This window comes from Syzygium oleosum, unplaced genomic scaffold (genome assembly GCF_021117445.2).
Source record: "Syzygium oleosum isolate NSW1041296 unplaced genomic scaffold, Sole_v2.1 Sole_v2.13, whole genome shotgun sequence".
In the NCBI taxonomy this organism is placed as follows: domain Eukaryota; kingdom Viridiplantae; phylum Streptophyta; class Magnoliopsida; order Myrtales; family Myrtaceae; genus Syzygium; species Syzygium oleosum.
Window position 1 is genome coordinate 985 of NW_026607497.1, and position 137,431 is coordinate 138,415.

The 137,431-nt window shown below is 43.5% G+C and overlaps 13 protein-coding genes, 3 long non-coding RNA genes, 1 other non-coding gene and 3 pseudogenes across 26 annotated transcripts; 8 read left to right on the forward strand and 12 right to left on the reverse strand.

The window, feature by feature from the left end:
• Positions 1–9,848: 9,848 nt before the first annotated feature.
• Positions 9,849–12,129, forward strand: LOC115692216 (uncharacterized). Of its 5 annotated transcripts, none has more exons than XM_030618992.2 (3): positions 9,849–9,997; positions 10,993–11,221; positions 11,507–12,129. In XM_030618992.2, exons 2-3 carry the CDS (start codon positions 11,029–11,031, stop codon positions 12,073–12,075), a joined length of 762 nt encoding a protein of 253 aa, XP_030474852.1. In that variant the 5' UTR covers positions 9,849–9,997; positions 10,993–11,028; the 3' UTR covers positions 12,076–12,129. The 5 variants fall into 5 exon arrangements, with proteins under 5 accessions (XP_030474852.1, XP_056172906.1, XP_056172905.1 ...); XM_056316931.1 differs by lacking the exon at positions 9,849–9,997 and adding an exon at positions 10,004–10,254 and having other exon boundaries at positions 10,990–11,221; XM_056316930.1 differs by lacking the exon at positions 9,849–9,997 and adding an exon at positions 10,004–10,254.
• Positions 12,130–13,448: 1,319 nt separating this feature from the next.
• On the reverse strand, positions 13,449–19,620 carry LOC115692261 (uncharacterized). Of its 3 annotated transcripts, none has more exons than XM_030619064.2 (22): positions 19,282–19,605; positions 18,872–18,994; positions 18,700–18,779; positions 18,458–18,544; positions 18,306–18,356; positions 18,025–18,142; positions 17,902–17,958; positions 17,747–17,811; positions 17,532–17,615; positions 17,400–17,450; positions 17,258–17,320; positions 17,103–17,149; positions 16,917–16,986; positions 16,766–16,828; positions 16,236–16,325; positions 16,075–16,113; positions 15,721–15,948; positions 15,536–15,621; positions 15,323–15,371; positions 15,140–15,220; positions 14,903–14,996; positions 13,449–14,338 (listed from the first exon to the last, which is right to left on the reverse strand). In XM_030619064.2, the coding sequence occupies exons 2-22, from the start codon at positions 18,987–18,989 to the stop codon at positions 14,157–14,159; spliced, it is 1,803 nt and encodes a 600-aa protein (XP_030474924.1). In that variant the 5' UTR covers positions 18,990–18,994; positions 19,282–19,605; the 3' UTR covers positions 13,449–14,156. The 3 variants fall into 3 exon arrangements, with proteins under 3 accessions (XP_030474924.1, XP_030474923.1, XP_056173317.1); XM_030619063.2 differs by having other exon boundaries at positions 19,268–19,605; XM_056317342.1 differs by lacking the exons at positions 13,449–14,338; positions 14,903–14,996 and having other exon boundaries at positions 15,144–15,234; positions 19,268–19,620.
• Positions 19,621–20,758: 1,138 nt separating this feature from the next.
• Positions 20,759–25,497, forward strand: LOC115692264 (uncharacterized). Its single transcript, XR_004007103.2, has 2 exons — positions 20,759–23,150; positions 23,268–25,497. It is a non-coding gene; the product is annotated as an uncharacterized LOC115692264 (long non-coding RNA).
• On the reverse strand, positions 24,720–29,400 carry LOC115692263 (E3 ubiquitin-protein ligase RGLG4-like). The gene is given in 12 exon segments (XM_030619066.2): positions 24,720–25,027; positions 25,115–25,171; positions 25,632–25,755; positions 25,955–26,082; positions 26,378–26,483; positions 26,746–26,825; positions 28,220–28,317; positions 28,406–28,475; positions 28,477–28,520; positions 28,645–28,785; positions 28,877–28,961; positions 29,118–29,400. Coding segments are annotated over 12 exon segments (1,197 nt in total). The 5' UTR covers positions 29,298–29,400; the 3' UTR covers positions 24,720–24,943.
• A 3,519-nt stretch (positions 29,401–32,919) lies between these two features.
• On the forward strand, positions 32,920–35,530 carry LOC115692228 (uncharacterized). The gene is made up of 5 exons (XM_030619019.2): positions 32,920–33,698; positions 33,806–33,863; positions 33,951–34,034; positions 34,144–34,279; positions 34,683–35,530. Exons 1-5 carry the CDS (start codon positions 33,074–33,076, stop codon positions 34,953–34,955), a joined length of 1,176 nt encoding a protein of 391 aa, XP_030474879.1. The 5' UTR covers positions 32,920–33,073; the 3' UTR covers positions 34,956–35,530.
• Positions 35,531–36,483: 953 nt separating this feature from the next.
• LOC115692238 (zinc transporter 1-like) lies at positions 36,484–37,996 on the reverse strand (annotated as a pseudogene).
• A 6,318-nt stretch (positions 37,997–44,314) lies between these two features.
• On the forward strand, positions 44,315–50,653 carry LOC115666174 (uncharacterized). Of its 2 annotated transcripts, XM_056317454.1 has the most exons (11): positions 44,325–44,547; positions 44,977–45,038; positions 45,926–46,062; positions 46,349–46,407; positions 46,590–46,613; positions 47,225–47,307; positions 47,407–47,471; positions 47,580–47,629; positions 48,330–48,431; positions 49,718–49,777; positions 50,226–50,653. In XM_056317454.1, the coding sequence occupies exons 1-11, from the start codon at positions 44,545–44,547 to the stop codon at positions 50,355–50,357; spliced, it is 777 nt and encodes a 258-aa protein (XP_056173429.1). In that variant the 5' UTR covers positions 44,325–44,544; the 3' UTR covers positions 50,358–50,653. The 2 variants fall into 2 exon arrangements, with proteins under 2 accessions (XP_056173430.1, XP_056173429.1); XM_056317455.1 differs by lacking the exon at positions 48,330–48,431 and having other exon boundaries at positions 44,315–44,547.
• On the forward strand, positions 48,438–49,306 carry LOC130139770 (uncharacterized). The gene is made up of 2 exons (XR_008817873.1): positions 48,438–48,765; positions 49,081–49,306. It is a non-coding gene; the product is annotated as an uncharacterized LOC130139770 (long non-coding RNA).
• A 1,384-nt stretch (positions 50,654–52,037) lies between the features above and the next one.
• LOC115692227 (phosphoglycerate kinase, chloroplastic) lies at positions 52,038–55,451 on the reverse strand. The gene is made up of 6 exons (XM_030619018.2): positions 54,930–55,451; positions 54,245–54,322; positions 53,874–54,134; positions 53,155–53,472; positions 52,837–52,995; positions 52,038–52,483 (listed from the first exon to the last, which is right to left on the reverse strand). Exons 1-6 carry the CDS (start codon positions 55,353–55,355, stop codon positions 52,274–52,276), a joined length of 1,452 nt encoding a protein of 483 aa, XP_030474878.1. The 5' UTR covers positions 55,356–55,451; the 3' UTR covers positions 52,038–52,273.
• A 1,019-nt stretch (positions 55,452–56,470) lies between these two features.
• LOC115692247 (uncharacterized) lies at positions 56,471–59,392 on the forward strand. The gene is made up of 7 exons (XM_030619048.2): positions 56,471–56,934; positions 57,044–57,103; positions 57,292–57,540; positions 57,725–57,801; positions 58,145–58,221; positions 58,482–58,614; positions 58,708–59,392. The coding sequence occupies exons 1-7, from the start codon at positions 56,532–56,534 to the stop codon at positions 58,861–58,863; spliced, it is 1,155 nt and encodes a 384-aa protein (XP_030474908.1). The 5' UTR covers positions 56,471–56,531; the 3' UTR covers positions 58,864–59,392.
• Positions 59,393–60,094: 702 nt separating this feature from the next.
• Positions 60,095–62,421, reverse strand: LOC115692248 (nuclear transcription factor Y subunit C-2). 2 transcript variants are annotated; one of them, XM_030619050.2, is made up of 2 exons: positions 62,126–62,421; positions 60,095–61,125 (listed from the first exon to the last, which is right to left on the reverse strand). In XM_030619050.2, exon 2 carries the CDS (start codon positions 61,069–61,071, stop codon positions 60,280–60,282), a length of 792 nt encoding a protein of 263 aa, XP_030474910.1. In that variant the 5' UTR covers positions 61,072–61,125; positions 62,126–62,421; the 3' UTR covers positions 60,095–60,279. The 2 variants fall into 2 exon arrangements, with proteins under 2 accessions (XP_030474910.1, XP_030474911.1); XM_030619051.2 differs by lacking the exon at positions 62,126–62,421 and adding an exon at positions 61,861–61,878.
• An 868-nt stretch (positions 62,422–63,289) lies between these two features.
• LOC115692245 (uncharacterized) lies at positions 63,290–71,947 on the reverse strand. Of its 2 annotated transcripts, none has more exons than XM_030619045.2 (9): positions 71,638–71,947; positions 68,014–70,828; positions 67,845–67,925; positions 66,848–67,000; positions 66,467–66,630; positions 66,080–66,227; positions 65,877–65,999; positions 64,942–65,029; positions 63,290–63,776 (listed from the first exon to the last, which is right to left on the reverse strand). In XM_030619045.2, exons 2-9 carry the CDS (start codon positions 70,786–70,788, stop codon positions 63,577–63,579), a joined length of 3,732 nt encoding a protein of 1,243 aa, XP_030474905.1. In that variant the 5' UTR covers positions 70,789–70,828; positions 71,638–71,947; the 3' UTR covers positions 63,290–63,576. The 2 variants fall into 2 exon arrangements, with proteins under 2 accessions (XP_030474905.1, XP_056172915.1); XM_056316940.1 differs by lacking the exon at positions 71,638–71,947 and adding an exon at positions 71,144–71,403.
• A 2,987-nt stretch (positions 71,948–74,934) lies between these two features.
• Positions 74,935–75,007, reverse strand: TRNAR-CCG (transfer RNA arginine (anticodon CCG)). The gene has a single exon. It is a non-coding gene; the product is annotated as a tRNA-Arg (tRNA).
• Positions 75,008–76,522: 1,515 nt separating this feature from the next.
• On the forward strand, positions 76,523–78,760 carry LOC115692246 (putative Peroxidase 48). The gene is made up of 4 exons (XM_030619047.2): positions 76,523–76,982; positions 77,099–77,296; positions 77,637–77,802; positions 77,910–78,760. The coding sequence occupies exons 1-4, from the start codon at positions 76,617–76,619 to the stop codon at positions 78,401–78,403; spliced, it is 1,224 nt and encodes a 407-aa protein (XP_030474907.1). The 5' UTR covers positions 76,523–76,616; the 3' UTR covers positions 78,404–78,760.
• A 1,491-nt stretch (positions 78,761–80,251) lies between these two features.
• Positions 80,252–82,261, reverse strand: LOC115692249 (uncharacterized). Its single transcript, XM_030619054.2, has 2 exons — positions 81,796–82,261; positions 80,252–80,980 (listed from the first exon to the last, which is right to left on the reverse strand). The coding sequence occupies exons 1-2, from the start codon at positions 82,024–82,026 to the stop codon at positions 80,465–80,467; spliced, it is 747 nt and encodes a 248-aa protein (XP_030474914.1). The 5' UTR covers positions 82,027–82,261; the 3' UTR covers positions 80,252–80,464.
• A 4,650-nt stretch (positions 82,262–86,911) lies between these two features.
• On the reverse strand, positions 86,912–87,678 carry LOC130139815 (uncharacterized). The gene is made up of 2 exons (XR_008817882.1): positions 87,554–87,678; positions 86,912–87,159 (listed from the first exon to the last, which is right to left on the reverse strand). It is a non-coding gene; the product is annotated as an uncharacterized LOC130139815 (long non-coding RNA).
• A 5,538-nt stretch (positions 87,679–93,216) lies between these two features.
• LOC115692251 (auxin-responsive protein SAUR72-like) lies at positions 93,217–93,871 on the reverse strand (annotated as a pseudogene).
• A 7,507-nt stretch (positions 93,872–101,378) lies between these two features.
• Positions 101,379–112,726, reverse strand: LOC115692255 (probable potassium transporter 13; annotated as a pseudogene).
• On the reverse strand, positions 112,466–124,321 carry LOC115692256 (peptidyl-prolyl cis-trans isomerase CYP59). Its single transcript, XM_030619059.2, has 14 exons — positions 124,178–124,321; positions 123,632–123,736; positions 123,046–123,163; positions 122,735–122,785; positions 120,624–120,715; positions 120,435–120,534; positions 119,887–120,009; positions 119,712–119,789; positions 119,487–119,533; positions 119,330–119,385; positions 118,177–118,217; positions 114,389–114,494; positions 113,496–113,631; positions 112,466–113,358 (listed from the first exon to the last, which is right to left on the reverse strand). The coding sequence occupies exons 1-14, from the start codon at positions 124,273–124,275 to the stop codon at positions 112,734–112,736; spliced, it is 1,776 nt and encodes a 591-aa protein (XP_030474919.2). The 5' UTR covers positions 124,276–124,321; the 3' UTR covers positions 112,466–112,733.
• Positions 124,322–131,286: 6,965 nt separating this feature from the next.
• Positions 131,287–132,893, forward strand: LOC115692262 (uncharacterized). Its single transcript, XM_030619065.2, has 4 exons — positions 131,287–131,808; positions 131,991–132,128; positions 132,284–132,436; positions 132,600–132,893. The coding sequence occupies exons 1-4, from the start codon at positions 131,377–131,379 to the stop codon at positions 132,711–132,713; spliced, it is 837 nt and encodes a 278-aa protein (XP_030474925.1). The 5' UTR covers positions 131,287–131,376; the 3' UTR covers positions 132,714–132,893.
• Positions 132,894–137,431: the final 4,538 nt, after the last annotated feature.

Genomic DNA, 137,431 nt, shown 5'->3' on the forward strand with positions numbered 1-137,431 from the left:
TGGGCCTGGGCCTGGGCCTGGGCCTGGGCCCTGGGCCCTAGGGCCTAGGCCCTGGGCCCTGGGCCTAGGCCCTGGGCCTAGGCCTGGGCCTAGGCCCTGGGCCTAGGCCCTGGGCCTGGGCCTAGGCCCTGGGCCTAGGCCTGGGCCTGGGCCCTAGGCCTGGGCCCTGGGCCCTGGGCCTGGGCCTAGGCCTGGGCCTGGGCCTAGGCCTGGGCCCTAGGCCTGGGCCTGGGGCCTGGGCCTGGGCCCTGGGCCTAGGCCTAGGCCCTGGGCCTGGGCCTGGGCCTAGGCCTGGGCCTGGGCCTAGGCCTAGGCCCTGGGCCTGGGCCTGGGCCTGGGCCTGGGCCTGGGCCTGGGCCTGGGCCTGGGCCTGGGCCTGGGCCCTGGGCCCTGGGCCTGGGCCTGGGCCTGGGCCTAGGCCTGGGCCTAGGGGCCCTGGGCCCTGGGCCTGGGCCTAGGCCCTAGGCCTAGGCCCTGGGCCCTGGGCCTGGGCCTGGGCCTGGGCCTGGGCCTAGGCCTGGGCCCTGGGCCTAGGCCTGGGCCTGGGCCCTGGGCCTGGGCCTGGGCCTGGGCCTGGGCCTGGGCCTGGGCCTGGGCCTGGGCCTGGGCCTGGGCCCTGGGCCCTGGGCCCTGGGCCTAGGCCCTAGGCCCTGGGCCCTAGGCCTGGGCCTGGGCCTAGGCCTAGGCCTGGGCCCTGGGCCCTGGCCTGGGCCCTGGGCCTGGGCCCTAGGCCCTAGGCCTGGGCCTGGGCCTGGGCCTGGGCCCTGGGCCCTAGGCCTGGGCCCTAGGCCTAGGCCTGGGCCTGGGCCTAGGCCTGGGCCTGGGCCTGGGCCTGGGCCCTGGGCCCTGGGCCTAGGCCTGGGCCCTGGGCCCCTGGGCCTGGGCCTGGGCCCTAGGCCTAGGCCTGGGCCTAGGGCCTAGGCCTGGGCCCTAGGCCCTGGGCCTGGGCCTGGGCCCTGGGCCTGGGCCCTGGGCCTGGGCCTGGGCCTGGGCCTAGGCCCTGGGCCTGGGCCTGGGCCTGGGCCTGGGCCTGGGCCTGGGCCTGGGCCTGGGCCTGGGCCCTAGGCCTGGGCCTAGGCCTGGGCCTGGGCCTGGGCCTGGGCCTGAGGCCTGGGCCCTGGGCCCTGGGCCCTGGGCCTGGGCCTGGGCCCTGGGCCTAGGCCTGGGCCCTGGGCCTGGGCCTGGGCCTGGGCCCTGGGCCTGGGCCTGGGCCTGGGCCTGGGCCTGGGCCTGGGCCTGGGCCTAGGGCCTGGGCCCTGGGCCTGGGCCCTGGGCCTGGGCCTGGGCCTGGGCCCTGGGCCTGGGCCTGGGCCTGGGCCCTAGGCCCTAGGCCTGGGCCTGGGCCCTGGGCCCTGGGCCTGGGCCCTGGGCCTGGGCCTAGGCCTAGGCCTAGGCCCTAGGCCTGGGCCTAGGGCCTGGGCCCTGGGCCTAGGCCTGGGCCTGGGCCTGGGCCCTGGGCCTGGCCTGGGCCTGGGCCCTGGGCCCTAGGCCCTGGGCCCTAGGCCTGGCCTAGGCCTGGGCCTGGGCCTGGGCCCTGGGCCTGGGCCTGGGCCTGGGCCTGGGCCCTGGGCCCTGGGCCTAGGCCTGGGCCTAGGCCTGGGCCCTGGGCCTAGGCCTAGGGCCTGGGCCTGGGCCTGGGCCCTGGGCCCTGGGCCTGGGCCCTGGGCCTGGGCCCTGGGCCCTAGGCCCTAGGCCTGGGCCCAGGCCTAGGCCCTGGGCCTGGGCCTAGGCCTAGGCCTGGGCCTGGGCCTAGGCCTGGGCCTGGGCCTGGGCCTGGGCCTAGGCCCTAGGCCTGGGCCCTAGGCCCTGGGCCTGGGCCCTGGGCCTGGGCCTAGGCCTAGGCCTAGGCCCTGGGCCTGGGCCTGGGCCCTGGGCCTGGGCCTGGGCCTGGGCCTGGGCCTGGGCCTGGGCCCTGGGCCCTGGGCCTGGGCCCTGGGCCTGGGCCTGGGCCTGGGCCCTGGGCCTGGGCCTGGGCCTGGGCCCTGGGCCTGGGCCTGGGCCTGGGCCCTGGGCCTGGGCCCTAGGCCTGGGCCTAGGCCTAGGCCCTGGGCCTGGGCCTGGGCCTGGGCCTGGGCCTGGGCCTGGGCCTGGGCCCTAGGCCTAGGCCTAGGCCTGGGCCCTAGGCCTAGGCCTGGGCCTGGGCCTGGGCCTGGGCCCTGGGCCTGGGCCTAGGCCTAGGCCTGGGCCTGGGCCTGGGCCCTGGGCCTAGGCCTAGGCCTAGGCCCTGGGCCCTGGGCCTAGGCCTAGGCCTGGGCCCTGGGCCCTGGGCCCTGGGCCTGGGCCCTGGGCCTAGGCCTAGGCCTAGGCCTAGGCCTAGGCCTAGGCCTAGGCCTAGGCCTGGGCCTGGGCCTGGGCCCTGGGCCTAGGCCTGGCCTAGGCCTAGGCCTGGGCCTAGGGGCCTGGGCCCTGGGCCTGGGCCTGGGCCTAGGCCTAGGCCTGGCCTAGGCCTGGGCCTGGGCCTAGGCCTGGGCCTAGGCCTGGGCCTGGGCCCTGGGCCTAGGCCTGGGCCCTGGGCCTAGGCCCTGGGCCTGGGCCTGGGCCTAGGCCCTGGGCCCTGAGGCCTGGGCCTGGGCCTGGGCCTGGGCCCTAGGCCCTGGGCCCTGGGCCTGGGCCTAGGCCTGGGCCTGGGCCTGGGCCCTGGGCCTGGGCCTGGGCCTAGGCCCTAGGCCTGGGCCTGGGCCTAGGCCAGGCCTGGGCCTGGCCTAGGCCTAGGCCCTGGGCCTGGGCCCTAGGCCTAGGCCTAGGCCCTGGGCCCTGGGCCTAGGCCTGGGCCTGGGCCTGGGCCCTGGGCCTGGGCCTGGCCTAGGCCTAGGCCTAAGGCCTAGGCCCTAGGCCTCTAGGCCTGGGCCTGGGCCTGGGCCTAGGCCTAGGCCTAGGCCTGGGCCTGGGCCCTAGGCCCTAGGCCTGGGCCTGGGCCTGGGCCTAGGCCTAGGCCTAGGCCTAGGCCTGGGCCCTGGGCCTGGGCCTGGGCCCTGGGCCAGGCCTAGGCCCTGGGCCTGGGCCTAGGCCTGGGCCTGGGCCTGGGCCTGGGCCCTGGGCCTAGGCCCTGAGGCCTAGGCCTGGCCTAGGCCTAAGCCTGGCCTGGGCCTGGCCTGGCCTAGGCCCTAGGCCTGGGCCCTGGGCCTAGGCCTAGGCCTAGGCCTGGGGCCTGGGCCTGGGCCTAGGCCTGAGGCCTGGGCCTGGGCCCTGGGCCTGGGCCTAGGCCTGGGCCCTGGGCCTAGGCCCTAGGCCTGGGCCTGGGCCTGGGCCTGGGCCTGGGCCTGGGCCCTGGGCCCTGGGCCTGGGCCTGGGCCTGGGCCCTAGGCCCTGGGCCTGGGCCCTGGGCCTGGGCCTGGGCCCTGGGCCTGGGCCTGGGCCCTGGGCCCTGGGCCTAGGGCCTGGGCCCTAGGCCTGGGCCCTAGGCCTAGGCCTAGGCCTAGGCCTAGGCCTGGGCCCTGGGCCTGGCCTGGGCCTGGGCCCTGGGCCTGGGCCTAGGCCTGGGCCAGGCCTAGGCCTGGGCCTGGGCCTGGGCCTGGCCTGGCCCTGGGCCTGGGCCTGGGCCTAGGCCTAGGCCCTGGGCCTGGGCCTGGGCCTGGGCCTGGGCCCTGGGCCTGGCCTGGGCCTAGGCCTGGGCCTGGGCCCCTGGGCCAGGCCTGGGCCCTGGGCCTGGGCCTGGGCCTGGGCCCTAGGCCTAGGCCTAGGCCTAGGCCTAGGCCCTAGGCCTGGGCCTAGGCCTGGGCCTGGGCCTGGGCCTGGGCCTGGGCCTAGGCCTGGGCCTGGCCTGGGCCTGGGCCTGGGCCTGGGCCTGGGCCTGGGCCTGGGCCTGGGCCCTGGGCCTGGGCCCTGGGCCTGGGCCTAGGCCTAGGCCTAGGCCTAGGCCTAGGCCTAGGCCTGGGCCTAGGCCCTAGGCCTAGGCCCTAGGCCTGGGCCCTGGGCCCTAGGCCCTGGGCCTGGGCCTAGGCCTAGGCCTGGGCCTAGGCCTGGGCCTGGGCCCTAGGCCTGGGCCCTAGGCCCTGGGCCTAGGCCCTAGGCCCTAGGCCCTAGGCCCTAGGCCCTAGGCCTGGGCCTAGGCCCCTAGGCCTAGGCCTAGGCCTGGGCCTGGGCCTGGGCCTAGGCCTAGGCCCTGAGGCCTAGGCCCTAGGCCTAGGCCTAGGCCTAGGCCTAGGCCTAGGCCTAGGCCTAGGCCTAGGCCTGGGCCTAGGCCTGGGCCCTAGGCCTGGGCCCTGGGCCCTAGGCCCTGGGCCCTGGGCCTAGGCCTAGGCCTGGCCCTAGGCCTAGGCCCTGGCCTAGGCCCTAGGCCTAGGCCTAGGCCTAGGCCCTAGGCCTAGGCCTAGGCCTAGGCCCTGGGCCTAGGCCTAGGCCTGGGCCTAGGCCTAGGCCTGGGCCTGGGCCTGGCCAGGCCTGGGCCTGGGCCCTGGGCCTGGGCCCTGGGCCTAGGCCCTGGGCCCTGGGCCCTGGGCCCTAGGCCTGGGCCTAGGCCTAGGCCTAGGCCTAGGCCCTAGGCCCTGGGCCTGGGCCTAGGCCTGGGCCCTGGGCCTGGGCCCTGGGCCTGGGCCTAGGCCTAGGCCCTGGGCCTGGGCCTAGGCCTGGGCCTAGGCCTGGCCTAGGCCTAGGGCCTAGGCCTGGGCCTAGGCCCTGGGCCTGGGCCTGGGCCTGGGCCTGGGCCTAGGCCCTGGGCCTGGCCTAGGCCTGGGCCTGGCCTGGGCCTAGGCCTAGGCCTGGGCCTAGGCCTAGGCCTAGGCCTAGGCCTGGGCCTAGGCCTAGGCCTAGGCCCTGGGCCTAGGCCTAGGCCTAGGCCCTAGGCCTAGGCCTGGGCCTAGGCCTGGGCCTGGGCCTGGGCCTGGGCCTGGGCCTGGGCCTGGGCCTGGGCCTAGGCCCTAGGCCTGGGCCCTGGGCCTGGGGCCTGGGCCTAGGCCTGGGCCTGGGCCCTGGGCCTGGCCTAGGCCTGGCAGGCCTAGGCCTGGGCCTAGGCCTGGGCCTAGGCCCTAGGCCCTGGGCCTAGGCCTGAGGCCTGGGCCTGGGCCTGGGCCTGGGCCTAGGCCTGGGCCCTGGGCCTGGGCCTGGGCCTGGGCCTGGGCCTGGGCCTGGGCCTAGGCCTGGGCCTGGGCCTGGCCTAGGCCTAGGCCTAGGCCTAGGCCTAGGCCTAGGCCTGGGCCTAGGCCTGGGCCTGGGCCTAGGCCTAGGCCTGGGCCCTGGGCCCTGGGCCTGGGCCCTAGGCCTAGGCCTGGGCCTAGGCCTAGGCCTAGGCCTGGGCCTGGGCCTGGGCCTGGGCCTAGGCCTAGGCCTAGGCCCTAGGCCTGGGCCTGGGCCCTGGGCCCTGGGCCCTGAGGCCTGGCCTGGGCCCTGGGCCTGGGCCTGGGCCCTAGGCCTGGGCCTAGGCCTGGGCCTGGGCCTGGGCCCAGGCCCTGGGCCTGGGCCTGGGCCTGGGCCTGGGCCTGGGCCCTGGGCCTGGGCCTGGGCCTGGGCCTGGGCCTGGGCCTAGGCCCTAGGCCTAGGCCTAGGCCTGGGCCTAGGCCCTAGGCCTGGGCCTGGGCCTGGGCCTGGGCCCAGGCCTGGGCCTGGGCCTGGGCCTGGGCCTGGGCCTGGGCCCTGGGCCTGGGCCTGGGCCTGGGCCTGGGCCTGGGCCTGGGCCTGGGCCTGGGCCTGGGCCTGGGCCTGGGCCCTGGGCCTGGGCCTAGGCCTGGGCCTGGGCCTAGGCCTAGGCCTGGCCTGGCCTGGGCCTAGGCCTGGGCCTGGGCCTGGGCCTAGGCCTGGGCCTGGGCCTGGGCCTGGGCCTGGGCCTGGCCTAGGCCTGGGCCTGGGCCTGGGCCTGGGCCTAGGGCCTGGGCCTAGGCCTAGGCCCTGGGCCTAGGCCCTGGCCTAGGCCCTAGGCCTGGGCCCTGGGCCTAGGCCTAGGCCTGGGCCTGGGCCCTGGGCCCTGGGCCTAGGCCTAGGCCTGGGCCTAGGCCTAGGCCTGGGCCTGGGCCTGGGCCTAGGGCCTAGGCCTGGGCCTAGGCCTGGGCCCTGGGCCCTGGGCCTGGGCCTAGGCCTAGGCCTGGCCTGGGCCTGGGCCTGGCCTGGGCCTAGGCCTGGGCCTAGGCCTAGGCCCTAGGCCCTAGGCCTAGGCCTAGGCCTGGGCCTGGGCCCTGAGGCCTGGCCTGGGCCCTAGGCCTGGGCCCTGGGCCTGGGCCTGGGCCTGGGCCTGGGCCTGGGCCTGGGCCTGGGCCTGGGCCTGGGCCTGGGCCTGGGCCTAGGCCCTAGGCCTAGGCCTAGGCCTAGGGCCTAGGCCTAGGCCCTGGGCCCTAGGCCCTAGGCCCTAGGCCCTAGGCCTAGGCCTGGGCCCTGGGCCTAGGCCTGGGCCTGCCTAGGCCTGGGCCTGGGCCTGGGCCTAGGCCCTGGGCCTAGGCCTAGGCCTGGGCCTAGGCCTAGGCCTAGGCCTGGGCCTGGGCCTAGGCCTAGGCCTAGGCCTAGGCCTGGGCCTAGGCCTAGGCCTAGGCCTAGGCCCTGGGCCTGGCCTAGGCCTAGGCCTAGGCCTAGGCCTAGGCCTAGGCCCTAGGCCTAGGCCTGGGCCTGGGCCCAGGCCTAGGCCTGGGCCTGGGCCTAGGCCTAGGCCTAGGCCCTGGGCCCTAGGCCTGAGGCCTAGGCCCTGGGCCTGGGCCTGGCCTAGGCCTAGGCCTGGCCCTGGGCCTAGGCCTGGGCCTAGGCCTAGGCCTGGGCCTGGGCCTAGGCCTAGGCCTGGGCCCTGGGCCTGGGCCTGGGCCTGGGCCTGGCCCTGGGCCTGGGCCCTGGGCCTGGCCTGGGCCTGGGCCCTGGGCCCTGGGCCTAGGCCTAGCCTAGGCCTAGGCCTAGGCCTGGGCCTGGGCCTGGGCCCTGGGCCTAGGCCTAGGCCTGGCCTAGGCCTGGCCTAGGCCTAGGCCTAGGCCTGGGCCCTAGGCCTAGGCCTGGGCCTGGGCCTGGGCCCTAGGCCTAGGCCTGGGCCTGGGCCTGGGCCTGGGCCTGGGCCTGGGCCTAGGCCTAGGCCCTAGGCCTAGGCCCTAGGCCCTAGGCCTAGGCCTAGGCCTAGGCCTAGGCCTGGCCTAGGCCTAGGCCCTAGGCCTAGGCCCTGGGCCTAGGCCTAGGGCCTAGGCCTAGGCCTAGGCCTAGGCCTGGGCCTAGGCCTAGGCCTAGGCCTGGGCCCTGGGCCTGGGCCTAGGCCTGGCCTGGGCCCTAGGCCTGGCCTGGGCCTGGCCTAGGCCTAGGCCCTAGGCCTAGGCCTAGGCCTAGGCCTGGGCCGGCCTAGGCCTAGGCCTGGGCCTGGGCCCTGGGCCCTGGGCCTGGGCCTAGGCCTGGGCCTAGGCCTAGGCCCTGGGCCTAGGCCTGGGCCCTAGGCCTGGCCTGGCCTAGGCCTAGGCCTAGGCCTAGGCCTAGGCCCTGGCCCTGGGCCTAGGCCCTGGGGCCCTGGGCCTGGCCTGGCCTGGGCCTGGGCCTAGGCCCTGGGCCTAGGCCCTGGGCCTGGGCCTGGGCCTAGGCCTGGGCCTGGCCTAGGCCTAGGCCTAGGCCTGGCCTAGGCCTAGGCCTAGGCCCTGGGCCCTGGGCCTGGGCCTGGGCCTGGCCCTGGGCCCTGGGCCCTGGGCCTGGGCCTGGGCCTAGGCCTAGGCCCTAGGCCCTGGCCTAGGCCTAGGCCCTAGGCCTAGGCCTGGGCCTAGGCCTAGGCCTAGGCCTAGGCCTAGGCCTGGCCTGGCCTAGGCCTAGGCCTGGGCCTAGGCCTAGGCCTAGGCCTAGGCCTAGGCCTAGGCCCTGGGCCTAGGCCTAGGCCTGGGCCTGGGCCTAGGCCTAGGCCTGGGCCCTGGGCCTAGGCCTGGCCTAGGCCTGGGCCTGGCCTGGGCCTAGGCCTGGGCCTGGGCCTAGGCCTAGGCCTAGGCCTAGGCCTAGGCCTAGGCCTGGGCCTAGGCCTGGGCCTGGCCTGGGCCTGGGCCTGGGCCTGGGCCTGGGCCTGGGCCCTGGGCCTAGGCCTGGGCCTGGGCCCTGGGCCTGGGCCTGGGCCTAGGCCTAGGCCTAGGCCTAGGCCTAGGCCCTGGGCCCTGGGCCTAGGCCCCTGGGCCTGGCCTAGGCCCTGGGCCTGGGCCTAGGCCTAGGCCTAGGCCTAGGCCTAGGCCTAGGCCTAGGCCTGGGCCTGGGCCTAGGCCTGGGCCTGGGCCTAGGCCTAGGCCTGGGGCCTAGGCCTGGGCCTGGGCCTAGGCCTAGGCCTGGGCCTAGGCCTAGGCCTAGGCCTAGGCCTAGGCCTAGGCCTAGGAGGCCCTGGGCCTAAAGGCCTAAGGCCTAGGCCAAAGGCCACAAGGCCTAGGCCTAGGCCTAGGCCTAGGCCTAGGCCTAGGCCTAGGCCCTAGGCCTAGGCCTAGGCCTAGGCCTGGGCCTAGGCCTGGGCCTGGGCCTAGGCCTAGGCCTGGGCCTAGGCCTAGGCCTAGGCCTAGGCCTAGGCCTAGGCCTAGGCCTAGGCCTAGGCCTAGGCCTAGGCCTAAAGGCCTAGGCCCTAGGCCTAGGCCTAGGCCTAGGCCTAGGCCTAAAGGCCTAGGCCTAAAGGCCTAGGCCTAAGGCCTAGGCCTAGGCCTAAAAGGCCTAGGCCTAGGCCTAAAGGCCTAGGCCTAGGCCTGGGCACAAAGGCCTAGGCCAAAAGGCCTAGGCCCTAGGCCTAAAAGGCCTAGGCCTAGGCCTAAAGGCCTGGGCCTAGGCCTAGGCCTAGGCCTAGGCCTAGGCCCTGGGCCTAGGCCTGGGCCTAGGCCTAGGCCTAGGCCTAGGCCTAGGCCTGGGCCCTAGGCCCCTAGGCCTGGGCCAAGGCCTAGGCCCTAAGGCCCCAGGCCCTAGGCCCCAGGCCCCTAGGCCCTGGCCCCAGGCCCCCAGGCCCCCAGGCCCCAGGCCCCAGGCCCCCAGGCCCCCAAGGCCCAGGCCCCAAGGCCAAAGGCCCCAGGCCTAAAGGCCCCAGGCCCAAGGCCCCAGGCCCTAAAAAACCCCAAACCCTAAAAACCCCAAAGGCCTAAAAAGCCTAAACCCTAAAAACCTAAACCCTAAAACCTAAAGCCCTAAACCCTAAACCTAAAACCTATTTTATGAAAATAGGATAATTTTTTTAAACTATTTAAATCTACGTGGGCTTAATTTGAACAAGCATGAAAGTATAGTGACCAATAATTTTATTTATGTACGATTTTCCAGAGGATTATTTTGGTGAGCTCTCAATTGTCCTCTCTTCGATTACACGGCTAATAGCATCGCCCAACATTTGTGATTGTCGAGCGTCATGTCGTCCAAATTACATGATGCATGGAATCAATGCAAATGCGCCCATATAATCAACCAGTATTGTATCACCAACTTTCAAAAGTATCGAGTTTTTCTTTATTCTTTTTCTTATGTCAATCAAAAAGATTTTACCGTTAGAATCAAGTGTTAAGTGGAAATCCCTATAAAAGAAAAGAATACAAATTTGCTACAACAAGTTCTCTCTCTCTCTCTCTCTCTCTCTCTCTCTCTCTCTCTCTCTCTCTCTCTCTCTCTCTCTCTCTCTCTCTCTCTCTCTCTCTCTCTCTCTCTCTCTCTCTCTCTCGCTAGAGAGAGAGAGAGTGAGATTTGATGGTGCTCTTGAATTTTTTCGAGCAAGTTGAGTTAATTAACGCCCAAAAGCCAAAAGCCCCTGTGGAGGAGTCGAAGCGATTGATAAAAGACTGTTTCAATTCTCTATAAAATTCTTGTTTTCCCATACAGATGTTCAATCTTGAAACGGTAAAGTTTCGTCAGTTTCACTTTGCTTATTGGAAACTCACCGCTCCATTTTAAAGTTAAGGGGCTTGTCGGCTGGATTTTCTGGATCGGCCCACGAAGAAGAAGAAGAAGAAGAAGAAGCAGCAGAGGCCCAGCATTTGGGGAACTTGATGAGATCGCGAATCGACTCGCGATTCCAACGAGTTTAGCGAGGTGACTTGTCATCCTGAAGCGATTTCACCCAACTTTCAATCCCAGAACAAGGAACGTTGCTTATGGATTTGAACGTTGCCAAACCCCAAAGGTAATTTTTGTCTCCCTCTCCCTCTCCCTCTCCCTCTCTCTCAGTATAGTTTTGCTTCTTGTGCAGCGAACGTTCCCTTCCGCTTTCTTCTTCTTCTTCTTCATTGGTCGTCCTGCAATTACTTCTTGTTCTTCCCATTCTTATTCGTATTGTGGCGCGCCCATATTCTCAGTTTTTCTTGGATTTTGAGGACACCCCCACCCCTACACCCATCTGGCAGTAAGTAATTCGTATGACTCAGTGGGATTACGGAGACGGTATGCACTCTAGCTTGTATGGGTTGATACAATTGATTCCTCTTGAATTTTTCGCTTTTATAGGTCTGGTGTTAGATCACTACCCCGTGTCAGGAAGGAGACCATGATTTTCCAATCGCGGACCCAAACTGCTTGGACCTCGAGAAATTTCTCTTTTTTTGCTTTCTAATGAAACAGCACAGTTGATACATTTCATGAATCTTCTTAAGTAACGGTTGATAACATTAGAATCCATGAAAACCCACGCCATCACGATTCCACGCCACCTGCTTGATGAAATTCCAGAAAGCATCTGCTTTGCAATGGTCTTCTCAAATTTTACATTTTTCTGGTCATACTGATACCATATACTCTTAACTCTGAATTAATCTATATATCCATGCTAATTCTGAACCCTAGAAAAGTGATCCTCCAGATTTCTCCTATATGCTCGCCTTGAGGTTTTGTAATATCTCTGGTACTGGCAAAACTAGTGTCTCGCCGAGCATTGAAGTATGTTTAATGCAACATACATTCGTCTCTCCACTATGACAGTATGAACAGACAAGTTTCCCCTTGGCCGTCCTCTTCCCTCCACTATTTCCTGTCATTCAATATCTAATTTTTTCTAACCACTCAAAACCCAGGTCGCTAGTATTCCTGTGTATGCTGGAAAACAATAGTTTTTTTGAACTTTTGATTGCAGTGAAATCAGATCTTTAGCTTTAGCTGGTTGAGTTGTCTTCTCTTTGGCAGCAGATACCTGAAGTCAGAGGCAGGCAGTCATTCAGCTAAATGGCGAGTGTCATATTGACGTTTGCTCCTTGTATTAGTACTAATTGTACAAGGAAGTGCAGCCCATCAAAGTGTTCCGTCCTCCTAGGATACTATGCCTCTTCTTGTACTCGTAAGATGGAGGACATTGTAGTATCCTCTTACCAGCCTCGTCATTGTCATGGTCGGCTGAGTTTACAATTTCGTAAGCCAAGTAAGTTCCCCTGCCTCATCATTATCATTGCCATCTAATTCTGCAAATAGATAAGCCAAATAAATTCCCCATAGGAAGTCTTAGTAGTTACCTTACCTATGTAATTCCTGTTCCTAATATAGGAGTATTTTTTTCTTGAATGAGGTACTCTTTAGTTGTTTCTTGAACCTTGGCTATAAAATTTTGTGTTTGTCAAATAGTTTATTACAAATTGCATGTTACAGCCGATATTGTTCAATTTTGAACACTTCTTTCCAGCTCTAACCTTGCCAATATCTGGTGTAGTCTTTCCTAGAGGCCATTCGTCCTTCTTCTCTTCAACAGCTTGTCAAGCAAAACAAGGGGATAGTGCCTTTAGTGGCGAAAACATTACACTAGATCAGCAAATTTTAGAGCAGGAGCTCCAAATTGCCATTGAGGAGGAAAACTATGCAAAAGCTGCAAAAATCAGGGATACACTACGTAGTATTCAAGAGGATAGCAAAGCATCCATGCTAGCAGCAAATGCTGAATTTTACAGATCGTTTAAAAATGGAGATTTATCTGCCATGCAAGCTATTTGGTCAAAAGGGGATCATGTTTGTTGTGTACACCCAGGTGTCCTTGGCATATCTGGTTATGAATCGGTCATGGATAGTTGGATTCATGTATGGGGAGACTATGAGTTCCCATTGGAGATTGAGCTGCGAGAAGTTAGAGTTCATGTTAGAGGGGATTTGGGCTATGTAACTTGTGTGGAACTGGTTAAAACCAAAGGTAACAGTTGGGGAGGGCAGTTTGTGACTAATGTGTTTGAGAGAAGTGATGGTCGATGGTTCATCTGTGTCCATCATGCTTCACCTGTCGACTTTTGAAGAGTGTTCGCTAAATTTTTTTGTTCATTGGCAAAATTGTCTATTTCTGATGGATCCACTGCTCTAGTTTGATCTTATCATGTTCTTTAATTGGTTGCTCGGTTTTTTCCCATGTTATTCACTCTTTCTTTAAACCGAGGGAATAGCTTTGTCGTGAATCTAATCACACAATAAATGTTCGGTAAAGAAGAGGGTGACCCTCACAGTATGTTGCTACAAGACAAAACAGAATTAGCCACTCTTTAAAGATCGTCGTTGTGTTGAAGTTTGTTGCGGAAAGTGTTCATCCCACTTGATGTGGCTAAGGGGATTTCCACGGTATCTCCCTCGTCTTCGAGTTTTTGATCAAAGAAAAGCCAATCATTAGATGGAGCGCCTCCCCATGATGGTGTCATCAAAATCTTATGGAAGTTGCAAATTGAACATAGATGGTTCAAGCAGAAGTTTTAATGGATTAGGGCCTTGTCAAACAATCAAATATCTTTCGATATTAGAATTTGATGGACCTTTATGCATTCATTGGATGTTGTATCTTAATCTCTACAAAGCTTTCGTAATGTAGTCACTGAAAACTATTTATCTCAACATTGGAGCCCTGGCTTCCTGGTATATAATCACAGTGAAACAAGTGATAGATTTCGATATTATTTGCGAGCTCATTTGATTGGAAGACCAGAAGGTGAACAATTGCGAAAATTAAAACTAATTTGGAGGTAAGAGTGTAGTTTGCAAGTCAATATGTGCTCACGTTCCCATTCTCTCATCTGTGATGTTGTGACGTATTGATACTTTCAATTTTCGACAATGATATGTGATCCTTCCCATCAAAACAGCATGGAAGTGAAGTATTGCTACCTCACAATTATAGAGGATCTGCTACGGTTGCAGATTCAAGCTCTAAGATGACTTTCTCCTCTTTCATATCGAACTAGGCTCCTGCACCTGCATTACTAAGGTTGGCTCTGGAGACCCATCTTGACTAAATTTTACTGCCTACTGGAGGAGCTTCGCATACAATGCTTATTCCTCAATTTGTGCACCAGCGTGTAATCTAGTATTGGAGAATGTAACGACCGTGGCTTTTCTGGTTCGGCGCACTAGTTTGATGATTAAACAACTCAAGCAAGTGCGATGTACTATGCATTTGTAACTTAAAACTCTTCTACAATTTGAACAAGAGTCATGAATCACATAATCATCTGCATGTGTACATAATGATGGCACTAAATCCATCTCCACCTCCTTTCATTCTACCCAACTGTAATTTGGCTTCTCTTTACTTTGATGGGATGATGTTCACAAACATATAATTGCATTAACTATGATAAATAGAAGTGTTTCAGGCCAACCAATTAATTCCCTCAATCCTGATATAAAATAAAAAGTAAAAGATCCAGTTTATTAATCCCGCCCGAATTCACCGTGTCATCAGTAGATGAACTTCCGGAGATCATTTGGGAATCCATGAAGCTAAGAAAGTCTACAATGCACCATAAAGGACCAAAGGAGAGGGTAGATCATTCAGCAACATTCCTATAAAGAATTACAGCTCTCAAGTCAGGAACCAGGAAAAAAGGACATTAACGAATCCAGTAGTCTCAGGGTTTTCCAAAAGAAGGGATTAAATCCCTTGAAAATAGCCTAAAGTACCAAACATTTCGTTTTCCGTGTAGTCAGAAGCTTCGATATCATATGCGGGCAGTATTATGTGAACTTCATTAACCCTCATAATCAGCCAACAAAACTTTTGCTTTCAAGTCAGGTGCAATCCCATGATGATCGCGTATGATGTATCCAGGCAGGCAGCAAAATGCTGAGCAGTCCCCAGCCCCAATTCCCATTTAATTACACTAGAACCCTCAGCTTAAGCACATTCCAAGCAGGAGTTCTCCGGCACTCCAAGTGCATCAAATGAAGAGGCAATTTAGGACTTCGCCGCCTTCTCTTCACTCGACCATACAAGAAGGTGGTATTTATGATTGTTTGCTTTACAAATGGAATCGAATCCCTTTAAAACTGGTGATTAAGCTACGATAATTTTAGAGAACCATACTTCCTCGGTGCGACTGCCACAGAATGCATCAACAGTGCACACCATTACCATTCATAGGTATGGCATTGCATGAGCCATTCAAAAACTTGGATGCATTTCCATTTATGCAACTTTTCGTGACCGAGGGTCCATTACTCATGCCATTGGTGATTGCCTTGCTTCCATAACATAAGACTCCATCCCACTGCCCACATGAAGCTGCTATAAGTCCTGTTGCAGTTGAAAGGGAACAACAAAACATTAAGGCAGGTTAATCAGAGGAAAGCTCAAATTCTGTAGATAGCAAACAAGAGTGAACTGGATTATGATATCTATCTTACCGGCACTGCCAAATAAAATGGTAGGACTAGGTGCCTAAGAAAATGTAAATATTCAAACTGATAACGTAGGAACTTCCACCATCTAAATCGGTTGATGAACCAATTAATTCTCCCAGTTCCAACAGAATAAATCTCTGACACAATAAGATTACCTTGGCAAAGACGCACCATCAAACAGGAAACACAACTGAACAGACCAAGCAAATTTACGTGCAGTGACACTATTCCAGAAGGATCGTGGATGCGTCTCAGAAAGTTGTCATTTAGGTTCATCAGTGGTTGCATCAGCACAAGATAGTTCACCCGCAAAATTAAGTGGAACTTTCTCTCTCTCTCTCTAAGACAGTGGTTACGGTGAACGACCGACAAATGTACAAATGAGTACAAAACCATGGAGACATTGACCTGTGCATGAACAGGGACGACAAACATTTTATATTCAATAATACATTACCTAAAAAGAGACCAGAAGGCTTTCCTGGCCTTGACTTAAACTCAGGGTGGAACTGAACACCTATGAAGTACGGATGATCAGGCAGTTCCACAATCTGCAGTCGATGTACAGAATTAAATATGAAATCAACAAGAAAGCAGAAGTACTTGATAGTACTAAAATCATCAGGTACCGCCACATTTATTAAGAACAAACCACAACTGAAGTACATATTATAAAAGTACCACGAATACTTACTTCCATGCGCTGCCCACTTTCATCCCTGCCAACAAAGCGCAGGCCGGCCTTTTCCAGTTCTGGTACAATCTCAGGATTTACCTAGGTGATATCAACTAAGCTTCTTAATGACCAAGCAAGCAAAAGAAAAGAAGATTACTCAGGACTGCTATGACAAGCATTTTTATGCTGATACGGATTCACCTCATATCTGTGCCGATGTCGCTCATCAACAAACCTTGCATTGCCATACCTAAAGGAATAAAAATTTTATGAATACATCAAACATTTTCGTGATACATCATCTCCTGTAAGAGTGACACGACCATATAAAATAAGATTTAGCCTTAAGCACTTGTTTATCCAAATTTAACAATCGTGAACATGAAAAATTTCATAAATCTCCCAATTCCTTACAACTTTGCAGATTTGCAGTCAGTGTTCCTAAAATAAGTTTTCCTGGATCCTAAACGCATTGTCGCTCCCATGTGAGTCTTTGAACCCTGATAAATGTAGCCCATGAATGGATGAAAATTAAATTAATAAGCCAGAAGGAATTATAATCATCATATTTGGTAAAATATTGTAGAAGTACTGCATACCTCTGGCATAAATAAGACACAAGGATTCTTCGTCTCAGGATCAAATTCTGTGCTGTTTGCGTCATGCAAACCCAACACAGATCTTGTAAACTCTATAACAGCAATTTGCATCCCCAAGCAAATGCCCAAGAATGGGACATTATTTTCCCTTGCATACTTTGCTGCAAGAATCTTCCCTTGCACCCCCCTATCACCAAACCCTCCCGGAACCAGCACTCCATCAGCACCCTGTGCACGAAAAACAGTTCAGTTGCTCAATCACTTGCAATCATGGAACTAGCGGGTATCAGCAAATGAGGAAATCAAAACTGCATATTGGGCCAAAAGGCTAGTAAAGTATAAAACTAAATGTACCTTCAATGAATTCCATGCATCTTTATACGCCTCAGGAGACTGCTAGGAAAACTTACTAGTCAAATATTATTGTCTATTGATCGTATACAATCTAACTACTATTTGCAACATACAACAGAACAAAAATAATAAGTCACGTAAGTAATGAGGTTCAGCTTCACCTCTTTCCAAGTGATATCCTCCAAGTCGCTAGCAGGAACCCAGTCTACAATAAGTTTCCTTCGGCAGGCAACAGAAGCATGTAAAAGAGCCTGCCGTATAACCCAAAGTATAAGAATCTTTTACAATACAACTTCTAAGCACTACACCACACACATAGATTCTGCGAGCATATTTTTGATAAATAAATCTGTCATTATGGACAGACCGCACATTTCCTGCCCAATGTGATAGAGAACAAAATGCCAATCAGGAAGGTGTTCCAGAAACTTCATTTTCCAAAATTATTTTAAAATGGAAACAAATGAAATTCTAATTGTTTTCAAAAAAAGACTCATTTGAAAAATTTTCACACTACTAAAGTGGTCGCATCAGACTTGAGGGGTAAAATGCGAACCCAACCAGCAAGAACCAAAATAATAGGAAAACGCAATAAAGCAAGTAATCAAATCGCAAGCATCGCAGAATCGTCCAAGAGACGTATTACACAAAATGCCCGCAAAAATATGACTCTTCAGCAAGCAAATCTCACCTTCAAGACAGAGAGGTAAGAATCTGACAGCCCTGTGTATTTTCCTACCATAGCGATTCGTACCTGCAACATGCACAAAAGAAAAAATGTGACAACTGATATCACATGGACAAATAAGCCAAAACAAACCAAAAAGAAGTTCAGGGCCCACCGGATCACACAACTGGTCAAAAATTTTTGTACGTGCAGTCCATTCCTCCAACTCCGGGTTCCTTGCAACGCTAGATAGAAATGGCGATATGTTGAGTGATACCCAAGAAAGCAGAACAAAGGGGCAAGCATTCCTTTATTGAATGAAAAAACAAAAGGCAAGGAAGAATCAATTCACATCACATACCCCATAAGGTTCAGTCCCTTCAGAATTGCTCCATGCGCCTTTTGGTCCTATTATGAGGGGTTGAAAAAAGGTACGAAGAAGCTATATTGAGCCTTTTGCTATGAAACAAATATAGAAGGCGTATGGTTTGAAATTTGAAGTTCTTAACTACTTACTCTTAGCAGCAAAGGAATGTGCCAAATGTTTGGGACATCATATAGAGTCACAATGTTTTCTACCTGAAATCAAGTTGCTTAGAAATGAATAATGATCGGTCAGAAAAAGGCCAACAAAGTTATAACCAATTAAGAGCAATACCGGCACATGGCAAAATTGAGAGAGCTTTCCTTTAACGTTCTCATCAAGCGCCTGTGACAGATGACCTGACAACTTTAGTCTACCATCAGCACAATTATCAAAAGAAGTGCAGAAATGATAGATGGGGCAAACCTTTGCACTTCTACAAGCTAGAATATTTGGGGTCAAACCCAGTCCTCTAAGACCTCGGACGCTATGCTGGGTAGGCTTTGTTTTCTGCAGGACAGTATCATAGAGGCTATGGTTAGCATGCCAAGGACAAAATTCAGGAACACTGTTAGTTACTAAATCTATATCTAGCATCTTAAGAAGTCAGTCAATTGACAAATTGATTCTAACAAAGATACCTGTTCACCAACAACATTGAGTACAGGAACCAGGCTGACATGAATCAAGCAGAAATTACCAGCTCCTGCAAGAACATTTAGGTCGGTAAACAACAATGTTTAGCCAAAAACTCTCAAGAGCAAGTTTACTTATATCAAACATGGAGTAACCTTACCTACTCGGTAAGAGAATTGACCAAGCGCCTCAATAAATGGCATAGATTCAATATCCCCTGCATTGATATGATTTTAGTCCACCCAGAAGCAGGAAAACAATAGCCACTACCGATGCTATTTACCTATAGTTCCACCGAGTTCAATGACGCAAACATCTGCCGGGCCTTCTTGACCGTCAACTGGTATCATAGCTGCACGTTCTATCCACTCTTGAATGGCATCTGTAATGTGTGGAACCACCTAGGAAACAGCAAAATCTGGTTAAGACTATAATGAACCCAGCACTACAGAAAACCTGAAAGTGAACAAAAAATTAAACCACGGACAATGCTAAGTCCAGTTGAATAAGAATAGTAATAGTTGCAAAGCTCTAACTTTTACAAGATCAAATTGCTTAACAGACCTGGACCGTCTTTCCGAGATAATCGCCTCTTCTCTCCCTGTCAAGAACTGACTGTTAAAACACCAAGAAATATGTTAAATTTAGGAAGGCGTATTGCTTGATTCTCAAAGACATCCATATACAAAATGCAAGAAATTTGATGAGTTAAATACCTGATAGATTTTCCCGGTTGTGATGTTATTATCCCGAGTTAAAGTGATGTCAAGAAATCTTTCGTAATTTCCGAGGTCCAAATCCACCTAAGAAACAATTTCCGACGAACCTTTTACTCCGTTGCCAGGGGAAAATTCTCGAGAACATGGGCAGAGAAGCAAAGAGCGGGCATATGCTCGATAAGCAAGTGCAAGTGTGCAAACGAGACATGTAGGTCAATCACATGCACAAGGACTGTTACCTCGCCACCATCATCTAAGACAAACACCTCGCCATGCTCGAAAGGGGACATAGTCCCGGCATCGGTGTTCAAGTAAGGATCTGAAAAGCATCATAGAACAAGAAGAGACAGTTGAGGCAAAGAAGAGAGAAAGAGATGGCAAGGCAGACAGGGAGCCGACAGAGGGGGGTACCAATCTTAATAGAAGTGACGCGGAGGCCGCAAGCTTTGAGGAGGACCCCGATGCTACTGGCAGTGACGCCTTTGCCGAGGCCGCTGACGACTCCACCGGTGACGAGGACGTACTTCATCGTCTCTGGCAAAGAAAAGACCCATGGGGCGCGCTTAACGTCAGTCGAGCTTTTGTCAATGCGGAAGGTATTTACGTAGCAAGTCAAGAGGACAAGAGCGAGCGGTTTGTTGGTGGGGATAAAAACCAAAGGACAAGGCACGAACAAAGTGGATAGACATGGATATGGATGTTTAATCTATCTGTACACGCACAAGAGAAAAACCACAAGACAAGGAAGAAGCGGGCCGTTGGGTGGGATGGGGTGGGATGGGAACGGAGAAAATAATAAGAAGAAACCTTGTTTAGCTCACAATGGCGGTTGACACAAGGCCGCTTCCTCCGACCGTTGCTCCGGCTTGCGTCAGCGGAGACGTAGACAGTTAAGTACCGTCTCTCTCTCTCTCTCTCTCTCTCTCTCTCTCTCTCTCTCTCTCTCTGGCTCTGTGTTTTCTCTCTGTCTCTCCCTGGCTGCAGCGCGGGCGCTCGCTCGCTCGGTGGCTGGCTGGGCTTCGCTGCTTGTGGTGGTGGCGGCGGGCGAAGGGAGGGTAATGTCCCAACAACTTCTTATTTAGAGAGACGATACGAGACGAGACTCCCCTAGTCGCCGCCCCCTCCTGGTTCTCAAGAGGAAAAGAAAAGAAGAATCAAGAGTTTAAATACCCACCCAGGGATACGCGAAAAGAGAAAAAAAAAAAAACAGGCAACTCCCAGCTCTAATGGCAGCTTCCCAAAGTTGAACCCCGAAGCGTCCCCGAAATTGAGAGGGAGGACTTAGTCTCCACCGTCATATAAAAAAAATCTCATTACATTTTCTTCTTTTGTCATATTCACCGTGTTGAAATGTTAAATGTATTAATATTCTAGGATCGCACTTTTCTATTTTCTCAACTTTCATCGATCTCTTTTTTAAAATTTCATTTACGCACCGCGAGCCTATTAATTCTAAAATTAAATGGGACAATTATAATAGGAAAATTTGTCATTTCAATTATGTGACGTTTAATTCGTTTTTCTTTATTTATAAAACTTAAGAAGTCAATGCATTTGAACCGTTTCATTTACCCCGACGGTACATTGATGATGCTTTCTTGAACCAAATGACCTTGCTTTCGTCAATAGTCCTTGCCCTACTTTTGCAAACAACGGCCATGTGGCCCTCTGCCAAGAGCACGAGGGTTGACAACACCGAGCCAACATCATCCAAATTTGGCGAGGGCTGGAAGGCCCTTATAATGTGGCCTCAAAGGGACCGGTAAAGTTGGGCATCAATATCAATTCTCTTCGACTCTCTCTCTCTCTCAACTGTTCTTTATTCATAAATTTTCAGTATATTGACATGGAATACATACACGTGTCTAAAAAAAATCACTCATTCAAATTCTGATCCAAAAGGGTCTTTGGAAACACGTGAAAAGATGTTAGGTAGATTAACTAATGAAAAAGTGGATGGATTTTGCAAGATTGAGGATTCAAATGAAAGAAGTAAAAGTCTCGGGACGAGACAAGTTTAAGAATCTTTGCTACAACCGTCTCGTTTTCAATTTTTTGACGAAACGAGTCATGCTACCAAGTGACAAAAAAAAAGGATAAAAGTGATTAAAAATCTCAAATCATATTTATTGTGATACTTAAAATTTCAAATGTATACGTATGTGACACATACATCTTTTGTTAAAGTTACATCAATGAAGATCGTTAAAAATATGTTTATATGGACACCGAAAAATTAACGGTATTGATAATGGTACACACACAGCTTCAATGAAATAAAAATGCCCTTGTGTTGACTTAAAAAAAATTCAGAATAAATGTACAGAGGATACAATTTAGTAATTTTTGGAAGAAGAGACCTGCTTGGCGGCAGCAGAAGAGTCTCTAATCTTAAAAGAAAAAAAAAGTAGGGTTTCTTCACAGGAGTTGCGGCCGGGGGTCGAGTGGTGTCTAAGTTCGTTCACTGCGGCGCCGACTGAAGCGGGAGAGTCAAACGGGGAACGTCGGGAGGGTCGGAGGCTCCGACTGCCGACGCGGTGAACCAGCTTAGCATCACCCCGACCTCAGCTTTCTCCTTCTTTCGTCACCTCGATCCCTGTGGCTTTCCTCTCGACCCTCCCACCTATCTTCATCTTTTTTCCTCAGCACTCTGTACGAGCAGCACGATTTTGTAGTAATTGTATAATCAACCCCTCTAATTTGGTTACATTAGTTGTTCTTGTGCCCATGGGTGGGCTTGGGCTTGTTTTGGCCCCCCAACTTTTGGCTCCAACTTAAAGGAAGACGTTGAAATTGTTAGAATTATAGTGTACTTATCTTTCTTCAGATGAATTGGCTCCGATTACAATTAACTTATTATGTACTTTTGTAACATGCTTATCAAGATTTGAGGTGTTCAGTATTGAAATTTTCATCTATCCCCATTCTCTGATTAGAAAACCCACAGTTTCCCCCTGTTTTAGATTGTTTAATTTTCCAGTTTGGTTAATGACAAGCTCTATAAGCCATATTGTTTGATCTGGCTTGATTTTGCTTCTAGAAACACCAGATGGATTAATAACATCTTTAACGGGAAGTGTTGGCATTAACATAAGAAGGGATGTGGGCTTGTGATTCCTCTGAAAGACAGAGGACGTTATAAGAATTAAGACCTTGTGACATAGCCTCCTATGGCGACATAGCTGCTGCAATACTACTCTGCATCAGTTTTAAATGTTGATTTCTATGCAAAAACTAAGGATTAGCTTCCCAAGTAAGGACTAACGAATAGTTTTGACATATTCATGTTTATTTCATTTTCCATGTTCTGTATATACTTTGAAAATGTCGAGATGTCATGGCCAGCCTCTGAAACTTGTTGGCCAAAGGAATAATTAGTAATTTCAAACCATTTGGGCTACTTGCGAAATTATTGGGTCAAGAGTTGGAAAGTACAGCATTTTGGATGGTCATTGAATTCCTTTTTTTTTTTTTTAGACTAAGATATCCTCTACACTTCTCTAATTCATCCATTGCACTTGCATGGCAATCATTCTTTTCATCCTGCAAAACGGTGACAAGATATAGGAAGTGCACTGTTAGTTTATTTGGATCTTTTGTTCTCACTACCACTTTATTTATACATTAAAAAGGGATCAACATACTCGATTTCTTACCTTCTTCCATAAAAAGCAAGAGAGAAAACGAACTTTCGGTCTTTGTTTATAAGGCTTATTACTCCCATTTTGAGCTTAGTTCCATTTGTTGACCACATATTATTTGCAAAAAGCATAGGTAGGGGATATGCCTGTGTGTTTCAATCAGTCTAAAGTTAGTGGTATACCAATTTCCTGGTCTTTGGTGTTGATTGCAGTGGAAAGTTTCACCAAAATCTATTGCTAGTATTTCATTTTTCTTTTCAATTTTCTGGGTGCTCATTATGTCTCCTTGTTTGTGGCTGTTTGTGACAGTCCTTTTTTCCTGCACAGCATTTCTTACGAAATGTTGAAGTTCCTATACCTTCTTCCACCTAAGTATTGCGGCCTTCACTTGAACTCCAGGTTGGCTAATCATGGCGAACGATTGTATTACTTATAAACAATGCTAGAACATAGATGATGGATCCACTCCTTTAATACCAAAAGTAGTATTTTTTAATTTCTTATTATGGGAAAGAAGAATTAGCGTGCTTAACTTCTCTAGATGCCGTTCATCAATGAAGGTGTTCTGTTAGATGAAGTTAAGGAAAAAAAATGTTTTTCTTCAATTGGAGTTTGGTTTTCTTTTGGCTTCATTTTAAAGTTAAAGATTCTTGTTTCTATCACTGGACTAAGCCTGAAACATGACATAAGTCAGTCACAGTTTCAGTTTGATGTTTCCGAAATTTCATAGCATGACTATTCATACTTATTTTCCCTTCTGCAGTAAGTTGCTCAAGAAATGTATAATTTCTTTTGTGGATGTTTGGGGCTCAAAAAAGTTACAAAATTTGTCAATATTTTTTTCCTCTTTGTGATCCTGTGGTGTTTTTGGGCATGAGTTCCTCCTATTTGCTTATCATTAAAAAAAACAGAAGTTCCTGATATTTGCTTTTAATATTGATAACATATTGATAACTGAGCATTGGCATCTTGCTGTTGCTCTAATGAATGATTGAGACCTAAGAGTTTTCATGTGATGGCTGGTGGCTGGGACTTCACACCTTGTTCAGGTAAATGCTGTAATATAAACAGTGTTTTTTATGCCTGATTTTGGAAATACAGCAGTAATTTCTTCACTATGGTTTCATTCCACCATCTGTGACCTCCCGGTGTTGTTGAACTTTCAGAACAGTACTATCCAAGTGATCATGCTCTGCCGGATATCAAGGTGAGGACAATTGGTATGCATTTTAACTTATGTCAAAGATGACTTTAAAAAGTAAGCCTAGGTTAAAATTGATGTCAATAACCTTCATGTGCTTTGGGTTACCTTATCTTGTTTCTTTTTTTTTTATTATTGAATAAAAGTCCCCTCTACTGTCTAAAATAGACAACGTGCTCTCCATCCATCAACTGTTAGGTTTTTCATTTTATTAAATTTGCACGGGTGACCTCTTATAAATGTCTCTAAGATATGAGCTTAACTTATAATTATCCCACGTTTAAGGGATGAACTTACTTTTCGCACAAAAAGTTTACAGATTAGATGATGATAGCATAACCAGTCCCAGAAAGGGGATGAACTTGTTGATTTCTTATTATAAGGGGAACTCTTCAACAAAGAGTATAGGGTGGCAAAAATAAATAATTAAAGGGAGTTTCAAGACATTTTTGAGCTTTAAGTTAATAAACCACAGGATTAGAGAACAAGAGCGAGTGTTTTGGTAATAAAGAAGTTTCTACATCATTAAGTATATATATACGATATGGATCAAATGGAGAAATGATAGTTCTTAGTTGGCATCTTAGTCCAACTGCTTTAGGATGACTTGTGATGTTGAGTGGGCTTGCATCTCTACTATTACATATGTAGACCACTCGCATCACGGTCTAGCAGAGGGGGTACTGGAGAAATTGTCAGGTGCTCTTGTGCGCTTCATTCTCATTTGTTGTCAAGTATTATAAACTTTGCTATTATACTTCATATAATAATACCTGGCACTCTCCATGAGCCTGTAAAATCGTTCGGGATGAGAGTGACAATGATGGTTTTATTCCATTCGAGTAGTTTCTCAGTCTATACTACATAGTTTTTCATTTGATTGTTTTCATTTGAATCAAACGATTTACTATCATGCACTTTCTTGTATCAACTTAATCTATCAAAAAGATCTTCTGCAAAAGATGGCTTGAACATTGGCCCACATAATGACTGTGAACCTTTCAAGTATATCGACTTTTTTCTTGTCGTGAAGGTCATTTCACTTACATCTGTTTTCCAGACTTAGTTGTTTCTGTCATTACACAGATACCATCACTTGTCAATTCATTTGTCTGCACTTTCTGCTAACCTTTTCAAACTCATCGTGACTCTAAGTATTCATTGCCTCAGCTTACTAAATTTACTCAACTATGAACTCTGAAGTGTCATAGATGCTAACATGGAAAAGGGGAACATGATTCATCAACTATGATCTGTGAAGTGTCATGTGTAGACCTAAGGTTCGAACAACAAATTAGATCTACTTTGTCAGTCTTGTGGCGTGTTATAAATCATCCCTTGAGTTTTACCCTTATTTCCAATCCTTGTCCTTGGACTGTTATGATCCGTTCCTCATGAGATCTTTGCACTTAACGAGTTGATGACATGAGAACAAGCCCTAAATTGAGATGGACCGACGCAAAGGGATCTTCTCTTACATGCAATGGTTTGGAGGGGATGGGCCAGCATTTACTACTCATACATATATACATATATTCTCAGAGTCCGTCTTCGTACATTGAACAGTGGCTTTAACCTCAAATATCTTTCTGAGGCTCAATAGAAGTGCAGCCAGTGTGTTCTCTCATCCTGGACGAGTAATCACGTGTACAATCTGAGCCTGCTAGTGATTGGCTGGCGACATATGGGACAACTGGACAATCTTCGTTCGCATTCTCCGCAAGTCTGCAATTAATCATGTTCACTGTATCAGTAAGCCTAGGAAGGAGAGCTGTAGTTAACAATAGCAAAAACACTTTCAAGAAGCTTCACCATGTGACCGCAACCAAATGCCATGTTCTTGGGATTTGTCAGGCAAACAGGGCACACCTATACAGAGAACAGGCAGATGGAGAAAAGAGGTAGTGAGCAATTTTCTCAGTATAGGAAAGTCATCTGATATGTTGCCGTTTTTAAGATATTGTCAATGAGTCCCATTGCTAGGTAAAATTATGTTGTGGAGTCTGGACCCAACCTACTTATTTGCTAGAGCCAGGGATCCATAGATAACTGTGAAAGGAAACTACTCCTGGGTTTATTTCTTCAACGACTGCATGCCATTTTGGTTTATCGCAGGACCAACTTCCTTGCATTGTGTAATGGAATACCCCCAAAGGATTATATCGGAAAGATTTGGCGGAATGCTTTCAATATCATAGATTACTCTGAAGTGTCTCTTGAATTGATAGATTAGACCTGTGTGCCTCTCACCTATCCATTCCAGCAGCACTTTCCAGCTCAAAAGACTAACAGATGAGAAAACAGAACTCGCAACCTTTGTCATCTTTACCTGGCTCTGATGGTCATCAGCTGAGGCAGAGAGGTTGGTAGGCATTCTGATTATGCTATCACTGTGCGAAACTCCCACTGGTGGAGGACGTGGAACCACCCTTTTTGCTTTGCCCCTAGCATGCCTTTTTGGTCCGATAAAAGTAATGGACATTCAGATTACGGTGGGATGAGCAAACAATAAATTTGTCACTAGATTTAGTTAAGTCAATGCAATATCATGATTCATGAACCTCAAGGTTTTTGGATGGTGTTGCTATTTAATGGAATGAAAAGATGCTGAATTTGGTAACTGGGAGAAAGGTCTGGGATGCAGACACATACCCAAGCAGTCTAAGCTCGAGTGTGGCTTTGTACTGGAAGGGAATCTCCATGAGAGCAGCAAGAGCGAACGCCGTTTCTCTCTCCGATGGACTTCCGCTTTTAGACATGGTGGTAGTGAAATTCACAAACTGCTCAGACCCAAAAATTTTCTTTAATGAAGTGTTCGAATCCGAAATTTCTTCTTTTTTTTTTAATAATCCAGAGGCCTAGACACGAAGACCTAGCCACTCGAGACCCGTGAAATATTCTGTAAGCTTTATAAATTGATTAAATTAGTTTGTATGCAGTTGGTGAGATTCAAACGGGTGATCTCCACTTCCTAAACTGAAAATCCCTCCACCAACCCTGGCAATGCTATGATTTTAAACTCCCAATTGATAGAAGTGAGTGAGAGTAGGAGTAGGAGCAAGAGCAGGGGATAACCTGAAAATTATCAAATTCACGCGTGGGGATCTTGTCATCAAACTTTCGCATGTCTTCCCAAGGCCCATCTCCAACTCCAACAAGGACGATTGAAAGTGGGTAGAAGCTAGGAATAGAATATCTTCGTCAGAACTTACACTTCTTTCGTATTCACTTAGTCTCTACCATAAGCATAATTGAAGGACTGTACACTAATTTTGCAAAATTCTCTGCTACAGCCAAATGAAGAATTTTGGCCGCAGAAAGAGTTTCTTTTCACGAGGTTATAGAGCCCATGCTCCTCTTGTAAAATATGATTATAATGCGTTTCTGGTTTATCTACACTTATCTAGAGTTGATAGAAAGAAGGAACAAAGCTCCAGTTCTACCTTGCTTCCACAATTGAGCCAATGGTTCTCTCTTCTTGTGGACTGAGCTCTTCATCCCTTGTATTCACACTTCTTGTGACCTGTGTGGTGTTTCATTCAATTATTGTTTTTCATTTGTATGAAAATCTTTGAGTGGTCTCAGTCTATCATCTGTAATTAGACATGTCAAACAAATGGGTTGGGTCCGATCATAAACGATCCGACCCAAATTAACCCATTTATTTATAATGTAAATTTACCGACCCATACTCGACCTGACACATACCCAACTCATACCCGACCCGACTCATATTGCTAAAACACTTCGATATTTATCACAATCTAGGAAAACTTGTTTCTTATGATTTTTTTTTAAAATTATATTGCTAAAATATTTCCATGCAATACAAATCTAGTTGACAATTTTTATAATTTTTTTGTAAAATTGAGGCTCCGTTTATTTCACGGAAAATGTTTTCCATAAAGTCATTTTCCAAGAAAAATGATAATATTTTTCGGTATTTGGCTGAAACCTGAAAATGAACTAGAAAATATTTTCCACATTTAGTATATAAAATCTTATTTGATTTTACTTCGTGCACTCATTTTAATAATTTTGCTTTTTCTTTTTTTTCTTTTTTTTCTTTTTCCTTTATTTTTGGTCGGTGGCCCGCCATGGCCGACCGGCCACAGCCAAGGGGCGAGCTCGTGGATCTGGCGAGGCTCGACCTCGCTCGATTCTGGTAAGCTAAGCCTCCCCAATCTCGAGTGAGGCTCCACCTTCCCAAATCTGGCGAGGTCGAGCTTGCCTGAGGCCGATGAGCTCGAGTCTCGCCAAATCGGCGAGCTCGAGCTCAACCGAAGCCGGCGAGGTCACCCCTCACCTATGGCCGGTCGCCGACCAAAAATAAAGGAAAGGAAAGGAAAGGAAAGAAAAAATAAAAGAAAAAGAGAAAAAATAATTATAATTATAATTTCGATTTTTTTAAAACATATATTTTTATAAAGAGGGAGAGAGTGTGTATAGGCCTAGTGGATTGGAAATGGGTTATAAACTTAACCCATTTAGATCCATTTATTTTAGCTTTACATTTTAAAATCAATTTAAGATAGACTCTTTAAAATTGAAGTGACCTATATATGACCAATTTATTTCTTAAATGGGTCATACGTAGATTTAAGACTCATTTTGACAGGTCTATCTGTAATACACTATTGATAATATGAAGACTTACAAAAGACCTAGTTAAACCTTTGTAGCACGTGATCTATATCACCTAATTGGTTAGATTCATCAGTCCGAATCTAGACAAGGGCTGGAAGTCATGCCGGGGCATTGCATTTGTATTGATACCTCAACATGTATTTTCCCTTGTGTATCTCTTGCCTGTCTATTGGTTTTCCTCTCCCTCCTTTTGGCATGGCGTGAATGCAGGTGGTCGCGCCACCCTTTGGGGTGGAGAGAGAGAGAGAGAGAGGTGATTCATGTTCAAACCTGGCCATCTGCAATGATAACTAATATATGGAACTGGCCGCCACTTCTCTCCACAATGTCCACGGCAGCCTCAACTATCGGTCCGTAAGATGTTGGCCCTAATTGATAAATTACAAAACAATGTGCTTAATACTAATCCAGAGAGAAAGGGAAGTGACAACTATAAACATGCCAGGAATCACCAACCTGAAAGTTTCAAACTCGGAACTATTTTCCTATAGCAGGCCAAAACTTCTTCAAATCCGCGGCAGGGGGAAATGATCACTGTGAAAGCTGAATACTTCTCGATCATGAGTTGTGACTAAGAGAGTTGGGGTTAGGGAGATTAAGATGGTGAGACGTAGAGACACCAGACAGGATTTAGGAAGTGAATACCATGATATAGGAGTTTTAAAAAAAAAAAAAAGGACACGCGTCCATCATACCATCCCCAAAGCCAAAGCAAGGAATTAAGTTGTCTTCGTCTAATGGAGCCAAAGTCTTGCCAACGATAGAGATGGCTGTCTCATACGGATTCGGTACATCTCCAATGCTATGCAAGCTTCGGTCGTTGAATGAGACCTTGCCTTGATAGCATTCGATTTTGTTAGATGATAAAAACCAGGTTCTAACTAATTAAATTAACTGACTTTCAAGGTTCAACACATCTTATAAAACCTGTCCACTCATTGCTTTTGGTGAAATCTATGCCGAGGATAAGATTGGAGGACTCCAGTCCAGCTTCTCTTAAGGCCGCCGTGACCTTTACCAGAAACATCCGTAGTTTAGCACAGCACACTGAGAAATCAATCGTTTGCACCCTACTGTTTTACTACTGATACTTGGAGCAAACCACAGTCGCACCATACAGTTCTTCTTCGGTATGAGGGTTCCGTCATCTCAGAAGGGAAGAAAGTACCTGATCAAGGGACGAGAAGTGATCCGGAATGAAGGCATATCTTTGCTGGGCGGATGAATTCATTTGCTTCTCTTTCTGATGGTCAAGAGATCTTCTTCTGCTTATGCTTGGGCTTCCGGTGGCGGCAGGACAGCGGTGGTGCTGCCCGCAACTCGTGAGAAGAGAAAAGAAGTTGCCCATATCTTGCACTGACTTTGCCCAGAAGGAGAGTCTGAAGAAGGCATAATTGAGACGCTGGGCGTGAAGGCAAAGGAAGGAACAAATGTGTCCGGTGGCCCTGTCACAGCAACCACTTTTTCCCGCTTTATTATCCTTTTCACACAGCCACCAAAATAACCCACTTGACGTTCACGCTAGGACTGGGAGTAACTGTATTTCGGGTCTTTCTATGATTATTCATACTTGGAGGACTAATGGATGTCGTGTGACTGACAACACCAATTCGGAGATCCTCAAGCTCACACGACCTAGACAAATTACATGAGCTCTGCTGCTTATTTCTGTTGGGTCCGAGTCAACTTATAGCTCAAGCATCGGATCTCGATGGAGTCGAACATCACCTCCTTACTTACTTTAACTCTAGCAGCTTGGTACTTTGCATCTTTGAACTTTGGGCGTGTCCCATGGATAATCACATGTAAGGAAGTGGAATTCTATTGTTCCTTGCCAAACGATACGGATTAATCTCCGTGTAAGCGAGTTTCAATAGATGTTGGTAAGTGTAAAAAAATAGTTGGTATGAGAATATGACCGACGTTCGTTTTCCATATAACTTGTTACTAACTTACCAACATTTTTACGAAATTACCAACTTCTTTTGATACTTTGCAAATTAACAGTTTTTGTACTAACTCGTTAACTTTTATTTGTATAAAACTATCAAGATTTCAAATTCATTAGCTCTTGCATGAAATTACCAACATAAATTAGAGGGATTTACAAACTTTTGTCAAATTAAATTACCGACCACAATTGGATTACCAACTCTCATTTTAGTTACTTACTAACATTTTGTTGTTTTCTTTAATTTTCTGACTTTTGAATTGAGTTACCAATTCTTATTTGTCTTGATTAGCAACCCCTAACATCTAATAAAATCTTTTTAGATATTACAATCCTAAAACTAGTTGGTAACTTAATCGAAGAAAAGTTGGTAAGTCACACAATAAAATGTTGCTAATTTCATTGATCAATTTAATGTGTTGTGAATAAAAGTAAATAAAAGAATTTTTTTTGGAGATAAAAGAGTTGGTAATTTCAAAATAAATAAAAAAACAAAATAATGTAACTCAAATAGGAATTGATAATGCAAAATTAGTTGGTAACATAATCGAAGAAAAGTTGGTAATCACTGGAATGGAGGTTTATAATCTCTAAGAGTTGGTAAATTTAGAGAGTTGGCAAGTAAGGGAAATAAAAGTGGTAACTCGGTAGGAAAGTTGGTAAATGAAAAAATAAATAAATGCCAGTAAGCAACTCAAATTAGAGTTGTTAACTCAAAATTAATCAATAACTTGATTGAAGTAAAGTGATAATTTACTCAAATAAATGTTGATAACATTAGATAATAGTGCCGTTGCTAAAAAAGACAAATCAAAGTTGGTAAACAATAGGGAAGTTGGTATGAAAAAAACCAAATAAACATTGATAATTAACTCAAATTCGAGTTGACAACGCAAGATTAGTTGGTAACTAAATCTGAGAAAAGTTGGTAATCACTCTAATTAAGATTGGTAATTTTTAAAAGAGTTGGTAAATTTACAAAGTTGGTAAGCAGGATAAATAAAAGTGGTACCCCAATAGAAAAGCTCATGATAAAAATACAAATAAACGATTGGTAGAGGTTGGTTATTTTTAGATAATAATTGATAAATTTAAGCAATAAGTCACTCTAACAAAAGTTGGTAATTTCATATAATAGTTGACAAATTCAAGTCTTTGGGGTGAAAGGTACATAAAAGCTTGTAAAAGATAGTAGAAGTTTTTTTTCCTGGTATAAGAGAAGTTGTTAATTCTACAACAACCAAATAAATGGCTATAACTAACAAAACTCAGAGTTGTTAATACAAAACTTGTTAATAACTTAATCGAATAAAAAAAATTAAGTTGGTTACTCATAGAAAATTGATAAATTTTAAAAAAACCAATAAATTTTGATAAATAACTCCAATGAGACTAACTAAACCAAAACTAACTAGTAAACTAATGAGAAAAAAAATTGGTAAGTCATATGAATAAAGGTTGATTAATTGATCTTCGAGTTGATAAACTTAAGACATCTGTGCGAGAGACAAAAAAAAAGTTCATAAATAATAACAAAGGATGATAAATTTTAAAAAAAAAACAACTTGGATATTTTTAACGAGTGTTGGTAACTAAAAACTGATTGGTTATTTAATTAAAAAAAAAGTTGGTAAGTCACTCAATTTAATATCGATATGTTCATATTAGCAGTTGGTCAAGTTTAAGGTATTCAAAAGAAAGACAGATAAAAGTTAGTTAAAGATAACAAAGTTGAGAATTCGTGAATTGTAAAAAAGAGTTTGTAATTTTACAAATGTGATAATAAGTTAACAGCAAGTTACAAAAGTTATGTGAGCAGTAACTTCTTTTCTAACAGTTTTTTTCATTTTATACACAAATTATTTCAGAAATCTACCAGCACATTTTTGGAACGGAGCACTAAAATAGTCCACTTGTCAGGAAACTCGTGTTTGAGGATTCCTCTTTGGGATCGAAATTTTTTCGAGTTCTCAATAAATTATCCGAGTTATATGACGTTACCGCTAATATCCGTGTATTTATATTGGGAAAAGCATCACCCTTGTATTAAAATGAGAAGGCATTTAAGAACACTTTGAATGCCTTAAAGTGCAAGTAAGGAATTGATAGCCATGACGAAAAGTCCCAGAAAAGAGTATGAAACATAGTGATCCTTATACCTTACCAAAAAAAAAACATAGTAATCCTTATACGGTGAATCAATGCATTAACAATTAATTTGCCAAAACTATTGAACTATAAAAATCTTTAAAAAAGATAATAAGTGCGTTTAAAGCAAAATTCATACCAAACACTCATCAAACATTTGGTTAATGCTGCGAGTGCTAGCGAGGTGCATCGCTAAAATCTCTCTTATCATGTCCTTTATAGTCTCTGAGCGGTTGTCATGTTTCTCCGTTGCTTTTTCCTCTTTTTTCCTCTGCGTATTCACCTATTTCGGCTACGGAGAATGTTAGATTTGTGAATTAAGAGGAGTCTTTGATGCAACATGGAAACAAATCTTGGGTCCGTCACTCTAATGTTATTTAGTGCAGTTTTCCCATAGCAGTTGTCGCTGTAAAAAGGGATGCTACGACTTTATTAACATTTCATGACCACAGCACTTACAGATTTTGCAAAATTTCTTATCCCAACTTTTAAGGTGCTGCGGCTTAACCGAAATGTATTACCAAACATCCAAGTTATGAACAACACAGTGACTTTTCGGCCACGGCTAAAGTAAACGGGCTTCTTGAGCGTGTCAAGAGAGATCATAGTGCTATCAGAAAGGCGAGGGACATCATGATCTCTTATGGATCCTAATTATCGTCCAATAATTTTCCTCAATGGAAGTTTGAGGAATCGTGAGGGGAGGGTGACAGAAGTGATCATTGACGGGAATATCACCCTTGTGAGTAATAAGATACTTTTTTGTCTGAAGAGCGAGCAAAAAGGCAGTGCACTTCAATGGAGACCCTTCCCACCGAACCTTTGCACATGCTATTACAGCTTCTCCTCTACCCCACCGCCCTTTCCCCTTCTCTTTATATATATATACACGCATGCATCATCAAAACATCCCTTCCTCTTCATCCATCGCTCGTCTCTGTACATTTCTTCCTCCGTTCTTGTCATTCTGCAGAAGACAACATACAATACCCTACTGTCCACATTGACATTTGTATTGGCAAACGATGTACACCTCGAAACCCAAGGCGGCCATGGCGACTACAGTGGAAACCTGTGCTGGCAGTCCTCCTCCTGCCGTGGCTGCTGTCGCCAAGATCAACGGAAGGCCTGTCCTCCAACCCAACTGCAATCGTTGTACTACCGGTCCAACTCCTGCTTCTCTTCCAACCACTAAGAAAGTATCCCTATCGATACCCACCAGTAACCATACTAACTCCTCTCCTCTTCCACTTCCACATCCTATCTCCTTTCCCACTTCCAACCGATCACCACGGCCTCCCTTGAATTCTTGTCCAATCGATGATGACCCGACGCTGAGAAGCAGCAGCAGAGGCACCACTCCTACTTTACTCAACCGAAAGAAGTCGAAGAGCTTCAATGGTAGGAGTAATGTCTTGGTCGAGTCTTATTCATCATCACTGATCCTGGAGAGCCCCGGAAGCATAGCAGCCGTGAGGAGGGAACAGATGGCCCTCCAACACGCCCAGCGCAAGATGCGGATTGCACATTATGGGAGATGTAAGTCAGCTAAGTTCGATGCCAGAGTTGTCCCTCTTGATTCTCCACCACCAACAGCGATGGCGATTATGGAGGAAGACAGGCGGTGCAGCTTCATCACCAGCAATTCAGGTCTGCTCTGTTGTGTCTGTGTGTTCATGTACATATTCCTGCTGATGACATTCCTAGTTCTGAATCGTGTGGAATTTATCCCATTTTCTTTTCATACTTTCTTGCAGATCGTTGGTATATCGCTTATCACGACGAAGAATGGGGAGTGCCAGTACATGATGACAGGTCCCTCCCTTGCTCTCTCTCTCTGCCTGCACGTGTGCGTGTTACAATCCTGATCCTGATGAATCAAGGATGATGCTGTAACTGCAGGGTGTTGTTCGAATTGCTTGTACTGAGTGGAGCTCAGGTTGGTTCAGACTGGACTTCAATCTTGAGGAAACGTCAAGATTTTAGGTGAGAATGACATATGTTCCAACCAATTCAGCAATAATATTTAATGTCTAAAACTTGCAGCTAGACAGATAACACTCATTTTCTTCTTATTCCTCGTATGGACATCCAGGGAAGCCTTTTCAGGATTTGAAGCAGAAATAGTCGCCACCTTCACTGACAAGCATATCACATGGATTAGCTCCAAGTACGGTATTGACATAACCCGAGTTCGTGGTGTCGTTGATAATTCCATTCGCATCCTTGAGGTAATTCACTTCCACCACCTATATTTCAACGTTCATCCTGTATGTACTAAGAAGTAAGAAAGTAGATGACAAGTGCATGTGTAAAGGCATCAGTGGAAACGCCTGTTAAGTCCTTGTTAATTGCATAATATTAATTTACCATGATTCTTTTCTTCGGAAGAAAATTTCCCTATTTTTGCTTCTTCCTTTTTTTGGGGAAGAAATATGTCTGATCTGATTATAAACCTAGACTAGACCAAATCCTAGCCCCCACAAGCCCAGAACTAGATAAATTCATGACCTACTATTGTTTAAACTCATTAAGCAAGGTTACAAAAAAGAAAAGACCTGACTTAGGACACGACATTAGAGTAACATATATGCATATGGGAATCTCATCGATGAGGAACTTGTAATACTGCAGATCAAGAGGCAATTTGGGTCGTTTGCCAAATACATATGGGGATTCGTCAATAACAAGCCAATTTCTACGCGATACAAATGGGGCTACAAGATTCCAGTGAAAACGTCAAAATCAGAGAGCATAAGCAAAGACATGGTAAGGAGGGGATTTAGATCCGTCGGTCCAACTGTAGTTCACTCCTTCATGCAAGCTGCTGGCCTCACCAATGACCACTTGATCACTTGCCATCGCCACCTTCAGTGCACAGCATTAGCAGAACAGACCCCTACTTGATCCGTCCTCCCACAGAAACTGCAAGAAAGTGAAGCAATTTTTAACCAACTTGTAATTTCCTTGTTTACATTATCGGTGACTGGCTTTAATTTGATTAAGATTGCTGGTGTGTATAGAGTAGCTATAGTCAGACAGAGAGAGGAGAAGATGAGTTGTTAGATATTTTATTAATGGTGATGTAATTAAAAGGTGAGTGGTTATGATTAGAGATGGGAGATGGATAGGATCTGGACAGGTAGAAAGAATATGTGCATGTGCTAGTGGTAGTGCAACTGCAATTTGGGAGGCATGTCATGTGTGGGTGCTGTGGCGTTGTCAGTTTCTTTCCCCCTTTTTCTTTTCCATAGACTTTGTATTCCATGTGGAGGGGTGACCATCACACTCCGCATTATTTGGGTGTGTGAAGGCATGGAAATGCATATGGAGGAGTAGGGCCACAAGCCTGACCAGTCACCACTCTCTTCATCTCCATCTCTTTGTGCTTTTCTGCATTTGGCTTTTGTTGAGTGAGTTTGAGTTGTACTTCTAACCCAATGGGCTGAGGGGGAAGAATATTACACATCCTGCTCCCCCCACCCACAAAAAAAAAAAGAATAATGTTTGGATTTGGTGTGCTTAAAAGTGTTGGTATGATACTTTTTGCCCCATCCCCATGTGCATCTCCTGTTTACTTTCTGCACATGCTTCTTCCCTTATAATAAGAAATGGGCAATACAGATACCAATACAGGTACATTATATATCTTCTTCACGTGCCTACTTGATTCGCATGCCTTTTCCCTTCTAGTCTTGTCCGCATTCCACATTCTCCGGTAAGAGTGCTGCGCTGTACCGAGACAGATCGTAATTTCCTGAATGCAGTTTGTGCAGGTGCCTTCAAATGTCTTAGTCAACATGATAGTTGATTATACACGACACATCCACCACTTTATGTCAATCAGGTACCGCTGTATATTCGATGAACAAACAGAGTAACATGAACTTCCTGACTCTGCTGAGGCACTTCACCTCGCCTTACATCATTCGCTCCTTCATTAATGAAACCACACGAATTGGTGGAGATCGAATTAAACCAACCTCGACCATATTCAGTAGGAATAGTTTTCAGTCAGCAACAGATACACCTCAGTAAAACAGAATCTGATCGCTAGCGTGGTAAAGAATTGAGCCGAGATGGACACGTGAACCTCAAGAAAATGGGATCAGAGAGGTGGGATCCGTAGCAGGTTCAAAGGGAGCTTCTTGACAAAGCAATCCCGCAAACTAAAGAAAAGCTCATATCCACTTGCAGGATGTCAGTCACCGCATCCATTTCTCTTCTGGCCGAATCATGTCCTAACCCATGCTTGACGTTGAAGCCTGTCTATTTAGAAATTGGAACCAAGTTTCTCATCTAACTTTTTTTTGTCGATTTACCACACCTTTCAATTCGATGATGTTCCTCTACACGATACAAGCGCGTGTACCAATTCTCAAAAACTTATCTTGCATGTCTTTCTGGAACGTTAGCACGAACCTAACTGAGGGCCTTTCTTTTGGAATTATGAAGAATATTTTATACGGAAATTAATATAATTTTTCAAGAAACTCCGGGAAAAATCACACAAATGTCCCCAAAACAAATTAAGCCCATCTGACCAAGAGGGACATCCAAGCAGCCCCAAACGCAAGACAGAATTGAGCCCCGATTTGGAGTTTGAGATTGGTTGCGATCTGGGACTCGTGAAATCCGCAGCCGAGAGATCCACCACCGCCATGTATATCAATATCCCCGCCGATGCTGAGCTGAACATACCTTGGATGATCAGAGCCATTTGATCTGTACTCACCGTGCGCACAGCCGCACACTCACTGCTGATATTCCTGTGCCTATTGCCACTCCCACCGGCGTTGAGAGGAAGAAGAAGATCGCCATAATTGCCATCAATCTCGACTCGAACTTTGCCTGCAACCATTATTAGTAACATGGTTATCAACTCCTTATTGAATTTTCCCCTCCATTCCTTTCATGGCTCTGCTGTCCACAACAAAGCATCATCCACATATAATGGTAACTATACAGACCCAAGCTCCGTATTGAAGCATATATACATACCTGCAAGTCGCAGCCGCCTAGTCCAATGCCTTCAAAGAATTGGTGAAAACACAGAATTGCAGATAGAAGAGGCTTAATTGTTTCAGCACTTTCACTGGTTCCCAACGACACTCCGATGATTACTGAATGAACCACTCCTCCAAGCTCCAGCACCTGTGTGTTGGGGGTACAAAGCCAATAATCAAAAATAACAATAGGTCCGAATTATACAGTCACTGCTTTTCTCTTTTGAAACCATACGCACATGCAACCACATGATAATAACAAGGAGTACACTGTGTCAATCGACCTACTCAGGCTATGATACGATGTCTAATCAGCTCCGAGTGGGCGGGCTCCTCCAAACTTGTGGCGGAGAGGTGTGTTTGTGTGAGCATGGCTGTATGCAGAGCCGCACATGAAGAACTTCTATGTTAACCACATGATCCCCATCGTCGTCGGCGTTGGTCATGTTGGTGTCCACTATATTCACTTGCTGAGGCTTATGTGAAGAGTGCTTCCTCTCGAGAGCACTGGTCGCCAAGGAGTCAATCATCAGTCTCCCGATTGCGGACATCATAGCTACAAACCCTGCGAATGGAAATGTACCCCGTGGATTTTTATCGACGCACGGTGAAGTTAAGCAATTGAATGCCTCTGGTGATATGTGAATGAAGCCGGTGGCAAGGATGGCACCGGAAGCAAAGGCCTTTATCTTGAAGAAGGCATCATTTTGGGGACTCAAACTGAGGATTTTCCTGGCCAACAATGGGATGCTCACTCTCCACAATATCATGCGCTTGCAGCCACTTTGCAGCCCCAGCCGGCCTGAATTTTCTAAGGACATATGTAGATAGATTTTTGTAGCTTTACACTTCATTTAAATGTCGCGGCACACACACATCAATAATTTTTTTTGTGACACTTGAAACTTTCATGATATTAAATGTTGACGAATAGATTCATATTACAACTTTTTCATATGACATTTTAAATTTTGACGGAAAACGAAAGGTTGCTTAACTTTTTAAATTCATTACAACTTTAATGATCTACTATTTACCAGTACCATGTCGAAAAATTTGGTGATATATCAATTTATGGGGATGTTGGTAAATTCCTTATAGAGGCTTCACTACAAAAAAACATCTTTTTTCCAACGAAATTTCCAACGAAAAATTGGGAAAAATTCGTTGGAAAACGAATTTCCAACGAATTTTCCAACAAAAAAAAATTCGTTGGTAATTCTTCGTCGCAAATTTTTCCAACGAAAAATTTCAATTTTCGTTGGAAATTTGCGACGAAATTTTTTTCGTTGGAAAATTCAACGAAAAATTTGGAAATCCAACGAAATTTTTTTCGTTGGAAAATTCAACAAAAAAACAACTTTTTTCCAACGAAAAATTTGGAAATCCAACGAAATTTTTTTTTGGTCAAAAAATCGTGGCAAAATTAGTTTCGTCGTGACAAAAATCGTGCGGGCGAGGGCTAGCCTCGTCGCCAACGAGCTCGAGCTCGCCTAGATCTGGGCGAGTTCTGGGCGACCTCGAGCTCGCCGGCCATGGCGAGCTCGGCCCTCGCCATGACCACCGAGGGCCAGCCTCGTCGCCGATGAGCTCGAGGTCGCCCAGATCTGGGCGACCTCGAGCTTGCCGGCCATGGCGAGCGTTCTGGGTGAGCTCGAGCTCGCCGGCCATGGCGAGCTCGGCCCTCGCCATGACCGGCGAGGGCCAGCCTCGTCACCGGTGAGCTCGAGGTCGCCCAGATCTGGGCGACCTCGAGCTTGCCGGCCATGGCGAGCGTTCTAGGAGAGCTCGGCCCTCGCCATGGCCGGCGAGGCCCAGCCTCGTCGCCGGCGAGCTCGAGCTCGCCCGCCATGGCGAGGGCCTGGCTCACCGCAGTCGCGCTCGGCCTCGCCGCCGCGAACGCGACGGACACCGCCCCCTTCATCGGCCGAATGCTCGGCGGCGGCGGGGGGAGCTTGGGCCCGGCGGTGGAGCAGTGCCTCAGCGAGTGCGCCGACCAGTACGCTGGACGCGGTGGAGCAAGTGGAGGCGTCGATCGCGGAGAGAGAGAGAGAGAAAATGTGGAAATTGAGAATCGTTGCGAGAATAATGAGCGCGAAAATGTTGAATAAGGAAGGAGTAGGGTTTTCGTTGCAAAATTCGCGGGAAATTTCCCACGAATTTTGCAACGAAAATTGTACACACTAAAATAATTGCCTGGAAAATTGAAATTCGTGGGAAAATTCGTTGGAAATTTCCAACGAATTTTCCCACGAATTTAAAAAATGCCGAACAATACCGGGTTTTTTTGAATTCGTCGCAAAATTCGTTGGAAATTTCCAACGAATTTTCCCACGAATTTAAAAAATGCTGAACAATACCGGGTTTTTTTGAATTCGTCGCAAAATTCGTTGGAAATTTCCAACGAAAAATTTTTCGTCGCTAATTTCCAACGAATTTTGCGACGAAAAATTGGAAATTAGCGACGAAAAATTTTTCGTTGGAAATTTCCAAGGAATTTTGCGACGAAAAATTTTTCGTCGTTAATTTCTGACGAATTTTACTTTTCGTTGGAAAATTTGTCGCAAATTTGCGACGAAAATTTTTTCGTCGCAAATTTTCGTGGCAAAAATCCAGTTTTTTTGTAGTCCTTGTGAAATTTGAAAAGAGTTGGTGACTTACTAGATGTTAATAAATTCCTTATAATGCCGGTAGTTGACTATAGGAGCGAGCGGTTCCAAATATCTTACAGGTTCCACCTAGAACCTGGAACCTACCATCGAGTATAGGTTTCTCATTTTTTGAAACCCGGAACCTACCCGTTGGAACTTTGAGCCTGGAACCTACCCTATCACAGGTTCCAGGATAAGTTACAAAGTCTAACGGGTTCTTTTTTTTATTTCATTTTTAGTTAAACAAAACGAAAAATGAGCAGAACAATATCGAACAAGCTTGTCATTCACCAAAGAGAATACAAAAGACTAGTTTTCTTGGCATTACGGCTCAAATAAATACAATTAAAATGAGAAGTCATTGCGTGAATCGATACTAAGGATGAATGGTTCCATGTTCCGTACAGGTTCCACCTAGAACCTACCCATAAGAATAATTTCCTCATTTTTTGGAATTTGAAACCTACCTTATCATAGGTTTTAGGTTGGTTTCAGGGTCTATTCAGGTTCCCCCTATATTATTAATTGAACAACTGTAATGAATCATCACCTTTAATGACTACCACTTGCTGCTTTAATCCACTGACCACAACTTATATTTAGACACATGAAAAATATGAAATATTAACAAATCATAAAATGAAAGCTCAGACTAGTGGTTCCAAATTATACATTGATCATCTAACGCCGTGAAACACCACAAAATCACGTGAAGATATAAACTAAGAAAAAACACAAAAAACTTGTTTAGGTTCTAGGTTCCAGCTTCCACCTACCTAGAACCTGGAATCTACCCATCAAAACAAATTCCCCAAATTTTGGAACTTAGAACCTACTCTGCATACCTTGGAACCTGAAACCTACATGTTCCCATCGGTCAGGTTCTCCGGTTCCAGGGTAGAACCTAGAACCATGCTCACCCCTAGTTGACTAACCACACCCGTAAAATTAGTTAATTAAAAAAAGAAAAAATTTCAAATAAGGATCCGAAGTACCATCATTTTCTCAAATAAGGACCTGAAGTGGACTTTGTGTCAAATAAAGACATGAAGTGCTCTTTTTTTTTCTCAAATAAGAGCCTGAAAGTGGTTATAACAATTTCAAATAAAGGCCTCACCCCGCCGGCTCGCTGACCGACCAAAGTTTCCGACCGATCAAGGGCATTTTCGTCCAAAAATAATTTTAATATAAATTTTAATTAAATTAAATTTAAAAATTTACAAAAAAAAAAAGAAAAGAAAAAAACGGGGGAGGGTCACCTGTGGCCGCCGGCCCACTGTGACCACCGCCCCATCGCTGGTGGGGCGACGGCCATGGCCGGTGGGGTCATCGACGCTTCAGTGAGGGCCAGCGACCGTCATTGACCAGAACCGGGAGGGTCAGGCGACCCTCTCCCAGATCTAGCGAGGGTCGCCGACCCTCACCCCCGTCTGGGCGAGCGTCGTCGGCCCTCGCCTAGGTCTGGGAGAGGGTCGCCAGACCTGTGCGAGGGCCAGTGACCCTTGCTAGATCTGGGAGAGGGTCGCTCGACCCTCCCGGTTCTGGCGAGGGCCACCAGGCCCTCGCTGAAGCGCCGGCGATCTCGCTGGCCATGGCCGCCGCCCCACCGGCGATGGGGCGGCGGCCACAATGGGCCGATGGCCACAGGCAGGAGAGGGCTCCCCTGTTTTTTTTTTTTTTTTTGAGTTTGTTTTTTATGGAAAAAAAAAACACAAAAGGAAAGAAAAAAAATTAAAAGACGAAAATGCCCTCGACTCTGGTAAGGTTATGCCCTTTTTTGCAACTGAAATAGCCACTTCCGATCCTTATTTGAGACAAATTTCACTTCAGGTCTTTATTTGAGAAAATGAGGGCATTTCAAGTCCTTATTTGACACAAGGTTCACTTCAGGTCATTATTTGAGAAAATGAGAGCACTTCGGATCCTTATTTGAAATTTTCCCTAAAAAAAATTATAATGGAAGGTTAAATAAATATGGCAGTATCGTCGAAGTGATAGAAAGATGTTTCTTTTTTGGGTCAAATAAGTACCTCATGTTGAAATGGTAAAATTATTCATGACTATTGAGAAGAAAATTTTACTACTTTCTTATAATATGTTCAGTTAAATATATAAGAAGGAATTTAGTCCCAAAAAAGGGTAAAAATGGGATCTGTACTATGTTCGACTAAGAAAATACCGCATAGAAATTAATTTCCCACTTGATGAGGAAGTGAAATTCAATATTCACCAAGATTTCCGTCTTTTCCTTCTTCGTCGTACATGATTTTCCCTCTTTACTATTGAACAGAAAGTAATGTATCATAAACTGAAATATAACTCCTTTAGTGAGGTTTTAGAAAAAAAAAATCTTTGAGAAACTAGACGCAGGCTTTGATCCGACGATCTTTCCATATTTATGAAAGGAGAAGTAAAATTAGGCATTGATCGGTTCTTGATAAATTTTACAGTATGAAAAACAAATGCTTTTTTTTTTTTTGCTGCTCTTAAAATGATAGAATCAGTCAATAGTCAAAGTAAATTCATTTCTCCTATTGATTAGGCTGTAAAAAGCGAAAGATTTAAAGTTCAATTTTCTTGTTACAATGGATTATTTTTCCCCGAGTCAATAACTTTCCTTATATCGTTTCTCTGGCCGCGAGGCATGCTACAGGGCATTTTAACTTGGTGTGTTGTTGGACTGTTTCTGGATGCTGTTTGTCCTATACTTTTTTTTTCTTTCTTGTTGGATTGATGAGCTCATTTGAACTCACTTTTCTATATTTTTCTCTGTGGATGTGTAGCAGGTTTCTGTGCATCTTTTTTCTGGTGAGATAATCAGGTGTTAAAAGGTGCTGCCTATATCATTCATGCTGTTGAATTGATGAAAATTTGGTAGTCTGAGACTACGAACTTATTCTCAGATTCACAAGAGAGGATGCTGATAAACAGATGTCTCGTATTGTGCACGCAGTGTCTATTTTGGCTTGATCCGATGCTAATTAAACCTTGTATTGTCGGAATTATTTGGATCCTAATTCTGGTAATTGAAATTGGCTTTAGTATAGAAATGGGAAGTGCAGTTAATTGCGTGGAGATATTTTGTGAATGTTCATTGTAGATGAGAATACTTCAGTAGTACCAATTTCCGAAAGTATGTCCATAGATACTATGTACGCTCATAGCAGACGTACACGACAACAACAGCATTTTACTGCAATGAACTGCTTGGACAACAACAGTTGAAGTATGTCTGTATCTGCTATGAACATACACAATGTTCTCATCCATCAAACCTGAAACTAGTTGTCATTTTGACCAAAACTCTTAGTCAACCAACATTTGTTGTTCTCTAATGGACTAGAAATCGGTTACATCATTCCTAAAAAGCAACACCAAAATAGAAAGCAACATTGCTGTCATCCAAGGCAATGCTTTGTGCATACTTCAACATCGTCTGTATAGTAATTACTCTTATTGGTATGATCACAACTCTTATGCAAATCTTCTTTCTTTCAATCTCAGGACTTCAACTGGCAAGCTGTTGCATGTTTAGCACGTGCTTGGTCCTTTCCATCAATATTTTGTGCAGAGAGTTGAACTTTCGCTCGGTGTCACTCAGCTGATTTTCCGCCATTTGCACTCTCTGATCCAACATTTCCTTCTCGATCTTCAACTAGGAAATTATCGCTGTTGTCAAATGTGGAGTCGGGATCAATACAGATCAAAAGGTGCAATCAAGTCCCCTTTTGATTTGCCTACGCGTCACTCAAATAAGTGCTTATGTGGCATCATTAAATTACACTTTTCAATATCAATTTTGAACGTAATTGCAATTTTCGATAAAAGTTGAGGACTTAAATGAACCAATTTTAGTATTTGTTGTGCATTTTGATAAAGGTATAGGACTTAACGAAGCAATTGAAAGATTTAGGATTCAATAGCATTACACAAATAAGGTTTAGAATTTGAGATGCAATTTTTCTCAACAAACCGTAGATATAATAGACTCAAGACGAGACAATCTCATCCTCATATTAGCAATAATTCTGCAAACAAACCACATTAACATCGGGATGAAGCCATCCTCACGCAAGTCCTTTCCCTCGGGACAAGAATCCGATTGACTATAGATACAAAAATTTATTTTTGCGTATGGGATCACAGAGCAGGAATGAAGAATGACATTCATCATTCAGACATATTTAAGCCAAAAAGATTACACTGGCACTTTGCTTAAAAGTTGATAGTAACGAAGGATGGAATGTTGGACCCGGATGGATATAGAGCCGCCATGAGTCGGTGTTTCTTGCATGCAAGATCGATGATGAATCTGAGTCCAATCCAAATGAGCATTTTACTTGATGACTCACCGTTCCTACTCCTACCCGTTGGTCTGCTCCAGTTGGAGCGTACCAAAATAAAAGAGGATAAATGCAATGCTTTTACTTATGTAAAGGGCAGAAAAAGATTGAATAATTTGGAAAATGACAAAAAATAAAATAATGGACGCTGGTTGAGAAAAAAACGAAGGCCATAAAGAAATTGGGGCTAAAAGAGAAGGGGGGGGGGGGGAGGGGGGGGTATCCATGAAAGGGGCGAAAAGCGAGGTTTTGGGGCAGTGCGTGTTAAGTGGGTGCTGCTGACTGCCGAGAGTGATACACACAGCCTCTCTGGGGGGCACTGGAGGGAGGAGGAGGAGGAGGAGGAGGAGGCAGCTGTTCGAGAGAGAGAGAGAGAGAGAGGCGAGAAACCCTACTCCTTCTTCCATCTCTCCAATTCTCGGGGACCCAGAAGATCTCCAAGCTTCCTCTCTGTACCCATCTTGGGAGGGGGGTTTCCATTCCCTGCTGATTCACGATGGTCCGTACTTCTTGTCCCCGCACTGTCGCTGACCTCCCTTCTGCTTTTCTTGTTTCCTCGAAAAGCTGATGTTGTTGCTGTTCTTCTTCCTTTTCTTTTATGTTGGATCATCGGAAACTCGAAATCTTTCATTGCTTTGGAATTGTAGGTCCGCTGGTCGAGCTATTCGCTTACTTCAATTTTCTCTTCTTTGGGCACAATTTATGCCCAGTTCAGTTGTTAGACTGCGCTATCGGTTGATATGCTACTTTAGCTAGATTGATCTTTAAACAATTTCTGTTCCCGGTGAATCTTGTTACACTTTCTTGGACCCATCTTTGTTGAGCCGCATAGAGTTATGACGAAGAGACAGTATGCTCCTTTCCGTGGAATATCCATGTTCCATCTTTCGCTCATCTCATGCCTAATTCATTCCTTCCGATTTTGCAGCACAAATTGGGACGGAGCAACCGTGACAAAGTGCAGCAGTTCATGGCAATAACTGGAGCCAGGTAACCCTTCAATCCTCCCGATGAAACTATATTCTCATGGAAGAGCAGGGCATGAGGATTGGCCTCGTGGGGCCTTAGATTAAACTTTTTACTGCAATTTCGGTGCTGTTGGAAACGAATGAAAGGAGAATTCTGTTAAGGTTCTCAAGAAAGCTGTTTTTTGCTCGAATTTTGGACTGGATATACATCTTTTTCTATTCCTTTTTGCTTTGGCTTCCTTTGTTGGCTTGTGATCTTATCCTGGGATAGATTGCACCTTTTGGTTTTGGGGTAATATAAGCAAAGCCTTTTAAGGAACATGTGCACACATTTTTGGTGTGTTGATGACAAACATAACTGAGGCTGCATTCGTTTCGCGGAAAATCGGTGATTTGGAAAACATTTTCCAAAAAATGATCGCTTATATTGTATAGAAAATTGAGTCAACGGAAAATATTTTCATCATCGATAACAATCTATGCCTAATTATTTTCGTGGGTAATGAAAAAAAATTTCCATTCATTTATTTTTTTAAGCAATGCAAGCGATTATTTTTCGAAAAATATTTTCCAAATCACTCATTTTCCGCGAAATGAACGTACCCTAAAAGTTGAACTGACAAGTGTAGCATGAAGGTGCATTTGTGAAACCCTTCCCCTTTTTGTTCTATAATGGTTGGTTTTTTGGGGATATTAATGTAATTTGTTGACTATCCAATTCTGTAGCGGCTGACTCCTGACATGCTCGGTTTCCATTTAATTTTGTTACTTATTCCATGATGAATGAGCTGGTGCTCTTTCTGAGGAATTATGTAGATCTTCTGGTTTTCAGGATGATTGTTTCTCTATTTTCTTTTCCCTCCAGGCTGCAACTGTTCTTTAGATACAAAATTTTTTGTTTCCTTGCAGTGAAAAAGTTGCCCTTCAGGCTTTGAAGGCCAGTGATTGGCATCTTGAAGGTGCTTTTGATGTATTTTACAGTCAACCCCATATAAGAACTTATACTGATACAAGACACTTGGAGGAGCTTTACCACAGATATAAAGGCAAGGCTTGATCCTGGATTCGTGGATCTTCGCAGTTCCGTTTTTTTTTTTTTTTTTTTGGGGGGGGGGGGGGGGGTGGTCTAGGACGGAATTTCTTCTTATGCAGATTAACAGGAGTTACAGGACAATGATACTTCTTTTGGATTTGTTACTAGTTCTGTAGTTCTGTACAGTGTCATAAGTTTGGTTATTCAACTTTGAAAAGAAAGATTATGTAATGGAGTTATAACACCTTGGAGATTATTGTTTTACGCTATCTTATTAGCAGATGTATTTGAATTTGCAGATTCCTATGCTGATATGATACTTGTCGATGGGATTACTCTTCTTTGCAATGATCTTCAGGTGGCCAGTCGTGATTCTTTCAGTTACAATCTAAATTATATGGCACCAGTACCTTGAATTTCCAGAATGCATCTTGAGTTTTCTTTCAACCATTTTCTTTCGTCTTCCTAGGATGTTTAGGAACGTTTACCTTGTCGTGTATGTTTCCTAGTTAAATGACGCACAAGTATCTTATTTTGCAGGTGGATCCCCAAGATATTGTTATGGTAAGTGAACAAGCATAATCGTACTGGTACGCTGTCATAGGACGAGGATACTCAATTTATTGTTTACATGAACTTTATGGTACAAAAAATGCACTGCTGTGACTGCTTTGCTTGACCTTACTGTTTGAAGGCTGTGACGAAGACGAAGATTGTGTACTTTCCATGTTTCATCTCTTTCTACCGTTTTATCTTCCTCAATTTTCTGGTTAATATCTTTCGGTTTTGGTAGGAAAATCTCCTAAAGATTTTAGTCCAACATTCCATTAGTCAGCTAGAAGACTTTATTAGTTAGAAATACACCATTGAACCTCAGTGGACTAAAACAATAGGAATTCATGTATCAAGTAGGAATTGCTGTTTCTGCTCCATGTAAGTGATTGCCATTTTGTTCTACATATAAAGTTTGTTTTTGGTCGGGGAAACTCAAGGTTGTGTCAAGGTACTTTAGCATGGTTGCAACCTAAGAAAGTTTGTTGGTAAAGGTTATTCATAAATAAAGCTAACAATCAAGTTTCAGCCATACTTGTATTTTTATTCTATTCTAGAGACTGCATCATGTGTATTATGGTCTTGGTTGGGATTTTTCTAATGATTAGATTGATTTGTATCAGCTGGTTCTTTCATGGCACATGAAGGCTGCAACCATGTGTGAATTTTCGAAGCAGGAGTTCATAAGTGGACTGCAGGCACTTGGGTAGTTCTCCTTGTCTTTTCTTTTTTCTGCTTTTCCTGATACCAGTGTTCGCGCTGTTTGCCCTCATGCATTATTCTGAAGGCTGATCTTTCTTGGCAGAATAGATACCCTGGAGAAATTCCGTGAAAGGATACAATATATGCGCTCTGAGTTGAAAGATGAACGTATGCAATTAAGTGAAATTATTACCATTGTTTGATTAATAAGTGTGACACTTGCTTGGCAAACCTCTTTTGTTTTATCTCTGATTATATTTTTTTTTTACTGAACAGAAAAGTTCCGGGAAATATATAACTTTGCTTTTGGTTGGGCAAAAGAAAAGGTATGCATCTTAATAGTGATATTAGACTGTAAGTTTTCCCTTCCGAGCTATAAAATGCTTGATCAGCTTCAGGATAAGATTGCTACTGATTAAGTTGGCTTTGAACATTGGTGGTAAAATACGCAACAGCTCAGATTCTCATATTTTATCAATGTGTTTGATTCAATTTTGTGGATTATTATGGCAGCTTAAGAGCAACATTCTTAGAATCTTTTTTGTACATCATGTAGCACCTCGACTTTTGCAAACCTAGGGTCAGGTTGTAGCACCTAAGGTTCCTAGAATCATCTCTAGTAAGGGCGGGTGATCTACTAAAATGATTAGTTACTTTGTCGATTAAAGATACCTGACGTTTTTACATAATTTCAATTTCTAGTCAAAGTTGGGTAAAATTCCCAATCAACCTTTTGACGTTTAAATCTGAAGGGGAAAATCTGATGGTTCAACAGATTAATAAATGTCATATCATGGTAAAAACTTGCTATTATGTGGTATTCTATAGGATATAATTTACACTTTCAATCTCCTAAAAGAATTTGACTTGCATCTGTAGAGAGTACCTTCATGCTGGATCTTTTACATTGAACCTGAATATGTTTCATACCTTTTTCATATCCATCTCTGATTACTTTTCTCCGTGGACCTTCCACGAGCACCTTCACTTCAGTTCTGTTAGTCATGTCATCTCCGCTTACCTCAGGGTCAGAAATCCTTGGCACTTGATACAGCAATCGGGATGTGGCAATTACTTTTTGCTGAAAAGCAATGGCCATTAGTTGATCACTGGTGTCAGTTTTTACAGGTAGTTTTTTTTTGTGTACTTATTGAGCATAATAATTTGTTTGAGTTGTTAAGTATTAGTCCTCACTTCTGAGTATGGCCATTCTGGTTAGAAAAAGGGTCTGACATAAAGGTTATAAGCTGAACTCTTCGAAGCTTTAAGATGTCCCAATTCAAAATTATTCACTTAAGTTTGGCCTAAATGTCAAAACCTGAAGCCAAACCCACCTCAAGCACACACATGCCCATCTAAAGGAATTCTAGCATAACCCCTTTACCCGGAAAAGGGGAAGTTATGATACTGTCCACTTTACCTTGGCTAAACTACCGGACACACTTTCTGCAAAAATTTTCGGGTATATTTGGCTCTCGAAATATTTTCGGTTTTTTACTTTTTATTTCATTCAAAATAGCCTATCTATATCAAACCCCCCCAAAAAAAAGACAAAAATATAGTAATAAGCGAATTGCTCAGAAACACATTTGGTGGGGCTTTCAATTTCCAAGTAATTTAACATTTTTCTGGGAAGAAAGGCAATTTTGTCATTTTTCAACTTGAATGAAATGAGAAGAAAAGCAACTTCGGTAAAGAATTTCCCATGCTTTGTGAACCAAAATGCAAGAAAGAACTATGAGGATTTGACATCAAATGCAGGTCCAAAAAAGTGGAGAGCTGAAAATGAGAAGGGGTTTTGGGAAAATTGAAGGACTTCTTTAAGACCAGATGCACTTCTAATAATTGGAAGTTTGGAGCCTCTAGACTTTCTGTATTTGTTTCCCTTCTTAATATGATTGATTAGACACTTAGCAACATCTTCCTTCTAATAATTGGGATGAATTTACACTGCAAGGCACATAGAAGCGAGTTGAACTATTTTTGCAGGAGGGAATTTGTTTTCGAAATGAATTCTTGTATTTGGGCCAATAAATAAACAGAAGAAAAGAATAGTTTGTTTGAATACTGTAAAATAAATAGAGTAGACAAAATTGATAGTTAAATAAACTGGGAAGATGGTGAATAGAGGATGTTCTTTTCATCTAGAGGTCTCAGCTTAGTTATGAAGGGACGGATGGTGTCACTTATGTTGGTTCTGATCCCTTGTAAATCCTATGTTACTTTGCACTGTAGCTACACTGTTTTGGTTGAATACAAAAGTAGGGACATCTCATACAAAGTTACCTTTTTCAGAATGCAGCAACTAGTTATCTCATCCTATTTCAGAAACATGATTAGAAAATGTGAGCTTGTCTTGACATATAATGGTTGTTGAATGGGATTCTGTATTGTCTTTCTCTTATTCAACACAGGCCCGTCATAATAAGGCAATCTCCAGGGACACATGGTCTCAACTATTGGAGTTCGCCAGGGTAAGATATCATCAAAGAAATTATTCTTTTATGATTGTATATCCTCTTCCATATACGTATATCTTTGATGGACTAGGTCATGTGAAATTGATGTAGAAGTCTTGTAGCAGTTATAAGGAGATGATCTTCGCTCTTAGCACAGTCAGTTTACATCCTTGCTTTCGTCCCTCTCTTCTTGCCGGAGAACTGGTTGTTATTTATGCTGGTGTTGGGATCTAGAAGGTCTGAAGTTACTTTTGACTTTTGAGTGTGTAGTCTCAGTGAGCAAAAATTCCACATATCTGAGATAAACCTTTGGCGAGAATGGAAACTTTCAACCAATAGATAATGTGAAAAATTCCCCACGAATTTTTACCTAGCCAGAGAATGCATTTGTTATCTGCACAGGCATCTTAAAATCTGGAACTTTCCCAGAGATGCAACTGACAGACACCCTTCTGTTATGCAGACTGTGGACCCAACCCTTTCTAATTATGATGCTGAAGGTGCTTGGCCGTATCTTATTGATGAATTCGTTGAATACCTGAATGAAAATAACATTGTCCAGACGAGTCACATGGACGATCCTGCCCGGCGATGATGGGCTGCTGTGGTGCCGACTGTGCGATTGGTTGATCTTTAATCTTCTTGTGGATTGAGCTATGTCAGATTGTGATTGAATACTTTATATAGCCAACCGGAGCCCCTCTCTCCATTTCTCCTCTCCTGCTACAGTCTCCCTCTTCACCCAACACAAAGTAGTTAAAAAGAGAGGAAGAGAGATGAAAGACCTCACTTCCTGAAAGAGTGACTTATTTTCCTTGGAAACCCATTTGATGAAAATTCATACATTAGTAGTGATGGAAGATGTGATATGGGAGATTTGATATTGTCCAATTTTTTTGTGAGATAAATGTGAATTATGACTGGCGCTTGTTATGTTTCAAATTTCTCGGTAGAACCAATGCAGGAGGCATGCGCATAGCTATCCTTTGTCAAGAAATAACATTATTTTGTTAATCACTGTAGCCTCGAGTTCTCAAGATAGGGCTGTCGTTTGTTAACTGGGCTTGCTAAAAAGAAAATCATTGAGGTGTCCAACGAGAAGATACTAGTGAATGGCTGGTAATCAGTCAGAACCGAACCACAGGATTGTTGAAGTAACTTCTTGATGACAACAGGCCCGAGAGGACCGAGGGGGTCCATGCTCTTATACAGCATGGATGGGGGAGCTGTGGTTTCGAGCTGCTTGTATCTCTGTTTCGCATCTCCTTTAAGATATCTTCTTCAATCAGTATGTGTTGTGCACCTCTCAATGCCATAAGAGTTAGCAACTTGGGTACTCTTCATAAATTTGAATTATTTCACAACAAGCACTAGTCTATGCATTTGTGAAGCTAAAAGTGATTTGCCGAAATGGTAGTAAAAGAATACAAGCAAGCATCACTGACACCCGCCCTGATGAAGTTACACGAGTGGAACTGCAAATTGTCGTTAATTGCACTGTTAACCGTTCATACAAGTTTAATAATGAGGAAGGAAAGCAGACTATTCTTTCTTTCAGGTTCTGCAAGTAACTGAGTTTTGCACGCATTAATCTTTACGGGATATGAAGCAGGTCTAATGAAAGAGGTGATACGACATGCAATGCGATCCATGCCATAATCCCACGGCCGACAATCTCTATTGAAGTGAAGGATCAGTTGAATTAACAAAATAGCATTATAACGCCACTTTGAATGGTGGCCTAGCCGTCAACAATCATCTGCTTTGTGAGTTCTTCAGCTAATCAACAACTCGTATTCCGTCAGACAGTTTAATGTTCAATGAGCAAATGAGGGGACGTGAACAGGGCATTACTCGTACTCATCAAGAGTGGGATATCTGTCACTAGTCACGCGTGAGTTGGGTCAACACCTTTGATGATCATATCTCCAAAAGCCTTAGTCTACTGCTGGGGCTGGCCTTAAAATATGATCACTAAGAAGTTAGTATAAGGTCAACTCTTATTTTTCTGTTTTATGCCCATTGTCCACCATAGAGTGTTGCCATCAACAGCCTCAGAAAATCAATGAGATTCTTAAGCAGAGAGAGAAATGGTTAGTCCTCCTTCCTAACGGGTCCGGAAGTTGGAGCAACCCGAGTCATTTGGATTCATTCAGCAGTACTCAGGCATCCAGTTTTTGGCAGGTCCCTCTGCCAGTTGTACGGATTTTTCCCTTCTCTCTCCGTCCTATCCACAAGGAAAAGGAACTGGTGCACGGGTGAAAATATAGGCATATGCTCAAGCACTTTCATTCACTCACTGATGTAATAGACACAAGCTCATGAGACTCGCCAATTTAGATGACTCATCCATTGGTACATACAACTGCTGAGAATTTCAAGTCCTGGCCATATGACTATTCACGTCAAAAGAAAACATTTCCTACAGAAATTGCTTTTTTTTCTACAAGAATTTATTCCAACTTGAATAAAGGTAGGTCGCCCAAAAAATAATTTAACCTCAGGTTAATCTCACACAGGAACTGGAGTGGCTTCGTCTAGGGCAACAACACCAGGAAGTTCTTTGCCTTCCAACAACTCCAAACTGGCACCACCACCGGTAGATATGTGGCTCATCACATCAGCAACTCCAACTTTCTCCACAGCTGCAACAGAGTCCCCTCCTCCAATAATGGTCGTCACTCCTGCAGCACTGAGCTCTGCTAGCTTCTTTGCAATAGCCTGCACATGGAAGTACAAGGTCATCAAAATTTGCATTGGTCCTAGTTAACCATGCTGGCCATAGGCCGAACCCACGTACAAAATCAAAACATATCCTCAAAATGAAAGAATTAAACACTCGAGGTTCATCAAATGAGAAGCTCCCTTGAAGTCTTAACTGCTTGTCCACAACTCATTCAAAACCAATGACATGCACAACCTCGGTACGAAGGGAATAGAGAGTCCATGCTAAGCTTAACAAGACTGAACACACGTACAGATAATAGAGCCGTAAGCCAGGACAGATGATTTCCAGAGCTGATGAATAAGCAAAGAGTCGAGGAACTAACAAATCAAATCCATGCACATCTCACCTCAGTTCCAGCGGCAAATTTTGCAAACTCAAACACTCCCATGGGTCCATTCCAGATGACAGTTTTGGTAGTTCCCAGAGCTTCATTAAATGTCTTAATAGAGTCAGGTCCAATATCCAATCCCATCCAGCCATCAGGAATACCAGATGCTGGCACAATCTGCAATGTTCGAAGCAGTTGAAAATAACATAAGTTCGTGACCACAGTGCCTACTCACATGATATCTGCATTTTAACATAGTGTTGAAACTCATTTGCACATATCGTGACACACATTTTTAAATGTGAGAAGGCTAGGAGAAAAACCGAAGCAGCTAACCTTGCTGTTTGCATCTGGAGCAAACTTGTCTGCAATAACCACATCAGTGGGTAACAATAGAGAAACTCCCTTTGCTTTGGCCTTTTCAAGGAGCGATGTTGCAAGATCCAGCTTATCTTCCTCCACCAAGGAAGAACCAACAGAGAGACCTTGTGCCTTGTAGAAGGTGAAGATCATGCCACCACCCAAAAGAAGGATGTCGCACTTCTCTAGAAGAGATTCAATCACACCAATCTTGGATGAGACTTTTGAGCCACCCACAATGGCAGCAAATGGTCTCTTGGGGGTAGACACAGCCCCAACAAGATAGTCTAGCTCCTGGTGAAAGAAAAGGCAAGTTGAAGGTCCATACTAAAGAACTAAGTAACAAAAAGCAAAGGATAAATTAAGATGCCTAAGAAGACTCAAAGCCTACGGACATACCAAAACAAGATCTTGCTAAAGTGTGAAGAACAATTATCTTGATGTACATAACTCAAGTTTAGTTTAGTTCCGCAAGCATTATTTCAAGGAACCAACCACTCATAATGATAAAAATTAAGAACCAGCATTTTCCATGCATAACGTTTAAAAGAGAAAAACAAGAATGAAACCACACATGCAAAAGTCCAAGAAAGAGATAAACCAATACCTTCCGCAGACTATAATATCAGTTCTTGTGAAGAACTAGGTCAATGGATGAAACTCAGCAAATAATTACTATTACTTAAAAGTCAAACCTTCTGCAAAAGGAAGCCAGCAACGGAGGGCTTCAAAAACTTAGTAACCCCCTCAGTAGAAGCATGAGCCCTGTGTGCTGTTCCAAATGCATCATTTACATACAGATCTGCCAATGACGCCAGCTTCTTGGCAAACTCAGGTTCGTTCTTTTCTTCCTCTTTGTAAAATCTCACATTCTCAAGAAGAAGAACACCGCCGTCAGGCAGTGAAGCCACCAACTTTTCTACCTCAGGGCCAATGCAGTCATCTGCTTTTATGACCTGCTCAAGTGAGGATAATTACCAAGAAAACGGTCATTTATTTATCCAATTAGCAGAATTTTCCAACAGTGCTGTCCAACCACTTTTGTGTACGACAAAGATGTCCTTACCTGAATGCCAAGGAGTTCGGATAGCCTCGGAACAAGAGGTGCCAAACTGTACTTTGGTGTCACCCCTTTTGGTCGGCCCTGGAAATTTCAAGGAGAAAAATTAACTACCACTGGTACAATCAACATCAAAGTTGGTAGCTCGCATTCACAGAACTGATATGAAGCGGGAATCCCTTTAGCTTACACCCGGAATCAAGTCACCAGTTTAAGATTAGCAAGCAATCGCTGTGAAGATGCCGTCTGAAAACATCCATTCTAGAACTAATCACGAATATGTCACATAAGAGTTCTTCGAAAATTAATTAAATTTATTTATTTATTTATTTTGCGGAGGAAGAGTTTTATGACATAGTAAATGCCAATCCCAGTGGGAAGAGAGAGATCTGCATATTGAGGAATGCTAACGAATGGTGTTCAGGAAACCAATACGATGGTAACTCGAGGAGACTCCAGCAATCAGAATACATGACAGACGATGGCAAACATCTGCAGACTCGTGCTTCGCAATTAGAAGTAAAGAAAAAGATTCGAGCAGCTGGTAAAGATTTCCGAGAAAGTGAGGAGCAAAATGAGGAAAAGTCAACGACAATTCAATGCAGAGAGAATTAACATTGACCCACAAACGGAAACAAGGAGAGAATCATCGTCGAGAAGGGGCGGCGAGGGTAAATGCTCGATCAATTACCAAGTGGCTGGAGAGGATGACTTTGGCGCCATTTTGGATCAAGTGCTTGATGGTGGGGATGGCGGCGCGGACCCTGGTGTCGTCAGTGATGTTCTGGTTGTCGTCGAGGGGCACATTAAGATCGACCCTCACGAACACCTTCTTCCCCTTCAAGGCAGGGCCGGTCAAGTCGCCCACGCTCTTCTTGGCCATTGACACCACCCCTCTGCTTCCCTTCCCGCTCAAAGATCGGAGCTTGGAAGCGACATGAGCAGCCAAGAATGGGTCGGCAGCGGCGAAGCCCAGGCGGCGGAGGCCGGGGGAGCGGAGGCCCGAGGTGGGGAGGCGGAGGAGAGCGGAGCGAGAGGCGGAGGACGATGAGGACGAGGACGAGGACGAGGACGAGGAGAGGAGAGAAAAGGTCGTGGGTGCAGCCGCCGACGCCATTTTACTTGCCTTGACCTGTTTGGAGAAAAAAACCGGAAAACTGTCGCCTAGCCAACGATCGATGCGTGTGGGTGAGTGGGGCTTATATGGTGAGGGGAGGACTAAAGATGGAGGAGGAGGAGGGGGAGGGTGGAAAGATGTGGACGTGAGGATCGAAGTAGGAAATGAGTGGGAGATTTTTCTGGATGTCTCTTATCGTCGAGGAGAGGTCCGAGATTTTCGATGACTTTGAGACTGCCAAATCAGACCAATACAAGGCCGTGACATCAGACGTTGGCCAAAAGCGAGTTAAATCATTACCCTGTACTGATTATGATGCGCATCATGAGAGGAATGTAATTACACCCCATCGAACTATGCAATTCATAAATTTATTATGAGTTGGGATTAGTTGATTCAATTTCCCCCTTCTAGCCATTCATTTGACTCCCTCCCATCCTTGTCTGCTGTTTAGATCCGGCAATAGCATCACCGCAATGTATAAAACAGAGCAAGATCAAAGAATCGACCCCAACCCACGATGCTCCCACCTCCAACAAATCGATGCAAAATGCGTAGATTGTTCTTTCTCCGTCAGAAACCAGCGATGCACCGCTCCACTGCCCACCACCCAAGTATCTGGTCTTGCACTTGGCCCAACATGAAGACCCAACCAAGTTTGGTGCAGCCCATGAGGCAGCTTGGCCTCATTCTGGATGAGTCGAAACGATCCAGCAACTGCTATAGCCGAATACGCAATCCCTCCGATGCTTCCAACTTGACGACTGCACAGTGCGTTTGGCAACACATTTGCAAAGCCTTTTGGGCAAATTGAAATGTTTTTGACAAATATTTCGTGGAGCTTATTTGGGAAATGCTAGCATTTTCAAGTCTCCTTTCCGAGGGCCTTTAGCTCAAAGCCGTCTCATACACCCATTTTGAAATGCTAGCATTTTCAGGGATGCTAGACTTGGGTTCAATGGAAATTTGCAATTCCCCGTGTCAACTCTCGCTCACTCACTCATAATTGTCAATTTACCCCTTTTTAAAAAAACAAGAGGCTCTGGACAACTGTCAGCGGCACCAAAATCACGTGTGGAAGGAACGCAGGCAAAAGGTTGTTTAAAAAAGTTATTAAAAGAGGACGAAACCATAAAGATTTTTTGTGCAGACGAGAAATTCGTCGTCGAAGTCAGGATGGCGCTCTGTGCCTCCTCTCTTCGCCTCCAAACAATCCCTGCATCGCATTTTCTGTCGTCGCGACCCTTTTCTTCACGCCCACTTATGCGATCGGATCGTGTGAAAGCAGGGCCTCCTGCTTCGAGAGCTCTCCGAGAATGGCGGGAGTACGAAGAGGCGGTGAAGCGCAAGGACCTTGCTTCTGCTCTCCGGTTCTTGAAGTCCCAATCTGTCCCCGGCGTTGTTAATGAGGACGAGGGTGACGAGGTGGGGATGTACCTGTTTGGGAAATCGGAGGAGAGGGATTGGGAGGTCCTGGATGCGTGCTTGAACGCGGACGACATGAAGCTCGTCACCAGTGCTTATGCCCTCCTCAAGGACCGGGGTTTCTTGCCCAATTTCGGCAAATTCCGGAGCATCGGTGAAATTTCTCATCCTTCCCTCGATTATTCGAGCTGATCGTTCGTCGTTCCACTCCTACGCTGACGTTATGAAAGCGCTCACCTTTTCCTTCTCGCCCCTCTTTGCAGTTCTGGAGGGACCGAGGGACGTTACACCCACAGTACTCAAGTCTTCCACCGGCTTGGAAGGTAAAAGAGCATTCCTTCTTCTGAGTTTCAATTCCTAATTCTTTTTCTCCAATGCAAATTTGCTTTATCTTGGTGCCATCTCTCGTCTCCTATGCCTGTCTACTCGACGATTTGCTTTGATGATCGTACTACATTATGGTTTTTTGCTTAATTCATGCTCCTGAGTCGTTTCCCCCCCTTTTATGTAGTCACTAGATTTTCCCCGAAGAAGTGGGGTCTTGATGGAACCTCGAGTGCACTCTTGGTGGCTTTTCTCGGCGGAGTTTCCTTTCTTCTCTCCCAAGGGATTGATATTAGACCTAAACTGGCGGTGATACTGGGACTAGCTTTTGTGGACTCGGTGTTCCTCGGCGGTTCTTGTTTAGCTCAAATTTCAAGCTATTGGCCTCCATATCGCCGACGAATCCTTGTCCACGAAGCTGGCCATCTCCTTACAGGCATGCCAAGACACTTCATTTCTTCACCACTAATTATTTGGATTTCTTCACCACTAATTATTTGTAGCACAATGCAAAGAGTTTCCCAGCAGAGCTGATCACCTCTTTGTTTGTCGCCTTATCATTTCGGAGCATCTCTATTTGAAGCATGGGGTTAATGAAATGATATATTTCGAATGTGCAGCATACCTGATGGGTTGCCCAATACGCGGCGTAATTTTGGATCCGATCGTTGCAATGCAAATGGGCATTCAGGGACAGGTACTGCTAGTCTTATTCGTGCTTGCTTAGTGGGCATGTGTCTCCAATTCCTTAAGTTATGCATGAGAACGTGATGGACATTGGGGGAATAAGTCATGATGATTAATTTCTCTGGAAGGGTGTTCTCTGTCACTGGATTCTGGGAGCACTATAGTCCACAAATTCAGAAGAAAATAAATCTAATTTGATGGTGCTGATGTTCGATGACTATGTTATTGTGACTTTTCTAAGAAGTTTGCTTCTTGACAACTTTAAGCTCTCCCTACTTGCATTGCTATCATACTTTTAACTCAACCAGCATCAATAACTCGGATGAAGGATTCTATGCTAAAAATTTATACAGGCAGGGACGCAGTTTTGGGATGACAAGATGGACAAAGAACTTGCTGAGGGGCGGCTCAGCGGCACTGCCTTTGATAGGTTGGCATCGTCCGAATATTTTTCTAGATCTCCATACCAAAGAAGATTTCAGCTAACAATCTTGAGTCTTAACTGTCAATAAAAGCTAGTCCTTCCCTTTTTGCTAACAATCTTTAGTGTCAGCAAAACGCTAGTTTATATGATTTGAGCAGATACTGAAAATGATGCTGTACTTTGTTTCGCTTCTGTTTAATTGCATTCCCAATAGTCCAAGGCTAACTGTAAGATTAATCAGTTATGCAATTGATGTGTTTTGACAGGTATTCCATGGTGCTTTTTGCTGGCATCGCTGCTGAAGCTCTTATCTATGGTGATGCCGAGGGTGGAGAAAATGATGAGAATATGTTTAGGAGCCTGTGTGTCCTATTGGAACCCCCGTTGTCAGTTGCACAGGTACTTCTTGAATGAACAGACTCGCTTTCATTAAAGGCCTACTGTAATTTTTCAGTCACTGAAATGCTTCATTGTCTCCAACGACTTAAATAGATGTCAAATCAGGCCAGATGGGCGGTTCTGCAGTCTTATAATCTGCTCAAATGGCAGAAACAAGCCCATAGAGCTGCTGTGAATGCTCTGGAGAATGGCTTCAGTCTTAGCATGGTAATCAGGCAAATTGAGGAAGCAATGTCTTCTCAGAAATGAAAATAAGGCTGTGGAGATGAGTGCATTGACTTGTGGTTCTGTCTCGTCAACTCATGTGGGCACCCTAAGATATCGACGATTGCCTTCCTTGATGGGCCCATTGATGCCCACTGTCTCAGTGATAAGCCTGAGAGTCTTAAATGCCGACACATGATGGGCATGCCAAAAACCTTCATCATTGAAAATGCATATGTTGGCTCAAGGATGAAAGCCAGTCTGACAGGGAGATGAAGAGATGCGATTTTGTTCAGTCAAAGCCTTAAGGAGCAACTCTGCTTTGTGGAACTGACCACAGGTTCCTTGGGTTGCTTAACTGATGACATGGATTTTGCACACTCAAAAGACGAAGCTGCATAAGCCTCTAAATTTGTTCGTTGGACTGGAAAGTGTCTAGAGTTGGTTTCTTGTTAGCTGGAAACCACCTTGGATTGTACTAAAAATTTGGTTGGAGAAGAGGCTGGTGCACTTTGTACATAACCTCCTTCCAGCAGTACTTTCATTTTATATAAACCTTGACAGTTTTCTTGTTTGTCTAATGAGTTCAAAACTTCTGGTATTTTAAGGTCATGGGACATTGTCAAAGATAAATTGCAAGTGAATGTCGAGATGCTTAATTCTCTTATGCATAAATCGTAAGTCATGGGGCTTGATAGAGAATTGTGCATGATCCTAGGCACTAAGCATGAATCAGAATCAGGTGTGGTCTACCATATAAAAGATATGGACTGAAGTAAAAATGGAAAAACTGGGCTCTTGCAAGTAAAATGCACTCCTTAGTGCATCTCATTAAGGATGTGAAGTCAATGAACAGATTTGCCAGAAACAATAATCTGTCATTTTGGAAAAAGCATACGAATCATACGCCTAGCATATGATTACTGTGATAGTCGTAACTAAATGCCTTCAACTATGATCCTTCTCAGAAGAAACTTCTACTTAATGACATGGAGGTCGGCATAGAGTTGTTAAAATATGTGAAGTATCCGATTTGCTTTAGTTGTTAATTCGGAAATGATTAGAGACATTCATTACATGATAACCAGACATAAGGTTTTGATACCTAATATTCAATTCATTTCTTGTGATCTTGATAGACAATCGCTATTTTTTAGTTTGTTTCCGTCCCTTGCCCGATCCTGTTCAGTTGAAATGCTTCAAGAACAAAGTTGTCGCATCCACTCTTTTCTGGAACCGTTCACTAGGGCCTCATTCAAGCATTGCAAAGGAAGTATAATGTGCGGTTAAAACAACCTCACGCCAAAGATATTAATGTAGGAGCTATTACAAAATCCAAACAAGTTACAATCGCATCAAATTTCAGTACTCTGCAATCCGAGACAATTGCTACCTCTCAATTACATGCAAAGGAACTCCATTAATACTAAGAAGCTGCGATAGAAATTGCATGACCCCAAGTCAAGAATTCGTCTGCTGATCGTCTTGAGTTTGCTGAGATTGAGCATGTGGCCATGGCACGAAAGACACCAGCGGTCGAGGCTGCTGGGCAGCATAAAGTGCTGCTTGATCAGCAGGCTTTGCCATGATCATACCTGGGTGTCCCATGGGGTGTTGTGGTGGGACATAATAATATGGAATATCAGCCGGAGAGCCAACCACAGGAATGGTAGCTTTAGTAACTCCTAGCCCTTCCTCCTTTAACTCATCTCTTGGAATTATGTCGACCAAGAAATCAAACACATCCGTCCTGGAGATGGCAGCTGCTATATCGTTCTTTTGCAGTGTCCTCCGTTTGTTTTCTTCTGTGTGAATCCAAGAACGCAAAGTCAGCTCCAAGATGAACATCTCACAAGCTTTTGCAAATATGACTGGAGCCTCAGCAGAGATCATTCGTACATCTTCATCAGCTTTCATTATTTTCTTGATTCTGGCAAGCGGAAGGCTGTGATTCTTGAAGTCCTGAGTTTGCTCAATTTCTTGCATCTGACCCGCCCAGAACATTTGAAGCTGTTGCTGCTGCTGCTGATGCTGTTGGTGATGGAAGTGTTGGGCTTGTTGGTATGCAAGCTGATGAGGAGAGCCAGGGAAAGTACTGGGTGCCTGAGTCGGCGAAGGTATTGTTACAGCAGGAGTGCCAGAAGCGACTACTGGAGCAGTTGGAAATGGAGGGGCGTATGCCATTTGGTTTGTGCCAGCCACAACCCCGACTACTTGCTGCTGCTGCTGCTGTGTTTGTTCTGTCTGATCCATGACAAGAATAGTTTATATCTCTAACTGTCACTCCGAGTGCCCTATCATCAATAGCTGTAAGGGAGACCAAAAAACAAATCAGAACATCCTGTCTGAATCTTTTCAATAGCGCATTACAGTAAGCAAAAGGCCCATTGCATAGCAACTATTGAAACCTTCCTCACAATTTCATGCCTTACTATTGCTGAACCAGTCACAGGGTAACTGGAGTTGCTGATCCTTTGACTAATGCATGCACGAAGTGGTCAATACTTGTTATCCTAACAGAGAAACTGAAATAACTTTGATCCACAAGGCAAGCATCACCATTTAGATCTTTGGAATGCATGCTATTTGTTCTTTTTCGAATATCAAGGCACCAAGAGATTTTGGTCAGGAAAGTGCGACTTTGCAGATGATTATCATTGTTCCAGTATTGATGTAATCTGTGCAGCTCCATGAGAAGTTAAGTGTGCATTACCAAATGAACATATGAATTAACAGCTACCTGCCGCATTACGGGTTCTCAACCAATTGACAGGGTAGAAATTCATAGTAGATTGGATGCAATGGTAGGAATTCATGGCAGATTTGGGATGTGATGTTACGCTAAGTGCACTCTATTTTACGGCTTGGCTATATGATGGCGAGAATATTGCGTACTTAGTGTATGCTTATACACAAGCAGTGGTATATGTACTAGGACAAAAGCTGTGATTTCCTTAAACTGTAGAATAACTAAGCAAAATGCAGGAAAAGCATACAAAATGCAAGAGCAGGAGACAAGCGAAATCAAAAGAGCAACTCAACTAGGCAAAAGGAGATTGAACAGAGGGGGATTCAATAACCTCCCCAAACCTAAAACTCATTCAAGTCCCTTCATTTATCGAAGTGTATGGTGTTGGACACGTGATTGACAAGCATCCGAAAATATAAAACCCATTTGAACCTGTCATTCCCCAAAAGGGAGAAAGGGGAACATGGAGAGACAGACACAAGAAAGTTTAAAAAAAAAACATTCGAAAATCAAGGACAGGAAACAGTTGAGTGACAATGGGTAGCAAGCTAACATCACCGGAAAGAAATTTAGCAGAGCTGGAGCTCCTGTACTCTTCAGTTGCATGAAACCCTAGAGTTCTTGTTTTTGAATAGCAACAGCAGTAGCTCTAAAAAGGGATTTCAGAGAGAGAGAGAGAGAGAGAGGTTTCCAGTAAGTGGGGTGAGGTGGGATGACAAATGTCCGGCAATGTCAAGCGTCTGACTTTTCGGGCTCCTGAAGATGCACACATGGCCGTCATCCATTGGACGAACATAAAATAAAGGGGCAGAGGAAAGAAACAAAACGACAGTGATGTAGGTGAGGCGTGAGTGCGGGGACAGGTGAAGTGAAGGCTGTATTTCGGTAAAACGGCAGGTGAAGAAGCGAAGGTGAGGAGTGAGTCTTCATATTTGCTATGGTCGTTCGTTCTTTGGGGCCATTTATTTTGTCACTCTCGTTTCCACTGGATTTACTTTGGCTTTGGGTGGATGTAGACTGAGAAGAGCATAAATTAGATCGGGTGTTCGCTCAACTTCCACCGTCTGGATCTCATCAAATGGATTGGACTTTGGACGACGAGCGTGTTTCGAACTCGAAAGTCCAACTCACTTTTTCAGGATAAATTCGCCATTGGAAAATGGGGAAGATGTCAAGTGTACCATAAAACATCTCAATTCCTCGGAGACAGATGACCAGCCTTGAAGAACAGACGCACGGGGTTTGTTAGCTCGTGAGGATCTCTAGTTGCTCCTTGATTTATTTTGTCGCAACTTGCTGATATAAGGAAGAAACTACTGCTATGATATCACGGACCATCGCCACCATTTGCTACGCATGAGCAATGACATTCCATCAGTCACTCAACTCAACCACTCTGTCTTCCCTCCTTATACGAACTTCATTTTCAAACAGCTGAAACTTTAAGTCTCACGAAAACAACAAAATCCTTCAGTAGTTCAGCTGTTGCTGTGCAATGTACCAGAAGTTGACAAGATGCTGGCATATAGGACTCTTGAATGAATTCCTAAACACAGTCCGCAGCAGCAATAAAAAGAAGAAAAGAACCCACCACATGCATAATGCACAGGAAATATGCTGTCCTCACCATTGTGACTGAATCTGATGATAGGAAACCCAACCAAAGCGAGTAAAACGTTGGGAAACTTAACCAAAGCATCTGAAAAGCATTGCACGAGAAAATACTACCACGAATTATGAATCAGCGTGCATATTTCAGAGACAGATTCACAAAAGCAGCATATACCATGAAAGAAACCACGATGTACAAGGTCAATGTTGATCTGTCTGACAGTTTCAACAAGGTCCCGCCCACTCCAAACATATGGAGCAGCTAATTCCCCCATTATACAAGCTATCTTCTCCAAGAACGTGCAATTGAATTTGAATAAATGAATTGTCTGTTTCGATGAATCATGACAAGAACAGATGAGTGCAAAAAAATACTGTTCCACCATCAATGATTGGCATCATTTGGATGCTTTCTGACCATGGGCTCTCCCGTGGCTTGCTGCTGCTGCTGCTGACAGGACACGTAAACGGGCAGCAATTTCTGTAAAGGATGGCCTAGCAGTCGGATTGGGTGCCCAACACTGTTCCATTAGCCTCCGCCATTCCTGATCACAGAAGCTTGGTATGGGCGGTCTCAACGTGTTACTTACTATGCCTCCTGCTTTGCCACATAAAATCATGAGGATACACCATATATTGTATATAGGATATAATCCGACATTTGAGCTGATAAAGAGAATACAGTGGAAAGATCCTACATACACATATACATACAACTATCTATCTATAGCAACGAAATTTCTCAGAAACAATCACCATCAGGCCATATTGAAAAAGATGCTTCAACCAAACACAGCACAAAAATTTCGAGGTTGATGAGAATGCATGATAACACACGTCATATCATAATCCAACACGAGTTTCTACAAATGACAAAATTAATCCTTAAAATTAATGCAATAAAGGCTGCAGGAAGGTCTCATAACTTAGTTTGGCCAATAAATAGGTCAGACCTTGATGCATCATCATGGTGGAGAAGGCACATTGAAGGAACACTTAAAACCATTGATAACATTTGACTAGAGCTGTAAAGTATTCAGTAGTATCAACAATACCAACAAAAACCGAGGCCCTAATATAGCAAGCGGAACCAATATACATGCAGCCAAAAATAGTGATAATGGTCTTGGTCTTCCACTTCTCAATCCAGATTTTTACTTAAAAGTTATGTTCCTAAACAGACAATGATAAATCCTCCTCAGTCTGTATTACGTGCTACCATACAGTGTTGCAATTCCAGGATTCTCTAGGTAATTATAAAATGAATGTAAGACATGCTTTTCAAAATGGTCAATAACCTTATCAATAACGATTTGACCGCCTTAAATATTTATAAACTATCTTCTACACTTTCACCGACATCAATATTTGCAGCAAATGAAAATTCTCAACCATAGTCGCTCAGACAGCCAACTTTCAACAGAATGTAAGAAACTGTAGTGGTCTAATTACCCATTTATTTCTGACTGATTAATTCATCCTGACAACATAAATTTCTTTGGCAATCAGTTCTTAGTGCGATATTTCTGCTTCTCTCCATCTTTGCCAATAAATCACAGTATTTGTACCAAATTGACAAGCTCACTTCATCAATATAGAGAATTAGCTTAAGCTAGATCAGTTTCATTTACTGATCAGTGACTGGACTGCATCATCATGAAACACAGAGAACAGAAGCACCGCTACCTCATTCACATTCCATCAAAGCTGCCCTCAAATGAATGGTAATTACAAGAAGTCATGAGAAGAGTACTGACACACACCTATAATTGCACCATAATGCATATTTGCATACGGTTCCTCCCCGGTGAGAATCTCCCACAAAACAATACCGAAGGAGAACACGTCCACCTGTAAATTAATAATCCACAATGATGAACAAAGCCCCTAGCAAGGACACAATTTTTACAGTACTCATTGAAGGAAATTGACGTCGTTGAGTGATGCTCATAGCTACTTAACTTTTATGTACAAAATAGCCTTTCCAATAAACTACCACCAAAAAGTAAAAATATACTGTAAAAATTGGACAAAATCAAACAACAAACAGCTAATTTATATGACAACAAGAAAAGGCCAATTGATGAAAGTTTAAACTGCAAATAGCACATTCTCAAAACATCCAACTTAGAGAATCATAAACACCCAAATCATCAAAGCTATGGATCATAGGATGGCAATAGGGATTGGGTGCACAACTTGCCAATAAAGATGAGAGTAGCTTTCTGCTAAGTTGGGTCATTGTAAACTAGCATTCTCATTCATGGTTGTTCATTGCAAATTATCAGAATAAGATAGCTTTTCAGCGGTACGTCTTCCACCTTTACTTATGGGTAGTATTTCTTCCACAATTACTGGTAAGTCGCAACATCAACCAGAATGTTAAAATGACATACTAGCATAGCTCATCCAAAGTTGAATTCAAGATAAATATTTCTTCTAAAATAAGATTGCCGTTTTAAATCTCTGCCACCATATCTCTTGATTGTGCGAGTACATGGTGGAAACAATTGGTCCCCCAAACTTCACAATCCGGCATACAAGCATACCCGAAATCAGGTAGATGTACACAGATCATGAGGGAATAGAGTGGTTGTGCAACTCTGATCACAATCCCATCAAATTAATTTAGAACAGATAACCCTCAGTGATCAACCCATCTTATCATTTAGAGACAATGCCGATGACAACATCGTACCTTTTCAGAGACTTTATTGCTGCTGCCATTTAGCAACTCAGGGGCCATCCATGGTAAAGTTCCCCTTACTCCACCAGAAACCAAGGTATTTCGCTTGATTTTTGACAGGCCAAAATCACCAACCTGAAAAAGGACATTGCTTATTATGCAAAAATAGTAAGTAAACAGTTCCCTGCTGCGCAACATTCAAACTGCAATCTTACCTTGCAAATGGGACGTGACGGATCTTTCAAATTCACCAGCAAATTGTCACATTTCAGATCAAAATGCACAATATTCTTTGAGTGCAAGTATTCCATCCCAAATGCCGCATCCATTGCAATTATGAGGCGCTTTCGACGGTCAAGATGCCTACAGAGTATGCTGGTTAGGGGCTGGAGAGAAGATGAAATGACCATTGAATGAAGTGAACTAGTAAGATGACATGCTTATTGTTTCCAACGCATTTAAATTACATTTCTGTTGGTGCAGTGATATAATTCTATCCTTCCAAGTGCTCATATGTAATCATGCCAATTGTAACAACCATAAAACAAATTATTGATTCAATGCATCAGCAAATTTAAAAAGCATGAGGCCGGAAATCTTACTTATCCTTGCGGAGTAGAACATGCCTTAGAGAACCATCAACCATAAATTCTGCCACAGTGGCTAAGGTTCCTCCAGGTCCATCTTGCACAACACCATAAAATGCCACAACATTTGGATGGTGAAGCTTTGATAGAATGTCAGCTTCCCGCCAAAACTCAGTTGTCTAAGAAACAAGAACTAGCTTAGTTAGTAAACGGATAGAGCATCAGAGATGCATCCAGAGAAAGATGGAAAAAATGATAAGAAAAAGAAGGGAAAGAAAAGGAGAATGCTATCAGCAGTGATCTCAAAAGTACAGAGCGACGTTCTGGAAGCACGTGTATAGCACCCATATTAAAACCACAATTGAGTCAATCTATCATTTGAATGAAGGGACTCACTAATCTTTCCTGCTCCGATGATCGACCTGTGAAGCAAATTTTCTTTATCCGTTTGATAGCAACATCTGACCCTCTCCATTTCCCATGATAAACAGTTCCAAATGTACCAGAACCCAGTTCTCTGAGTTCTTCAAGATCTTCGTTCTTTATTACCTAGAACATGCATTTGGAGGGGTCACCAAAAAGGACAAAAAGAAAGCTGGCAAACCAAATCAGGTGAAAGGAAGTCCAAAAATAAAAGTTTCATAGAAGAACACCCAGCAAAGAAATGAACATGTGAAATGGTGACAATTTGCACAAGCTCAACGGCAGCGTCCAAAGTAAAGGATAGATGTGAAGTGTTTGACACATTTTGTCAAATACTTTTGAAAAGATGAAGAATGCACAGGCCAAAGAGTGTCATATCTAAAGGAACTATTAGCACAATCGTCCCATATGCTATGGATGTCAGTACAAGTCTTACAGCATTGTCTTATTAACAAAGTTAACGTTATAATTTTCACTTTAGCACTGAGGCACAACAAAAGGGATCCACCACCATCAAATATGTTTTGGGAATTAGGGCTTACCTATTCTACAAATACTGAAGAGAACTAATGTCAAGCCTACCCAAGAAGATCCTAAAGACAGATCCATACTTATTTTAACTGCCCCCATAACCAATGCACCCTTTCCCCAATGAAAGAAGCAACCTGATTCATCTTTAGAGCCACATGAGTCAGCAGGAATTTAAACGGCAACCAGACTTTTTGGCTTCTCGTCGTTAAAAATTTTACAGGGAAAAAGAGCATGGCAACAAGAATCTGATTTGAATGGGGAATAAGAGTCTTGGCAGAGACGGCCACCCCATAGTAAGACCAATACGTCTGGGGCTTTCATACCACCTACCCAGTGTTCATAATTGCCAAGCAAAGGAAAAGGATCGGATCGGAGCCGATATCTCAGAAACCCTATCTATTCATAGGGGTAGGCAAACCAGCTTATTCAAGCATCATACCTGCAAAGTGCTGATATCAACACCTCCCAAAGAAGAAGGATCCAGAGGTGGCAGACCCGTACTTCTTAACTCTATTTGACCCTGAATAAATTAAAAGAAAATCAGAAATCTCGTAATAAAAAAATTCACTTGAAAGATTGATCATAACAAGGCATCCTCTGAAGAATACCTCATATTCTGACTCAGGTGTCCTCAAGTTCTCTGCAACAGAATCAAATCGCAACCCTTCACCATTCTTGAGTTGGGAATGACCAAATTCCATGTGCAAAGCAGATGTGTCGGTAGTACCAGATACTTCAGGCAATTCTTCAGGGCCATTCTGAGCACAAATGACAGGGGAATTAACATTGACCTTAGGATCTTCATCTGATCTTATCTGTGTCAAGTGATGAGATCTATCATCACCCTGTCGAGCTTTTCCAACCTCATAAGGGAAAACAGGATGATCCTGGTCTATAAGAGAAATATCATTTCTCTTATATTCTTCGTGTGCCAACATCTGGAAGTATGACCAATGCTTAGGTTCATGGTTTTCCATGTTCAAGCTCACACCAGCCCCATCTTTATGCAGCTGAGTGTAATCAAATGAATTTTCGGAAAATATTGCTTGGGCAAAAATGTCGGAAAGCACATCACGAGGAAACCGCTCATCAATGTCAATGAGAATGTCTCCTTCCTTTGGTTTCACCTTATGCTCGGGAAGAACAGATATGCCATCGTCATTATATCTAGTGTAAGTAACTTCAGATCCAGCTTCAACAGTCTCAACAACCGGGAATTTCTTGTGATCAACTAAAGGAGCATTCTTTGCGTGATTAATGTTGAGAGTGCTAATCTCTTTCGTAACACCTTTATCATCACCAAAGGACGCCTCTGGCAACTTAAGTTCACTGTCCAGCCCATACTCTGTGGCTCTTGAAGTTATTTGAGATATACCATTTGCAAATTCTCTATACAACTCAAGTTGTGCAAGTCCATCATCAATCGTCTGAGGTTCTCGACATGGAGGATTTTCACCAGAAACGGGCTGTTCTATTTCAACACGGGGAGTCATTTGTTTTCTCTGCAAATTACCATTGACTTCTGCACTTGGACCAGGCTGTGCAAGGTCCAAACCTGAATGAGATACCATAAACTGAGAACCAAGTGAATCATCTGACTTAGATAACCGACTAAGTAACTCTGCTTGTTCACGAGGAATCCTCTCAGAGCGATAAACCCTCTGAGGAAGAACAGGTGGCTCAACATAACTCAAACCATTCGGAATGGACTCAGAGTTACCTTCATCTGGAGCAATAACAGTTCTTGCTGTGGAACAGTTGTCATAGTTACTGACATTGGGAACCTGCACTGAAGTTAGAACAGCATCAACAGACACGGGAACCATTTCAGGATCCTTATTTTTCCCCACATTGTTTGAAGGAAAATAGGGTGTGTCCTTCTCAGTCGCACCTTTTAATGCCGATAATCTGTTAATCTGTGAGTATCCCATCTCATCAATCTCATATGACTGTGAAACAACAGAACGATCTTTCTTCAAGGTAGATGTGCCGTCAGGGTCACTCTCTTGCTGGACAAAGTTTTCACTTTTTGGTTTCTCCTCCCTTAATGATGACTCAGAGTTCACCTTAAGCAAACTATCCTGCAGATGCATTTCCATCAAACCTCCCTGCTGATTCATAAGAACGTGAAATGGCATTGTAGTGAGCGTTTCTCCTAAAAGAGAGCAAGTTGACTGGTCACGCCCATAGGGCAAGTAGTATTGCTTTGTATCTCCATTTTGCAATACCTGGCCGTTGTAGAACTGGGGAACAGTTTGACCGGCATAGGAGGAATCACTTAGAACCGCTGAAGACAGAATTTGTGATGGTGAGACAACGATTCCAGCCAAAGGAGAAACACCGACTCCAGCTGCATTAACCTCTGTACCGATATTCTGTCCATCTAAATCATCTAAATTATTTGTTGACGAGCTAGCAAAACCATGAAGCATTGAGCTTTTTCTCAACCCAATATCCATTCCATTCACAGCAACTACAAACTGCATCTCAGACTCACCATTTGTACTCCCGATACCCAAGTCAACATCTTCCAAATCACTCATGGAAAAAAGGAAAATCCTAAGCTTATGTGAGCCCTCTCTAAAATCTAGCTCCTTACACTCCTCCATCATGTTCTGCAGATCTTCGTCAGAAGATACAGAGACCAAGGCATCCAGGTCTTCTCCAGGGAGCTGATACTTTATAACATGAGCTTGGCCATAAATTGTCAGCATTTTTTCCACAAGCTCCTGCCAAGAAATGTCCTTCCCTATGCGTACGATTCGTGTATCCCCTCCAACATACCTGAGCTTTCCATCACTTGGACGAGGCAGAATTTTACCGCCAAAGCTGCAGAGGACCTTCATACTCATCGATGAGCTATCAGAGGCACCTGAAGAGGTGCTCCCTGGGATGAACTGCTGTGAACTTGCACAGGTTGATGTTCGAGGAACTGATCTAATTGAGGGATAAATACTTGAACCCTCATGAAGATAGGAGTTCCTCTCGAGCTCTCTAGGAGCTTTCTCGGTGATGTTAGTCATTGAAATGTCTGATCCACTTTCTGAACCTGTGTGGCTGATGCCTAAAATGCCCTTTAGTTCCAAGTAACGCGTTGAATTGGAATCACCGACTGCATTTTCAACAAAAGGTTTCCGGGTATTTACTCGATCACGCATAAATTCAAGCGCGAACTCCTCACCTGTCTGTATGGAATAATTGAGAACAGGTTTAGCTGCTGAAGCACTTATCTCAAGCGGTCCTACATGAGTGCTTGCAACTCCCAGCGGAAATGACTGAGATGCAGGATGAATGTTTTCCAGGCCAGGCTGCCCTGTGTCATGATAGAACGGCCCATATGTTATTGGTTGCTCCATGAGACCATCATTTACTACTTTCTCCATCGTATCCTAAAGAGCAAATTCCGAATCCAGCCAAAACAACCTGGACAGTGGCACAGCAAACATTCAGATTAGCCAATGCAATGCATCGGAATCCAATCATACCCACAGTAGCATCATATTTTTAAAGAGAATTATTAGATTTGATTACGGAGGCATGCCGAGAGGTAGTTGGACTTGGAGAGAGCCAGAAGCTTCGCTCATTTTTGAGACAGCAAATTACTGTGTAAATGACCAAGGCCTTTCGATGCATTTCGTGTTGAGCATACAAAGATCCAAGATATGGAGAAAAGGACAAGACACAGGCAGAATTTTACAGAACAGTGGATGAGACAGGGTGAAGCTACAGCATAATCACCTTTACAGTTCACAGTGCATTGAAGAAAATTCACGGCATGACAAAAGCTTGAGTTCGCCGAGGCCGAACTCAGGTAGTGACCTACTAGTAGTCCGAAATGGGTGTCGAACTCAAATTCATTGCCCTTTTTCTGCATCTTTATGCTTGACCTCGATGTGAATGGATTTGGATACTTCTCTCTTCTTCTTCTTCTTCTTCTTCTTCCGGGCTACACGCTATGGTGGGTGGGGAAAAGTCGCGAACTTTTTGAAAATCTTTACCTCAAGACGGAAGAGGAACGACGAAAACTAAGCAAAGGCTAAGTCCCACAAAAGCTCACGAAAAAGTAACTATGCACACAGCAACATTTCCAATCCACAACAGCTTCGAAAGGCTAATCTCGTATCTTGGGCAACCGCCCGAGGAGAGGAGCCTCGATTCACGGACGAGCGAAGGAACGCCTGAACATCGGTTGAGAGTGCAGAAGGGAAATGCAAAGATGAAGTCCTTTTTACCTGGAGAGCGGTGCGCCGATCCAGGCTCAAGAGGGGGCTGAGTTAGCCGGACATTTCTGTAACTGGCAGAGGAGGAGGCGCGTGAAAGCTCAAAGACTCCAACCCTTTCTTAAAACTCTAAAACTCATGTGGCTTCATCAGCGACGAAGATGGCGTTGCTTGCTGCGGTCACGTCATCTCTCCATCCTTCCGCTGCGGATTGAATTTCAAATTTTGTCGGACAGACAAACCAGAGAATTGAACGTCCTCCCCCTTCCCCCTCGTTTCCCAGCTATCTCCGCCCGACGACACCAGTTCAGTTCCCGACAAACCTCGACTCCCCAATAGAAGGAAAATGTACTGTGTTTTAGGTAGGCACTTCGGCAAATGCTAAGCATACCATGATTACTTAATAAACTAAATATCGTGATAGAATTTTATTAGACGTTGAATATTATTTAGGGATAAATACACTGCAAGTCTCGAAACTTATCATAAAAATACATTTGAATCTTAAAAGCTTTCAAAAAATGAATTAAGTCCTAAAACTTATTACGAAAATACAATTGAAACTTGTCAAATTGTCGCAATCAGTTCTTTCCGTTGATTCTGTAAGACTTTTAAAAAATGCAATCAAATCCTAAAACTTGCCAAGTTGGTGCAATCAAGCTTTTTCCACAAACTCTGTTTAACAGGGTCTTTATTACAATTTTTGGAAAGTTCCGGGACTCAATTTCTCTTTCATAATAAGTTTTTGGACTCCAAATTTACTTATCCTTATTATTTAAAAGGTCCGCTTTCATTGTATGATAACTTTCTTTATTTTGCAACGATTACGACACCTCCATATATGTGCATTCTTATAATTTTCATCTCTTTATTGATTGGAGTCATTGCGCGCTCATTAATAAAGTGTTTTCTAAGTTTCGAATGAACTAACGAAACAAAAACGTTCTCTTTTTCTTCGAGTAACACCTTAATAAGTAAATATTTTCATGCTAAAAGTTGTCATTAACGATCAATTTTCGAGCTCTAGATTTCCTCTCTGGCTTCATTGAAAATCTGTGGAAGTTCTTCTGCACTAGGGAACTCCAAGTAGAAGGAGCAAACAAGTCTTTTATGTATGTGATTGGGTTAAACCAGATGTGACTTGAAGTTAGTGGTGAGTTAAAAATCAAAGTCATTCAATTTTCTGCGGGGTTGCACTGCAATGCATGTAATCAAGTCAAGTACCCATCGAAGAGGCCTGAGATGACGAAGGATGAAAAAGGCGTTCGCCGACCGGGAAAAGAACGAAACAATTACAGAAATATTAGACGCCAAATCAAACGCACGTATTTAGTGAGAGGACCACGACAATCTTCCAAGGAAAGCAAAAGGCGTAATTTACGCAAGAGTTTGACCGCTGAGAGTTGTATGAGTCGTCGATTTCCTCCTAATATAAATCAAGGGGTTTATGTAGACAAATAAGGGTTGCTTTGCTTTGCAAGTTCTTAGTTTATGGAGATGGTCGGCTTAAGGTCGGGCCGTTTATTGTTAAACAATTGAGGGTTGCTTTCCAAGTTGTCCGTTTTTTTCCCCTACGGTTCCGCATCAATTTTAATATATATATGTAACACGCACTCATCTAATAAGTCTTCACGTATAGCATCGGTCCATCGTAGCTAATTGTATGAATATAACATATAATACATGGTGTGAAGTGATGGACATAGAACCACTCGTCATTTCTACTTGGGAAGAGAGAGGTGGAGAGTTCGATTGTCCACCTCTCGAGAGTAGGAGTGGGGACAAAAATCAAAAAGTGATCCATGCTATGCAATGATGAGTATAGGTGCATATGTCTTAGCTAAGGACCATATGAAAATAGATAAATTGCTCCGCTCAAATTTGTATGCATTGGCTAATTGAATTAAAAAAGTTAACTCTAGTTAGCCGTTCCTTAAGTAAAATACGTGTTAAATATAAAGTCCATAACTCGAGGGGCATACTAATTATAATCAGACCGTTTAATTTATGACCCAACGAAACCAAATTTAAGTATTATCTCTAGACGTTCCTTCAGATGCACTAGGTGTGTGTCCGATTCGAGGTGGATCTTAACGATTTTAGTAAAAAATATGGACATGACTTTCAAAGGTGAGGATATGCGCTCATTAAAATAAGAGATTAGTTAGGTAACCACCCGGAGCTTACCCATTCTATTTTCCACTTGGCAAGTCCAAAGTCAAATTAATTTTGACTAGTTAGTGCTATTTTCTTGCAGTTTTCTAAATATATTGAGCGCACTATCAGTTACAAAAGTGATGCCGCGGTGTACATCCTTTATTCTCAATACATTCGTCTTTTGAAGTTTCCATGCCCATCCCATGAGAAAAACCTATTGCAAGTGTAGCGATTCAGTAATAAATTTTTTTTCTTTTGTCAATTGAGCCTTAAACCTTGTAAAATTGTGACAATTCAGTCGATCTCGCCAACTTTGGCCAGAAATCGCTGACATGGTACCGCCGGCATTGGCACAGATAATTTTTATGATTTTTTTAAAATTTTTATGATTATTTTATTTTTCTCTTTTTTTCTTGGTTTTTTCATAGTGGCCAGCTCTTGCTATCACTGGGTTAGGTTGACCTCATAGGCCATGGGTGAGGTCGAGCTCACTAACGGCTGGGCTGGCGATGGTCGAACCTCGTCGACCATGAGCAAGGCCTAACCTCACCAGATCCGATGAGGTATAAGGCTAGACCTCGCAACTGCGAGGTCTGCCAAGGGCTGGGCAAGGCATGACCTCAACTGCGAGGTCGGCCCTCATGGTCTTTGACCTCACAGCCTCTGGTGAAGGCTGCCCTTGTTGATGGCTGGGGCGAGGTCGAGTGAGGTTGGCCTCACCCAATGATGGCGAGGGTTGCCAGCAACAATGAAAAAACAGCAAAAAAACAAAAAACAAAATTGTCTATGTGAGCGATTTCCGATCAAAATTGGCTGGTTGGACTAAATTGGCATAAATGCAAAAAATTTACAACTCAATTGACAAAAAAAAAAGTTTATGACTAAATTGACATAATTACAATAGGTGTAAGACTTTTTTGGTAATTTTCCCTATGAAATGCTCGTGTGGCGAAAGCCTTAATGTGAAAATTCCACAAAATTTATTGTCCTCGGAGTTAGCTTATATGCGGACATTTTCATTTTAGTTTTATGTATAGGTATAGATAGGTATAAATAAAATTTGAGTGAAAGAAGTAAGCCGTAGAACACTTAAAGGCGTGCCTGCGAAAATAAAAGAGAAATGCAGCAAAAGAAGAAAACGGAGAGGAATAGCGATCGCGATGGGACTCGAACCCACAATCTCCCGCTCCGGAGGCGAGCGCCTTATCCATTAGGCCACGCGATCACATGCTTCTACCTCTCCAATTTTAAATATTTAACCTAGTATCTACCCTTATCCATTCGCCCACTATTCTTCCCCAAGTTTACTTAACAATTTAAGAGGAAACCAAACTACGCCGTTGGAATCTATATGTGATCGCCATCACAATATATGGTTGCTTGGAATCCGGATTAAGTGAAGGTAGCGCTTAGATTCACTTGCGAATCTTCGACTTGGATTTTTAACTATCGCGGTCGATTTTCAGTTGTCGCGACGACATAAAGTCATCCCTCTGAAGATCCATAGAGATGGATACGTGGCAGCTCATTACGTAGCAACATCAACTTTCAATTTAACGATAAACCCAAATGAATCGCAAAAATGTCTCTCCACGGATATCATTATGACTCATGCAATGTAATGTTTTTACTTATCTTGTACGATCATACGTAAGTAAAAAAAGGGCAAAAGGTTGTATCATAGGATCATAGGAAATGGGGGCAATGATTGTCCAAAACTCACTCAAAGCAGCGAATCAAGAGAGCACCTACAATCACAGTTCACCAATTCCTATTGCTAAGAGTCGGATGCAAACGGTAACACTCGATTTTATCAAAAATACAGGGAAATTTTTTAATTAGCACGACACAATTACATTATCGTCAAAGGAAACGAAAGCAATGTTTTCATGCGAATTTCCCAGTCAAGCACTACAATATCCGAGCCTTACACAGGTCGATCCGTTCCATTTAGACAAACGGCATGTTTAAGTTGATATGTTATAGTGTCATTTTTCGACCATGACATGATTAGACGCTTCTGATATTCGTGCTTAAAGGCGAATAAAAACATGTTTGAAAACACAAACATCATATAACATTGAAAAGAACTCTAACTCGATAGTACTTAGCAAATGTAATGTGAGGTCAAGCTTACTCATATCGTATAGAAATGTACGGACATGGGCTGTTTTGCACGAATCACTGGACCGGTGATTCCAACATTCTAAAGATATTAAAAAATATGTTCGATACCGTTTCCTAAAATCTGATCATGGCCATGCATACAACCCTCTGGGCTCATCCAAGTCCATAAGGTTCAAAGCACGATTACACAGCCCAAAAAACATATGAATTTAGGAGTCAGGCTAGCCTATGCACGAAGAAAATTCTAGTATTGTTCTATATCACGAATGGACTCGGACGGAGATTTCTAGATAAATACTATCTTGAATGGTCCATTATTTTTACCTATGATTTTGCTAGAGTATCAAAAAAAATTTAAGAATGAAAATTGGGGGGCCACTCATCTTGAAGTTGCAAACCCCTCAACTCGAAGAATTCAAATATGGGGTTTGGGGAAGCCGAAGAAGAAGCAAGTATTGAAATAAGTCGGCGAGGCTTCTCCCCCAACACGGGCACAGCTCGTCGCGGAATTCAGTTAAAACAACAAAACAACAATTCCCTCCCTCCCTCCCTCCCTCCCTCCCTCCTCTTCTTCCCCACTTTCCCTCCAAAACCTCTCCTCTCCTCTCTCCTCTCTCTCCTCTCTTCTCTCTCTCTCTTCGCCATTTTTGCAGAGAGCATTCACCCGAAAGAAAACGCAAAAGATTCAAGAAGAAGGGTTTGACGCCATGCCCACCTCCCTGAACAGGTGGTGGATCTTCATCTTCGTCCTCTTCGTCTCCTTCCTCGTCTCGCTCCGCCATCGCAGGGGCTCCAGCGCCCATCTGCATGGCCAGCCCTTCCCCCCTCCCCCCTTCTCTCCGGATTCGCTCTCCCCCGTCCTGCTCCAGAGGAGCAGCGACGACGACGACGACGATGGCGCGGTCGACAAGGAGGGGGGAGACCCCGCCCTCGGGCTCCAGTACGACTTCTACCGCCACACCTGCCCTGCCGCTGAAGATATCGTGAGGTCATCCATGGCCAGAATCTACTCCCAACACCCCGATGTTGCCCCCGCGTTTCTCCGTCTCCTCTTCCACGATTGCTTCATCAGGGTCCCTTCTTCTTCTTCTTCTTCTTCTTCTCCTTCTCCTTCTCCTTCTCCTTCGTTTCTGTTTCGTGGGTTCCTCGCTTGGAGAGGCTGATTGGCTTGTGTGTTTTCTTGAGTCAGGGTTGCGATGCTTCCGTTCTCCTGGACGACAGCCAGGGAAACCGCAGCCATTCCATAGAAAGGCAGGCCATCCCCAACCGGACCCTCAAGGGTTTCGACAGAATCGATTCCATCAAGCAGGAGCTGGAAGATCGTTGCCCTGGGGTCGTTTCTTGCGCCGATGTCCTCGTGCTCGCCACCCGGGAGGGCATTGTCCTGGTACGCTCTTCTCTCGTTTCCCGTCTCCCATTTCAAGAAACTATCTCGCCCGCTGTCTGTCATTGCCATTCGTTCATGCAGATTTCGATGAAGTTTAGTATTCTCGTGTATTGGCATTGAATTGGCGTTCTATATGGAAAAGTTTAATCATGATTCTCAAAGTCATCTCGGCAATTGAGAAGATTTACTCTACTCCATGTCTAGGAACTTCTTTATTTCCTCCATGTTTCCAGGCTTGCAGCTGGACAGCTACTTGTTTAGTTTGTTCAGTGAATCTTCGTTTCTGTTTCCTTTAACTCCTTATCCTTTTCAATCCGTATTCTGATGTTCGAGTCCACAGGCTGGTGGCCCGTTCTATCCACTTTTCACTGGCAGGAGAGACAGTATTCAGTCCTATTTCGCAGAAGCAACGGCTGAAATTCCTAAGCCAGACGATAATGTTTTCCGGACACTCCACCTATTCGGTCTCAGAGGTTTCGACGAGAGAGAAACAGTCAGTCTCTTAGGTATTATTACACTAAAGTCCATCCTTCTATCTTACTTTGTGGTCAAGTTGATTTGAACTGCAAGTGGAAAACCGGGCACTGAATTGATAAATTCTTTCAATATGAAGGAGGGCACAATATTGGCAAGATTGGTTGCGAGTTCATTCTGGAACGCTTGCACAATTTCTTGGGGACAGGTCAGCCAGACCCAACCATATCTGCAGACTTTCTCAGTGAGTTGAGACACAACTGTGAAGACAGTCAGACAAGCAGCAATAGCAGCAGTGGCACTCCCCTGCTCATGGAATCAAGGAGCCTTACTAAGTCTGATTTGGGTTTGACATACTTCCCACAGTTAGTGACTTCAATATCATCCGGATCAAGCTTCGACACACATTATTACCAGAGCTTGCTTAGGGGGAGAGGTCTTCTATACGCTGATCAGCAGTTAATGACCGATGAGAGAACTGCAAGTGTTGTAAGGGCTTATGCCTCGGATGATGGATCAGCCTTCAGATTGGACTTTGCTCGTGCTATGATGAAAATGTCAAGTCTTGGTATATTGTCTGGATCAGATGGTCAGATCCGAAAAAATTGCTCGTTTATCGCCAACGGCAATTGAGAGAAAATATTACTTGGGCAGATTGTGCTCTCTTTAATCCTCTCAGTGGCTCATCTCGGCATCTTCAGGTCTTGAGATTGATGACACCAGCAAATTGTGCACGAACGACCACAACTCCATCCCAATATTAAGCTGAACCAGCAAGCAGCGATAATGAAGTTTTCAGCAACAATAGGCAGCTATTTCGGTGACAAACTATGTCATAATGCTTCAGAGCATTGAGCGTTCTTCTTATGCAATGTAAACAATCACTAACCTGTGTAACTTTCTCTTCTCGGCTTTACGAATGTATCCTGCCAGAAAAGAACCAGTCAATTTTGGGAAATGGTGACCTTTGTCTGCTTAGCATCTTTTCCATCTATGACACCTCTCTGGCTTTGTACATGTGCACTTTGAGGGTCTTTTGATTTGGTAGAAATGCTAGTGGACACTTCAAAACTGATAATTTTAACGAGTCTTGTGTCTTATCATCTCTTCTATTTGATGAGGAATGTCATAGTCAGAGGAATTGAAAATTCGTCATCCAATGAGAAATGTCGAAATAAATCAATTAAACAATTTGCAAAATTCACTGGAACTTCTTCTATCTAAGGTGAAAAAAAATAAGTATTAGCATTCTCATTATCTGGACATGTATTTTGTGAGCGCGTGCCCTAACTTCTCAATTACTTGCTTGAGAATCGGGTGCTTTGAGATTTATAGTTCTAAAAGTATCTTGATAGTAAAGTCCAAGAGTTAGTTATAGATTACATCTTCCAAAAAGCTTGCCAAACTTGATGCAGCATTTTGAGTGAATCTCGAGAACAATTAGGATAGCTTTGAGAGATGTTTGGTCATCTCATTCACGTGATGACAATGAGAGAATTAACATGCAAAACTATTTTTTAAGAAATTGACAATAGGCTTCTGCAGCATGGCTTGATGCTGCAGAACCATGTTTATGATTCCCCTATGAGAGCGAGTCAATCCTCAAGTGTCTATGTTGAGTCTTGATCTGAGGCCTTTTTTCTGGCTATATTTATGTATTTTAAGCAGGTATTATCCTCTAGAAACAGCTGAATGATATTTTGCTCCTCAAATAGTGAGACATCAAAACTTGGCACTTTGCAAATTCCATCTAGGCTTCTTTCCAGTCATTGCATCAGCATGTTTTCCTGATGCTAAGTAGAGCGAAGCAAACACTATTGAAGTCCTTGGCAACTTTGTAAAAACAGAGTAGCGTGAAACAGATCGATCTGTCTCGATATGTTCCTCAAAAGCTCCTATTTGTGCTGCATGGACTGTCCAACTTATCAGAAGTGCCACCCCATCTTCTCATCCGCTTGCTGTTCTGCAGCAAGCATCTTTATTAGCATCGGCACTGGAGTTGCACTTGCACCACCACGTGAAGATTTCAAGCAGATAGTTGATGATGCTTTTATGGTTGGATTGGAAGTATGAGCCACATCAACACCCCCAGTTTGATTCCACGATGCAAAAGAATCTCTTTACTAGAAGTTGTAAAGTCCCTCTTGTGCAGAAAGTCGGATCTTGTATCCCAAACCAGAATGACAATAGCAGGATAGTCACTCCTGAAGGTAAGGCCTCAACTGAATTGAGGAGCGTGCAACATTCAGGCTATTTAGCTGGTGTATGCCTTTGTGTGCGTTGTGTGCCCGCACGTGCATGCACACGTACCCATGAGAGAGAGAGAGAGAGAGAGAGAGAGAGAGAGAGAGAGAGAGAGAGAGAGAGAGAGAGAGAGAGAGAGCATAGCATCAGTGGCAATGATCACTAATTTCTGTTTCCATCAGAAGTCTTTAAGATTATATTGTGCATGCAACAAACCTATCATTTATATAGAGAAGCTGAAGAAGAAAAGATCTGGCATCAGCTGTACTGCACTAAGGAGGTCAGTGCCCTCTAAAATGTATGTACATTCTACACTTTACTTGATACAAATCTATCTATCTTTGAAAACCTCTCAAATCTCATTTACAAAATTAGAAGAAGAAGAGGGGGAAGGGGGGGTGTCGGGGAAGGGAACAATCTGATCATTAGCATTAACTGGTCATCCATCTCTCAGATTGATATGTTGAGATCTATTCGAGGTTTCTTTGAGCTCGGGAATGGAACAACAGAATTGCAACGGGGGCACTTGGGATTGTCCTTGGAGATCAATATATAAAGTAAACAGCTGGGGCAGCCGGCAGCAAATGCCGACACCTCTTGATTGCTGTCCTCCCCTTGGGTCTCCTTGATCGAAGATGAAGTCAGCGAATGCAAAGGGGATGGCGATGATTTCCAAAATGGAGATCTCTTCTTGGCCAGTTCTCTGTCTGCTCTCTCGAGCGCAGATTTAACTTTATCGAGAGTGCAGACGCTCTGGTAATTGCAGGACGTTGATGGCGAAGAAGATGTGAGTAACTTGAGGTCCAAGAACGCGTCGTCGGAGCCGTTGAAAGCAAGTTTGGAGGGCGAAGGAGGGAAGTTCAGGTCCTGAAACTGAGGAGGTGCTGAATTGATGGGTTGGTGCTTGTGGTTGGATGAGGAGGGCAGAGCTTGGGATCTGCATCGTTGGATATAGACTTTCCCTGACTGAAGGCACGTAGAACCAAATTCGAAATCAATAACAACATTTAGTAACATGAACGGGTTTATGACAAACAAAAAACTAGGGCGTCCTGGCTCGATTCCATTCATTCCTAATCTACGACAGAGGTCTGCATAAATGGGGTGCATGGATGAACAGGTTTAATGGAGCAACAGAGAAGCAGATTGAGAATTAACAGAGGACATAGAAGTGTCAGGCATCGTTTTGGCGTACAAATCATAATGAAGGCCTACACATACAGTGACGCCAATTAAGAAATTTCCTGTCTTTCCACATAAAGATAAAAAGGGTTGCAGAGTTAATCTACCCCACCTGCAGAAGATAAGATGGCCACGACCCCAAAAAGGGGAAGGAGGGTTGTGGGAAGAAAGCCATTCGGTCTACAACTCAAAGTAATTCATGAAATGCGTCCAAAGATTCATTAATTTGGGGTCCGTTTGGTGGCAGAAATGAGCGAAGAAATTCAAACCCAATTGACAAAACAAGCGGCGAATTAAGGAGCGATGGAGCGTGCTTGACTTTTTTGAGGAGATCACCTGACATGAGTTGCAGGAAAAAAGAAAAAAACGATTTATCTGTCGACCCTCCCTAGCCTCTCTTGCGTCATATGCCCGAGGCCATCTAAGAAATTCCCGGTAAAAGAAGGACGATGCCGTGAGACATCCCCGAGTAAGTGTCGATTGCCCAGAAAACATGGTAAAAAAAAAAAAAAAAAAAAAACAAACTTGAGCTGAACGACAACAAAACAGGGAATGAATGGAACAGGAGGAGGATTGAGAAGTGGGGAAGAAGGGGGAACCTTTAAGTCGAGGCGCTTTTCCCAGCCAGAAGGGACGTGCAAGTCGAGGTCAACCAGCTCTTGGGACGACTGGAACTCGAGGCCAAGCAGGTCTCGAGTCATGGGAGGCGTGGATTCCTTACTGGGGTTGTGGTGGAGCATCAGCACCGGCACTGGCTGCGGTTTATCGTCGTCCTTCTTCGTCTTCTTCACGAACTCCACCACTCTGCTCATGCTCACCTCTGCGGCCATATTTTCGTCTGCTTCTCTTCTCCTCTCCTCTCCTCTTCTCTTCTCTTCGTTCCCCCCCAAAGAAAATGTCCAGATTTTCACGCCCTTTGGGGGTCTTATATGGGTGGGAGAGCGTTTGGGAGAGGAAGAGAGACAGAGGCAGAAACGAGGCACGTAAACGTATGGGATGTCAGTACCATTTACTGAAAATACTTCTCATGTATAACATCTCTCTCAGGAGAGAGAGAGAGAGAGAGAAGGGCCGTCGAATACTTGTCAACAGTCAAGGCATGTTGATCAGGAAAATGCCTCATTTGCAGAAATACTACTAATTCACACTGGTCACGAAAGAGCAGTACATTGAAATAAAAAAAAAATTGAGATTTAACGAAACCCATGATGAATAAATAAATAAATGGAGATGTGATTAGAGACAATAATGGGGGGTGGAGTGTTCTAAATGCCCACTGAATCAAGTAGGGAGTATTAAATGCTTCATTTATGGTTGACGCATTTAAACGCGGGGAGGAGGAGGAATTCAAGGAAAGCGGGCAGGCGTTCGTAAATGATGTTAATAACATTAGCATTTAATGCTGTCCAAACTTAGCAAACGCTAAGTCATCGTCCCCACCCCAGCACATACACACCCACCCCACCCCCCCCCCCTGCCCCCCAGAATTCGTTCATTTAAAACTATATATGTATTTCAAGAAGAAGAAAGTGGAAAATTCAACAAAATCTCCCCATTTTGACATTTAATGCAGTCCTCCCACGACTTCTCTTCTCTTTCCCTTCGTGGAATTCGAGGATAGATAGAGAGAGAGAGAGAGAGAGAGAGAGACAGAGAGACTAATAATGGAGATTAGTTGTTAATTTGCACTTGATCTTGAAATTTGAAATTATTTTTTTTTTCGAAATTAAGCATGCGTAATAAATATACTGCTAACATCGCAACCCCTTAATTAGTCGATCACGACACATGTTTAATGGAAAAAGGAGTTCAAGAAATACAAGTGCAAATCGAATCGTGCCGAGTCTTGACACGTTGCGATCCAGAGGTAAGAGACATGATTTGAAACGGCACCGTTGAAAACTCGACCTCGTGGGGGGTGGGGTCGTGAACTTCGTTTGGACTTTTGGGAGGGGAGGGGAGGGGAGGGGGACGATCTCTAGCAAATAACGACGACAACGAAGTTTGACGCGCAAAAGAAGCAAAAGTTGAGCAGGAAGACATGCAAACTTCCACCGCGCATTCATTGCCCCGATGTATCTCTCTCTCTCTCTCTCTCTCTCTCTCTCTCTCTGCCTATCTCTCCATCTCTTTAATGCATTTTCGTCCTCATTTGATTCAGCTCAGCTACGCGTTCCCATCCATTATTAAGAGCCAAATTGGGGGACCATATGCACTCGCCCTTGCACTAGCACTGCCTTATGTATTATGCCTTCATCTCTCCATAGCCCCAACATGAGATATGCCTCGGAACAAAATCTCCAACGCCATCAAAATTGAATGCTGGGAATTTTCTTTGGTGAATCCAGAAATAGAAACGATTGAAGAGGAACTGCCAACCCCGACAATTAATGGGTGACGATGGTCCTTAAATTGGAAAGAGGCCCAATGCTCTTTTGGTTCCTCTTCAATGTGATTTCATGTTAGAGCCACCCCCACCTTCTTTTATCTGCTTTTAATGGCCACTCTCCCCCCTTTCTCCTCGGTCCACATGCTCCGCGTAATCCAGTTGGGAACCGTCGCCCGCAACTTCTTAATTCGTCTTTTGCTCTATTTATACTCTGCTAATATTCTTTTCAAATGCTATTTACGGTTTGGAATTTGTAGTAGACCAGTATACCGGGACACCGATCGATCGACATTAATGTGACTTGAAAATCTTGAAAAGGTAAATCGGGTGCATTTTCATAGCCTGTAGTTCTAAACCACCGTGCTTTTCTTGGTTTCGACATCTCGACTTGCCTGTTTAAGCTCTCATGTACAGAGTAATTTTCACATCAGGTATCGTTAACGAGCACCCATTTACTTCAAAATTGAACTATGGAGATCTATTTCAACAAAAGTTATCGAAAAAGGTGGCGATAATTAAAGGGCATAGAAAAGCAAGCCGAGAAGGAGGAATTGACAAAATGGGGAACCCATGGCCGGCTGAAACCTAAGTGAGGCCCGTATGCACCACGCAGTTTTAATGCCCGCATTTAATGCCTTCTTTTAGCTTCGAGCGCGTACTTGCCATTAAATTCCTAACTTGTCTCTTTCTCCAACCGACTCTCTCTCTCTCTCTCGATCTCGATATCATAAACAAGGGGAGGAGATTGCCATGCTTACAGATGGCGATGTAGGATTAACTCGTCCAGAATTATCAAAAGAAAAAAGAAGAAGAAGAAGAAGAAGAAGAAGAATTGCAGTTGGTGTTTATGAGGCTATAAATGTATGGAAAGAAGATGATATCCTTAGAGCTATTTTGGTAACCGATGCTTTTAATGTTTTACTGCGTGAATCTACTTATGGCCATTTACCAAAGTATACCAGCCGCTCGTTCATACACACACATTACACCCAACTCCCATTTAATGCCTCTATTCAATTCCTATCATATAGCCTCTTTAAAGCTCTCTCTGCCTAACTTCTCATCTCATCGCACCCCTTTCATCTCCTCCATTGCGGTTTCCTTGGAAGTACACAATCATGGCACTTTTTTCTTTTTGGTTTTTATATTTTACAGTAAATTCATGGGCACGAATCATCAATTCGTTCTTAAAATTGAAACATGGGATTCGATCCATCAATAAAGTTTGCGGAGATTATTAATTAAGAGTGGAGAGATCAACAAAGATATCTCGATTGGAACTTTGCAACTTCCCCTTACTGTAATGCTCTATGCAAAATAAACAAATTTGTAGGACCTATAATGGATGCTACGTGGGACCTAGTAAATGAATAGCTTACGTGCCCACCTAGCTATATATTTCTCTAACCCTGATAGAAGAAAACTTCCACCATTGGCCTTTTTCATTTGTGGTCTCAAGTTGTGGACATTGCCTGCACGCAAGATATTTTTTTGTTGTTGACAAAATCCACATGAAAAATTAACTAAATATAAACGTGGATAACGTCAATAATCGTTACCCACTAATTTGAACGATTGTTGGTGGATATTTTTTTATAGTCAAGGTTGGAGAAAAACAAGACCCACGTTGCTAGGACCCTGATAAAGTTTCTCGAAACGATAGTTACTAGTCTAGCCCTCTTAATAAAGGCAATCTAGACTCAGTGACCTAAGTTTGCTACTCGAGCAAGTTTCATAAAACCAAAAAAAGAAAAGAAAAGAAAAGGGAGCGCAATATGCAAAGCGGAAAAATAGTTGATGAAGGAGATAGATAGCGTAGAGTTGGGTTGGGGGCTTAACTTTGATTAGCAAAACGTAACATTAAATTTATCTTTGGGTTGGGTTGGGTTGAGTGATCTCCCACCACTCATTTACGATGCTTATCATGTCTTTTCTATGTATATATACGTGTCCCTTTTCTTTAACTCGATTGGGTCGTTCAACTTTAAATGGACGTGCAAGGGGTGAGAACAAGAGAGGCCGTGGACGAGACGATGATACAAAGACAATTAATTGGTGAATGACTTTAAGATTATTAGGGAGGGGGTGGGTGGGGGCAAGTGATGACCAAATCCTCATTTAGATTAAACTTCGAATTTTAATAAATGATAGGCACATTTAATGCAAGAGAAACGTGCAGGGCTTTGTGGGGTGGGGGGGTTGCCTCGGGCTATTAATGGGGAGGGCCAAGAAATTCAAATAGGTCGGAGGGTTTAATACGGAAAAAAAAACTCAATCGACGGACGATGCTGATGGTGGGTGGCGTGCATCGCATCATCAACTGACAATTAATGAAGGGGGAAAGGGCCATTTTTCTAAACCATGGTCGAGGAAGAGATTAAAAATTGGGGAGGGCATCAATTTTTACAAGTAGACCTAACGCATCAATTGGGGGTGAGAATAGAAGGCAATTGATGTCATGGAACGAGGCAAAGACTATTATTATTATTATTATTATTATTCAATGGTCTTCATGAGTTGCTTACCTAACTCCCCCCCTCAAGTTATTTGCTAACCTCGGATGTACTACCCCGCCATTAATTGTCCTCTTCTCTCTCTCTCTCTCTCTCTCTCTCTCTCTCTCTCTCTCTCTCTCTTGTGCATTTTCTGATGCATTTTCTTGCGCTGTTTTTTCTTTTTTTTAAATGACTCATCGCAATGCCATGGTTTGTTGTCCCCCCTCTCTCTGTGTTTTCTTTTTTTAATTGTGAAGTCATCGATTTTCCCCTATCTTTGTATGAAATTAAAACAATCCCTCTACTTTTCTAGCGGTTCAAAATGGTCAATGTATTTTTTTTACAAGTGCCACCATTCGTCCTTTTGCCATTCATTCTTTTCTAGTGGTTCAAAACGGTGGCATTATGATGACATGCATTTTTTTCTTAAAACAAAGGGTTTGAGTTTTTGGGGATTTCTTTTGCATTTATTCATAAGACTCTTTCTCTCTCTCCTGTCACGCCGGTTGCCACCATCGCGATGGTGGCGTAGGATCTGAGACGCTCTCTCCCCTCCCTTGCTTTTGTGTGTTGCGGTGGTCGCCATTGACAAGTGACCCGCCATTGTGCGCCGTGGTGGCCGACTCCAGAGACAGTGCATCGGAAACGATAATTTATCTTAATTTGGATGTTTCAAGAGTGTCTTGGACATAGAGTCGCCTGTTAACGGAATCCATTTTTCTTTATTCCTTATTAACTCTGATTCATAACTAACCCGATATTAGTACAGCAATAACGAGGACACCGAGGTTGCACATATGATATATGATGTTGTGTTTCAACGCGTCGAAGAAATACAATTCATAGTTTTGATTCAACCAAATGTGGGGGTGGATCAGCTACCGATGGTTCCCGTTTTTCAAAGTCAACAACATAAAACCCTCCACCATATCGTATGCGCCACTTTGATGGTAACCTCTCAATTTTTCTTTCACTTACGTCGAGCTCGTGAATCTCTGGTTCATCCACCTCAGTGCGGTCCCGACATGGAGCGGACATCTGACATTTGTGTAGCGTCCGATCGACGCTCTCTCGCTGCACTGAACCCAAAACAAAGAGATGAGAGAATAAACAAAGGCGGAGAGAGTTGTACTTTCTCTCTTCTTTTGAATATCACTCGAGTAGTACTAAATTGGTCCGAAGGAGCTAGTAGAGAACTTCTATGTGAATGAATGCATGTATGTATGTATCCATGCGCACTCTGATGCTTTCGATGAGGATTCATTTGCACCCACAAATGCCACGTTAAGGCGTTCGAGACTCGAATTGACCCTCCGATACTTGAGTGAATAGGTGAAGGAAAAATAAACTCAAAGAGACTAGAGAGCAGAGATGGCTTGTGCGTAATGGGCGTGGAAGGCCAACAATTATAGGTTACCATACTTGCTTGATGGAGATTTCCTGTCAGTGGAAAAAGTTATGTCGTGGTTTTACCTTGTCAGACGAACAATTACTGTTTGGGCAGCAATTAGGCCGCTGCTGCGGTGGATACTCGACCTTTGGAGGATGATTACAACGTCGTCTCTCCAATAAGATAAGTCCGCTTAGATTGAAGGTTTTTCAATTGGACCGCACCGAGAGGCAAGACCAGAAATCACTTGCCGCTCTAGAACTGCTTCCAACCGGCTATACCCACCACCAGCCAGGTTGACGAGGAACACGTGTCGCGTGTCTATTGGCAGGTCAAATCCGTCTATTATGAGCATAGCTTAAGGATGAAAGCTGGGGGGGGAGGAGGCTAATAAAATTGGACATTCGGAAGCCATTGCCGACATTAAATGAGGAAATGAATGAGGGTGGGGCTTATAGATTAGCGAAGGGGGCGGGGGGAGGGGGTCCAATCGCTTTTGGTTGGTCAACATCGCCATTAAGGAGTGGTTCAACTGCAATTAAAAGCAGCCTCTCCCCTCTCCCCTCCCCTTCATTTATATATGATGACCCACACACTCACTCACACATCGTACTCGTAGGATCCAATTCATGTTGTTCAAACCCTAATTAATTGCGAGTGGGGGCCGCCACCACCACCAAATATAGCAGCAAAATTAGAGAGAGAGAAAGTGTGTGTGTGTCGTGAGTTTTGAGGAGAAGCACTTTGGCTTTGGCTTTGGCTTTTGGCTTTTGGCTTTGACGGGGAGCGTGGAAAGTGAAAGAGTGGGGGTGGGGGGAGTGGTATGGGATGGTGGTGACTCTGTGAAATGCAATTGCATTTAGGGCTTTGTTAGCCTCTCTGATAGGACGGCTGCCCACCATCCTCAAATTGCCTTTCCCATTAAACTTATTCAATTTAATCAGCAGATTTTTCTTCTCCCTCCCAAAGTCTTGTTCAAGAAAAGCAAAATTCCTTACAAATTCCAATCTAAATACACTAATTTAACCGTGTTATTACGTACACCGATCGTGCGATGGAGAGAAGTCTCTTCTTCTTCCGGAAAACTAGTTCGTTATAAATTCGATTTTCGCAAAACAAGGCATGTAAGATGTTTGATATTGCAAAACAAATCTATAATATCGTATCATAAACGGCTCATATTCTTCTTGCGTGATATTTTCTTCTACGGTTTAAATCCCCAAAATTATTATAGTTTCGTATGAGTTGAATGTGAAATAGTAGAAAGTGAGTTTTGGTAAACATTACGTTTAACAAAATTTCGAAATATAAAATCAATGCGAAGCATGGACGAATAGCACTAGTTTCTAATGTGTCCATGGCTCTATGCACTAGTTTCTGGGCCGGTCGGGGTCATTTGGGCTTCACCAAGGGTAGCCCGAAATCGCGGCCCCGCTCGAAAATGAAAGAGGAAACAGGCCAAACACGGAACTGCTCATTTCGTGGCGTAGGTATCACCGTATCGCAAGCCGGTCCGGTTCGGGTTTTCGTTCACCCTCTAAGAAAGAGGCGTACCTTCGTTTTTTCCATTCGAATTGGACAAGAAAGTAGACTCACTCAAACAGGCTCCACGAGTGACGATTGAGTTCGTGGCTCTCTCTCCTCTGTCTTGATACTCTCGGCCACTGTTGCTCGACCACCACCGGTCCGATCGACATGACTTGGGAAGAAACCTTGTGAAGCATTGTCTTCTTGTATTGTAACAGCAAAAAGCCCATTAGGCCCAATCCGGCGCTCCACGCTCGAAAAAGTCCTTGCTTTGGTTTGAGTTGGAAATGGGAAAGCAGAAGCAGAAGATAATACCACCGCCGGAGGTATCAGAGGAAGAATTCCAGGTTTCTGATGAGGACTCGCGGTTCGTTAATGACAACCTCAACTATGCCGGCTTCCTGTCCCGCTTGGATACCCGTTACTTCACCCGGTCAGTAACCTGCCCCCTTTTTCCTTTTAAACCTTCATAATCCAATTGAAAAGAGAAGACCGCCCCATAAATTTTGTAGAAACAGTATGTTGATAATGTGATAATCACTATTTGTGTACGCTGCTCAAGGCACGTCGCACGAGTGGCTGACCTGAAAGAAGATGCTTTGGAAGCTCTCTACTAGTAGAGAAGCACAAGTACATGAAAAACGTAATGGCTGAACTTTGTCGGTGGATATCAAGAAAGAAAACTGTGATGGCAACAGAAGGCGCCAAGAAACTAGGAAAGGGCAAGCGTTAGTCTACAGTAGATGGAATGTCGCTAGTCATTACATTGCTGTTGACAGATCAAAATAAGGCATATCCTGTGGATAGAGGCCCTTGGCGGAACTTGAACTTTATTTTCTGAGGGCTGGCTGTCGACACCGTAAATGCCATGGCGGGATTGCCCCTCGTTGCCAATTGTAGATCTTCAAAGATATGAAATTGTTCTATCTGATAATTAATATATACAGAATGTCTATGTGCAAGATTGGGTGGTATGACCAGTGTTGTTTCTTCTCCATTTGTCTGAGGATCCATTTTATAAGTTACTGCTGTTATTACCTGGTTCCCTGGATAATGTTACATAGCCTTGCTGCATATGTAGCTGTTTATGGAGCCCTGTACCACCATTTCTCGAGTTGCATTTCGTTTGTTGTTTTTATTTTTTCAGGGTCTTTGCTTACTGACCATAGTCCGCAGAATGATGGGTTATATCCTAAACAAAATCAGAACAATCACACAGATAATAGAAAAATTGACACACGAGTTTACTTAGATTCACTCCAGAATAGGGTTACGCCCTGCAAAAGGATTCCACTATGATATTTAGGTTTTACAACCATAATCACTCGTTACAATGATCTTTCATACGAGTACAATATATAGGACTTAAAATGGGCTCAAAGCCCAAGCCTATCCAAATCCTTTTGATTCCACAACAAACAGGTTAGCAAACCCGATGTTATTTCGAGGGCATTGCCCCCGAGCCCCCTTCCGCTCACCGGGGAGCGGAACCCCCGTCAGCTATCAGGGCAGCGAGACCCCCGACATTTCGTGCGTAGGAGTCACATGTCGTCGGTTCATATTTCGATTTCTCTAAACTCACGTGGGCATGTCTGGTATGCGAAATAAGGATCTTCGAAATATTCGCCAACTCCAATACAGGAATGAGAAGAAATCTATCACTTCATCAAGTGTTCTTGTACAAAATGCCTCACGTTTTTTTTTCTTTTTCTTGGTGGCGTGGATAGAGAGAAGACGTGGGGAATCAACCATTGAAATTTAAGCAGTGAAGAGAAGAGAAAAGAGGTGAGGACAGAATCAGCAGATTGGTGAGAGAATGATTGAGATTCTGAAAGATGGGACGCATGTGGCCTCCCCCCCTCTCTTCGTACGGCCGGACAACCCCATTGATTTGATTAGCATTCTCCGTCCAGCTATTTTCTTTGCAACAAAATAATACCTATGACAGCAGGAAAAATACCTTAAATCCTCCAAAATGGGTTGGCTGCACAGGTGTCCTGTCATTAGTTTAAAGGTTTAACGTTGATGTTTTCGGATTCGGAGCCGATGCGGTATTTGCAAAAGGGTGGTCGTCAGTTGGCATGTGCATGTGCTGACTGCGCAAATCAGGGGGAAACTCCATTTCGATGCTTTGGTAGCAGCACCAGCACGCCCCCCAAGTCTAGCTCCAACCGTAACAATCGGTTAAATAATGCGGTTGGTTGGCGTGATTAGATTCTAATATCATTTTTTTGCATAATCTCGTCCATGTCATGTCACGCCTTATTATTAACTTTACTTTATAAATGTGTACGATCTCGGATGACTCGTCGTGAGCCAGTTGTAGCTTCAAAAGCGTAGCTAGCACGCCCAGTCCCTCCCTCAACTGTATTAACGCTTATTTTCTTTCTTCTTTCTTTTTCTTTTTGGTCGAGATTCGCTCGTGGAGTATGAGATTTTGCCGGGGTCCATGGGCGGTGTGAATATATTAATTCGTACGGTACACGGTCCACCGTTGCATGAAGACTTTGAAGCAGACGAAAAACAGAAGGCGAGGCATTATTTCACGATGTCCGTACGGGTGCATCGCTGCGTAAACATTATGACCCACCTCCAAGTCAAAAGTCTCAGGCTACTTGCAGAAGTTTAACCTTTCCCTGCGCAGAGAGGGAGCCAGTGGGTTGCTGACATTATTTCGGCCAAGTCTTTAAGTAAAATTGTTTTAGGAATTAAGAAACACGGGCTCGACAGTTTATTTATCAGTCGCGACCGAGCTTCGTGGCATTATTTATAGCACTAACCTCGTTAGATTTATGTGGTTAATCATCTTGCACGTAAGTGTTGTGCTTCGCTCAAGAATTGGTGTTGATGCTTTTCTTTTGGTACCATGTCAATTCGATAACCGTACAGGAATATCGCTAGTGATATTCAACGCGAGGAGAGGGGTCAGTCCTCGTGTAAAGACGTCCATATGACGCTAGGCACAATCATATGGCCTTTTGATTATTAAGGGTCCGTTTTTTATTACCCTTTGTCGTTAATATTGAGAGAGGAGGGGGGAGGGGCCCCTTCGTCGGATCCTTTTAGCATATTTGTGAAGTGGCTGCCCTCAATCATCTCAAAAAATTGTCAGGTTCCACCCGTCCTTTCCTGGGAGAATCGCATCCAAACGCTCGATTAGCACTCCAATGCCCAGCGATTTCGCCCTTCGCTTGTCACTTTTAATTTGTTCATCCCCAAGTGCGGAAAGCCCTCCGGCCGTTGTCTTTGCTTTCGCAAGAACATCCAATTACTAGCTTTCGATGGAATGAAGTTGCGAACGCACGTTTAAGATTCTCGGATCCATATATATTTGAGGAACCCAAACGAGAAGTTCAGAGCGATGAGTATCGTAGAAGCAGGAGGATGAAGAGGGCGGGTTGGGTTATATAAATGATATCCATAATTGAATCGAAAGAAGCATCATCATGGATAGATGCGTACGGAGTGCCTAACCCCCGCGGGCCGGGGGGTGGGGGGTTAGAGTCAAAAGGATCACCAGCAGCACAAAAACTGCTCCAACGAGCCACTTTTTACTCAGGATTTCGCAACTGCCGCTCACCTAACCGTATTAGGTGGCTGACGTTAATGGTTCCGGGAGGGAAAGAAGAGGAGGAACTCGTTTAATCGGAAATTGCATGTAATCTCTTCATTAATTGGGGATACTACGTACGTTTCGATTAACATCGATCCCAAAACTAGACCTTCCTCTCGGATTGCCTGCCATAATCAAGTACCCGGATCTCCATTTCTCCAAAGATGGCGCATTTCCACTAGAATGACGCAAGAATTCCAAAGCGGAAAGGGGTCGTGACGAAGTAACGGGTTGGAGGAGGTGCTAGTGAATAGGAAGATCAGGAATCAAAGCGAATCATTCATTCGTGGCCTGCATGCATATGAACAGCGAGCATCTTTAACCTTTGCTTTCGAAGTCGGCATTTTGATGAGCACACTCCACTCTTAACCAAACCATGCCCCCTTTCGAGGCTGATCATTCGCAGCTTCACACCAGAGATTTGTGAATTTTGGACATGCAAATCGACCCCAACTCAAGGAGCCAAACTAAAGAAATTGAGCGAAAAGAGAGAGAGAGAGAGAGATTGACGAATGCTCCTCTTCATCAGCCTACTCTTCTAGATTTGCCTCTTAAGATTGCTGCGGGCGTATGTACACACAAGAAACCCCACCCCACCCCAACAAAAAGAAGACGGAAAACAAAGAAAGGAAAAACGAGATCTGCATACGCATATGACGAGATCTCTCCTCTGACCTACATCGATCTATATCCTCCACAAACTCAGCCCCCCCCCCCCCCCACCCCCAAAAAAAAAAAACAAAAAAGGAAAGGAAAAGAGAAGGAAAAGAGGAGGAGGGGTGGTTAGGAGCAAGCGTCGTCGAGGGAGAGAGCGGTGAGGAGATCCTGGGAGTCGTGGCCGAGGCGGAGGGACTCGAGGACTTGCTCGAAGAGGAGGACGTGGCAGGGGATGCGGAGGGCGCCCTTCTGCTCGTACCCGTACTCCTGCGCCGATCGGTTGAGCAGGCCGATGAAGACCGGGTGGTTGAGCATCTCGGCGCTCACCACGAACCTCTCCATCTCCTCCCCGACGTACACCGGCAAGTACCCCTCCGGCACGGCCGCCGCCGCCGCCGACGACGACGAGGAGCGACGGAGCTTGGCGGCGGAGGACACGGCGACCCTGAAGGAGTCGGCACGGCGGGGGCGACTGGGGGCCTTGGAGTCGGAGCGGAGGAGGGAGTACTGGGAGGAATCGGCCACTCGGGACAGCCGCCGGATCAGCTTTTTCATCTTCTCTGCTGCTGCTTCTGCTGCCGCCGCCGCCGCTGCCTACTACTGCTACTCCAAAAGATTGATAGAGATAGAGAGAGAGAGTGTGTGTGTGAGAAAGATGGAGAGATGAGAGAGAGGAGAGAGGTGGGGGGAGTTTTATAAAGAAACGGAAATAAACAGGGAATTAAATAACGAACGAAATATATAAAATAAAAATAAAATAAAATAAAACATGGAAAAGGCAGTGATTACTGTGATGGAGGGGGAGGAGGTACAGGTAAAAGGCGTACTTGGGTGGTACTACCCACAGCCCCCCTCCTCCCCCTTTCATTTTTTAAGATTTCTTTCCTCTTTTTCTCTCGTTTTGATTTTCTTCCCTTTTTGTGCGATATCCATTTAATTTTCATTTCCCCACTCTTCTTTACACTCTCTCTTTTTTCTTCATTGTCTTTTTCAATTGCACTCCTTCGGCTTCTTCTTTCTCTCTTCCCTTGCCGATTCTGCTTCTCTTTGCCGCTTTGTTTTCTCGCATAATAAGTTGCATCGATTCCCCCTTCTTTTTTATTTCAATCGATAGCCCCGGCTACCTGAGACCCCACGAAACTCCTTGAAAATCCTATGAGCCGATTGCCAAGTGAGGTCGACAATCAATTATCGGCACGACCCGTCTGCACTACACATGTTTTATTTTCTTGGTCGAATCCTACGTGCAGTTACGGAGGCGTGGGTTTCGCATAAATGAACTCGCGTCATATGATGAAAACCGTGTCTTATGCAGGTTAATCAAATTGGCATGTGTAGATGTAAATCGATGTAATGAACTTATGATGCGTTTGTCAACCATTCTGTTCCCGAAAATAATTTCTGTTCAGAAATGATTCCTTTTTTATTCCATGCTCAGGAACAATTTCTAAGCATTTGAAAGTGTTTGGTAACTGCCCAAAATTTCTATTCTTGGAATAGAAAAAAAAAAAACAGAAATGCTTTTGGTAATTTTGCACAAAATTTCTTTTTATTAATATTATTTTAATAATATTTTTAAATATTTCTTTCTTTTTATTTTTCTTCTTCTTCTTCCTTGGCCATGGCTAGGCCACAGGCCAGGGCCGGCGAGGGCCGCGATGCCCTCGCCGGATCTGGCTACGGCTGGACCCTCGTTGCTGCCCTAACCAGATCCGGTGAGGGCGGCACTTGCCCAAGCCACGAGCTGCCCTCGCCGAATCTGGCGAGGGCTGGACCCTCGCCGCCGCCCTTGCTAGATCTAGCGAGGGCAGCTAGCAACCTGGGCAAGCGTTGCCCTTGCTGGATCTGGCGAGGGTCCAGCCCTCGTCCTCGTCGGCCCTAGCCTGTGACCGGTCATCAGCGGCCGGTGACCGGCCACAGGCTAGGAAGAAGAAAGAAAAATCCCTTTTCTATTTCTGATTCTTGTTCCTAGAATCAAGAAGTAATTTTTTTTTGCTTCTTGATTCTTTTCCAAAACTGATTTTGGAAACAAATTTTTGCAAATTTGTGCTTGGAAATAAAAAATTTACCAAATAGATTTCTGTTCCAAAACTGATTCTAGAAACAAAATAATAGGATATAGTTATTATTTGGTCGGTTGCCAAACGCACCCTTAACATGTTAGCATGTCCTAGAACACTCTTAGGCTGTGCCCGAGAGATTTACCATCTCGTCAGCTGTGCGCAAGAGCACTCTTTAGGCAAGAAGAATCGCAATGAAGACACTCAAAATTGAAACTTTTCCTCCTTTTCCTATAAAGATCGAAGAGCCTTATTTTTATAAAAATAAAAAATAAAAATCCAGGCTCAATGAGTAGTGTTGAATTTTGTGATGACATAAATACCGAAAATGAAGTAACAACCGGGCTACAATTAAATAATAATAATAATAACAATAATAATAATAGTAATATTAACAACGATGTTTTTGAAGGGGGGCCACTTCTTATTCTGGTCTTATGTCAAGATTGCCACCTTTAAAAACAAAAGAAGAGGGTATAATTAATTAAAAAGAGATGATAAAAGGCGTAACCTTATCGTATCAATCGCCATAACTGACGAATCCCCTTAATTTGACTATTCAAATCCCACAGTATTCACGCACATCTTCAACAGTCCAAAGGCTCCAACTACTTCCCCCTTCGGCAACCCTTTTGAGATCAACAAGAAATATTATTCATTATTTAGGGGTTTGAATAGGCTGTTGTTTAAGAAGACTCGAATCTTTTTTATTTTTTTTAAAAAAAGATTGTTGAAATATAAGGGCTGCACGATGTGTAGGACTCTATTAGAAATCCTCGACGATCGCGCATTGTATTTTGATTGCCATCTGCAGGGTCCATCCGAGCTTCATTAACGTTATCACGTCCTCCAACCCGTTCACCTTCATTGGTTCATCTGAACCATTCCACGATCACGCGTCCCGCTAGTCCGTTTTCCATCCGCGAGGTCCCTTCGAGAATCGACACGCCTCGCATGCAATTACTCATCCGCCGATTGAAAGGTCTTTCCGGTCATCAGCACATAACTTATGGGGGGTTGCATGATTGCGTCGCCAACCGACACGTAAATTAGCGCTTAATTTGGTCATTATTTGGCAATATGCGGTCATTACTTATCTCACTGCGAGCAAAGCAATGGATTTCCAATGAGGTTTTCGAAAGAAAAAATACGAAGCAGAAGCCTGCTTTTTAGTTCTTTCGTCTATAGGCCAAAAAAGGCCGAAGCTTTAAACGTTTTCTAGCGATAACAAAAGACGATCCTCACGTGATATGTGTGCAGATAATTAAACAACACATCTGATGCTTTCTAAATCCAGTCAGTCAGAATTGAGTGTAGCCTCCGGCATCGCTTTTTCCCCCCGTCCATCATTTTTTTTAAAAGCATATTCGACTCCTCCTTCAACTCCAATATAATAAAATATCCCCCGGCCTCTCTTTCTTTCCACGTACTTTTCCCACTCAAAACATGGGGTTGCGCACGCAAGAGAGAATTGGATTTCGATGCCCTACATACATGTGATCGTACCCATTATTGGAAAGGTCAAACAGGGGGAAAGGGAGGGGAGGAAGGGAGCAAAAACAAGAAAGAAAGAAAGAAAGGGGGGCACGAGCTTTACGAGAAGAAGTATAAAACGGATATGCGCATAGCATCGACCGGAAATTGCATCGATTGATGTCGGCATCGCATCCCTATCGGGTATCCATTGTCACATTCCGAGCACAGCTTTAAGCTTCTTACCGTATGTGTAAGTTATAAAAAGAAAAAAAAACGAGGGTCTACTTTCTTGCTTTGTATCTTCTTTTATCGGTGAAATGACTCGTGGAAAAAGAGCTAAGAATAGTAGATGATGATAATAATAATAATAATAAGAAGGTGGTAGAGAAAGTCGAGAATGAATAGGGGGGAGAGAGAGAGAGGCGGTTTGAAAGGGACAAGAGCTTTTGGGGGCAAACGTCGGGCTGCGTTCGGCAGCGCAATCAACGCAGTCGGGCAGGTGGGTGGGGAATATCTATGTCCGTAAGTAAAGCAAAAGGCCGTTGCCAGTACAGTTTCCGTGACCCTTCAATGTCCTTTCCTTCACCGACCCCCCTCCTCCTCTTCTCTCTCCTACGTGTCGTCCCCCCCCCCGCCCCGACGCGCCGCCGTCAATCACCGCGAGTGAGGCGCACGCTCCCGAGGAGGGAGCGGGTGTGGTGGGGGGAAGGACCGAAAGGTGTCTCTTCTTTTCCGGGGGAGGAAGGGGGGGAGGGGGTGGGGAGGAATCAGAGCAACTTGGGGTTGGGTATCCCCGTCCCCGTCCCCGTCCCCGTCCCCGTCCCATCCCTCCTGTTTTTATTCGAAATCCATTTTCACGTTCTCCGTACCCTTTTTTTTGGCATTTATCTTTTGGCCTTGTCATCTTGTTGTTTTCACACCGCCTTTCTACAATTTCTCCGTGACAAGGTTAACCCCACTAAAGATTCCATCCCAAAGGTTTAAATCGTTGCGCGCAAGTTCAGTTCGAATTTTCGAAAAAAAAGTATGATATTGAGGCGAGTAGACCAACAATCAGGATATAAGCGTGCTAGCAATTTCGACTTACAATTCTCTCATTTTCGAATCAATTGGTAGCGGGCCTCTCGGAATTTTACACGAAAACCGAACATGGAATAGCTTTATTTAGCTTCTCGATTATCGATTTCCTTGGCTCAATTAGCCAAGCGGCGTTATGATATCGAAATGTCCAATCATGTAGCTCCCGTCCGATTGTTTAAACGTCGGGACTTAGTTGCTTGGGGATGATCATCGTTTTGCTTTTGCCCTGATAGCGATGGCTAGAGTGAACCAATGAACTGGAAATTCCCATGTTCTTATCCATAGAAGAAAAAGAAGCTGGTGGATTAGAGAGAGTTCATGGGGCCAAGCTTTGCTTTATGAGTTTCCGTACGTGCTTTAATAAAAGGGAATTCCGCATTTACTATTGGTGGTGGGTGCGTCGTGCGTTCAAATTTGACGATAGAGCATCTGATATGCTTATACTAGCAAGGAAATGACCCCACGGGATGCACATCGATGGCTGCTTCGTACCTAATTCGTACCCACATGCATGTGGAACTCCAGCCTAGTCAAACTCCAATGCTAGACTCGAGAAGAAGAATGGCCCATAGCTGAGCTGGAGGGAGTTTGGTAACACACATGAAATGAAAGCAACCCTGAGTTTTAAACTTTGAAGCTTCGACTAGAAAAAAACGCGTGTCACATTTGTATAATATCTCGTTTGTTTGATTAGATGCATCACACAGATGGTGCCCTTTCTCTCCTATTGCAAAATTCCCCTCCTTGCACCTTTTTTCCCCTTTTTTTCGGTTTTAAAGAAAGGTGACGCAAAAAGTTGGCGTCCATGTACTATGAGGACGTAAATGTGTAGAAATCGATCATCGAGTGTTGACCCGTATTTCGGGGCTTTTGGAACGTTAAAATTAGCAATATGTCAAATATAAATATACCGTGAAAGAGTCGAGGTGCCCGCCTTCAAGTAAAAGTCTGGTTTAAAAAATCATAAAGTGGCTAGAAATTTCAAAAGCTAGTAAAAGCAGAGGGCAATCCAATTCCAAACGTCTAGATTTTCCAACTCTAGCCAGATCTAGAAGAGGATGGTCAAACTTAGAAATGATGCGGTAGTGTCGTTAGTCCAAAATGCTTTGTACGGTGGGTTGGCTGAAAGTCAATCCACGGGCAGAGAATTGTCACGTAACCGTACAAAAAAATATCCTCCCGACTCGGTAAAATTCAAGAGAATTCGGTAAACACGTCTTTCCATGTCCTTGACCGAGTCCCATCCCTTCCATCCTTGGGACTTCGCAGCGACAGAACCTGACGAACTGGCGGTTGAATCGAGGCGCTCCTTCGGGGAAATTTCCTGGCAAGGGAAACACAAATCTCTGTGGAATTTCGTACGCGAGTGCACAACCGTTGATTTTTCTGTCGCGAAATTCATTGCTGACAAGACGAGAGATGGATGCAATGTCGCTGCACTCGGTCAGCTGAATTCGATGCCCCTTGTGTTACCTCGAGTCTCGCGAGACCATCATGGGGTTCTGGTAAAAGTGGGATCCCCGTTATTTTCGTCAAATACGTGTGTCGCTAGGCGAATTACGTAAACGGTGGCATGATGAGATGTACCGCTCATTCTCCCCCGTCATGTTCGGAACGGAAATCATGCGCTGCTAAGTCCTGGGCGAAATGGTTGCTTTCATCAGTTATCTCCGGAAGGCACGCAACGCAGTATTCCAAACTCCCACTTGAAATTAGAAATGAAATTCGCGAACGGCAATCATATCATGTGGAAAACCGGACCGGTGCCTAAGATACGCAAACGGGGCGACAATGATCGAATGCATATTTTTTTTAGTTTGTCTGTTTCTTTTGTGTGTTTTTTTTTATAAAGATAATGGCCTCCTGAAGAAGTCATCTGGAAAGAAGAGGAGGGAGTTAAGGAGGGGTTGATGATGGGGGCCAAGGGGAGAGGCGTGGATGGATGTGCCATAATTGCTGTGGTCCTTTCCCTTCAATGCCGTGCAGCCGTACAAACTGACCCGATTTTAACCCCCAAAAAATATATATATATTGAAAGAGAAAAACAAAAAAGGAAAAATGCAGGAGGACTTGACGTGACATGACGAGTGACGATGAGATTGGATGCCACGCCCTCCCCCCCAACCGCACCATGTGTTTTCGATGAGATTGGGCCCGCGCGTTCCTTCCATTTGCTCCGGCGAGATTGATTTTTGGGTTTTCTTTTGTTTTGGCAAAATCTCTGTCCCCCCACCCCCCCGCCGTCCCTTGGGGGGCGCACGGAAACCGCCTTAGGAACCAAAGATCCCACATTCGCTCCGTGATGCTGTCAAGTTGGCCCTTTGTTTGGTTTAATTTGGAGCTGGATTCCCTCCAGAAACTCAGAATCTAATCGCTCAAGGCCTCGCGTGTTTTTGGACATGGATTGTCGGCGTGGGTGGGGTGCCCGTCCTAGAATAGCTATCCCTCCCTCAGCACAGGAGTACGAATCCCCGTCCTTACAATCATAGATTTCGGACCATTAGGTTTGCCGTGTGCTGGTGTGTAGAGTAGGGAGCAAATAATTGGGTGCAAACTCGGCTCGTCCGAGTCCGTTCCATTCCTTTGGGGAAGCAGCGAGACTCCGTTGACTCACCTCCATTGGTTAGATTGCGCGGGCCCCACGTGCGGTGATTGAGTTGGGCTCGAACTTGATCAATCAAAGCTCGATCGAGCTCAATCCATCCGAGTATCGAGCTAGCTAATCATATTGAACCGATTATAATATTAAATGAAGATTCGGAGGGAGAAAAAAGAAGATGGAAATATGTCTTTGGCATAAAAATCAGGGTGCTTGATAAGAAAAAAAGTAAAGAAAGTCGCTTGAGTTTATCTTAGGGATTCAAATGAATTGGATTTTTTTTTCTCGATTCGATGTATTAATGCCACAGCAGGTCCTATACACATTTTTTCGTACACTTCTTGCATCCATGTTGGTCGTTGCGAAGAATCCACGACCGCTCCTCGCATTTGATTTTTCCTTTTCCGATGTCGCATCCTGTCCTGCTTCAGATGAATTTCCACAATGTAATTCCCTGAAGTAGAGTGAGTAGAAAAGTCCATGGGATGTGATCGCGTGCATGTCCGGATCCTTAGTAAATTTCCCGACAACTTCTTGGGTCGGATGATCTCCAAGCCTTGTTTCGCCACGCTGACGTGCATCTTCGATTGACTGGAATGGTCTCTGCAAGCGTACGGTGACCTGAAGCAAGCGAACGAACGAACGAAAGTGCAGAGAAGGAGGGGGTGGGATGACAGCGAAAGGGGAGTAGGTGAGGCCACGGGGACGGGACGGGGGACGGGGGACGGCGGACGGGACGTCCCTCTCCATCTTTCCCCCGTTCGTTATTTTATTTACCAACTTTGCAAATTTCGCCTTCTTCAAACCAATCATAATGTTCCTCTCTTCTTTTATTTGTTTTTGCGGATATTTTCTGCATCCGTACAAGTGGAGTTCTTCTCGATTTGGTGGAATGATGTTTTGGCGGAATGGTCCATGGGGAAGAACTCGCGGGACTTTTGTCTTTGCTCCTGTTTGTGTCCCGACATGAACGAAAGGCGCCTTGTTCTATTCGTTCGTTCATTTGTTTCGTGCTACAAACTTCATATGGAAAGCTACGTCTCACCCGCCAAAGCCTCTTAGTTCACACCGAAGAGAAAGGCCCCTCATCAGAATGGGATTTGCTCTTTTAAAGTTTTCGTCTTTCGGGTCGAGGCTTTCGTTTTACTCCCCTTTTGGGGCCTGTTAAAGTTGTTTGCCCCAAGAGGCAGCCAGGCCCCGCTCCCCTTCATTTCCACACCTACTACATTACATTCATTCAGGTCAACTGTCATGAATTACTCATCTGCTGGTACCCTTGTCTTGTCCCGTTCATGATACGTTCGAGTATCCTTTTCTCACTTTTTACTAGTAGTCCTTTGAAATCTACCGCAAGCCAATCAGGTATTGCCAGCACACCATCGCGTCCTCATGGTGTCATTTATTTCCGCTAGCTAAAAATTGGCCTCGCGACAGCGTCCTATATATCTTTCCTGCCTTTTATTCTATTCCCTACGCATGGCGTTGTTAGAATCACACGTGATATACCATTGCCACTTTGATCGAGCACGTGTGAGGAACTCCTAGTGTGATGGCCGGTCGCCTGCAGTTTCGCCTTAGGAACCCGTACGCCACGTTTGTCGCAATCCTCGTAGCGTGGGAAGACAATTCCAGGGCCACCGCTTGTGTGTTGCCCATCATGTAAACTACACCGCTAGATTCATCCGCCTCCATCAGCTCCTTCATCGCCCGGCCTTCTCTTGATCCTACTACTCTCTTCCTACTTCCAGTTCCACCACCACGATCGTTGCCACCTCCAATTCTTTCCTCGTGGCATTCAGATTCAGATTTCAAGAACTCCATCACTTCTCTCATGAGCCACGTCTCAAAGTCGTAGCTGTCCCTTGCATCCCTATATCCATACCTGTTGAGCAGATATATTCAAAACCATAAACTTTGGTTTCAGGATAACGATTTGATCCATATAGTCACCACTAGTTTGCCTTACAATGCACCGATAAATGCACACTTTTGGTGGGCCAACCCTGCCAACGAGGAATCGCTCCTCATCCTGCGCTTTCTATACCATCAAGAACTGGATAGTAACCAAGATGAGCGTTTGTTGGAAAGCCGGGAAAATGGTGACAAAGTGGACAAACGTTGGGGGAACTCCAGAGGCGATGTCGGACGAGTATACAAGACCGATCCCTGGAACCCGGGTTAGACCGAGGCTTGGCCCAAGAATCAAAAGGCTGTACAAGCACACTTTGTTCTGAAGCTCATAGGCATGCTTCTGCATAGTTCCATGATGCCATGAAGACATCAGGAACAACAAGGAAAAAGGGAAGGTGAGAGGAAGCCAACCACCTCTATGCACTTTGGCAAGACATGCGGAGAAATAAACCAACTAGTTAGGAACGTCAAACGGGTAGTAACGAACATGACTGATGTCACAGCAAAACCTGCAAATTAAAGGATTAAGCCCCATCTAGTTAAGACACCCAGAGTAAGTCTTTAAAAAGAAGTAATAAACGGAAAGCATGAACCATATGCATCGCCAATGCTATGGCTGTCTCTAAATCGGACAACAACAGTGAGGCACAGTATCATCAACATCCAATTGACCTCAGGGATGTATATCTGTCCGTGTACCTCATTTGAGGTGTGTATTATCATCTTCATTCGAGGGAAGCATCTTAGGGCCCTGCACTGACTAATGATTGAGAAGGTTGCTGAAATTATCGCTCGACTTCCCACCACTGTTGCAAGCGTAGCAAACAAACACTGGCCAAATTATTTGCTCTCTAGGGATAAATAACATGGAAGTAGAGATGTGGAAGCAGCAAAGATCAGTCCCGCTATGTAAAGTACTTGAGTTTCAAAATCGCTACTCCCATTCTATAGGCAAAACAAAAACATACATTCTTTTTCCATGAAAAACTCGATAGAAACATAAATAAGAAAGTGCCATGAACAGAATAAGTAGAGCTACTTGGTCAGTATCAGTAAAATGCACATAACTGGCAAAGGAAAACAAAAAACAAAAAGTAGGATAAGCAGATATGCTAATTATGCTTTACCGGGGATTGCCTTGTAGAAGCTATGCTGAAGGTCATCTCCGTGTTTAGATAGGTAAGCAGCTTCACCCATGTATGCCAAAACTAAGCAAGGAAAAACACCTGCAAACCCAACCTGATAAGCATGTGCAAGATCAAGAATCATATTTCCTGGACTGACAGATGCTGGATATATGCACCTCGAAGCAGAATGAAATAATTCACAAGAATGCTGCAGTTAAATTTAAAAAACAAAATGGTCAATCAAAGTTATGCATTTTAATCAGTATTAGTTAGACTAGAGATGTCAAAATCTAGGGAAGCTTCCTTAACTAATTATTACCGTGATTGACAGTTTGGAGAAGTGACCAAGATCCGCGAACATAGCTTCTGCACCTGAGCACCCCTAACCAACTTGTGACGCAACTTGTGACGCAAAGAACAGCACCCCTCAATGAGCTCCATCCTGGCTTTCCAGCTTTCGTGAAAAATTCATAGATGCAGTATTGCAACACGGTGCAAATTACTCGAGGATTCCAATGAAGTATGTTGTAGATCCCCACTCCACCAATACATAACAGCCAATCCATCACCACAGGAGCAAAAAGGAAGCCGACTCTGTGCGTCCCATTATGCTGGAGAGCAAAAAGGCCCACCAAGATAATACGCGCTAATAGCAGGGTGTAATCTGAGAATGTCATATCCATTTAGTTTAGAGAACTACAACATCCATGAAGCTTGACTATGCTAAGGCCTCTCCAATGCATTAATGCAGAAAGGAGAGGTTTTCCTCAATGTTATCTTCCCAGCCATATCTATAGCTCCTAGAGCTGGACCATTCTATATAATGTCGAACTGTTCGACCAGTAGACGAGAAATTGCTTCCCAGTTTTACTTTACGACCAAAGGATGTAACAAGATAACTAAAAATTGATCGACATACAATCTCGGAAAAAAAAAGAATCTTGAAAGACAACAGTCGTGGTAAGCGCAAAACACTATATACACTGATAGCACTTACTTTCATGTAGATGCTTAATCTTGATTTTGACTCCTTGGACTGCAGAAAAGACTGGACATCATATTTGGAACGAATTGCATCAGAATAATTTAGACTTCAAAACAGTATGAGCAATATGCCACCAATGTGAAAATAAATTAAAAGAAGAGAGAGAAGATGAACCGGTACCTGACATTGTTGGAGTAAGTACTCCATCACCAACAGCCATGCTAGTTCCAGAAAGTACAATTAGCAGCAGCAGTAATTTACGAGATCTCTGATGCTTCTCGAAGAATTCCCTGATAAGCAAGCTGACTGTTGTCTCCCTTGTTAATGAGGCTTCAGGACTGTAAGATGATATGCACTAATATGCAGCATCTGAATTGCTCAACAGTCCCATCTTTGAGTGCCGGCATAATAATGAGTATAAAGCAAACGTCCACTTGTAACAAAACAACGTTGTATTGTAATAATGCAATGAAAAGCCATAGCAACGACAAACTTTGTAGTGCCAAACTAGTGGTGAGCCAGAGTGAGCACCTTCACCATTGTCATCTGCTGCTAAGACAAATATCATGTACTTGCAGATGGGAATGATAGCCAAAGTCCAGATTACCAAAGAAAGTATCCCAAAGATCTCGTGATCTTCTTTGTGGTCTCTCAAGCTACCGAAGAATGTGTTTCTGCAGACATATGTCGGGGATGTTGAGGTTGATGTCTTGTATTCTGTTATCCAAGAGATTATGAGGCGGTTCCGAAAGGCCTCCTGACGACTGGACAGCACGGGAGCGGACGGGGGTCCGGGGGGGTCGCGGGGGCAGCGCCCCCGGGCCGCCAGAGGCGTTTTATGTTCAGTCATAGAAGGATCTCTATGGGAAAGTTAAATGTTTTAAGCTATGTGAGCAATTTTGTAATTTGTGCCATGTAGGGTTTCGCTATATATTTAGGGCGAAACATGTCTCTAGATAGAGAGAGGAGGGAGTGAGAAAGAGCGACTATACACTTTTCTACGTTATTAGTGAAACAGATCTCATCTCCCCGTGGACGTAGGTAGGCGGAACATCTCCCTTGCTGAACCACGTAAATTCTTGTGTTGTGCGAATTTCCATTACTTTTCTTGCATCGTTGATAGGATCGAATTAGATATTCGACAATTGGTATCAGAGCTTGGTTCGACAAGCTATCAAGATGGCAGGAAAGGGTTCGAGTGTCAAGTACGACATCGAGAGGCTTAATGGAAAGAACAACTTCACTCTCTCGCGACGAAGAATGATGGATCTTCTGATTCAGCAGGGCCTGTCGAAAGTGCTGCTAGGGAAAGGGAAGAAACCGGAAACGAGTGATGAAGATTGGGGGGAGATGGAGGAAAGGGCGGTAAGCGCCATTCGATTGAACCTATCTGATGAGGTTCTGCAGTATGTGGTGGATCTCAAGTCGGCTCCGCAGGTGTGGTCGAAACTTGAGAGCATCTATATGACCAAGTCCCTAACGAACAAACTGTTTTTGAAAAAACAGTTATACTCTCTACAGATGGAGGAAGGCTCAGATCTGTTAGAACACATCAACACGTTTAATCAGATTCTGAGTAAACTTGCAAGTCTGGAGGTTTCAATGGAAGATGAAGACAAAGCCCTATTACTGCTATCGTCGCTACCAGCATCTTATGATCATCTGGTGACAACACTCTTGTATGGAAAGGAGACGCTTGAGAAAGATGAGGTCACTGCTGCCCTATTATCTAATGATACGAGAAAGAGGGTTAACAGTGCTACGGCACAGGGTGAGGGTCTCATCGGAAAAGTCAAGGAGCAGGAACGGGGAAGAACAATTCAGCAGGGATCTGCGAATAAGGGTCGATCGAAATCAAGAGGGGGTAAAACAAAACTCTCTTATTATTATTGCAAGAAGGAAGGCCATCTGAAAAGAGACTGTTATAAGAGAAAGGAAGACTTGAAGAAGCGCGAGAAAACTTCTAATCAAGCAAGTGTGGCTGATAGCTCAGACGGTGATGATGGAGATCTTCTCTCTATATCATCAGGTAAGAATCAGTTCGCTGATTCATGGATTTTAGACTCTGGATGCTCTTATCACATGTGCCCGAATAGGGATTGGTTTGATTCATACCGGTCATACATTGGTGGATCTGTTCTAATGGGGAATGATGCAGTTTGCAAAACCATTGGAATAGGGACTATTAAAATCAGAATGTTTGATGGTATAGTCAGAACTTTAGTGGATGTAAGGCATGTTCCAGATCTAAAGAAAAATTTGATATCTTTGGGTGCGCTTGATGTGAATGGGTGCAAGTACGCAGCAGCAGGTGGAGTTCTCAAAGTCATCAAGGGAGCTATGGTTGTCATGAAAGGAGAGTTGACTGGAAGTTTATACAGGCTCATAGGGAGTACAGTAACAGGTGGAGCATCTGTGACTACAGCTGCAGAGTCCGATACAGATGACACTCATCTGTGGCATATGCGGTTAGGGCATATGGGTGAAAGGGGTATGATGGAGCTTCATAAAAGGAAGCTGTTAAAAGGTGTCAAAAGCTGCAAATTGAACTTCTGCAAATACTGCGTTTTCGGGAAACAGAGCAGGGTTAGTTTCAGAACTGCGAAGCATACGAGCAAGGATGTACTTGATTATGTACACAGCGATGTATGGGGTCCTGCACCGATCAAATCAAAAGGTGGAGCCGAATATTTTGTGACCTTCATTGATGATTACTCAAGGAAAGTCTGGGTCTACTTCATGAAGCAGAAGAACGAAGTCTTCTCCAAATTCAAAGAGTGGAAGGCTGAAGTAAAAAGACAGACAGGAAAGAAGCTAAAGTGCTTGAGAACAGACAATGGAGGGGAATATAGGGACACACCATTCCTGGAACTATGTAAAGCTGAAGGGATCACACGTCACTTCACAACATCAGATACACCACAGCAAAACGGTGTAGCTGAGATGATGAACAGGACACTTTTGGAAAGGGCTCGGAGTATGAGGCTGAATGCGCGAGTAAAAGTTTCGGGCGAAGCGATTAATATGGCATGCTATCTCATTAACAGGTCTCCATCTACAGCCATTGAATGCAGAGTTCCTGAGGAGGTATGGACAGGTAATCCGATTGACTATTCTAGTTTGAGAGTATTTGGTTGTCCAGCCTATGTTCATGTACAAAGTGGACATCGTTCCAAGTTAGACTCAAAGTCTAAGCAGTGTATCTTTCTTGGCTATGAGAAAGGTGTGAAAGGATTCAAGCTATGGGATCCTAATGCACGGAAGACCGTGGTTAGCAGGGACGTTGTCTTTGATGAATCTGACATGGTGAAGGCAAATAACAGTTCACATGCAGATGGCAGAAGTGAAGAAGGATCTACTGTGCAGGTGGAGTCAGGTGAACCAGAAATAGCGGGAGGAAGGGAATCATCCAGTAACTCACCAGAATCACAGGAGACAGTAGAAGATACCTACACCATCGCAGAAGGTAGAGGAAAATGTACTCACAAAGCACCTGTGAGATACGGGTTTGAGGATATGGTTGCTTATGCCCTCACAGTAGGTACATGCGATCCATCTTCCTATCAGGATGCGATATCTGATGCTGATAGTGATAAATGGATGTCAGCTATGATGGAAGAAATGGAATCCTTACAGAAAAACAGGACTTGGAAGATTGTGGAGAAACCTAAAGGGCGAAAGATCATTGGGAGTAAATGGATCTTTCGCAAGAAAGAGGCAGTGTCTGAGAATGAGCAGGTAAGGTACAAGGCTAGACTTGTAGCTAAAGGGTATGCACAGAAGGAAGGGGTGGATTATAATGAAATATTCTCTCCAGTAGTAAAGCACACTTCCATTCGGGTTCTACTTGCCTTGGTAGCCAAGTTTGATTTTGAGCTGGAGCAACTTGATGTGAAGACGGCGTTTCTTCATGGAGACTTGGAGGAACAAATTTTCATGGAGCAACCTGACGGGTTCAAAGTGCCAGGAAAGGAAGATCACGTTTGTCTGCTTAAGAAATCACTTTATGGCCTTAAGCAATCTCCAAGACAGTGGTACAAGCGTTTTGACTCTTTTATGGTGCAAATTGGCTATTCGAGAAGTGAGTATGATTGCTGTGTTTATTTTAAAGTGTCAGATGATAATTCGATTATTCTTTTGATGCTTTATGTTGATGACATGCTCATTGCTGCTAAGGATATGCATAATATTGTCTCTTTAAAGTCCTTGTTGAATAATGAGTTTGAGATGAATGATCTTGGTGCTGCTAAGAGGATCCTTGGTATGGAAATTCATAGAGATAGAAGTGCAGGTAAACTCTGGGTATCTCAAAAGAGGTATGTTGAAAAGGTACTTGAGCGTTTCAACATGAATAAGGCTAAACCAGTGAGGACACCATTAGCTAGCCACTTCAGGTTATCTGAACAGCAATGCCCCACAAAACATGAGGAGATTGAGGAGATGACTCGAGTTCCTTATGCTAGCGCAGTTGGGAGTCTCATGTATGCTATGGTGTGTAGCAGGCCAGATTTATCTCATGCAGTCAGTGTTGTTAGCAGATACATGAGTAATCCAGGGAAGGAGCATTGGAATGCAGTCAAGTGGATCTTTAGATATCTGAGCGGGACTGCAGACTTGGGTATTATGTTCAGTCGCGACGGAGGTTCGAAGGAGTTAGCGGGATATGTTGATTTAGACTTTGCCGGTGACCTAGACAGGAGGAGGTCTACTACAGGATATGTCTTCACATTAGCTAGTGGACCTATCTCATGGAGGGCGATGCTCCAGTCCACAATTGCATTGCCTACTACAGAGGCAGAGTACATGGCAGTTATAGAAGCTGCTAAGGAAGGGCTCTGGTTGACTAGGTTGGTTCGTGAGTTGGGTTTAGAGCAAGGAGGTGCAGTGTTACATTGTGACAGTCAGAGTGCCATACATCTCGCCAAGAATCAAGTGTTTCATGCAAGAACAAAGCATATAGATGTGAAGTTTCACAAAATCAGGGAGCTTGTGTCAGATGGCAGCATTCACTTGAGGAAGATTCACACGAATAGCAATCCTGCAGATTGTTTTACCAAGCCAGTCACTATTGAGAAGTTTGGGTCCTGTTTGGGCTCAATTAATATAACTCGCTGTTGAAGGTGAGGGACGCACTCAATGAGTGCGGGAGTGTACCTCTTATGGAGGTACGGGGATGAAGACATCTATATTTCATATTCTTTCACAGGTGGCTTTACAGAATCCAAGCCAAGGTGGAGATTGTTGAGGTTGATGTCTTGTATTCTGTTATCCAAGAGATTATGAAGCGGTTCCGAAAGGCCTCCTAACGACTGAACAGCACGGGGGTCCTGCTCCCCGGTGAGCGGGTGGGGGTCCGGGGGGGGCCGCCTCGGCGGGGGTTGCTGGGGCAGCGCCCCCGGGCCGCCAGAGGCGTTTTATGTTCAGTCATAGAAGGATCTCTATGGGAAAGTTAAATGTTTTAAGCTATGTGGGCAATTTTGTAATTTGTGCCATATATGGTTTTGCTATATATTTAGGGCGAAACAGATCTCTAGATAGAAAGAGGAGGGAGTGAGAAAGAGCGGTTGTACACTTTTCTACGTTATTAGTGAAACAGATCTCATCTCCCCGTGGACGTAGGTAGGCGAAACATCTCCTCTGCTGAACCACGTAAATTTTTGTGTTGTGCGAATTTTCATTACTTTTCTTGCATCGTTGATAGGATCGAATTAAATATTCGACAGGGGATGTGCTCAAATCTCCATATATTACTCCAAAACTCTGGTAAGCAAGATGGAGGGTTGTCGTGTAGAACTTCTGTTGAAGTTTGCAAGTATGAAAGGTATCATTTTACTAACATCATGAATGAGAGTAGAGGATAGATAAGCAAAATTAACCGTCAGAATATTGGAAGAAAGGAACACTCTGAGCTCCATAAAGTTAGTGCAGCGAAAAGCATGTTGACAACAATAAATTGCAAAGCGAATGGAGAACACCAGAATTAGTGAAGTCCTATAAATCATAATGCGCAGCCAACAAGGATAATGTGGAGTCACTTAATATAGCGAAACCAACTTCACTAATAGGAGAGAGTGAGCTAGTAGTTAAATTCCCATACCCAAACACCAAGGAAAAACAGGGAAATATTCCTCTAAAAGGGCTCGATAAGAAAGGCACATACAAGTCGAGATTCCTTGGACGCAGAGTTTGGGCCGAGTGTCATCTTGCATTGCTGCTGCAGTTTGGATGAGCACCTGCTGTTACTATTGCATAACATCCCTTGATCAATAAGGCTATTGGGTTTGGTCAGCAACTGTTGCACCTCTAACTATGATTGTCTTTCTGAAAAGAGATCCTTCATTGGAGATTTGTACTGCCAACCAAAGTGAGACGAAATTTCAATGTAAAATACTCTCTTTCCCTCTTTCTTTCTCTCTCTTGTGTCAAAAGATAGACACTAGATGACAGCAATTGTGAAGACAGGAAGTCTAAAAACATAGTTTTGGATATTTACAAAGACGGTAAATCCTAAGAGAAGAGGACAAAAAGAGAAGGCATATAAACTCGAATTTGCTGAGATCTATTACACTTAACATCAGCACAGAATGCCGCGAGAATCTGATCATGGCAGTATCTTTCAGAATTTAACTTCAGGCTGCTTGAAGTTACCTCGGTTAGATATTCTCAACCTGAAACTTAAGCTGTTATGCGAAAGGAAGAACATATTTTAAGGACTTTTAAAAACTTCATGTTAAAACAATGCGAGACCCTTGACAACCTCAACCGCCTCTCAATTCTCTGACGAAAAAACAAAGACAGACGTTCCTATGTGGTCAATTCACATATTAAAGAGTAGCAATGGGCATTTAGATTACTACTTAAACTATACGTTCTGTTTCTTTTCATTTTCTTGCATCTACAAGCTAATGGAAGTTGCAGCTCGTTTTGGGGTGAACAGACTAGAGATTCAGTGAATATGAGTATTTTTCTTGTTGGAAAGATCTTACCTATGCGAATTAATTATGTGCATCAGTTTGTACATTACTAGAAAATTATTATGTGGACGTTGTCCTTCGTCGTTTTGCAGTCAAGGAGGACAAGAGAGAAAAAAACACGACTTTGCTTTGGTGGGGATTGAGGGAAACCCTGTTGGTCTGATAGAAACGTGTGGCAATCCAAATGCCACTGCCTTGGTAATTCATGATGATTATTGTCCCCTCCAAACGGCAATTTGTGTTGTGTACGGAAAAAACTCCATATGAAGCATCGCACGACAACATTTCAATCCAGGCGATGCTATGTGTCTGAGAGCTAAATGGAGGACCAAACCGATCCCCACATATGCTCATTCACTAAAGAGATATCAAGGTAAATCTAATCCTTCTAGATTATTGTTCCTGAAGAAAATACTCCACATTCTTTAACCTAATTTAGGTTTTTGCCGTTATTAGGAGGGAAGAGAAGAGACCCGCAAGTAAATCTGTAGCCGATGCTAACAGTTTATTTGTAATTCCAGAACAATTCGTGCAAGGAGCATGTCTGCATTAGATAACAGGTGATCAAAACTAACGCCTCAAAATGGATGACGATCCAATAGAGCGTGAAAATTATCACATTTATCACCAAGTACTAATTAAACTAGCATTTTTAAAATGTGATGACAGACTGTGAAGAGATCAAAGGGCTTCTCAATGTCATGCAGAAAATGATCGCGAAGAGGAGCATGCTCATTGTCTAGTGTATAACTTTCTTGCTTGCTTCTTTTGCTCGACTTGTATTGACATCAAGGACGTTTCCAAATCGAACTGGAGTTGAAGGATCTTTTTACCTTCCATTAACCCAAGAGTGATCCCAATGGAGGATTTGTTTAAGTTCTGTTTCTCTCTATTACGAACCATTTGGAGTAGAAAGGATGATGTAAATGTGATCTATGATCATTTTTTGAAACCTTTACCATGAGACGAAATCAAAGAGAGACTGATGAGTGCAAAATAATCCCAATCAAAACCAGAATTTTGGGACATGGTCAACATCAGCTATTTAAAGTCATGCAGCACGCTGATAGATAGCAATAGGCATCCCGTCCTACATTGCTTCTCGTAGAGCATTATCCCTACGAGGAAGCTCTCAAGTAGAAGAATTGTCATTGACCTGTTCATCATCAGAAAAGTCTTTGTACTCTGGCCGGCCCTTCATCTCCTGCTATCGCCTCAATGGCTTCTCTCCCGATGACTCTTGCCATCTGTGTCTCAACTTCTATACTTATGCTCTTCCCTTCCACCATTGCAGCTATCTTTGTGCCCATTGCTTCTCCTATAACTAGGGTCATCCCTCCTTCCTCGTCCATCACCATCTTCATCTCTAGTTCGCTTCCTAGAATCTCCATACCCTCTCCTATCTGCATGGTGATCATCCTTGGGATCTTTTCTCTTAGCATTTCTGCCACCTTCATGGCCATCATCATAAGCAGCACTCTTTCTACTATAGTTTTCATCACCTCTCCTATCTTTGTGATTCTCAATATCTGCTCTTCCTTTTTTATAATCTCGATAATCACCTCTCTTGCCATCTCTGTCTCCGTGACTCTCCACATATTTCTCTCGGTCTCTTTGCTCTTCCGGATAATCCCTGTCAATTCTTCTCCTACCAGCTTCACTACCTTTACCGTCTCGACTCATTTCATTCTCTCTATGCTTACTTCTTTCGCTGTGCTTATGCTTATTAACAGAGTGCCTTCTCTCTTTATCACTGAATTTTGTTTTTTCTGCACTTTGCCTGCTCATCTTATGGCTATCATCCCAGTCATCTCGTCCTCGCCTTTTCTTTCCATGACTTGGACTTTTTGGTGCATCTTCATCAAAGACCATTTCATACCTAAAAGCGGAATTACACTGTCAGAATCACACATGCAGAGGCACACAAATGAATGCCGGCCACGCACAAAAATCCACACACACACATTGAGAGAGAGAGAGAGAGAGAGAGAGAGAGAGGCACTGCCAGGAACAAACCTAGAGTCATCTCCACCCCTCTGAGCGTTGTCCTCCTTCAGAATGTACTTTGAAGGTGGCTGTCTAGTGGAGCTGGAGCTTCCAGTACATTCCCTGGCCATGTGATCAGGAGCCCCACATTTAAAGCAACCTTTTCCTACAGTCAATAATCAAAGAGTTCTTTATTATAAGAAATAATCAAAACAACAGCGACGTTAATTATCATACATCCACATTAAGCATAGAATACAACCAACATTAAGCATAGTCCCCATATAATCTAGATCTCGTGCATGCAAAAATCGTACTTGAATGAAAAGCTAAAAAAGTATAAGCTTCCATAAGCAAACACAAGCAAGCTGCCAATCTGACTACTGAGTCGCATATTTCGTTGGAGGGAACAAAAGAACATTCAACATGACATGTTTGACTAGATCATCATAAAACAAGGCTCAATTTTAGGCCCACATAACCTGCAATTGCTAATTAACAGATCCAAGCTGACACATTTTTGAAGCAGCTCAGCATGAAACTTAATTTATAACCTCAAATACTCCTTACGGCACGTGCTTGTTTGACCACTAAAAGGCTATTTGCAATTTTTCATGCACTACAATGAATACACACTGTCCTATTTTCTCTAGAAATTCTGCCTTGACACATTTAACTCGGTGAAAAACCACGGTCTTAAGACCTTGCCACTGCTGACAACTCCTAAAGTTGCATATCATAAACTACCAACCTTACCCACAGAGAACACGTACAAGTGTTTTCCTCTGCCATGGCCACTTATAGAGGAAATGCATCAATTCGTCCGCCAGCACACAAAGTTGGACGTAAACATAATTTTCACCATTCAAGAAAATTATCGCCTGAAAGCAGTGAGAAACTCCAGAGTTTGAGTGCATCCTTACCTTTAGCCGCTTGGCTATCTTTACGTTTGTACTGGGACCAAAGTTTTGCAACACTCTGGCTAAAATCCACCTTTATCCTCCTGTCATCAATCAAGGCATTGTCCATCTGCCATGAAATATCAGACAAACAAAACAGATGCGTCACAGGCAACAACTTATTTGAGAAATTAGGGAAAACTATCTAAATCATAGAGGATAAATGATGCCACCACTTTTAGTTAGAATTAAAAACAATCAAAATTAAGAATGTAATGAGCCAAGCTGCCCATCCCAAGATCAGGATAAAAAAATTTTAAGTTCATGCTTTTCTTAGGTGATCTCCATAATATCCTCTTTCCCCTTCATTTGCTCTTCCAGAATGAGCCATTTTTATATATTAAATACTTTCTTGGTATATGAGTTATAAAGCATGTATATCTTTTTTTTCTATGATAGCAGTCGATTGTTGCGGAGGCATCTCCAAAATGAAGTGAAAACCATGAAAAGATTAGCGAAAAAAAGAAAAGAAAAGGAAAACCAACTAGTAGGTTTCACATTTGTATAAAAACATAAAGAAAGTTACCCACAGGATAAGCTGTAAAGGAGTCATGTTACTCACAACATGCTTGAGCTTGATAGCCATATTACTCGAGCTCAGCTGGATAGTTTTTGAGTTTGAGTAGCTCGAATAATGGACTGAATCAGCACCACTCAAACTTGAGTAGCTCCTGAGCCTAATCTAATAATTAAAATTTACATTTTTTTCTTTTTGCTTCTATTAATTTGTTTATGTATTCTAGCATTATGGCCCACACCATGCACAGGTAGAGTTCTTTTTTCAAAATTCCTTTTCAGTTTAACTTTTCAAGGTATTCTTTATTACAAGTAGAAAATTTACCTCAAATCAAGTTTAAATTTTCACTTTTCAAGGTCAGAGGAGCTCATATAAGCAAGATAATAGCAACTTGCTCCGTACACCTGGGGAACAGCATTAATGCAAACACAGATTGTTTCATGCCCAAAAGTTCGGTTCTTTTAAGCACAAAAATCTGCATACTGTCATAGATGCTCGAAATAGGAGGCTAGACATGGCAACAGAGTAAGTCAAGCCAGGTTTAAGATAAGTACCGATTAAGGGCCTACTGAAGCAGATGTAGGCAATTGTTGATAAATGTTCTATTTTTGGCAGAAAACTAAGCGGATCTAAGGGTATGTTTGTTTCAATGAAAATAACTTCCATGAAACAATTTTCCAAACTTTCATGTGTTTGGTTCCTGAAAGTGGATAACCAAAAGTTTTACGTCAAGGAAAACAACTGCAGTTAATATTGAGGAAAATGATTTCTCCATCCTAAAAAGAAGAAATCATTTTCCCGAGCTCCTTTCCACACGGAATGATGAGCTATTCTCACATGAGGTTTTATAAACACTGAGAGGTTAACTTGGTTAATTATTTGAATTTTCTATTTTCTTGGCATCTTTTTTTAGGTTGCCTTATTTAATAAAAAACTTGAAATTTATACTTCACATATTAGTAATATTTTGGACAAGGATCTCAATATCCTCTCAGTGTCTTATATTGGGAACCTAATATAATCATAACGGAGAGAATAACTTTTTAGTAAGATCTAAACATTGAAAAGTTTTTTCCGTACACCACCAAACAACTGAAAACTAATCATTTTCCTTGAAAATAATTTTCACTAGAAACATTTTTCTCCATTAAGCAGTTTTCCGCTAAACAAACCCAACCTAAAAAATAAGTATCCTCAACCTCTCATCCACTTCATCTCATTCCTCTTGTTGCTCTTGAAACTGGCCCTTCAAGCAATGACTTCACCAAGACGAAGGACAAAAGTCTCAAATGCCTTTGATATAAGAAGAAGAGAAAACAAAGAAAACATCATTCGCATAGTCCTAGCCAATGACCCAATTTTCTTTTGGGGCTAGAGTAAATCCTTAGCTCTTCAAAGTTTTAATGCAGTCTGCCTGCTTTAAAACTGCATGAGACCAAAGAGTTAAATTTGCTAAAGTGGAATCACAACCATTGAGGAATATGACCCCGTTGCGACAAGGAAAGTAAGTGACATCACATAGGATCACCTCAATTTTTTATAGACAACTATTGGCCAGACGGCTTTGATGAGGACAACTATAGCATAGATTGAGAAGCATTTAGGAGGTGTCTGCATAGATTTGGAATGCTCAAGAAGTGTCAGGGTTGTTCTCATACTCTGTCCTTGTAAAGAGAACCATCAATCTGCGGATGAATAGAGAAACTCCAATTCTTTAAAGAGTACACATGCCGAGAATGTGTCACGACTTCTCATGAACCTCATATCTCTGTACTTTAGGGAAACTGAAATTAGTTTTCCAAATTCCACCAAGTCAAGGACGGAAGTGGTGAAACTTTTGAAGCATGGAGATGCTGCAAGATCATTTTGAGGTGTATTTGAACAAAGCTCTAGTGGCTGAAGGCTCCAATGATATAAGAACCACTTCTCAATATGGTTTCCAATTTATAAATATTGTGTAATGAAGCATGGGCGGATGTAAAATGGAGAGGAAGGAGACATTTTGGTTGGCAGAGGTGTTAGAATAATTAAATATTAAACTACGCCTTTATCTAACAGCTTAAGTGTATTTGAACAAAGCTCCAATGATATAAGAACCACTTCTCAATATGGTTTATAATTTATAAATATTGTGTAGTAAAGCATGGACGGATGTAAAATGGAGAGGAAGGAGACATTTTGGTTGGCAGAGGTGTTAGAGTAATTAAATATTAAACCACGTCTTCATCTAACAGCTTAAACTTTTAGAACAGTTGGCAGTGGTCTCATCAATATCTTACATGGTATCAGAGCTGGAGGTCCTGAGTTAGAATCTTTCCAGACCCCATTTGCCTCCCTAATTAAATATGCCATGCTTAGTACTAGGCAAAAAGACCAGACTAAGCGTGAGGGGGAGTGTTAGAGTAATTAAATATTTAACCATGCCTTCATCTAACAGCTTAAGCTTTCAAAACAATTGTCAAGATAATCTCTTAATCCACCAATGATACGTATAAATTTTTTTAACAAGATGGGTGGTGATCTATTGGGCTTCTGAATAACCAATTCTAGGGTCTCTTTCAACAATTACCATGAAGGAGCAGCTTCATTTCTCTTGGAATCTGACAAAGTTTGGAAGAATGTAGCTATATATTTTGTTATGATATAGATTATGCTAAGATGGAATTCTTTCGGCTAGAGAGCTTTGCCCTGCACAATTTGGTAATATTCCCACACAGGGATGTCGTCCTGGAAAGCTATTAGGCAAAGTTTGAGTTCACACAACAATGACCCTTCTTTCATTTGGAAAGGCTTCTTTTGGAATGACCATAAATAGTATCTCAACTCTGAAGGACACAAATGCTAGCAGATGTTTTTATACGGAATTGAAGCAGATCCATAGACCCTCATGATGTTCACCCTTCTCGGGATGAGATGCCCACAGATTTAAATTTTAAGCTCCCTTTGCTTGGTTTTTCAAGGGAGGAAATGAAATGCGTGGAAATAGAAACTAGAAATGACAAGGAAACATTCTCATCAACTCTCTTACAATATCACAAATAAAACAAAGAGAGGAACAACACTGCCTTAATATATAAGAATAAAGAAACTAACATATTCACGAAAACAACAGCCACATACAGAGAAATAAAATGCACAATTGCATGAAAACCCCCAAATAAGAAACAAAAGTTAAACAAAGGGAACATATAGGATGGAAATATGGAAAGTTGCACAAGTGTTTAAATCAATGTACCTTAAAATATGCCTGCTCACATGAATCCTTGTTCTCGAACTCTGGCAAACGAACATTAACATGATTACTGTGTGTTCAACTTTTTCCTTTGTCAGAATCGTCATGTGACACAAGACCAGTAAAACAAGACGTGAACCAAATAACGGGATCTTTGGCTTATGAGAGATTAAAGATCTTTATAAGACCTTACCAAAAAAAAAAGATCTTTATAAGACATCGTTATATCCTCTAAAATTTTCATAGTGGACAAACTTAATATCAAATTTCACATAACTATCAGATTTTCTTAAACAAGATAAATTTCATCTATGGTCACTGAAGTGCATATTTTGCCAAAAAAAAAAACAAAAAAGAAATCGGTTAGATTCCGATCAAAGTACATTATTTGCAAAAGGTCAAAGTTTGCGACTTGATTGCGACAAAACTTTACTAATCACCGATGCAATTTACCATTCTTGTACATACAGACCATATATTATCTATTTCGAGCATGATTTAAAATGGAAATGAAATTAGTGGGTGAAGCAGCTAGATTTTTTTTTATACGCAGCCCCTTTTATTCAGAATATTGGGGAAAGAAGTGGTTATAAACCCAACGAAGGATAAAACGAGAGAAACTTGTCCACGATAATTTCGACACATAAGACAAACGACTTTGGATGCTCCAATGAGATGTTACTATAGGACCAAGATTTGGGTTGAAAGAGTTAAAGAAAGTATGAAAAAGATGTGGAAAGACATGATGAAAAAAGACGAAGATTATGACTTCACACAACATAAATCACAAAAAGTAGAAGGATTTATATAGCAGACCAATTTAGTAAGATAAGGCTTAGTTCTTTTGTCATATGCAATCCATTTTATGGTCGATACATTTTAAAAGCAAATTAATTGTATACATAAGTATAAAGCTGATGCAAGATAGCTGAAATCTTGTGAAAACTCCTCATAACTAACATCGATCAATAAAGAACTTAATATTATGACCCATTTCTCATATTGTTCATTCGCAAACTTTGTTTCTTTATCATAATTTCTCATATCAACAGGTTATCTACCATCTAATTCGTGCTATTCTTCAGAAAGTCAATTAATTTTTCTCAGCGTAGAAAGTCAAATGAAGAAAGACAATTCCAGAACAGAATAAACTGACCTATGAATGCATAGCATAAACTATCTCCAGTCTTAAAATCACGGATGACATCAGCCCTGTCAAGGTCGTCATCATTAGCTTTGTAATAAGAATCAGCTGTCCAAAGCAACTGCAAGAAGAGATGAGCAATAAAAGTAGAACAGGAAAGTGTACTTACGATACCACTGTTCCAAATCGTGAAAAGATTGTATGCAAGTCCTCATCCTGCATCAAAAGTAAAAGATTTGACGGTGAATTCAGACGTAAGGTGTAGTGATAAGCAACAACCATAAAGAAAAGGAAGAAGAAAAATCCATCCATCAGTCAATAATAATGTGTAGTAAAAAAAATTTCAAAATGACTTTCAGAAATCACCCCCTACTAGGCAATTAGCAAAACTCACTTCGGTGACTGGATTCAGTTTACAAACAAAGAGCACATTATCTGGAGGCTTTATCTCAGCATCAGGAATATCCCCAATCTGTAATGTAGATGAGACAGAAGAGGATTCTTTGTGAAGAAGATGAAGAGAACATCTGGATACAGAAGCATGAGAAAAACATCTCAGATTTACTTACACTCTCAAGCACAACTGCACTAGAGCGTGCTTCCTTAACACGAATTGCCTCCTCAAGCTGAGCCGGGCCTAGTTGCTCATCCAAAGGTACCCAATCATCTTCAAGTCGCACTTCATCAACCACCTGCTTCCGACATACATAAACAAACCATATGCTGTGAAACAAACATGAATCATTCTAGATAAACTTCTAGGAAGGGAAAAGAAAGGGCAGAGGAGACACATTAATTTCATGCCAGCGTTTCTTTTAGGAAACTTGGAACTAAAAAACACAATTGATTTACCTTACTTCTAGCTGTCATAGAGATAAGCCACTCATTGCATTTTATCATATATTTACTCTTTAAGTATGAATTTTGGCAGCATATTCAGAGCATTCTTGTCCAACTTCAATCTCTATCAATGTGATTAAAGAGATGCCAATTTTACAAAGAAGGTGGTGGCAATACATATACTAATGTATTATTCGAGCATTTAAAATGACAGAGTATTTGCGATCATATTTTCTTCTGAGGCTAACTGATAATAAAATCTTTAAGCAGTCAATACCTCATCTTTCGGCTTTCCTTCGGGGGAAGCATCAGGAATCAACTCAGCTAGCTGGGGAGGGTCATCAAAAGGATCATCCAGTATATATGTGTGCCTGATCCTGCTCAAAACAAAAGGAACCATACTGCAAATAAACAAAAGAGTGACACATAGTAATTCAATGAGCAAGAGAGTGGAATGAGAACGAACCTGATGTTTTTATAGGGTCTCCCCTTCTCATCTACATAGGCTTCATTAATCCTAGTCAATGTCTCAATTCCTTCTGCAACTTCACCAAACACCTAACAATGATGAATAATTTGTTGAATACCAAGCGCAAAATGATCAATGATGCTGACAGCCAAAATAGGCAACTCAACAAATAGGAAGCTTATTATGCAGATACGATATCACTTATATGCTATTCCAGTTTTCTTTTTTTATATTTACAAGTTTTTTCACTAAAATGAAGAAATCAATCTAAAATCGATAAGCAACAACTAAGCACACTTACAGCACACCAAAAGAAACATCAATAGAACAAAGTCCCCAGCCATATACACCATTCCATGTTTATAACCACATATAAATGCCCAGAATGCACAAAAGTAGTGGGTACATTCAACCATGAAATGACTTGACAAGACTCCCCTACATGTATTCAATAGAATTGATTGAACCAATAGGTAGAGACTCCAGGATGAACTAGATTCCAAATGGGTGTTTACTAACTGAAATTGCACGTGTCTATAGTCCATGAAGATGTAATAAAAGAGACACTTCCAGGTGATAAAGAAGCCTGATCAAAATTTTAGTTGTTGCAAAACCCAATCTAACTGCTGCTCCACTTAATTCCAACTATTCTAGTAATCTGTCTTAATGTCCAAATGAGTGGTTTGAGGAGAACATGGTCCCCGAAGAGGAAAGCTAGGGAAAAGTTAACCCTAAAAATTTCCATTTGGAACACTGCAATTTGTAAACGAACCTCATAGACTTGCATTACATAGTTCGCAAGAAATCAAAGGAGCATAATAAATATTTTATTAAAAGTTCGCAGGAAACGTATTAAAACGAATTCAATCAACTCAACACAACAAAAATCTGTTACAGCACAATGAGTCAACGAAATTACCACCTTCGTACCATATGGACTCTTTGTTTCGCACTTAGCTCATCAGGTTTCAGATCAACCATCTTCTCTTTCCATTACCAATGCATAAATAGGTCTACCATTCCTTTCTTTACTGAGCAATTGCTCTATCATTGTTTATCTTAGTCCGACATAAGCCCAATCCTTCTCACCAGCACATATACAAGACAGCTCCATGAACGACTAAGGGCGAATTTGAGAAACTCAAAAAACAGCGTCAGACTTGCAAAATCCTTTGAATGAAAGTCTTGATGTTTGAACAGATTATTTTAGAACCCTTTGAGCCCAAAACCTTCCTTTTCACAGCCTAATGTCCAAGGCAGCTAATTACCTGCTTTCTATTAAAAGAATTTGGGAGTCCAACATTATCCTAAATGGTCCTAAGCTTCTCCAATTTGTCTACCACAATATATCCTTAATGCAGCCAACTGCAAAGTCCCCGCATCTACTTTAATTCTAATCCTGTTTCTCACTCCTCTAGCCAAAGCAATACAACATTCTTCTTGCCTAACCTTAATTGGTCACATTTCACATACTACAACTGGCCTCGCTATAGTCCTCTAAGTAAAATACTGATTGTTTTGGGTCCTAAAAAATGTCAATTACCAGCTGTGATTTCCAATCGAAAGATCTTTCTACATAGCTACCTACTGAAGTTTGTGCATCCTTATTTATACCTCTTAGAAGTGACCATGTTTGGAGAAGCATTATGGAGCAAGTAGAGAAGACCAAGATAATAACTTAGGCTCCATAAAGAACATGAACGACTAAATTTAAGCGGTACGATCAACTGTGGAAAAAAAAAGCCATCTCATCACCCTCCATCTTAAACAGGATAAAACTATATATCTGCAATTTTGCGACTAAAACAATTAAAGGCATAGCATAAAACCATTCTAATATCTCTCCAACACCCCCCCCCCCCCCCTTCCCCTCCTTAACCACCAAACAAAAAAATTCCTTCAAGCTATAAGGAGTAAAAGTTTGTCCACATATTTGGGTGTAAAATTATCACTGCTGTAAACATTAAAGAATGAATTAAAAAGAAGTCAGAATCATAACAAAGATCAGAAATAATGAAGCTGGAAATGAATGATATGAAAAGAATAATTCTCATGGAACTCATGAATGATGATCAAGGATGGCCAGAAAAATCAAATCAGAATCTCACCGTGTGCTTTCCATCAAGATAATCCAAATCATCCCGCAATGTGAAATAGAACTGTAAAAGCGCAGGGTTAGTCGAAGCAGCATTTCGGGTGCACGGATGAAGAGTGAAACAACACTTCAACTTAAATTAACAATAAGTAGTCATTCTCTGAGCTTGTGAGTGCTCATACAGTTCTGATGAGATGTACAGAAAATGACTTAGAATTGAAAAACGTAGATAAAGCAACTGCATCGAAAAGTGCAACCAGCTGCCTCCTTCATATCTGGTACATCTCATTAACCAAATAAAACTCAACAACACAATAAAGTTACCTGAGAAGCATTGAGATTTTCTCCAGCACTTGCCATGGCAACCGTTCCCGTCTTGGAGTGTTTTAGATCAAGATGAATCTCGTCCATGAAAAAGCGGGCCTGATCACCATAGAGAAATCTGAAACAGAACAATTTGTGCCAGTTACATCGGGTGATTCATTCAAAAACATATCCGTCGCTATGAAAAGAAAATGTAAGAAGTGCTTCCTGATCTTCATTGACAGTCTTTATTGCTCATAAAAATAATCATTGAACTAAAAGAATATGTAGGAGGTCCTTCCTGCTCTTCATTGACAGTCTTAATTGCACAAAATAATAAAATTCAGTGTTTTAGATATTTATCATTGAACTGAAACGTGGGACAACACATATATTTACAAAATGCACTCAAAGAAGAACAATTTTGTTCTTTAATTCTTGTCTACTACACACGCTATAAAGGTGAAGAACTAGACTCCTTTTTTTCCCATGAGAAAATGAAATTGGAGATGCAATACGAATTTTTCAAGTTTGGATCATAGAAGTGTACGAAAGATCAGAAACTGAACAATCATAGCAAAAAGACGACAATGCAAATGTCACTAACTTATAAACGGAATCGCCGCCTGTTCCGGTCCCAGTGGGGTCGCCTGTCTGTGCAGTGAAATCCTTCTGTACATTGTGGAACAGACACCCATTGTAGTACTTGATCCTGCACCAGTTAGATAGCAACAGGGAGGGGGGAAGGGTCAATTAGGTGCTCAAAAAATTGCATCCCAAAAAGGCCAGAACAATCCTCAGAAGCCTCTACTCTTCAGCAAACAGATGGTGCGCGTGAATGGCAATCGTTCTCAATAGTGGGTTCACCTCCCGATTAATTTACTACTAGTCACCCAAAACATGAAAAACCGCCAATCACGCACACCCTGCTTCCCGAACAAGATATAGTACGCTACTATCAACCTTAGCAAAATTCGAAGGCAAAATGGGCGGGCTTTACAATGGCCAAAGGAGATTGATCGCGGGAACAACCTCGGGACAGCGAATGTGTCCGAAATTGATGGGATACTAGCTCACGGACGAAAGAGATGAGAAGAAGAAGAAGAAGAAGAAGAAGAAGAAGAAGCAGCAATCAAGCAGGGCAGTTACGTACCTGCAGAGCTTGAGGAAGTTCTTGCAGGTCAAGGGGCACCTATCGGCGTGCAAGTCCACCACTATGTCGCCTAAACTCGTCACGATCAGCACCGACATGTTCGCTCGGTCTCCCCCCCCCCCCCCCCCGCCCCCAAAAAGCTTCCGGTTCCGAGGAAGGATCGACAGAGACGGGGTTTTGCAGAAAACTGAAGGGAGGGGGAAAGAACAGGGAGAAGTCGAGGGGGAAGGGCCACTGGGCTGAACCAAGAATCCCATAGCCTGCATTCGGAAAGCCCTGGAAATAGAGCAGATCGGGCCACCTCTTCCACTTGAGAATAACAAACGAAGCCGAAGGGCTGGTTTGTGCAGATCTGGGCCTCGTTCCGACCAACATAACCAAAGAGATCTGGGCCTTATCTTTATGGATGACATGATAGACGTAACTGATGAGGGGTAAGCAAAACGACCGGGACCGAGCTGACTAGTTTTGGCGGTTCCCAATTCTTAAAATTTGGAACCGATGAATATCGAATCAGTTTTCGATTCCAGGTGTAGACCCATCCACCTAGACCATCCAAACCGAACTGATTTTTTCATTCTTATTGTTCCAAATTTTCAAAACTCTAATTCCCGCTATTTTCTTGCTCGGATTCAGTCACGCACGATCGTCGCTCACGCCTCTCACTCTCAATCACGCAGAGCTCATGTCTCTCTCGTGACTCGATGCCTCCCTAACGCCCACTCTTCTCTCGCGGCTTGATGCCTTTCACTCGTGTAGTCATTTAAATTGTGTAACAACACTTGCAGTTTTGCAAGGAATAGGGTAAAAAAAAAAGAGGAGATAGGGCCGGTTCCTAAACCCACTCGAGAATCAGCCCATCTTGAAACCGACTACCCCTGTAACTGATCATGTAACAGAAAATGTATGAGAACTTACGTTTCTCTTCTTCTTTTTTTTCTCTTGTGGACAATCCTATTGTTCTTATTAATAAACAAATTAAAACGCGCATACGAGTGCATTAAAAACAAAGGAAAAAAAAGGCTTACAGTGTACAGAGAATAAAATGTTTGAAGATTTCAAGGAATCTAAATAGTGGTGACCAATTGAGGAAACTTTCGTTAATATTTGGATGTCAAAGATTTTATAGAATCGATGATTATCTTCATCAATAAAATTTCGGTTTTATTCATTTTATCAGAACATATGGCTACCATTTTATCTTAATAAGAAGTTATGAGCACCCAAGAAACTTTCACGCAGAGATTTTGACGATAGAAATAAACCTCTAAGGAAAAAAATTTATGTCGAAGGAATTGTCTTTAGTTGAAGTTTATTTTTTAAAAATTGATTTTCCCTTATTTGGTTGTGAATGTGAAAATGAGAGGGAATTAGTTTTCCGATATTTGGATTTTACTTCCAAAAATATATTCCTTGAGGATAGATTAAATAATGCTAGTATAATATATAGAACATCAAGTGAATAATAAAAGATCGACGAATTTGAAATAAAGTACTTTTAATAAGCAAATATGGAAAAAAGAAGCCTCGAAGTCTAGTAATTATATGCATGAACATACATGAAAGTATTCGATTTCTTCATTCTTTTTCTCTGATTCCGAAATCGGTGTTGTAAGGAAGTGAAGCGGTAAGTCTAATTGACATTTTAATATATGCCTTCTGTGCACTCCACTTCAACGCCATGAAATAAAGTTTTAAAGGGCAGAATCACATATTGAAAGTATCGATATATGACAAATGAGAACATGACTTGTTGATTCATCAACGAGAACCGGAGAAAAAGAATTCTGGAAGCAATTGAGAGAGAACTCTATTGAAACCTCAGTTTGTTTTGCGGAAAATAAATAATTTGAAAAACATTTTCCTAAAAATGATCGCTTGTATTGTTTGAAATAATTAGCCAATGAAACATATTTTGATTACCGACATCAAATTATATCTAAACATTTTCTTGAACGATAAAAATATTTTTTGTTTATTTATTTTTATAAGCGTTACAAGAGATCGTTTTCAATTTTTTTTAAATCATTCATTTTTCGTGAAACAAACATACCATTGCAAGTGTTTTCTTTGACTATAAATACTTTTAAGTTAGAATTACTATTTTCAACGTCCCGAACTTCGAAAAGTCTAAAAAATGTTTTCTCGAAACTGTTAGAATAATTAAATAATAAATCACGCCATCATTTAATAATTTAAAATTTTTAGAATAGTCGGCAGTGATCCCACAAAATCTCACATTGTGTATCAAAGTCGGAAGTCCTGAGTTCAAATATTTTTAAAATAGTTGGTAGCGATCTCATAAACTCTCACTTAAATAAAGGCACCTTAAATTACTAATGATTTGAGTTTAGGGGAACGGTCCAAATAGTGGTCAATAACATCTTGGGCCTCACATGTATTGTTTAAGGTTGGTAAGAAAAAGGTGACATCAAAGCGATTTGTTTTTGGGGGCATCGCCAACCCGATTGAAACGAAAGGGAACTGTTCCTGTAGATTAAAGACCCAACAAATCTCTGACACCAAATCTCTCCTTGCTTGCCTCAAGAAACCTTAGTATGCATACCCGACTGAGAGAGAAGTGCGAATATTTGTTCATATCTGAATAAAGTGCGATCGATCCATCTTAAAAACTTAATGGCAGATACACACTACCCAAAGGGCAACATGCGAGAACATGAGCTTGTTGGACCCTCTAGACACCACTTGCGGGTAAAGCGACAAGGACAAGCTCGCATCCAAGCCTGGTTAGATACATAATAAGGATCGATGATCGATCAGCCGTGATTAATCACGCTAATCGATATCTCGAATGCTCCTGAAAGAATGGATCGGCCCTTAGTTTGCTGGTGATCACTGCCTCTATCTACTGTGATAGATGAAGGGAGAAAGCGTGGAATCTTTTTTCAAGATAGGAAAGATGGTCCGAGACTATTTGATGCCTTTCTCTTTCTTTCTTGAACTTGAGGGTATCATTCAAACTCTCACGTGAAAAAGCTAAGCGAAAGGAGAGAGAATAAAGAGAAAACTCGACATAGCCAACACCTTCCTCCGACATACCTTTTGGAAATTAAGCCGTAGCTTTCCTTTAGCGCAGCACAAGTTCTATTCTCCGTGTTCAAAAATATTTAAGGTTTCGAGCTTCCAGATGCACAAAAAATAAAATAAAAATTGATATTAAGGAACAAGATTATTTAGCACCTGCAATAAAATACCAAGCCAACATATTTTTACCCTCGCCTATGTGATCAGTGGGATCATATTCCATTCTTTGGAAAAAAGCACTATTCTCAGGCTCCGATCCCTGCCTCGACTGCACCATTGCAGATGTGAGCTGAAGTGACCCCTTAAACCTCGTTATTGGAGGTGTGATTAAGTGTTTAATTACCATAATTTCCTTCCTTTCTACATCGTTTGGGACTTGGTTTAAAGAGATAAAAATAGCAGGTTTACCATAACTTTCGTACGGTACTCACTTAAGTGACATAAAATTTTTTTTCGCTCACTTAAGTACCACAATCCTAAAAAATCGATCGCTTAAGTGCCATTGACAATTTGCCTTGTCAGAAAATTCGACGTGGACACCGATTGTCCTACGTGGTATTACCGGCGTTAACGTGAATAATTTTTTTATTTTTCTTTTCTTTTTTTTTCTTTGCTCTTTTTTTTGTCCAACGACCCTTGTCGGCCGCAAAGGCCTCGCCCACGATCGGCAAGGCCGCAAAGGCCCTGGGCAAGGTCATTGTGGCTTTGCCAGCCGCGGGCAACGGCAAAAAGGCCCTCGCCGGCCGCGACGACGGCAAGAAGGCCCTCGCCAGATTTGGGCTAGAGCATTCATAGCCCCCCCGGCCACAAGCGAGGTGGCCTCACTCAGATCTGGCGAGGGTCTTCACGCCCTCGCCCGCGGCTGATGAGGCCGCAATGGCACTAGATGAGGTGTTCGCAACCCCACCGACTGCTGGCGAAGGCCTAGCCCAAGGCCTTCGCGGCCCCACCAGCCGAGGGCGAGGCGGCCCTCGCCTAATCTAGGCATAGGATAAAAAAAAGCAAAGAAAAAAAGGGAAAATAAGAATTAAAAATTAAAAAAATTCACGTGGGAAGAGAAAATTAAGCACAAAATTCACATCATACGATTTGTCGGAAATGGCACTCAAATGATTGATTTTACTCCGATGTGGCACATAAGTAAGTGAAAAAAAAAAGTTATGACATTGAAGTGAATGTCGTACGAAGTTATGGTACTCCTGCCATTCTTAATCTGAATTTGGAAATTGGTTACAAGTATGGAAACGAATTGAGGATCTTGAGAATTCGAACACGCGACTTTCTACTACCATATAGAGTTTTGGTCCCTATCATTGTCCATAAACATCTAAAACCTTATCCCCACTTAGTCGAAGTACAATTATAATCGGTATTGATTGTTCTAACAATATGTAAACAAGATTAATCTTTCTGACATATGCGGCGACCTATATTGTAGGTCCATCTCAAATATTATTAACTCTCGTCTTTTCTGCAAAAATATAAAGTCAAATGAAACACTTCTCATATTTTATGAACACTTGAAGTATTCGGTTATCTTCACACGTGTTTCATCAATTATAGATTAGAATTTTCTTATTTTGGCCAATGAAATACTAGCCAAAATACATGTATGAAATAAATTTTGTCGTCGCCCTACTGATCGGACGTATACATATAAGGTCCCTCTTCCTAATTATGTTTTTTCCCGAATCAGAATGTACAAGTGGGTACAAGTGAACAAGGCCATGTGTTAGATTCCTGGTCTAAGTAATAGGTTAGATCTTTTGGAGGTCCGTCTGGGGCACACCTTTGTTGGCTTTTTCCAGGCTAAGAATAGAAAATCACATGCAACGCTCCATATACATATAAAGCTTCCCCAGTTTTCAAACGGCTTTTCTCTTTGGCATGCAGGACCTCATGCTTATTGTTTACACTTCTTGGTTTCGTTTCACAAAAAATGTGATGCGATATCCTTCAAGAATATGGATGGATCGATATATATCAATAAAAGTTGTAAAGGATCCTTGATTTTGGACTAAATGATAAGAAAGTTAAAGGTATGGAAACCGAAGAATATCGCTTTCAGCCATGTAAATTGCAAGAATGTAAAGATAAAGATAAATTTGCAGAAGAATGTTGAGTTATGTGATTGATTGGTGTCCTTACGATTAACAGTTATCGAATTTGACTAAAAAGATAACTTCCTACTACTATCGATAGTTACAAGAAGTTAAACGATTTCCTATTATCTAGCAACATTTCACCATAAGAATTTAATCCTAAAATAGCGGCAATAAGCATAACCCCCAGCAGTTACATTTTTGTGTCAATTTCTGGCTATCGATCATTTAGTCAATCAACTTCCTAAATATTGATGAAGGCTCTTGTAAATAATTTGTGTATTTTCGATTTCCTTGGCAAGTTGTCAACTGTTCAGATCAAATCGTATTCATCGATTGGGTTTGTTATTTAGTCGATGATAATAATAAAAAGTTGGTCATTTTTTCGGCGTCAATAAGTTTCAAACGAATTCCAAGTTGCTGACAAAGATCTTCCTATGTATCCCGCAATTGAATAAGTATCTGGGGTTTCCGATCATAAAAAAAATAAATAATCTGGGGTTGATATCTATTTCGTACTAACTGAAATGATCGGGAAATCAGAATATGATAGATCTCTCGGAGATAAGCATCCCCCGTGGGCTTGGCCAACATCATTATTCCGGACTAGACACCTGAAAGAGTTCCTCCTGTTTTACTCCCAAGGCAGAAGAGACAATAAGGGAACATATGCTGCTGTTCCTCCTGTTATACCTTGACATGTATGCACACATACAAAACTAATTCCATGGCTTTAACAGAGTTAACGGATAGGGTTTTCATTTTGAATGCGAAATTAATCCCCATATAACGGGCCTGTTCTATTATTTTGTCGAACACATACAATAGCATCATATGTTGGGTAGTCGCGTGTAATTCTGAACTTGGCTACGATCTTCATTCCATGTCTAAGATTAGGTTGTCAGTGTTGCAAGCTTGCAATGTCATTTGTTTGTTAGAATAAGGATTGGGGATTGGATAAGATAGGAAAAAAAATTCTTAGTGGCCTATCATTTGTTTGGCAAGTTACAGGATAACTTGAATAACTAAAAATATCAGAAAAATTTGGATTGAAGGTAAAAAAAAACATTGAAACCGTAGATTTGCAAGGAACCATCGCCGGACCTCCACGACAGAGACAAGACAGAGCGTGCGTCACAGTGAGGATAGCTGCCACCAGCGAGTGACCGTCGTTGTCTGTCTGGGAGCTGTGACCGCCTCGAGGCAGTCACCGGTGACCTCCGCAAGGCGATCACAACCGCAAGTCCAGTCATCGGAGCCACGATGGGGCGACTCAATCGCTTTGTGTGAGAGAGAGACGAGAGGAAAGAGAGAAAGATGGACACCGCCGTCACGGCTCCGGGATGGTGGTGCTGTCCTGTCTGCACCGCTTTCTCACTTGTTACCGACACAGCCGAGAGCGCTGCCCACTTCCTCTCTTACCCCTACCTGCCTCATGTTAAACTTTTCTTGTCCTTTTTGGTATTTTTTATCGGGGCCTATCCTACTTTGTGCAATCTGAAGCAAGCCACTAAACATTAGTTAAATTAATTTATATCATATCTGGAGTTATATCCGATCGACCAAACACATTAGCGAGCCGCCGCATGTACACCTGTCCGCTTAAGAAGAGAGACTCTCAAACTTGAACTTTTTCCGAACTCCCTAATCAACGAAAATATAGGTTTGATAATCATTATCCTCTAAAAACAGGAGGAGATTTTCCGTGTGATATTGCCAAGGGCTCCTTTATTCCGGAAAGGAAGTTGCGTGAAACAAGTGCATGTAGCCCGAGTCCTTCCTAGAATTAACATGCGCTCCATCCAAGCTTCATTGGCTTTGGGGGGGCCCTTAGCCTAGTAAAACAGTCAAAGATATTCTGATACTACAACCAGCACTGTTTTTTCAAACCACTTGCTCATAGTCTTTAGAGTCCTTGACGCCGCGACCCTATAAATGTACAAATCCACTTTAGATGCTCACCCAACACAACACAAAGGAAAACCATTTAGTACCGTTAAGGAAACCCATTAAAGCCCTTCCTCTCATCGCCTCCTCACCTTGCAATTCTGAATGGCTTCTATTCCTCAGTCTTACTCTCATTTCTCCTCCTTTGCCGATGATGATCTCTACGCTCATGAGTCTCTGGCTCAAGTCGTTGAAGCTGGAAGAAATGTGGGAGGTCCATTGTGGAGTGCTGAGGAATCATTGCCTCACCGTGGGATGTTGTCATCACAGCAATATCAGAAAGCCATCTCTTCTGTTCCGACATTCCCGACATACATGGCCGACTTCCATGAAGAAAGGATCGTGCCTGCATTCCCCGAAGCTGTGATCAACTATGGATCATCGTACGGGATCGTCGACAAACCTCAAAGCTTCAGCAGCTTATTGTCGTGCGATGATCAGTCTTATGTCTGCGAATTATTACAGAAGGAAGCCTGCCCATTCATGTCTGGTGATTTCAAGCCAGTTCACAGTGCCGCTGACGACCATTGCAAATGGGTATGCCTTTGCTTTAATTAACTTCTATCTTTATATGCTTACGCACATATATTAATCCAGACCTTGCATGGGCGTATTTGTTTCGCCTCTGCTGTGTGCGCGTCCTTTGCGTCTGTCACAAGTAATACACTTACGTCATTGACTACTAATACTTAGTTGAATAAACACCATTTTTCTCACAGAATATAAAGGTTCAAGGAGAGCCATTCCCTGAAGAATGTAACCTCAAAGTTGGGAGATACTCAGTGGAAGAAAGAAAACATAGAATTCTCAGATATCTGAAGAAGAGAAACGAGAGGAATTTCAACAAAACAATTAAGGTGCTCTTTACACGAGCCCTACTTCCTCCACATGCATGCTCTCATGATCAGTTTCGTTTTACATGCATTATTTACCTGCTCTACATAAGGTTGCCGATAACAAGAAGTCATCGACTTGATTTTAGTACACTAACATATTGAGTACGTACGTGCAGTATGCGTGCCGCAAATCCCTAGCGGACAGAAGAGTTAGAGTACGTGGGAGATTTGCGAGGAACAATGATTCCTGTGCGGAAGAAATGGCAGCAGCGAAGAAGAACGAATATCCCCAACTAGAAAAAGACTTGTTCTTCGGTGATGATGTTCAGGTAATTGACTCATCTAACTTCACACGATAATCAAGCATATAACATCGATCATTCATCACACGCAGTTTGCATAATGCGCTTCACCATTAGTCCTTGAAATAATAACATATGAAGGTGGATAAATTCACAACTTTTTTTCTTATTTGCTATTTATTGTTGACAGATGAAGCAAGATGAGGAAGATGAGTGGGTGCAGGAGGCATTGGCAGATCTACTGTATTTGCCGTATACGTCGGCGGGCGATAGATATCTCGGTGCATATGAGACCATGCTCTAAGCCTCAAAGCGAGAGACATTTCCTCCATCTCACAAAGGCTGCCCAGATCCATGTGATCCTAGCATTTCCTTCTATTGAACCAATATATGTGTCCACGAGTTTACTATATGGTTAAGTCACCGAAGGATTTTGATGAGTATGGTTTTTATTTTCCTGGAATATCTGAAATATAATTTCCTATCTCTCGTTTTAACTATCCCTGGGACCAGGGTTTTCCTTAATTTCCCGATTATTGATAACACTCATCTTATTGTAAGATTGGCTTCTGATTTTCTCGTAAGAAAGTCGACGAGACCATAAAATAAATTCATGGACCACAAATTCCCCCCAAAAAATGCATAAATTACATACTGGAGAAAAATATCCTCACTTTTAAATGATCCAAAAATGCATGAATCACTTCAGGGATAAAATAACTCACCGTTAAGTTTTCCATGCCTACAAATTTATGAATTCACCGAAAATCATTGATTTGGAACACTAACTTTTGGTTTGGGGTAGAAAGAACTTGATTCACTAACCGTAGGTCTTTAAATTTGGGGATACTAATTTTTTTATTCTATTTTCTTGTTAAAACAGACAACTTCTTGATTGAAAAACTACAAGTGTGAAAAATGTTTTGCATCGGTGCTCTTGCCAATAGTAACTCTACATTTATTGTCTCTTGAAACAAAGGTGTTTATATCGTTCTTTTTTGCACTTAATGTTAAAAAAATGTAACACTGATAATGTTAATAAGTTTCTTATTTATTCCATTATTTTTATTTTGGTTTATTTTCTTTTCTAATATAAGTAATCCCACTCGGTGGGCTAGCAGACCCACCTAGTGGGATTCATGATTTTCCCAGGGAGCCGGGTAAACAAGTCAGCCGATTTTCTTGGGAAAATATGTGGTGTCCATGAAACCGTTACTCTTCTACGAGTAGCAGTACCTTTCCCCTCTCATTTCCCTAGATTTTGCTTATCAAAGTAGGAATATTGCGGGCAGTCCGTATCGCATGCAATCACCAAGAGCATCACGCTTTATTCCATCCAGAGACGCTGAGAAAACATGCGCGCAGGAATCAAAACAAGAAAAGTTCCAAAACTTAAGCCATTCAAATCAAAACAACAATCAAACTTATTGTGTGCAAGCAGTTGCTTGACATATATGATATACTAAAGATGCATCACTCCGGTCTAACGTTAAAGTTTTTTGAGAGTGAAATGCTTCGTCGATGTTCAAATGAAGTTTACTGACGGGAGCTGTAAGTTTCTTACTCCTTTAATTGCATATTCAAGACTTTTTCTATGTTTCAACATGCAATAATGAAATTTAAGCTCCCGTTGTCACAATCATATCTGATGGTGACTTGTGACTTCGACTAATATTTAGGATCTGGAATGCACCATTCAAAGGTGTAGTGCAGCGTAGACCGATGGAACACCAACATATATTTCACACATCTGGCAAAAAAAAAGAAAGAAACGAACACCAATAATTCACCTATTTTCGATGCCTCCAGAATGTTTTGTAAGCCTTTTTAAGGTATGTTGGAGAGATGTAGAGCTTTCTTTTTGAAGTAAGTGACTTGCACTTCTTCTTGTTTCAAAGTCTCTCCAAGAGAGTGAATTTTAGTTTACTTTACTTAATTAGTGTCTTAATTGAGAATACTCATTAACAACACCTCTTATTTTCATATTGTCTACCTCATAGAAACCCAAAATAAGGCCCATGAATGATCTTGGAATATTTTACCATATATATACGATTGAGATTCTTTAAATTTGGATGACTATATTGGTCATGTAGAGTTACCTCGACCAAAATATACCTGAGTTTTAAGAAAGTTCACCTTCAAACCTTCAAATCACATACTCTCTCTCTCTCTCTCTCATCGTGATGCACAAGTTGCCTCTTCAATTTCTTTACCTTTCCTTTTGTTGTGTTTTTCCGTATTGAAAATAATCATGAGATTTCCATTTTTATCAATTGCTATTCGATGAACACCAAACGCTCGATGAGATAGCATGTTCCAATACCTGCTGTCATATTCAAATAATTTGACAGACAAAGCATAGATACAAAAAGTCCATCTAACCTATCTTATCTTATTTAATAAAAAATACTTAATCGGTTGAAAGCGAGTACGATGAATAAAGAAGGAGATTCCATAAATGGGTGAAAGGAAGTTGCGATCAATACTTGAGATCGTAGCTTTTTAGACCATTTTAAAGTTTGAGTATGAAACTGCCTCTTGTTAAAACTGAAGCTCTTAAAGAGCGACACGTATTATTTTCATGTAGTCGATAATTTAACTGCCAAATGTCAATAATATATATGAACACTTGAAATCCAAGTGTTTGAGGTAACGAGCAACAGATAGCTGCAAATTATCACATCCATGTCAGAATGAAGTGGTGGGAAGCATATGCCCAAATAGACATGGTCTATATCTATATGCTTTTTGAGTGCTCTTCTGAAGCCTGGTAATGAAAGAATCAAAGTGTTAGCAGTTTTACAATAATTAGGACCCCGTGAAAGTCAAAACGAACATGACAGAGAAGAGAAATAGGAACAAGAGCTACCATCTTCACAAGCTTCTATTGGTGGTGGAAATAAATGGCAAATGGGTGTCACAAGCAGGCATTCCTACGGACGTAAGAAAGCACTCAGCCCATAAATGACAGACATCCTGTCAAAGTCGTGGCCCCTCTCTATGTATCGTGACCATAACTCTGATCGAATTTTCTCATTGCAATTTATAGTGATAATTGGATACAATGAGTTCTTCCAAATACTGGAATCGGTAGCTTCCTATTGCATTGGCCGCCGATACGCCTACGAGGAATTTAAATTGCCAAAACCAGGTTAAATTAGTTGTAGGAAGAAACCTCGTATCAACTGATAATGGTTTTTTAATAGAACTCAAATTGAATTAAGCAAGCATTACTTGTTGCTCTTGCTCCCGTGTTTCCTAGAAGTGAATGTAGTTCTTTCTTAACATTTGTCTTAACATTTCCCAATTCAAACGCTAGGCAACGTCACATAATAATGCTGAGTGAATGTCATGATATCGCATCATATTTCTTTTCTAAATTTGGCTAGAAGAGTGAAGGCCCTTTCGAGAAGATCACAAGAAGTGGAATTATGTTTGAGAGAGAGAGAGAGAGAGAGAGAGAGAGAGAGAGAGAGAGAGAGAGAGAGAGAGAGAGAGTCCCCCCAACTTAGTCAGTGTCCTTTGGAGCGGAGCGAGGGCTAAAGTGCGGAAGCTCCAGTTGAAATTATTGATGGGAGTTGAGCTTTGAGACTTTCGAATATGTTTGTTCATAAAATGATGATTCTAAAGACAAAATTCACAACCAAACTCGAACTCTCCCTAAACATGATTGACTTTAAGATTTGGTCGGTCACAAGTTGGCTTATCAACAACCTGTCTCCTTCATATCCTGCTTGATTCACATCGATCGTGGCTTGACTCATAAACATCGAAACCTTTCCTCTTTGCTAGGGTTTTCTAGCAAGTGCAGATACTTCACACAACAAGAGCGACCAGCTACCTCTCTCTATAGCTTCTTGAGTCCTTGCAAGCACTGCTCATGGTGGTGCAATCTCTTTTAAAAGTCAAAATGGGAGGTGATAATAAATGGCCAACAGTCATGGCACTTAGCTCAGACAACAGAAAAAGGGAGATTATCACACATCATGAATGACGGATTTTAGGTAGAAGAAAGGAGATGAATGGGACCTTTCGCTTAGACGTTCTACCACTCGCCTCCCTCCTACTGATTGCGATGATATATGTCGTCCCTCCCCATTCAAGCCCCACTTTGCTGTTTCACATTCTTTTCGATTGCATATGTACGTCGTCTAGAAGATTATATATAGCTAGCATGTGGCCAACATTCTCCTGGGATAGAACATAAATAAAGTATCATGTCATATAATTGTCTTGTGTGATTCATCAAAAGCCAACCATCTTGTACCAAACGCTATAGACTCTCTCTCTCTCCTCCTCCCCCCCCCTTCACATATAGAGCTGCTTTGATCATTTGCCAAGTGTTATTTCGATTAATTAGCTACCATCTTATGTTAGTGATGCAGATAGAAGCGATAACTTGGAAAACTCTTCCACGATTCGACTGGAATTCAATTCAATTTCATAATAATAATCTGAATACAAAGCTGGACGTCCTTTTATAATGATAGGACTCCTAAAGATATCTGAATTAATGAAGATAACATCAAAGCAAATCAAATCTAATCTTATAAAATCAAATCTAATCTTATTTAATAAAATCAAACGAAATATTGATAATTTGAAATTGCCTAAAGTAAAAAAAACTGCCTAATCAGAAAAACTATCGAGATTTCCGGCGATTACGGCGATCACATTCTTCAAGATAATCACAGGCTAACTGTTCTACATCAGTTAGTTTACAAGAAAAGTGCCAAAAAAGTCCGAAACCTTTTGCATTAGTGCCAATTTAGTCATAAACCCTTTTTTATGCCAATTCAGTCCTAAACCTTTTGCATTGGTGCCAATTTAGTCCTAAACCTTTTTTTGGTGTCAATTCAGTCCTAAACCTTTTAAATTGGTGTCAATTCAGTCCTAAATCTTTTGTTTTTATGCCAATTTAGTTCTTCCGGCAATTTTGATCGAAATTTGCCGACGTGGACGCCTGCCGGCCGGGGGCCAGTCACCGGCGCCGACGTGGCGCCGACTTGGACAACTTTA

Coding starts and splice junctions, on each gene's coding strand:
- LOC115692216 (XM_030618992.2), top strand. CDS start 11,029: ATGGCGAGTGTCATATTGACGTTTGCTCCTTGTATTAGTACTAATTGT. Junction 11,222..11,506: donor TTTACAATTTCGTAAGCCAA/GTAAGTTCCCCT, acceptor TATCTGGTGTAG/TCTTTCCTAGAGGCCATTCG.
- LOC115692261 (XM_030619064.2), bottom strand. CDS start 18,989: ATGAAGTACGTCCTCGTCACCGGTGGAGTCGTCAGCGGCCTCGGCAAA. Junction 18,780..18,871: donor CGTCACTTCTATTAAGATTG/GTACCCCCCTCT, acceptor GATGCTTTTCAG/ATCCTTACTTGAACACCGAT. Junction 17,451..17,531: donor TAGCTTGTAGAAGTGCAAAG/GTTTGCCCCATC, acceptor CATCTGTCACAG/GCGCTTGATGAGAACGTTAA.
- LOC115692228 (XM_030619019.2), top strand. CDS start 33,074: ATGTACACCTCGAAACCCAAGGCGGCCATGGCGACTACAGTGGAAACC. Junction 33,864..33,950: donor GTGCCAGTACATGATGACAG/GTCCCTCCCTTG, acceptor CTGTAACTGCAG/GGTGTTGTTCGAATTGCTTG. Junction 34,035..34,143: donor AGGAAACGTCAAGATTTTAG/GTGAGAATGACA, acceptor ATGGACATCCAG/GGAAGCCTTTTCAGGATTTG.
- LOC115666174 (XM_056317454.1), top strand. Junction 46,614..47,224: donor ATCCCCAAGATATTGTTATG/GTAAGTGAACAA, acceptor GATTTGTATCAG/CTGGTTCTTTCATGGCACAT. Junction 47,308..47,406: donor AGTGGACTGCAGGCACTTGG/GTAGTTCTCCTT, acceptor CTTTCTTGGCAG/AATAGATACCCTGGAGAAAT.
- LOC115692227 (XM_030619018.2), bottom strand. CDS start 55,355: ATGGCGTCGGCGGCTGCACCCACGACCTTTTCTCTCCTCTCCTCGTCC. Junction 54,323..54,929: donor TCATCCTCTCCAGCCACTTG/GTAATTGATCGA, acceptor TGAAATTTCCAG/GGCCGACCAAAAGGGGTGAC. Junction 52,996..53,154: donor CTCCAGATGCAAACAGCAAG/GTTAGCTGCTTC, acceptor CGAACATTGCAG/ATTGTGCCAGCATCTGGTAT.
- LOC115692247 (XM_030619048.2), top strand. CDS start 56,532: ATGGCGCTCTGTGCCTCCTCTCTTCGCCTCCAAACAATCCCTGCATCG. Junction 57,802..58,144: donor AAATGGGCATTCAGGGACAG/GTACTGCTAGTC, acceptor AAATTTATACAG/GCAGGGACGCAGTTTTGGGA. Junction 58,615..58,707: donor CCCCGTTGTCAGTTGCACAG/GTACTTCTTGAA, acceptor CGACTTAAATAG/ATGTCAAATCAGGCCAGATG.
- LOC115692248 (XM_030619050.2), bottom strand. CDS start 61,071: ATGGATCAGACAGAACAAACACAGCAGCAGCAGCAGCAAGTAGTCGGG.
- LOC115692245 (XM_030619045.2), bottom strand. CDS start 70,788: ATGGAGAAAGTAGTAAATGATGGTCTCATGGAGCAACCAATAACATAT. Junction 67,001..67,844: donor TTGATATCAGCACTTTGCAG/GTATGATGCTTG, acceptor TGCATGTTCTAG/GTAATAAAGAACGAAGATCT. Junction 65,030..65,876: donor GCAATAAAGTCTCTGAAAAG/GTACGATGTTGT, acceptor ATTAATTTACAG/GTGGACGTGTTCTCCTTCGG.
- LOC115692246 (XM_030619047.2), top strand. CDS start 76,617: ATGCCCACCTCCCTGAACAGGTGGTGGATCTTCATCTTCGTCCTCTTC. Junction 76,983..77,098: donor TCCACGATTGCTTCATCAGG/GTCCCTTCTTCT, acceptor TTCTTGAGTCAG/GGTTGCGATGCTTCCGTTCT. Junction 77,297..77,636: donor CCCGGGAGGGCATTGTCCTG/GTACGCTCTTCT, acceptor TCGAGTCCACAG/GCTGGTGGCCCGTTCTATCC.
- LOC115692249 (XM_030619054.2), bottom strand. CDS start 82,026: ATGGCCGCAGAGGTGAGCATGAGCAGAGTGGTGGAGTTCGTGAAGAAG. Junction 80,981..81,795: donor AAAAGCGCCTCGACTTAAAG/GTTCCCCCTTCT, acceptor ACGTGCCTTCAG/TCAGGGAAAGTCTATATCCA.
- LOC115692256 (XM_030619059.2), bottom strand. CDS start 124,275: ATGTCGGTGCTGATCGTGACGAGTTTAGGCGACATAGTGGTGGACTTG. Junction 114,495..118,176: donor GTGAGCAGGCATATTTTAAG/GTACATTGATTT, acceptor ATTTCATGGCAG/ATGGACAATGCCTTGATTGA. Junction 113,359..113,495: donor AGGGGTGGAGATGACTCTAG/GTTTGTTCCTGG, acceptor TTCCGCTTTTAG/GTATGAAATGGTCTTTGATG.
- LOC115692262 (XM_030619065.2), top strand. CDS start 131,377: ATGGCTTCTATTCCTCAGTCTTACTCTCATTTCTCCTCCTTTGCCGAT. Junction 131,809..131,990: donor CTGACGACCATTGCAAATGG/GTATGCCTTTGC, acceptor TTTTTCTCACAG/AATATAAAGGTTCAAGGAGA. Junction 132,129..132,283: donor ATTTCAACAAAACAATTAAG/GTGCTCTTTACA, acceptor ACGTACGTGCAG/TATGCGTGCCGCAAATCCCT.